The 102,463-nt window shown below is 37.4% G+C and overlaps 2 protein-coding genes across 5 annotated transcripts; one reads left to right on the top strand and one right to left on the bottom strand.

Moving 5' to 3' along the window:
* Positions 1-2,252: 2,252 nt before the first annotated feature.
* On the top strand, positions 2,253-67,565 carry ADCY7 (adenylate cyclase 7). Of its 4 annotated transcripts, none has more exons than XM_051629524.1 (28): positions 2,253-2,343; positions 28,596-28,736; positions 36,776-37,312; positions 38,518-38,718; positions 40,716-40,880; positions 41,677-41,826; positions 44,078-44,226; positions 44,513-44,624; positions 45,376-45,503; positions 45,755-45,913; positions 49,414-49,546; positions 50,860-51,045; positions 51,847-51,890; positions 52,700-52,780; positions 53,775-53,850; positions 54,583-54,680; positions 55,363-55,447; positions 57,085-57,222; positions 57,595-57,657; positions 57,961-58,011; positions 59,363-59,520; positions 60,748-60,829; positions 61,393-61,548; positions 62,219-62,365; positions 62,781-62,888; positions 63,668-63,782; positions 64,405-64,529; positions 64,646-67,565. In XM_051629524.1, exons 3-28 carry the CDS (start codon positions 37,142-37,144, stop codon positions 64,790-64,792), a joined length of 3,228 nt encoding a protein of 1,075 aa, XP_051485484.1. In that variant the 5' UTR covers positions 2,253-2,343; positions 28,596-28,736; positions 36,776-37,141; the 3' UTR covers positions 64,793-67,565. The 4 variants fall into 4 exon arrangements, with proteins under 4 accessions (XP_051485484.1, XP_051485483.1, XP_051485485.1 ...); XM_051629523.1 differs by lacking the exon at positions 2,253-2,343 and adding an exon at positions 21,409-21,444; XM_051629525.1 differs by lacking the exon at positions 2,253-2,343 and adding an exon at positions 21,409-21,444 and having other exon boundaries at positions 53,778-53,850.
* Positions 67,566-69,145: 1,580 nt separating this feature from the next.
* On the bottom strand, positions 69,146-83,406 carry BRD7 (bromodomain containing 7). The gene is made up of 17 exons (XM_051629560.1): positions 83,293-83,406; positions 82,766-82,974; positions 81,973-82,102; positions 81,545-81,602; positions 80,019-80,163; positions 78,592-78,702; positions 78,073-78,257; positions 77,069-77,192; positions 76,371-76,446; positions 75,347-75,454; positions 74,690-74,822; positions 73,838-73,949; positions 72,692-72,748; positions 71,730-71,841; positions 71,441-71,584; positions 70,220-70,363; positions 69,146-69,335 (listed from the first exon to the last, which is right to left on the bottom strand). The coding sequence occupies exons 1-17, from the start codon at positions 83,339-83,341 to the stop codon at positions 69,271-69,273; spliced, it is 1,962 nt and encodes a 653-aa protein (XP_051485520.1). The 5' UTR covers positions 83,342-83,406; the 3' UTR covers positions 69,146-69,270.
* Positions 83,407-102,463: the final 19,057 nt, after the last annotated feature.

The raw sequence follows: 102,463 nt of genomic DNA on the forward strand, positions 1-102,463 counted from the left end.
CGGTTGGTATTACTAAAGTATGTTCTTAACTTTGGTTATTTTTCTTCCTTGCACAAATGAGCAGGGAGACGTACACATTCTGAAAGCTGTGGTGGTCCTGTGGCTGGTAGTCTCTGAGACCAGCTGAAATACGTAAATAAGAAGCTGAAGTGATTCTGTATCTTCCTGCTTGACATTCGATTGATAAGTTAAGGGAGTTTTTTCACTTTTTTTTTTTTTTCCAGAACACTTCAAATGGTGTTTATAGTTAAAAGCTGTTTATTTATATTTCTAATTGTCAGTCTTCTACCTTGTGGCAGAAAAGAAACTGAAATGTAAGTAAATCTTCCTGTTTGTGAGACATGACTTGATTGTGTTTACTGATCTCCATGTTTTCTGCAGCTGCCTCAGAATTCACAGTTCGGATTTTCAAGTGTTTATTATAAACTTGTTTTCCTAGAACTTAAACTTCAGAAAGTAATTAGTAGTCCAATGGCTGGTGGCAACTTTTTAAATGTACTTTCAAAATAGACCTTTTCCGTTTTAGGTCTGGACTCATCAGGAGTGTATCCTAAATATAACGTGAGCAGCTGATTAGAAAATAATCTCACCTTGAAAATATGTTGTAAATAAAAGCAGCCAACTATTCGACATCATGATGGATGTTGGAACTCGTGATAGAAGTAAAAACTGAATGTGTGACTCCAATTTTATTTCCTCAAGAGTAAAAGCTATATGAGATGCTGAAGTATGAAATTACTCAAGAAGGGAGTATATTTACCCATTTAGGAGCTGTAACAAAAAATACATTTAATTATTCCAGCTACTGTTTAAGAGGAAAAAGTAGAGTTTGTTTATTCTGCTGACTCCTAGAACTTGATTCTTTTGCTTAACAATGCAAAATAATTTTCTAAGAATCAAATTACCATGTCTTGAAACTGATTGTCTTGAAAGTGCAGAATCGGAGAGCTTTCTTTTCTAGCTGATTTGTAATGTTTCCAGAAGTTTGCCAGGTGCAGTGACCTGAATGGAAATGTGTCTTGACTGTATTTCCATGAGTTCCAGCAGTTCTGACAGATATGTATTCATATTTCATCTGTAAGTTGTGTCAAGTATCTACTTGGAAAGGAAATAGGATTAGTATAGCCAGAAGGTGGATGTTGTGCATTTTATCTTTGTAGTCCTAGATCAACTTTATTATGCATTTCAGATTACTCTAAAATTTAGATAGTTTTGAACAGCTTTGGTTTTAATTCTTAGTATATTTAGTGATTTCCCCACCATAATCATTTTATTGATCTGTGGACTCCAAAAGCACCTAACAGAAGTGTGATGCCTTTGTTAGACACCTTGACTGTACAGTTCAATAGGTCTCTCCAGGCAGTAACTAGCTTAAAAATTGCCTGTTCCCATTTGCTCCTTCCTATAGCAGTGGAACCAGTGGTGAACTTGGATATTTATGAAAAAAAAAAGGAATGTTAATCTTTAGTTTGCCGTAAATTAATTGGTAAAAGCTGACAAGAGTTTTGAAAATCACTTGTTCACAAATAAGTAAGGGAAGACGAGATCTTGGAGGTGCCCCACATAAAAGCCCTTGGGAGGAATGCCATCTTTCTGCCTTCCAGGATGTGTGAACATCACAGTGCTCCAGCCTTCTGGTGAGTCAGTTTGCTTAGATACTACTTCTTGTCAGATACTGAATGACCTGAGCTCTCTGTCTAAGTGTTTTGAAGGTTTCTACATTCTGCAGCAGGTTTAAATAGCTGCAAATGTGTTTACAGGCAATTAGACTGATACTGGTATTGTCTTGGTTCTGCTCTCTCCTGCTAGGAGTCCTTCAAAAGAAGTCTTTTTAATCCTTGATGACTTGATATTTAAACTGGCTAAATTAAGTCTTCTAATCCTTTTTTAATTCTGAGTCCACCCTTTGGTTTTCGTGACCCAGAGATTTGGTGATGAATGTGGCATTTATCAAATCCTGTCCAACAGACTGTAGTGAAGCAGGAAGGAGATGGAGATTTATAATATTTTTAAAATAATATTTCCTGCTGCTACAGCTGCTCCTTAAAGAAAAATTAAAACCCACAAATCTCATTTATTGAGCAGGGTGAATATGTCCCGCTAGCACTCATACATCCATATTTGAAGCTAGGTTCTGTGCAAATGTTACAACAATCTAATATTTGGATGCTACACAGATTTTTCTTTTCTTTTTTTTGTAAACCCTTTTGTATAATGTCCTAATATCCCATAGTACAAAACAGCTGAGGAAGAAACTACTTGGTTTTATGCAAGAGCTGGCTTCTAAAGACATGCATTTGTGTGGTGCTGGAGGAAGCCTGAGGAGCCATGGGTGCAGATTTGGTGAGTGTTTTGCTTCTTTCAAAGAAAAGAAAAAGCTCTTGTACATCTATAATAAAATTACTTTTGCTTATATATGAAGCAATGTTTGACTTGAACTGAAAGATTGTTAAGCAATCAAGTGCTTCTGAATAGCTATTAGAGAAAGTAATCTGGGCTCTCAGCTACATTTTCCCAGGTCTAAAGCTCATTTACTGTACCAGATTTGGTGACAGTGAAATCTGAAAATAAAACTGGTTCAAATTGCTTGTTTATGCTGCCTGGTAATCTAACACAACACTGTATTTCCTAAGCTTAGAGCTTCTATCTTGAAAAACAAAACCAAAACAAATCCACCTTGCTGGTCTGTATCCAACAGTGTTGTGTGTATGAACAAATATTTTTTCTTACAACAGTAACTTTATGTGGTTTAGCTGAAATGTGCATTAATGGTTGCTGTTTGCATTCCCCTCCCTCTGTGCCCTATTTCCAAACAAGACTGTTGTTCATTCTTACAATAAGTAGGGAACTGATTAAGGCTGGATTGGTTTGGGTTTTTTTTTTCCCCCTCTTCACTGTAGTGGATCTCATTTGTGGTTGCCTGGTCATCAGTAGCTATGAAAAGACCATTCTCACTCAGAAAAATCAAGGGCTAACCACATGGCAGGTAGAAATCTTTCATGTTGACTTCCTTCAATGCTAGCTTGTTTGCTTTTTCTTGTCAAAATTTTTGACAGTGCAAAGGAGGACTAACACAATGTAAGATTTTTCTGTAAGATTTTTTTAATCTCAAAGCGTATCTTACTAAATCTATGTTATGGTATCAACTTTTATCCATCAAGACAGCATAATAAAGCAATCTAGTTGCTGAAAACATTAAGTATTTCTGAGCTGGAGTGTGTGCCATCTAGTAAATCACTTTTGTGCAGTGTCTAAGGAACATACTCCAACTACAAAAGGTAGTTTGAGGGCTTCTGTTTTATAATGCTGTTTGAGTTACTACTACCTTCAGGTAGTAGTAACTGACTGCCTGCACTTATGCATCCTAAAGCTCATGGAATCCCTCTGTTCTAAGGGTATTGATGAGAAAAACTGAATTTCCTTGCCTAAAAAGAAAAACTTACACAATATTGGTAGGGTCCAAAAGCAAGGGGGTACAAGTGGTACCTGCTACTAGGAAGAGAAGGCAGTGCAGCTGGTTGCCCTGGCACTTTAGCCTTCACATCCTCCAGCAAACTGGGCCAGACACCACCATGGCCAGCTCTTGCTGACCTGGACCTGCTCTCCTACACAAGTACTTTATATAAACACATTTAACAGTTAAGTACTTTTGAATTCTTCAGAACAAAGTTACGTGATGGTCTATCAAAACCAGAACAAACTTCTCAGAGAGTATAGGCAAATACAGAAGTTGGGAATCTGAAAGTTGAGGTATTAATAAAAAAGGGAAGGAATCCAGCTTTTGCAATTACATACAACACTGATCTGGTAATTTGACCATGCATGGATTTTTCAGTTAAAAAAAGTTTATTCTAGAATTGTATTTCCATTCACATAAAAGCATTTGTCCCTGTTAATATACATGGTCCATTTGTTCCTTACTGATTTTTCCAAAGTATTCTTCTTAACTTTCCAATATGCTCTCCTGGCTACTAAGACAGATACTGGAAGTGCAAATTGAAAACAGTTAGCTAAATAGTTTCATCATTCACTGTGAAAAATAAAACCATCTGCTATTTTCTGTGTTCTTTAAATCAATAACATCTTCCATTTTGTTATAAATGCCACCTGCAGTCTTATGGTATCTAAAAGAGAAATGGCCCTTCTTTATTTTCTTCCCTTGTGTAACTTACCAATTAATGAAGAGTGACCCATCAATAACACCATCATAACAGTTTTCTAGGAAGTCACTCGCCAGATCTTCTGTCACTTTTTGCTGAGAGTAATTCAATTTCTAGAAGAAAATGTTCTGTTTTTAAAACAGGTCAACTATACAGAAAGGTTTTTAAACAAGTCTGTCCTTAGTGCAGTCCAGGTCACGCCCACAAACACAAGTAAAAGGCTTAAACAAATATCTAGGCACTGATTTTTCAAAGCACAATGTGTGTTCTTGCTCTGGGAAAAGAATTTTTAGCATGAGCAGGAGATGGAGATATTTTTCTGGTTCTTAACCCAAGAAGTCAAACAAAATCTCTGAACCCAGGCTCTGGAACTGCAGGCAGTGGGACTTGAAGTCCTTTAGTGCCTCTAGAAAACAGCATATTAGCTTCTCAGTCACATACCTTTTTGGATTGTTGGAACTTTTCCTGATTTATTCTGTAAATTCACAGTGATGTGAGTTTGCATTGGGCTTGAATTTTTCTTTGAAGAAATTACTTTTGTAGAATTAAGTCACACTGACTTTCACAAAATCTGGAATGTTAGAAAACAAGATTGTGGTTCTAAGGCAGTTGGACACCTGGACAACTTTAAAAGAAGTAACAGGACAAGAGACCTGAATGGCATTTCATTTCCCTAATGAAACAAGTACGGCATTTATTGCTTTATTTACAGAAAATGATTCCTAAAAGTTTGTCCAATTGATGAAAGGGATTAGAAATACAAACAATGTCTCAGCAGTGAAACTCTACCTTCTCTTTAGCCTGATGGAGTAAAATACTTCTGCATTTAATAGAATAAACCTAATGGTCTTCAGCAATGGATTCTAATACTGTCCTGTAAATGAGGGTGATAGAAACGTAGCAGCTCAAAAAAATTTCTCATTGCATCCTTCCTAAGCATATACTGCCTAGCACTTTGGGATTGTTTTATTATTGGATATATTTGTATTCATAAATTTACAGTAAGTAGCAAATATTTTAGCTGTTTTTCTCATTCTCTAAATTGATCAGTAGCCAGAGTCCTGTGTGCATGTACACACTGGTAAATGGATGTAAAATTTCATCCAAAACAAAAAAACCCTGTTCTGATAAATTCTTCCTACTGTAGCACTTACTAAAGACAACCATTTGCTTCCAGCTTTCTGAAACAGAATGATGAAACTAGCAATAAAAAGCAGAAGTTAAGGTTGTCTTGGTCACTGTTTCTGGGTGTTTGAGGAACTGCAAAGAGGCAGCATGATAGAGCACGTTTTCCCAAATGCTATCTGCTGTGGTATTGCAGGATGGCAAAAGAATATTGACAAGGAGTGAATATAATTTAAAATCTACCTGCTAATTTTAGAAGTACTGCTTATTATACTGTGCTAGTTAAGATTACATTATGTCTAACCCACAAAATAGTCTCCTGTTTATTAATTTTCAAATTATTCCTAAGGATTTGAAAGAATATGTTGAGATTATAACTACATTTCTGATTTGTTTTCATCACATATTTATTTGGTCAGCAACCATCCCCTGGGCTCTAGCTGTTTCATTTTTGGGACCCCCGTGGTATCTGAATGTTGAAATATTTTGCAAATAGAGTGATTTAGAAGTAACTTGCTGGGAGCAAGTGCTGACAGCCCTTTATTACTGTGAATAGTACAAGCATGCATGTACTGAAGGCAGATGCACCACACAGTAACTTACTAAGAGGAAGATGTAACCCCCACATGACAATTATTCTTGAAGATTACTATGTTTTTCTATTTCTGCTTCTTTTAAAAATAGTCATCTTTCCCTATGCCATAATGATTCATGGCACTGGGTACTATGGCAATTTACATTGAAGCACACATCTGAATTGTACAAAACAGACTTCTGTAATGCTTTACAGAGTGTCATTTGTAAATGACATTGCAAGTCAATTTGGTATGAACACCCTACCTACAAACAGTTTAAATAATGTAATTAGAGCTGTTTTCCAATTTTCTATATTAGATTTTATCAGCTGAAGTGTTGCATTTTATTTTAATGAAAAATCTAAAAATATTTGAGAGTTATCCGATTCAATCTTTGGAAAGATTCGTGTGTTATACTCTGCTTTTATATATTCAATCTGTAGTATGATCGTAGAGCAGCTAGACTTTTTTTTTTCCTAAGCAAGAGCTTAATGCTTGTTTGAAGAACACTTTCACAGAAGCAAGTAAAACTCTTAAGAATTTGCCTTGTTCTAAGTTGGACAACATCATTTCAGATGGACCTTTGATTAAGGGCTACATATTTCACAATATCAAACATTTGTGATTATCACATACATGTCGGAAATTTATTGTAGATCAATTTGTAGGTGCAAAAAGATAAATAATTAAATGGACAAGTGAGGTGCTATCACTTTTTCTCACCCAGGACAGAACCCTGCGCTTGGGTAGTCTCATTGAGCAGGGCTCCCAGCAATGGCAGGTGCTCTCCAGTAAGGGGTGGTAGCATCTGCCTTGTGAATATCAGTTCTGACTGTACTTCAGCTGCACAGCACTCGAGAAGGCAGCAACAGAAAAAGAAAAGGGGAAGTCTATGCATATCACATACAGCAGCTAATGAACTGGATATTAATTTCCATATGTTATTTTTTCCTTTTACGTGCATTTTACTAGAAATGTGTTACAGTAATTAGCAATAGTTTGAGAATAATCTGCACAACTGTACATATAACACATAGAGTGCTTTAGAAGTGCTGCTATTAAAAAAAGATTACTGTGTTAAGTCACATTGAATCATGCAGGAATTTTAGATCTTACTCTGGAATAACAAATATTTGTGGGTATACAGAAATGTTAAGCAACCTGTGTACTCAGAAGGTTCACTAAATTTTGATGAAGTAGTAAATAGAGTCCATCTGTTCTGAAACTACTCCGTTTATGATCTCAGCAGAACAATGTATTTTCCATTTCCTGCAGTTTAAAATCTTGTTATCTCATCCAACTTTCAGTGAAGGCAAGGAATTCTTTTTAACAATCATTTTACCAGAAGATCCTTTTTCTCCTCTCCCCTAAGAAATAGTCTGAGTATGTTATGCACTGCTTCCACCTCAGTGCTCCGATAGTTTCGTAGGGGCTTTTCAGATACACAAGGTCTGAAACAGGAACAGGAAGACCTATGTAGGATTAAGTAACTTGCTCAAGACTGTGCATAGAAGTCTTGGTAGTGGTAGGGCAGGGTACAGAGGGGCAGAGTCCAGCTCACTTGCTGCCCCATCCTGTGTCTCAGGTACATAATCACTTCAGCTCTGGCTGTATTCCTCACCTGCTTGTCCCAAAGTGCTGAAATTTAAGTTCTGGATTTAAATTCTTTCCAAGTTTCCCAATCCTAACAGCCCTAAAGCATCCTAATTGGCTGGGCAGTCTCAGTATACACATTTCCTATGTGCCCACCAGTACTGAAATGGGAGCTTAGAGAGCGAAATGAAGCTGTTGTGTTCGTGGTGTGTACAATGAACTGCTGCTCCCTCAGAGGGTCAATTCAAGCCTGCAACTCGGGCCTACAGAGTAGAGAAAATACCAGCTGGCTAGCAGGACACAAGTAAAAAGTGCTATATTTAGTTAGTCGTGTATTATCGCAGTAAGGGTGCGACTGTGGGTGACTAATGCATGGCTGTCACTGCAGGTAGCTGGGCACACGCCTGCCTGCCTGCCAGGGGCTGCGGGCAGTCACCTGTGAATAACATCTCCCCAGATAAACTTAATCCTAAAATCCGTGGAAATCTGCATTTCTTTCTAATCTGTGATTACCTTACAATGAGCTTTGGATCAGACTATGTGTGGTAGAGCCAGGCTCGGTCGGAATTAGTGGCCAAACGTTTAATGCTTGATAAATCAGGCTATGGTAGCGGGATTTAGGTTATGGTTGGACTTGATCTTCACGGTCCCTTCCAACCAGGATGATTCTATGATTCAATGATACACTGAGGCATGGTTGCCAGCCTGGCAACAGACTGAGAGGAGTAAAGCAGTAAGTAAGGGGAGGAATGGGAAACAGGTGCCACCCGATGGCCTCAGGTGATGTCCTGTGAGGGACGGGCCCCTGATCTCCAGGGGTGCAACACGGCTGCAGGGAAATTCAGAGTCTTGCCAGAGCACCCCACCAGAGGCCGGACTTTAGAAAGCTGCCTGCACATCTTTGTGTGCCTTAGGGTCCCGGGCAGAAGTTTGTTTCCAGGTCCCTACGCCGCGGATGGCACCAGCTGATCACTCTCCCTCCGGTAATTGCGCGGCTGGGGGCGGAGGGGGGGGCGGCCGGCGCGCGCGGGGACCGTTAGGCGCGCGGCGGGCCCCGCCAGGGGGCAGGAGGGGCGCTGCTGGCGCGCGCGGCCCGCCCTGCGCGCCGGAGGCGGCGGCCCCGGAGACACCTCGGGCGGCGGGGGAGGAGGCGGAGCGGCCGGTCCGGCCCCTGCCCCAGCCCCGGCCCCTGCCCGGCCCCGGCCCCTGCCCGGCCCCGGCCCCGCCGCTGCCCGCTCCTCTTCCGCCGGCCGCAGGTGAGAGACCACGACCAGAGCAGAGGTGCCCCGGGAGGGGGAGGCGCGGGGGTTCCCATCCCGCTCGCACGGGCCAGCGAGCTCCCTCAGAGCCCCGCGCCGCAGAGCATGAGATTAAACGCGTCGAAGACTGGATAGCTTTCTTGTGTAATGGTTATTTACTACCCCTTTATTACACCCCTTGATACGCTCGGGAGCAGCAAACAAATTTTCGAGGCCATAAACCTTTCTCCAGGGTTCTTTTGCTTAGGGGAGGCAGATTTGTTAAACCCTGAGGCCTGATAATTTACGCCCGTTTCTTCACACCGGCTGAATGGAGAAGTCATTTGCTGGGTTTGACTTTTGCGTAGGAATGCACTCGAAAGCCAAAAGCTGACTCTTTCTGGATTCTTTCTTGCTGGTAGCTTTTTAGCACAATAGGGCTTTAAATTGCTGAAAGGGGTGCTTAAATGTCTACGGAAAGCTTGAAATACCTGCAGAAGGTTGGTTCGCGTCTGACTGCTGAAAAGGTAAGTCACTCCTCGTCTCGGTAAGAAGTGTTACAGCATTTCTGTAGCAAGTGAGTGCTCCTTGTTATTAAAGCGATTAAAACATTTTAATACACATAGTACAATGTTTGATCGTTATTGCCAGGATCTTATGTTTGCGGAAGGTGGATTAAGTGTTTAATTTATCAGGGCGGATCATCATCGACAACCCAGGATCACGCTAATCTCTGTTGAATTTGAGGCTTTCCTTGCAAACAGTAATGATGTGGCGAGTAGAAGTGCTGAAGATTGGCACAGACCCTTTAAAAGCATTTGTGGACACTCAAATATGCAGTGTGATGTTTGAGTTTGGTTCCATGTAGAATTCTGCTTGTCTCCTGATAGACGTGTTGTGTTTTATTTGTGTTGTGAGCCTGACACACTTGGTCATGGACCAAGACCACGCTGTGCTAAGTGCTGTACGGATACACAGTGAGGGAAATCCATGCAAATGCATCTGAAGACTGTGTTTTGTGGTTTATTGTGGGCAACAGTGTCTTGTGCTGGACACTCCAATGTGAAGATTTCTTCACAGTAGGAACTGGGAAGTAACTGTACTTGCATTACTGACCTTGTTGCCTTGTGCTGAGATTAATGAGCTGGGGGGTTTCTGTTTGGTTGGGTTTTTTTTTTCAAGTGGGATTCCAGGAGAGAAAGTTTCTAGGAGAGTTTAATGTTTGTGTCTAAGTTAGAATTAAATAAATAAACAGTGTGGTTGTGTGTGTGTTGGGGAGGTTAGTTTGTTTGTTTAGGTATCCTGCCCTTTCAAATGCTTAAATCCTGATCTGGAAGGTTTTAAATGATCCACTACAGGTGTAAAATTAATGTATTGCAGGTTTATGTTAAAGACCCGTGATACAGGGTGCTCATGGTGTGCTTGTGTGTATAGTGAACAAAGTACTTCTGAAAAAAGTCGGATTTGCAATGCTTGGCATTAAACCCAGTATTTGCCAAAGTCACCAACACATTGACAGTTTCCCCCATTCAGAAATTTAGAATGGAAAATGAGGAGTGTGTGGAAATGCCACTGAGAAAACAGTAAGCCAATATTGACTTCTAATGGTCATTATGTTATTTATGCTTCCAGAAACTATTACTAACAGCACTTAGGGTCATTGGGGGTTCTTGTAAAGCAGCCATTAAACATCTTAATTTTTTTTCTTAATGAAGCTAATGTCAACACCATTAAGAGTAAACAAGGAGGGTACTTCATTTCCTAGTGTATATGAATATTTATGTTTTTATGGTTTGTGCTAATTGATAAAGCAGGTGCTGGTTGAGAACTAATTAGTTAAGGTGTTAGCTTAGAGACAGATGATTGTTGTTTTCTGTTAATGTGGGTATTTGTGTAATTGCTAGTTGCTCTTAGATTTAAAAGAAGACAATATTCCCCGTGGGATTATAGAAACATCTCTAAATGGAATGTCAAGATTTATTTTTGGGTTACATCTTTCACTTGGATTTAAAAGTACAGAATATATCAAAATTACTCGTTCTGATGAAAACTGGGACCTGGCTGAGCCGAAGATCACTCTTTTCCCCTCTAATTAGAGCCCAATCAGCATTCAAATGCTTAAATGCTGTCTCTGTGAAGAGCGGTTTGAGGAGCTAACCCATTCTTTCAAAAACCAAATGCTGCATAAATGGTGAGATAATCTATTGAGCTAGCATATGCAAAGTTTCAAGATGATTATTTGCAAAGTTGACAGGATGTTACTGTGTGAAATAGTTTGTAACCACTGTGCAGTTAGATAGTCTTGTATTCAAATAAGGAAGTGCAACTTCTTCCTTAGATCATTAGGGTATACTATGTGAATAGTCCATGTCTTGTGTTTGTTGAAAAACATATTTTGTATTTCACATTTTGAAAACACTAAAGACATTGATCAGGGATTTCTTCATATTCTTATTTTTAAAAAACACAACATTTTCACTTAGAAAAAATGCTGTCTTAAAAAAAAAAAAAAAGGAGTTTTATAATGCTTTTATCTCATTACAGAAATAATTATCATTATTATCTCCAGAGACTTGCAAATAACTTCAAACAACTTGTTGTTGCTTGTCTTTTGCCTCTTACCCTGTCCTGTCTTTCTGAGTTACATGGAGTAGGATCCTGGCTCAGTCTTGCAGTGCCAAAAGGCAGGATTGTCCATATATGCAGGCAGAGGAGCAAGCTTCACATTTGCTTTCTTTTGGAAGTGTTCTCTTTGCTTAACAGGCATAACATAAAAACAGTGTAAATATGCTGTAATAATATTTCCTGTGCATCATATGTAGGTTGCTTCTGCTCAGTGTTATCTCTTCAGAGTCAGTAAAATTGAGGTGCAAAAGATGAAATTATTTTCTCTAGTTCACTCAAAGAAAAATGCTAAATTTAAGTAGAACATGGGGCTGCTGTTTCTTTTCTAATCAAGTCATTGCTTTACCTCAATGGCTTGGAGTAATGGCATGAGTTTATGTCAAAATGTATCCTTCAGACTTAATTGTTGTGTGTAGCCTGTTTTCAGTAGCATTTCACAAAAATCAAATAAACCTTCTCTTCCGTGGCAACCAGGCTGCTGGTTTGATTTTTACAGCATAGGCCCTGAAGTTCAGAGGCTTCAGGTCTGTTAGTGCTTTCGAGTCAAAGCAAAGTCAAACCTGGCTCTCCTGTGACACAGGGCTGCACACAATGCTTTTCCTCAGAGCTTCCTGCCCAGCTAATGCTAAAATGTTCCTCTCTTTAACAGCTGTACTGCAGTCCTCATTCCAGCATTAGAAGTAGCTTCTGGTCTGTAATTAGAGAGGAGGAACAAATAGGGTGTGTTTAACTTCTGTTTCTGGGCTTAAAACTAAGTGAATAAATAATGCATTCTAGTTAAAAACAGAAATATCAAAGAATACCAAGGCTATAACTAATGGCCTAAGTCAGAGAAAGGTGACAAGTTTCTCTGAATACAGTTGTCTGTTTCTGGCAGCCTCTCCCTGAAGTGCCCCAGCGCTGTGCGTGTGTCTGTGTTTGCTGCAGTGTGTGATTTCTCCGCTCAGGTAGCTTGCAAGGCCTTCTGCTAAACCTCATTGAATGAGATAGTTTTCAGAGTCATTCTCCTGTGTCCTGCATCGCAGTTTGCTCAAGATTAGTGATATAGGGCTTTGTGCTGTCTTCTGTCTGATGCAGAAATAAGTCCTGTTTGACATGGGAGTTGTCACTCAGCCCACAACAAAAGGAATGTGTTTTTCTGAGATGATCAGCAAGTATAGCAATACATTTTTTTAATCATGCTGCCTTGTAAAGGGCTGGTTATAAAGCCACAAACATACTCTTGTCATATGACAAATATACAAGTGTTTTTAAAGGACCTGGATTAAGTTGTAAGGTCTTGAGAGTGCATGCTTTATTTCAAGGAAGAACACAATATCCTGAGTGCTTTATAGGTAGATAAATGTAGAAACAGTCCACATGTGATATTATAACTTTTTTGTTACTTTTCACTCTATGAAGCTATGTTATGATTATTAATGGTGAGTTAGCTTTCCAATGTGTTGAATAAAATATTTCAGTAAGATGGTCTTAATTTGTAGTATAGCCTGGGTTTTCATAATTATTTACTTAATGTCCACTGCAGCATAAGGGTTGTTGTGGTTTTTTGCTTTATTTATATAAAAATAGAATATGTTCATGCAGGGGGGTTCTTTTAAAGAACTACTTGGTGATCAAACCACTTAGCAGTGACTAATTCTTACTCAGATACTATTTTCCATCCAAGTAATCAAAATGGTGAGGAAACTAGAATGCCAGTGGAATGACAAAGCCCATGGAAGGGCTGGGTCATGAGTGCATCTGGGAAGGAGCCATCAAAGGTAGACTCAAGCAGACTGAGCTCACTGAAGTTTATTCAAAGTCAGTTGTAATTAACAGAAATGAGCAATAAAACTCTGATCGTTTAAATAACAGATACTTTTAGCACCTGGCTCATGTCAGCCTGAGTCCATCTGTTACAATATTTTAGGCAGAGCCTGCTTTCTGAAATAAGCCCAAACTTAGGTTGTGAGGGGGAAAAAGCCAGACTGGGCCAAGTAGAGAGATTATGTACATTGTACTAGTGCTTTCCTGTGTGTCTGTGTCTTTTTATCTGTTATTGCTACTGAGCTTATGTGGGACTAAACAAACAAATTCGATAGCAGAACAGAATTTCAGTTTCAATTTCCTCATTTGAGAGGAAACTAGAGTATGGCTATCAAAACTTTCTTGCTTTCTGACACTTTATGCCTGATCTTCTGCTCCTCCTTTACTGGTGGTTTCAGCCTGGGACCATGGAAGTGGCTGTCATTTCAATGCCAAGGAAACTTTTATTTATTTGTGAGATACACATTTATTGTAGATAGCTGTACAGCTGCAGCTCAAATGGAGCCTGGCTGAGCATAGGAAGAGCCCAGGAAGTGTCTCCTCTGGTATGAACCCTCTGACTTTGAACCCCCAAAATCTTCTTTTCTTCCTCTGAAATTGATGTAATGTGGCAGTCACTTTGCAATGTTGTGAGCTAGTTGAAGTTTGGGGATTTGGGGTCTGATTTTGCTTTGTAGTATCCATGGTTGTAACAGGTTTTTTTCAGCAAAAGCTTGTGCATGTTCAGAAGGGCACAGCTGCTTTTGGGGATGTCCTGGGTACTTTAAATTTCTTTCTCCCCACTAGTTACATAGAAATGATGAATGATGGCTATGTAAAACATTATATTTTTCTAGAAATATTCTTACATTACTTTGAATATAAAGGCAGGAATAAATGCAATGAAGGGTGTGATTTTTATGGTGTAGCTAAGCTAGCTCAAGGAGCAGCTGTCACTAAAAGTGGGCAGTGCTGCTCGATTCCTGCCCCTGTGCTTCCACCCCTCCCGAAGGTCAGCACTAGTGCTCATCTGACCTGCTGGTGAGCTGATTCATGGAACTAAATGGGCAAAAAGATTTTATTTATTTATTTATTTTGTACTAGGATAATAATTTTTTTTTAAGTTAGTTTGTTGTGGTTTTTTCCTCCCTGTAGGAACAGAACAGCCAGGCTAGAGGAAGTGGCAAGAACACGTTGTTGAACTTCTGGAGAGAGTTGGGGGTAGTTCTCTTTGTTGGTGGCTGTACTGTAAAACTATGCTCCTACTTATCCAAGTAGCAAGTTATACTTCTGCAGAAGTGCAGGAAAAGTGAGCTGGACTGAGTTTTGATTTGAGGTATTGCCAATTGAATTGTTAGCCCCGTTTCAGTACTTTTTAGGTAAGAGCTCTGCTCCTTTGCTTTACTTGTACAGCAGGAAATGAATGTGGAAATATTTAACTGTAGTATTTTATGAAAATCACCTGTAGTTTTTTTGCAAGTTCCTGAGGAGTACCCTGTTTTGGTTTTAGTAGTTTTTACTTTTTATTTTTAGTCTGCTAATTGTAATATAATTACAGTCACAAGCCCCCCACTTCTTTTTTCCTCAAGATGCTGCACTTTTAAAATAAGGCAGAAGATGCATTGCAGTGGTATAGCCACAGTTATGTTGGCATATATTGTAGTACAGTTAAGAAAGTGCTGTGTTTATTGCATGTAACATAGTAAAACAAAGTTCACAGCTGTTGGAAAGTAGTCAAAGTTAGGAGTTGCTCTGAGAAAGTGAGAATTTAACTTGATAACAGTATAAGCACCATGTTTAGCTTTCAAAGAAACAGGAAAAAACCCAGTATGGTTACTTTGTAAAAACTATTTGGTGCAGTTCTTACAGTGCCACAACAAGCAAAATTCCACACTGGCAGTTTATTTTCCCCTGAGTTGAGTGTTGATTACTTGCATGTTCAGAGCTCACTTGCAAAGTTGTAGAACATGATTTAGTAACACCGGTTTGTCAGTGTGAGCAGAACTGCGTGTGGGTGTTAATTGTTTCTAGTCAGGTGCAGATAGATAAATAATGTTGCTAGATAAAGGAGATTTAATTGCATTTCTTGAATAATAAGAATAAAGGGGGAAATTTTGTTTTTCAAGATTCTAGGCAGATTTAGGCAAGAGTTAAGAGTTGTTATTCTCTTATGTTGGCTGTATGTTCCATCACTGTTTATCAAGCGTGTCTACACAGGAAATTTGGATGTAGTTGTAGCTAAACTGGTTTGCCAGAGTAGTGTTAAATACTTGTTTTACATGTTGAATTAATTCTTGTCCTATGTTTATGCATGCTAGTGTATTTAGATATGCATTCTGCTGTATTTATTTTAAACTGTACTGACACGAATCTTCTATCGGGGACAGTTTGACTTGGAGTTGTGTCTGCTGCCAATAAAAATATGTATATGTTTATATAAAGATACATATACACGTGTATGTATAAATAAAGAAAACTAACTAAAGTGTCATTCTGGAGGCTACAGAATCTAAAAGATACTGTGCTTGTTTCTTTTTATCTTTCTGATGGCTTCTCATCACTTTTGGTGTATCAGTATCCCAGACATCATTCTTTGAGCTTGTGCATTTACAAGTTAATAACCAATGTTTTAAGAAGCACTTGCCAAAAAAACCAAACCAAAACAAAAAACCAGCGAAACATTGCTTGCTGGTAAATCTGAGAAGCATTGGCTGTAGAAAATGTGGTAAATCTGACAATTAGAAAGCTGGAAATCAGTTAATTTGCTTTCTCATTTAAACCAAGGCAAGGACGAGGTAGCACTTCTCTGCTGCAGTGCATTCAGCACAGCTTTCAGCATGCTGGATAACACAGTGTTCAGGTGGAGCTGTTGGAAAGAGGGTCAGATGGTACAGTTCTTAGATGCTATAAAAACATTCTCACTAGAAATAGAAGGACTTTAAAGAGGGGGGAGAAAGTGAAGGGGTGGAAGAAGAGTTTGACTGTGGCACTGCCCTCACAGAAATGGGATAATTGTGGTGTGCAATAAGAAGAGACTTGATTATGTTGTATAATAATATTATAGTGAACCAGGGAAAAACTTGCCCCGATCCACGGTCAGGCTAGGTTAGTGACAACATTGAGGTAGGGACTGTGGAGATACTGAAATGGGAAAGGCAGCATATGTCATCTGGAAACATAATGTGTTTTAAAAGCACTTTTCTTGTGCAGCCACCTAACACATTGGAGATGAAATTGTTCAGAAATATTTCTTAGTTGCTGTGTTGCTGTGACCTGAACCTCACTCTTGCAGCGGTGGCCTAGCAGTGGGCAGGGGAAACGTGCAGACTGAGTGGTGAACAACTCCATCTTTCTTTTCAGTGTTGTGGTTTAATTGTAGTAAGTTCTCTTTTTGTATGCTAGTTAGGGGTGTAACCACCCTGATTTGTGCTTTCTCTGCAAGACACCAGCTAGCTGGATTTGCATCCAGCCCATATGTGAGTGCTTTGAGCACCTTGGAGTTCTGGATGCTGCTTCTCTGGGCTTGTACACTGAGCCTGGACCATCAGAACAACTGTCCTGGGCTGTAAAATCACTGCTGACTCTGCTTTTGTTTAAAGTAAACTTCTCTTGGAGTCCCATCTGCTAGGAACACTGCTGGAGATGGCTGCTCAGCACAAAACAAACTATACTGCATCCTCATCCCTGAATCTCCCTTCTTTGGAGTGTTCTTCAGGGTTTCATTGACACTACAAGGCTCCCATGTCCCTGTTCCTCTACTTTACGCCCCAGTGCAGGCTTTTCTTTGCTTCATGAGAGGAATCAAAGCAGACTTTGATTCTCTTGCAGTTCCCTCTGCTGGTGTGTGAACCTCTGGTCAGTCACAAACTCTTGGGTGGTCTGTTGCATGGTTACCACACAATTTGAGTTCAGACCTGAAAAACTGGTTTTATAGGCACTAACCACCTGTTCTGCTAGTGAATGGCCCAGGTAAGTCTGGATGTTTTTACTGATACCTTATTCAGCAGTGGAGGCTGAACACGGCTCCTCCCTCCATCCAATGCCATATAACCATCCTTCCTCACTGTGTTCACCTTCTTGAACAAAAAAATATTACATTTAAAGAGCTTTAGTAATGTCCAGCTGAACTTGGAACATGTATGTAGGTTCCTGTGATAGTCATCAGGAATTTGTGATTAGACAGCAGAGCTGCTTATGATAGATAGCATTGTTTTCTCAGCCTTTTCCAGAAGTGTGTGTGGTAAGGCTGTGTGTGATCTTCTAACATATATTCTTGCATCAGGGAAGCAACTCTGTAACTACAGCTTCTCTAGTGTTTAGACAATAATTGGGCAGGTAACAGGTCTGCATTCTAACCAAAGAGGATAACTGAAGAAAATGTTGCCAGGGAACAACCTGAATTCCTTAGTTATTACCTGTGTGTAATATTATCCTAAATAAGGTAGATGTGAGACAGGTTATTCTGCTTGCCTTTACAGGAGACTGTGAATTTGTACATTGGCCATTATCATAGAAGATTTTACATGCTATTAATTCTCACATTTTAACTGATCTACTAATTCATTTAGTTTTCTTTACCATAGTAGCCTTTAAAAAATTATTTTAAATCTGGATTATTTGATAATTTGGAAAGATGGTTTGTAGAACACAAACTGTGTTGTATGCCTTTTGATTGGAAATAAGATCTGTCAGAATGATCCCCAGATGTAGTTTTATGTAGTTCTAAGCTGCTTGGGTTGTCTGCCTGTATTCCCATAAACTATTCACTATTGTTAATTTTTTTCTATGTTGATATATAGCTAACAGGATGGAAAGGTAGGTAACAGTGATTTTTACACAGCTGATCTTTCTCTGTTTAATGAAAATGTAGCCTTTTTTTGCAAGGTAGTAATCGGGGGGGCAGTACTTTCCTTGCAATATTAGCTAATACAGCTTTTGGTTATGAGTCATTATGGAAAGAAAAAATAAAAGCATGTTAAGACTGTAAGGCTCATCTTTCCACTTACCTTATTAATTTTAATCTGTTTTTGGCCTAAGCTGAGCTTTTTTCTGTGGTCAAGTGCTAAAAGCCTTGTTTAAAACACAATTTTGTGATTTAGTATCTGCTAAAAATGTCTGCTATTGCTAATGTTTTGATAAAGCACTAACCTCGTAAGCTAGAGGGCTAAATTGTTCTTATGACTTCCTTCCTGTCTTAATGGAGAAGTCAGCAAACTTTGGAGCACTTTTCTTGGGCCTATGACTTACATTTTTACATACATTTCCCTATAATAAAATATGAATTTTAGATTTCAAAAACACAAGATGAAGGAATATATGGCTAAGGTTATAAGCTATGCTTATGGAATATGCTATATGGTTTTGTATTGATGCAGTTACCTTGGTTCTGTACTTTACCATAGCTTGTTTGTGCAAGATACTTATTTCTGAACAAGAACTAGAGGTGCAGTCTTCTCAAAGTAGGAGTGCTATCTACTTTTATTGATGGGCTTCCCAGCTTTGCTTTTGTTTGACTTTGGCTAGAATGAGAATATACCTTTTTTGTTTGGGATTTCTTGACCTGGATTTACCGTGTTGTCTGAGTTCCTTGATGTGTCATTGAATGTTCCCTGTTCCTTAGACTGATGTCTGGATTATTCCTGTAGGGTCATAAAAGGAGGGCAAACTGGGGAAGTCACTCAAGTGCTTGAGGGGAAGCAGTCGTCAGGCCAGGTGCTGCTCCCTTTCTGGCAGGGGAAAGGATCTGATCCAGGTGTCGGACCTGGGGGTGTCACGCACAGCTGTGATGAAAGTTTCTTGGGAGTGGGCAGGGTTCCACTCCAGTGCCACAATCTGCCTTCACAGTATAAACTGCAGGAACCACTGGAATTACACACACGTGTAGCAGTATTTAATTCAGATTTTTTTCTCACAGTTACGACTTTTATGTATTCCTTTTTGTTGAAATTGTGTTTCTAAACACATTTTTGTGCTAGCTTCCAGGCTTCATCTCAGCCAAGGGAGGAAACTTTAGGGAAAATGTGTAATCAAACAACACTTAAAATAATGTGCTAATTATTATATTTGCTGTCATTAATGTAATTTTCTGTCAATCTTAATATTTGTTTATTGTGGGTGACTTGAATCCTTGCTTTATGTTCACAGTACAGATTTGTTTCCATCTGTGATGTTGATAAAGCAGACATTTAGTATTCATAGTACATGTAAAACATCTCTTGTACTTGGTATGCTTGATTTGCAGCTTTGATTTGACTTTTTTTTACTTTATTTTGCTTTGTGCATCTCCTGTCTAAGAATTCAGGATTTCATTATTCAGTGTTTTGGGTGAAGAGTTCAGTGCATGTTAGTTTCTGTGTTCATTGTCCCTAGCTATTTTCTAAATACCAAAACTTTTTCTTAATGTTTTCTTTATCTGTACTCGATAACTGCTACTGACACTGTACAATTTGTTTCCCAATGGGACACTTTTTTCTTTTACCCCACTGTTTTGTTTTTTGGAACATCACTTGAACTGTTATACCTTTATTGCAAATCTGCTTTGTCTCCGCACACACACCTTTTTTTAAACTTGATCTAAATCTGAGAGTTTGTGTGAAAGAGAGTCTTTTTTTCTATGCTTGTCACTGAACATATTCAAGCAGTTGTGTCTTTTTGCAAAAACACTGAGCAACTATAATGTTTTAAAACCTAAGTTATTACTGTTGGCTTGTATTAAATTTCAGCTTGTTTTCCCCTCTGTTTTTTGTGCTTGTATATGCTTGTATGTATACTTAAAGAGATGGTGATGAAATGATTGGTATAATCCAACATATATGTGCCTGAATACACATATCATTAAGCAGTAACTGCATTCAGTAATTTTAAGGAGTTGATTAGAATTTTTTTAACAAAAATACATACCAGACATTTTCACTTAAATTTTGTCCTTTCCCTTCCTCGTTTTTGACTTCTGGTGTCTGTGTGCCTAACCTCAACATGGTGATAAAGTCTGTTTTATGACTGAAATAAATGTTACAGCATTTTTTTGGCTGTGTGTAATACATAGAGTAGCTTAAAAATGTAGATGTGCCTGTTTCATGCATGATTTAGGTCACCAAAAGGTTGCATGTGGCTTATGTTTTCCTTACCCTGAAATATTTGGCTGTTAGCTCCTGGATGAAGTGGGCTGACTCAGTGATAGAGATGAATAAAGGATTTGTTATATTGTGCTTTATATTTTATTTCATGGGTTCTGCTTAATTTATTACATTTTTGCCTTTGAGATAGTTTCTCTTTCAGGCATGGTATTTCATGGTGAGAGTTTGTGGAAATCAGTTAAATAACTCAATTTAAAACCAACAGAATTGTCTCAGGGAAATGTTAGTGTAAAAGTGGGTTTTGGATTTGTAAATATTTGGGGAACATGTTACTTGAGAAGTACTCTACAGTCTTTTTCTTATTGGAAACTTGCATGTCTTTTTAAACTGGTATTTAAATGCAAAAATACTTGTTTTTGAGGTTTGCTTAGGGACAGTGTGTAAGATATATAAAATATGTATTATGAAATGAAAAATGGTCACAAAATGATTGATATTTTTTCAGCTTGTGCACTTAACTCCCTTTTGACTAAGAGCATGAGCTAAGCTTTTTAAATAGTTCTTTTTATCTTGAAACCCCCTCAATCCTCCCCCCCTTTCCTGTGCTTGAATACTCATACTTTTTGTGTACATCTTGCTGTGCAACAGCTGGAAGCTGTAAGTAAAGAACTCTCTTTTTTACTTCCTCACACAAGGTTCCCCCCCGCCCATGAAATGACTGGGTTTTTAGGCAGCAAACTTGAAGTGTGATTAGTGGTGGAAGCATAAATCTGACAGACAAAAGATATTAATATTGTTCATAGTGTGATTCTAGCAAGTCAGACTTTTTTCTGGGTTTTTCTTTCTGCAAAATGTTAATAGAAGTAAGAGTACATGAGGTTTCATTTACTGATCTCGGAGGCCCCCAGACAAAAGTGGGAAGAGTTCTGCATATTAACAGTAATTTGGCTGCTGGGAGTTGCCCAAGTACTGGCAGTATGTTCTTGCTTTTACTGAAAAATGAACTAGCAGTTCTCTTTTTTTTTTTTTTTTTTTAATAAGTGTAAGTTGGCTTGGATCGTTCTCAGCAGCCTGTTGTGAAAGTCATCACTTCTAATAGCACAGTGCCCCAGGGACTCCTGCAGGGCATTGACTGGCTCAGTACTGACTCAGATCCTAAATCCTTGACACTGCTCATCTAGAAAAATGATGCAATTATGACTCTCTTCCCCAGTCTGGGAAAGCATCTTGGATCTCCTCATTCACAGCTCCTGTTTTCAGAGATGGGGTGAGTCTTCCCTCCTTGCCTATATTTATTGTTCCCTGTTCTTTAAATTCTTGAATATTTCCTGGAGTTTATGGACTGGGTAAACTGTTAATGACTGGTGTCAGGTATTAAGATAGAGAATTTCAGGTGACCCTGACTACTTGGTTAGCTAAGGCATTGAGAGTTCTGATTTCCTCTGATAATCTCATGTTTACTATTGCTGGCCCCTTCCTAGCATCTCTCCGGGCTGTCCCTCATCTCTGGGCACATGTGGGAGCACAGTTCCTTCCTGCAATGGCCGTGGCAGCATTTTCAGGTTAAGGAGCTCTTCCTGCCCTTGTCTCCTTGATCTGCCTCTGCTTTGCAGTCAGACCCCCTCAGTTGTGCCAGCCACACTGCTTACAAAGCTGTACTGCCCAGTCACTGACCCTGTCTGCCTTTTAGGGAAAAAGAAACAAAAACTAGGAGACTTAAATAGTTATTTTTTTAACTGATCTGAGTGTGTGGGCATAAGAAGAGTGACATGCACATAACAAAGAAAGTATGTAGTGTGGTGACAAGATAGGAGTGGGGAGGGAGAGGGGAAGAAGAGAAGGTTGAGCAAATATTACTGGAGAAGCCCCTTTTGCAAAGCTGTAGACGAGACCTGTGGGTTTAATTGTTTAAAAGGAGCAGCAAAAGCTTCCTCTCTATATTTCTGTTCCTTAAACTAATTTAAACTCTGTGTGTAGAGAGTGATGATTTAGTAATAAACATGTATTTGGTGTAGTAGATACTTATTTGAAGGCATCCCTGATAGTGATGCCTCTGGCTTCACTCATAGGCTCTTCCCCTGTTATATCATGGTTTGTTTGCTTGACCAATAAGAAATAATAAGAAATAATAAGAAAATAGAAAGAAGGAAGTGGTAGTAATGATGCGTGTATCAGCTTGGAGCATATGTAAAATGTAGAGGTTGTGTTAACAGTGTGAAAGGAATGAAAGTAACTTCATTATTTCATCCACTGTTTTGTCTTGCTGTTTGCTTTTGCTCGGAGATACCGATTTCATTGAAAAAACTGGAGTCAAATGAAAGATTTCCCTCCTTTTGTAACCAAATTTACAGCACTGATTCATTGTGTTGGTTTTGTAACCACTGTTTGTCAGTGGGAGTAGAAGGACTGACCTTCTGCTATCCTTAACATCATGCATTCTTATTTAATTAAATATTTATTTTTTAAAATACAATAATATTACACAATAACTTCATTATTATTTTATGTGATATTTAAAGCCCAGCGTTGTGCTTCCTGCTGCAGCTGAACAGACATTCTCCTTCAGGGATTATATCAGTTTCTGTAAGGATTGAGATTGAAGTCCAACAAAAGATTTAAGTGCCAAAGAAGTTGTTTACTGTAATGCTTTGTTATAGTCTAAAATTATGTGTTTTATGAGATAAGTTTATAGAGCTTTATATTCCTAAAATGTCTTGTGAGTGTTCATTTATTTTGCTTGCACCTTATGTGGGTGGATGATGGTATTAGGTCAGTTCCTTTGGGAGAGTAAAAGGGATACTACACACTTGGAGCCAGTCAGACAGCAGGAAATCTGTCGGAGAGCCAAAAGTTAGAAAATGGGTTTTGCATTCTTTGCTTTAACCACAGTGTTCGTTTTTCTCATACAGGGCTAAGGGCTTCAGAAGATTTTGAGAATTTGTATGTGCACAGGATGGAAAGAGAGGATTACAGGCGAGAAAAATACCTCTGGAATTTATTATGCTTTAAGAAGTAGGATATGGTTGTTGAAATAGTGCTCTTGGGTTTTGGGCAATATTTGGGTTTCAGGTCTGCTCTTAAATGGCTGAACAACTTCAGTGCAAGTTGAAAATAATCAGAATTTTGAAAAGCAGTGAAATGCCTGAGACACTAATTAAATGAGCAATTTGTACTTCCACAAGTGTTTCCTGATCTACCAGATAATATTTGGCCAGTGAGCTGTCCAGCCTGTGTTCTCTTCCCAGATCTGCTCCTGAGGTGCTTCGTAGCACAGGTTTTGGTTGAGCACCTTCCCTATGTGTAACTGTATTTCTATGTAGAATGTAAAGTCTTTGAATTGTAAATTATCTTTTAGGAAACTACCACTGGGTCAGATCTTAGGGCTATGGCTTAAGTCCATTATAGTTTTGAATTTTGTTCATGTAAAGTGTTCATAAAAACTTACATTTCTTCCCCCAATGTTAAAAGAAACTCTGGGCTTCTATGGAAATTAGTTGTATAGTTTAATACCATTAACTTTAAAAAGGATATTGCTTTCTCTCAGTTTTGAATTGTTACCTCCTAGATTGTAATTTCTGAGTTTGTCACTTTCAATTTTTTGTCTCATTATGTCATTTGATCTGTGTGTAGATTAATAGTTTTAAGTCCACTTTTGCAATGTTTTCTGTCACCTTGAGCTGATCCTGTGGGGTTTAAGCTGTGTAGTACTCTTCATGCAGGCTAGTTTTTGGTGTATATACCCGTCACTACCAACCGTGTGGAGGTACATGTGTAAACCAGACAATAGTAAGAATGTGCTGAGAGAGAAAGAGCTGTAGACCCACTCTGAGTTTGGTAAATAGTTTCCACTAAAGCAGGAGAGCTGCAGCTGCAAGAGCAGAAACCATGTGTTACTTGGAACAGCCTTATAGTAATGATGATTCTGGTTTTGTATTTCCTTATTAAAAAGAAAAATGTAGCTTTTTAGATAATATGAACTACTGTCTCCTAAGTTCTTAATTCTTGTATCGGGTAGAAAACCTGTAAATACTGAACTTAAAACCACTTCAGCATTGCTACATGACTTTCGACCTGTCAGAGAAAGAAAGATTGTATCAGAGACTCTTGGTGACCTTCTCAGCAGTACTTTTAAGATTGGCTCAGCATGGGTGTGTTATTACTTCAAACTTCCCGCATTCAGCAAGTAGTTACTGCATTAATTAAATTTTACTCCTTAGAGACCAGGAACCAGTCTTTGTCTACAAACCCAGTTTTCTAGATGTATCTAGAGGTGGATCTCGTTTCACGGGAGTTTATAAGACAGTGGTAGCAAAGTTCAAATGCAGCAAGAGGTAAAATGAAGAAGGGAACTGAAGACAGTTCAATGAGTTGTAACATGTACAGTCAGCATGCCCCTTCATGTCGTAGTTTAGGAGCTTTAAAATCCCTTATATGGGAGAAATGAATACACTCTTGATTCTTCCTGTGGTTTTAAATGTAATTTTGAAGGTGGTATGGGAGAGAAAGTTGTACTAGTTTTATCTAATAGTGTTTGGCTTCTTCTGATTTGGTTTATTTTTGTGTTTGGGTGTTTTGTTTTGTTTTGTTTTCTTTGTGAGCATTTGTATTGTTTCTACAATAAACTTTCTTGGACATTTCTGAATAAAGTAAACTTTGAGCCAAGCATTAGTTCAATTTATATTTCCATATACGCTAACTTAAGATAACGTATGAGTGAGTTTTAGAAGATCTGTGTTAGCCAGGCAGCAGACAGAAGCATCTTAGTATTTATCATATTTTTAACTTGATTTATACATTATTGATTATTTTGTAAAATATAATATGAAAAATATTTTAAGCATTTCTGAAGAATATTCTTAAATATGACTACATGTAACTGAGAGGGAAGTAAATTTAGCGTTGTTATAAAATACTGTCTGAAGGATCTACCTGTTAAGATACAGTTGAAGTGCTGCATGGTATTTTAATTACAAATTACATTTTTGTTTTAAAATACTAATTTTCCAGTTAAAAGTATTGTAATGAAATGGGGTTTTTACAGGTTTGATATAAAATACTTTCAAACACATACTGGGTACACATTACACTACTATGTTTTGCCCAAAAAGACTTCAAATGAATGTAATTTCAATTTCAGTTCAGAATTATTAGTGAAGTTGTTAAAAAATTATACAAGAGAGTTCCTGTAAAATTTTTCAATTCTCAGTGTAGACATGATTAATTTGAACTGAATTAAGTTTTTTGTACAGTTGTACCTATTCAGATTGAGAATTCAGTTAGGTCTTCAGCAGTTTTGGTGTTGCTGGTTTTCCTGCTAAGGATAAGCTCTTGAGACTCATGGTGACTTTGTACTTTTTGGTTAATAAATAAACTAAGTAGGTAACCAGAAGCCCTTGGTGCACTCCAGTCTTTCTTTCCAGAGGTTTATGGATGTATACCCTGAACCAGTCAGAAAGTCTGAGTAAGGATGAAGTGAACACTTTTAAAAATAGTACAGAAAGCTGCTATAATTAATAATTTCTACTGATCTTTAAAAAAATTAAGCTACTGGCCAGTATATAAAGTATATCTCATAACTGGATCAAAATAAAAAAGGGAAGGAGATTGCTTTTTTGAAAAAGAAAAAGGAGCTGTTAACTTTTGTATAATGTTGATAACCACAGTGAAATCTGCTTTCATATGCTTGTGAATGTCCAGTGAATGGATGTCTTGAATAAAACAAGACTCAAGCAATTTAGAAAGTAATTCCTCTAAACAAGTGTTACGTTTTAGTATGATAAATCTGGGATTTCATAATGCAAAAATAATCCATCTTTTTGTTCTGAAGTTTCTGTTGCGTGCAGTTTGTTGTTTCTTGAAGATAATGAAGTATCCCTAAAATTAGAGACTTATTGTCATGCTCTTTTCTTCTTTGTGCTCTGATACTCCAAACCTAAAGCAAAGAAACAGTTGTGTACATAGTAATGGACAGAGGTGTTACTTAAGAGCAAAACTTTTTTAATACTGCAGGGTTTTGTGGGTTTTTTTCCACTTTAAAAGAGTTTTAGCTTGATGAAGTTTATACACTTTTTTAAAAAAAAACAAAACAGTATGAACCAGCTCTGTGCTGCAGGTGCAGCATCGATCCACCAGCTCAATATTACGCAAATAACCATTTGGTAGGTGTAAAAAGCAACTGCTGTTATAGCAGCAAGGTGCAGTGCTTGTAACATAACTAGCTAAATGTTCTTCAGTCAAAATGAAAATAGCCTGCAAGCTGTTGCTAGGGAAATAGGTGCCTGTGGTTAGTGTTAAATGCAGAGAGTTTTGACTGTCTTGCAGATCAAAAATGGTTCAAAGTACGTAGCCTGTGTATCATTTTACTTCCGGAAACTTGCTGCTTATCAGCAGACTGGGCTCTGCCTCTGAGGAGTTTCGGTTACAAATACTGAGAGAATCAGAGAGAGTCTTTCTTTTTTTGTTTCTGCCCATCCCCCCTTTGCATTTTGATGTCAAATATTTAGCTCACTAGTTTTCTTTGTTTATAATGTCTGTATATAATAGGAAGTATACTATTCTCAGGATCTGATCCTGAGAACACTTCTGGGGGAGCAGCAGTTTGATCCCTCTGCAACTGAAGCAAAGTGAATTCTACATAGAACTGTTTATCAGGTGCTCTGCTGAAAGTTATGGTTTCAGGCACATGATTAAAAAGTAAAATAATTTTTAAAAACATCAGTGAAACTTCATGAATTTGGCATAGTCCTTAAATTAATTCTCTAAAAGCTAACTGGGTTCACTGCAAGTACGAATTGCTACAATTTGAACACCTTAATAAAAATTAAAACAATAATTCTAGGTCCTATAGCCCCTCTTCGAAAAATCTCTGAATAGAGCTGTTCCTGGGATGGTTTGAAAAACTATCATAGTACTTTTTTCTAAAAGGCATGATGAAATTTCTGGCACATCCTAACTATTTTCCCAGCTGTGTATCAGTAAATTGCTGTCCAGTATTGCTCTTCAGACAGCACTGGTCTGTTTCAAAAGAACATGAGGCATCTCTGTGCTGATAATCAGGGACTCATCCTTTATACTGGGTACATAATAAGGTGAAAGTAAAGAAACACCTTGTTTGGGTATTCAGTATTGAACATGTAACGGATGTTAAACCGTCTTATTTATATCTGCTTTTACACATGCAAAGACACAGCAGATTTGTATCTGCCTTTTCAGATGAACATCTGCTTGATGTCTTACTGTTTTTTCTTCTCTCTCATCTGACTCTAAGGCTGCCAGAATGCTTTGTCAGGATCTTGACCTTTTTCTTAAGAATCACCTCAATTTTCCACTTCACTTTTATAGATACTGATGCCCATTGACCTTGGCTGAGTGGAGCTAACTCCTGGCCAAAAGGTAATGGAGTTTGATCACAAGTGTCCTAGGGTTTAGATCTGAACCTGGGCATTTAACCCCCTCTAGCAGTGCCTATTTTGAGTGGTGATTAAAATAGTTTGTATATCCTAGCAAAAATTTAACAGAAAACTACTAGAGGTTTATTTGAATTATTTTTGCAGTAAAGTTCTTCACATCCACTCTTATTTGGGCAGTTTCATTTGCCTTTCAGTTTTCAAAGTGGGTTTCCAAAGCAGAGCTTTGGGGTGAACAACAAAGTAGGTGTTGATATTCTCCTTTCCTGGCACAGTTAGTTAACTCATATCAGGTTTCCCACAGACTGCTTAATTCCACTTTCCTGCTCTGGGCCTCAACTTCTCTGGGTCATTGTTTCAACACTGCTGTATAACTCTTTATTCCCTTTCTTGGTTCCTCTTAATTTCCTCACTAGCAGTAGTTAAGCCTTTAACCAGAGCTGCAAGTTACAGGGAGGGAATGGTTTGGTTTTTTTAGCTGGTTTTCTTTGCCATATTGTCATATTTTCTGATCTGTCATCCAAAATCCCAAACAATATTTTATGCTGGTTTGAACGATACATTATTTTATTAAAGTTTTTTTTTTCTTGGGGTGTGTTTTTAATTGTTGATATTTGATTTTGTGTGTAATAACACATTAGGGCTTTCATTATTAAGTATGCTGTAAAAGTTAGTGAAACATTCTCCTATTTTTAGCAGAGTATCCTTTGCTATCCCTCAGGCCTTGCTTGAAAAGCATTGGGATCAGTTAGCATAAAGATGATACCTCATCAGTCTATAGCCTTCTTTTTAGACATTTCCACCCATGATTAAGTATTTCAAGGTATATTCACATTGCAACTTGCCACAGCATAGTTAAGGACATTTTCTTCCATTGATTGTCTGGGTAAAAGGTTCTTAATATGTGGAAACAGATTGAGTAGTTTTTTGTTGTTTGAACTAGGAGGGGAAGAAATAGAAACATTAATTCTTGCAGTGATCCTTGGAGTAAAGATTCCCTGTCTTGTTTCAGGTTGGTGTGTGTGATACATCAGAAGATATAATGTCATACCTGAGTGGGCTGCACTCACTCTACTGCTGGAGTTTCAAAATCATTGAACAGACCATAGTGGAGAAACATGACTTTTGCTGATGAATTCTGTGGCCTGCAATGGTAAGCAAACAAGCACATATATTTTTATCAGTAGTTTCAGTAAGATTTAGGACCATAAAACCCCAGAGTCATTTGTTTTACATAGCTCAGCATTACAGTCCGGGTAAAAAATGCTTTCTCAGTGGCTGCACACAGTCCTGGGCATTGCTGAGATACTGATTAGGGACAGACTTTCTTAGGGTAGTGGCTTCGTGCTTTGCTATCTTGGAAAGTTCTCCTGTGGGCTTCGTGTTGCTCTGAGGCAGTTCCTGCATAGCTTTTTAGAAAAATGGCTTTTGTTCTATCCTGAAGTTTTGCTGTGGCTACCATATTATTTCAGGTTTTGGTATTACCTAGTTCTGTTTTAATACTAGTTAATTGGACTTAGTGTTAGCAAACCCAAAGGATAAAGCTGCTTAAGGAGAATTTAATTAAAAAATGTCTTTTCATTTTGGCTAACCTGGCAAAAGCCAGGTGAGATACCCATATTTCCCATGACGAGTTTGCTTTACAGGTTGCAGGTTTCCAGTACTCTGTTGAGGGTTGGGAACAATAGGGATAGCTGGCAAGCAAAGCTTTAAAAATGGTAAGATGAAAGTTAAGATGAGACGAGAAAAATTATAGTGATTAGGTAGGTCTGTGTTCAGACTTTCCATTAGCTTAGTAGACACTCAAAACTTAGCATGGAAAAAATGTCCTGTGAGACATGTTGGTTTTCTGTGGAAGCTCTTGCTGCTTCGGCACAACTTGGCTCTTTCAGTGATCTGAGGGGGTTTACTCAGGCACTCATGAATGCTTGACTCCTTTGGGATGTCATCTAGATCACTGGAAAATACGTATACAACTCCTAACAATTTTGAAGTGTGTGTTCCTGTCAAGTGGGACTGAAAAATACAAGATTTCAGAGGCTTGCATTCCATTATAATTGTTTTATTTCATAATGTGTCTGAAAAGGTATTTTCTTAAACCCCGTGTTAAATTTTTTAAGACTTTTTAAAAGGAACTGTGGGTTTGACTGCTGTTGTGTCCTGAGGTAGGATATGACTGTAGAAACAAATCTTCTATTAAAAGTGTAGATATGTCTCCTTGGTGGTGTTTTTAATGCTTATACCTCGAAGGGAGGAAACTTCCGTGTTGCTAGTGTTAGTTTTAGTTTTTTTGGCTGTCAAGTACGGATGTGGTGATGTATCAAATGTTGAGTAGCTGACGTGATTAAGTTTGGGGAACAGTAAAACTCCCCTGTAAATAGTGTACAGAAACAAGATTTTTAAAATGTGTAGTTGATAGAGGACTCACTCTTGTGAAGTACTCACCTTTAAATAAAGTTGGGGATTGAATTTAATCTGTCTCCCTTCTTCCTCTTTGTTCCCTAAATAATATGAAGGCTTTACTTTCTTAGAAGGCATTTTATACCGTAAATAAAATACTTGTATTGTAGTATCACCCTGCAGCACACTGCTCCAGGTCCTGCTCCACAATTGTGTTCTTTCCATTTTCTGTCTCTTGGCCTTGGGCTGAGGTTTTATTTCCAATGTGAGATTGTCATGGTCTGATCACTATGAGAGGAATGCTAATCTGAAGAATGATGCAGGTGATACTGTTGAGTAAACAGAAATTCAGACAGAAACAAGCATTTTGGCCTTTGGCAGCAGACACAAGTGGTGCCATTTTTACATTGTGGTTTACTCTTGCATTTTGGCTATGCTGTTTGGCAAAATGTATTTTTTTTAAAAGTAAGTGGTTCTATCATAGAAATCTGTACTGATAACAGAATACAGTAGGAATATAGTGCAGATTTATGCTTTGAGCAGCCTTAGAGGTCTGTTACCTACTATTCAGTGACACATGTTCGGTGTACATGTCAACATTAGTTCACCCAGAAAATTACAGACTAGGAAAAATAAAATCAGATTAAACCAAAATGGTTCTTGGCATCAGTGCATTAGTTGAATTTCAGCTGTCCATATGAATGTCTGCTCACTTCTGGAGATACTGCATATAGGAGAGAGAGGTTTTTATCTTTGAGCTGCCTTCTCCGTTTTACTGGTTTTAGTTGGACTGTACCTAAATAGCAAGGGATTTCTTATCTTGCTCAGGACAGGCTTTATCTTCTTCCCACCCATAGCATGGCCCTTATCCCTTGCCATGTTATGATTGCACCTGTTCTGTGCAAATACACTATTTACCCTAGAGGTGGGAAAGATGCATGTTGAACTGTATGTTCAACTATGTTGAACTGTAACACTCCCCCTAAACAACTATGTGAGACAGGGAAAAAAATCAGAGTAATGTGTGCTGCCCATTACAGGCCTGTTCATGGTGATTTTGCTTGTTTTATTTCAATATTTTTTTTTTAGTTATTTTTTGAACATCCATTGGCATACCTAGCCATAGTTAGAAAGGTCAAATTACATCTGGTACCCTGGCCTTGTCACATCATCAGTCTATACTTCTTGATTGCTTTAGTGAGATAGAAAAGTTGAGGCATATTTTAAAATATTGCTATGCAAATGTGAGCAATTTTATTCTGTATGTAATTAAGTAATTTTATGGAGCTTAGGAAGTTTGTCAGCCTCTACTAGCTATCTCCAGGCAGGTGGCACAGGACTGGAGTCCAAGTGAGTGAGGCTGCCTCCTTTGGGAGCCAACTGTTGGGCTCAGGTGTTTGTGAAAACAGCTTCTGCCATTTCACATCTTCCATTTCTACTAGTGACCAAAAAAAACTGTTTTCAAATTATACAACTTGTTATTCCTGTTTTAAAGGCTGTTGTGGAACAGATGTCGTGAGAAGAAGCAATCTACTGAAATAAGAATGTGAATAAAAGTTGTTTCAATGCTTTCTTCTATCACTATCATTGCCATGGCTCTCAGTGTTCAAGGGCACAGCCTAGGGGATGTAGTGTGGTTTTTTCCGATTGTTCTGACATGTGGAGGGATGTCTTCTGCATGCTGATTGTTTTCCAAAAGACTAGATTTTTTGCATTGATTTGGCTTTTTAATGTAAATACAGTTTTGAGTGATGATGTATAAAGTGGGTATATTCACTTTTTGTAGGAAAACAAAAGCTAAACATAAGTAAGATTTTTCGGTTTTGGAGAAGGAGCTTTTCAGAAATTAAATGTAATTAAGGAAGTTGAAATCTCACATGAAAACCTTCAAAATATGTTAAAAAATGTTTACTTTTGTAAATATTTCCTGTGGTGACTGCTATAAAGTATATTTGGATGGCTAACATTCGTTTCCTAGACTGAATTAGTTGTGGAGTCCACTAGACTGGAGATTATTTTTGCCTGAGATTCATAATTCATCTACTAATCGCCTTCAATTAGTCTACTGGATGTTTATAGATTCCTGATTCCCTTTTAATATCTGCTAATGGATAATTATGGTCAGCAATCATTCTTGTAATGGAAATTGCTAAAGTAATTTCAGAAACACTGTTGTCATTTGTGTGAAACACAAACTGTATCTTCTGTCTTTGGTGCTGTAGTATTTAAAGATGAAAAACGAGTTCTACTTGCTTTTGTGTAGCAGTTACTGAGAGGAGTAAGTCAACGGGTATCACTGCACTTGGTTCTTGCTGTTAGGGTTCCTCTCAGTGTTTCAAGGGTGAGAATGCTTTTTAGTAAATGGGTCCAGGTGAGCAAGACCCGAGTCCTTGGCAAGCAGACAGCTAAGTGAAAAAATAGTTTGGAAAACTGTCCAGGAGGTTGTTGTGGATGTGTTTGAGAATACGTGTGTAGTTTTGGAATAAAGAATGGATCTAAAGTGATAACAAAATTATTTGGGTGATAGTTGGCTATTAGAATTGAAAATACAGTGCTGATGCACTGGGGAAAGTAGTAATAATCTATTTAGAAAATAAGATGGAAGGAAGAATACTCCGTTTAGTAACTAGCCTTATTACGAAAATATATTATGAAAATATGCCTGCAGTGCAAGTGCACAGGCAAGGGAGGCTGTTACCTAGCGATACATTACATATTGTTTATGACGAGGCTGGAGATGGGAAATGAGGGAAGTCCTTGCTGCTTTGGAGGCACAAGGAATTGTGTTCTCACCTCATCAGCTGGTTTGCCTCATCTGCCCTTAACTTTATCCTTTGTCTCAGTAAAGGGTTGGTTTCTGTGATGCGTGTTCCCAGATTAGTTTTCCTTGTGAAGAGACCTGCTTTTTGAGCTACTTATCTTGAGCAAACAGCAAAAGAAAGAGGCTTCTCTGGCTTTCCTAATACTTGTTAATGTAGCCCATGGTATCATGTTTCAGTTTTCTTTAAAGCACTTTGTCTTTGTAGGCTCTGTAGTACTGTCCTGACTTTTCTGCAGCTGTTGAGTCCAGGCCAAATGTATTGACACAAAACACTGTGGGCAGTTTTTAACTAGCCCAGGAGAACAAAAGAACTTGAGTGCAAGCCTAGTAGCCTAATGAAATGTTTTCTTTAATATTTTTTGTAACAAAATCCTATGGCTTTGTCAGTAGGAGACCAGAGAGTTTAGTGATGCTCAAAAATTCCCATCTGTGGGAAGAAAAGCATAGAGCAGCCAGAAATACCCAGATTTGTGGAAGACAGAGATGCTGTCCCTTTGGTATTTTTTTGCTCACAAGTGAAAAGTCTCTGTGCGTGTGCACCAGGTCTTGCCCAGTACTTACCCAGTTTTTCATTGTGGAATCTGAACAGAACATTGTTCCCAGTGGCTTGGAATACAGTAGATTTGGAATTAATGTTCTGGAAAGAATCCTATTGTCCAATTTTTTATGCCTATCACATGTCCAGTGTTTGTTCTTACATATTAATTGTGCAAATTTATCTGACCAAATGTTTTTCATGGTAACTGGCATGTGGAGCTCATCCAGAACTGACTGAATCGTATTTGTTTGGTAGACATTCCTGTAGGTTCTCAGTGCGGTTTCCAGCCTATACTGCTGTGGTTGTTGCTATGATATACTAAGCTGGTTGACACATTGTTCCTTCTCCTTTCTAGTTCTTCCAAACACAGTGAAGGATTCTAAAGAAATGAGGCTGCTTTTTTTTTTTTTTTTTTTTTTTTTACAAAATGATTATCAGAGCTGAATGGGTTTATGGCAAGTGCCCAGATCCAGTCATCATCTGGCTTGGTGTATTTGCCACTGGTGCTTCCAGGAGTGCTGTTTGGTTTTTGTGGCATGTTGCTGTTTCAGGGTTACACTTCTCTTGTGGTGTTAGAATGGTAAGTCTCCAAGAAACGATGACCAAAAACAGCAAAAGAGATTCTGTGGTGCACAATGCTCCCATGATCCTTAAATATATAAACAGGAGTGTGTTAAATTGATGATTTTACTCGTGTGTGATGCCGTCCATGACACAGAATCTTTTTCTGTTTCTCAAGTCTGACTACGTTTTGAGAAGGTTGCTGAAAAAAAAAATCAGAGAAAGGGGGAAGGGGCACAAAGAGTTATGACCTTCAGCTATGTATTAACGTTCCTTAAAAGAAGCTTGTCTTGTATGTTAATGGAAAGAGGTAGTGCCAGTAATGGTGGAAAAAAAAAGCAAAAAAAAAAAAAGCACTGAAGTATAATTTTTGTGCTAATGGGTATATTTCTCATTTTGATTGTAAGATGATTGGCAGGTTGTTATTTTTGTCACATGTAAAACTGTGTTTATTCAATTAATGCATAATTGCATGCTTCTCAAAAAGCCAATTTCGTGTGTTGCAAGTAATTTGCAATTTAGAAAATATTTAACTTGTACCGAAGGAGAACAAGTTGCTCTGTGATACTTTTTAAAAAGGCACATGCAGTGGGACATGGGGTACAAACTGAAGCTAGTTCTGAGTTGAAGTATTAGTCTCAAAGAAGTATTTATGCAGTGTATTAGAGATTCTTGGTAAACCAACCAAGTACTTTTGGGGGGTTTCTTTACCTAAGTTTTGAGAAGAAAATACTATGACCCATGAGTAAGTCATAGTTACTTGTAATGTATATCTATGAAGATCAGCAGGGGAGTAAACAAATCAATCAGATAGCAATCTTTTTTTCTTGCAATGGATTAAGCCATTGAGGAGACATGTCCTTTTAACTTGATGTCCTGTAAAACTCTTAAATAATATTCAGAGACAATTCCAAGCTGGCATTTTACATCTTTTTAATCTTTTGAACACTGGAAAACCGAACCACAGCGACACAGTACAGTAGACTAGAGGTTGTGACTAATACTGTATTTTCATTGACATGGTCAGAAGAATAAAGTACAGAAAGCAAGCTGTGAAGTAATTTTTCTTGGATTTCAATATGAAGTCTCTCCTAAGTGCTAAGGTATGACTGCTTAGCAGAATTAATAATTTTTAGAAAACAGACTTGCTAAAATCTTTGGGTTTTTTTGGAAAAAAAAAGCTGTCTCTCAGAATACCTATTATCATAAAAATTACCCTCAAAATCATATTTCTGCAAATATGTTAAAATAAGTAAGTTTGCAATCACTTGTATGACTTGTAAAATACACTAGGGCATGATTTAAACATTTCAGTTTCTTCTTGGCATCTCCTTTAAACATCAGTGATTTCTAAGATGCATTCACACACCTTTGCAAGAGCATTATTATGCACATGCAGATGGTATGAGCACCAGAATAATTTTTTTTTTCAGGTGAAAAAAAGGCTTTGGAAGGCTTTTTATTATGCAGAAAAGCTTGGTAATAACCAGTACAGCTAAGGTATGAGGTCTACCATTGACCATACACAGGAAAGATGTATTGAAACATGATATTTTCTTTCATTTTTTTTTAATGCCTATGTGTGTTTATTCTGGGTGTTAGTGAATAAAACTGATGCAATATGGTATTCCTCTTGTTGTGATTAATCGAAGTTTGTGCTATACTCTGGACAAGAAGTTGTAGTTACTTATTTTGCTCCAAAAGTTCACTTTTTTTGTCCAGTCTCATAATTGGTATATCTGGTTTTGCCTGCTTGGTCATTAATAGTTGGGTAGTGTGCTAGTGTTTGGCCCTATTTACATAGGCCTGTTTACAGTATGTTTTTTGAAACTTTTTCCTTAACACCATTTCTGGTTGTAGTGTGAGTGGTATTTAAACTTGTGTGGTTAAGCATTTTGCCTTTTGAGAGTAATTGGCTAGGATTTGGCTTTTCTACAATTCAGGTTATTTCTCCCAGGAGCAATGGCCTTGGGCACCATGGTGACAGCAGTCAAATGGCAAAGAAGTTCTTGTCCTGTTACCAAGTTCTAATAAGACTTCTGAAATCCTGTTTTTCATGCTTTTCTCCATCCCATCCCCCTGTGTTTTGTTTTTTTTTGTATTATGTCTCTTGGCATTGAGTGAACTATGTTCATGAATCTATTTGAAAAATGTTGGTCATTAGCAATTAACAAAACAGTTCATTCCTTAATGTTCATTGTTACCTGAACACACCTATTACCTTGGAAACACTATTAATTAGAGTTGAATGGAACATACACAACTAGATGTTAAGTATCTTTTTTCTTTAAAAAAAATACAAAACAAAACCACTTTAATTTTACCTTAGCTATATTCTTTTCTCATTTTCTATGCATTTTAATTGAAATGTGAAAGGAATAAAAAAGACTACTTAAAAATTAAGATGCATGTTTTAAAAAAGAATATAATGTGTATTATGATTAAACATATTATATGTAGATATGCACACAGGCACCAACATCACTTCCAAAGAGTTATTAGTGTACGGTTACACAGTATGCTCAGGAAAATGATGTAATTTGCTCAAAAGGAGACAATAAACCTACTACATTTTTCATATGAAAATGTTTCAGTTGCTAGAGGAAGGTGCAATGGGGTGTGCAGAGCAGCCACTGGTGAGCACTGCCCCAGCCCTGCCTTCGTGGCTGCTGGGCAGGGTTGCCCAAGCACGACGTCTGGGGCTTCTGCCCCACCAGCAAGGAACAGCTTGAGCTCGCTGGTTAGAGCATGCAGAGAGGAAGATTAAAGAATATCTTGGGTTATTTTTGTTGTTTGTTTGTTTGTTTTAAATTGGGGGACATGGTGTACACCTAACTGAATACATTAATTTAATAATACTGTTTCTTTGCAGAGTTCATCCCAGGAAGTGAGAGTCAAGCTTATGGAAAGGAGCTACAGACACGCAAAATAATAATTAAAAAATAAAACCACATCAAAAACTCCTATCTGCACAAGTACAAGTTGATCTAGACGCTCATGCATAGAGCTGATGATGAATTGCTTATGGCTTTGGGGAGGCTAACTCTTTTGCTTTTGGTTGCATTGGAAATCTGAATGCTCATGAGAAGTAAAATCAGAGAACGTGGGTTACTCAGTGTGCTGAAAGATTGCAGAGGCAGCAGCAAAAAGACAAAACTTCTCTTTGAAGCAGTAGCTTCAGCTGTGTCTTACTGTGTGCACTGGGAACTGAGAGAAATAGCAGCCAACCTAGGAGAAAATGCCAGCTAAAGGTAAATACTTCTTCAATGAGAACGATGACTGCAGGATATCAGACCCACTCTATGAGAAGTACCACTATACAAGCCAGCAGCATCCACTCCTACTATTGCTGCTCTTCATTGCAATCATCTTCTGGACTACTCTAATTATAATCTTTTTTGTTAGTCATGTGAGTATCCTTTTTTCATTGTGCCTGGTGTTTTCAAATATTATGAGGAATCACTGTAACAGCAGATGAAACCTTTCTGGCTAAAGTTTTTGAGCTACATGGTATCAAAGATGCAATGTTGAAAGAAATCAAGTAGTTGCATGTGTGATGCTGTGCATGTGTTTGAAGGGACAGGGAACAGTGTTGTCAGGCATATGCACAGTTTTGGTAAGGATGGTTCTCTCCTTCCTGTATGTTATGAACAAACCATAATCTAGGCTAAATAAAGGAGACAAGGAAGAAAGAAGAATATCAGTTAAAATGTCCTACATTTTTCATATTTTCTCTTTAGAATCATCTAAGAAAGGTAAAATATTATATGTAATTAATTGGTTATTAATTCCTGAGAAGATTTTTTTAAAGGCATCATAGATACTATTCACTCTTTTTTTTTTTTAATAATAAAAACACAACAACAATCTCCCAGTGATCTGCTGAATCAATACTTACTTATCAAAGAGCAGACATCCTATAGGCATAGGAAAGATGCAGCTTGAAAGATTGTGTAGCATAATATGATTTTCTGTAAATAAATTAGTTTTCTTTCAAGCCGTTCCAGTTAACAGCTGGTAAAAAGGGGAGTTGATTTAAAGATGAAGTTGTAAAAAGGTAATAAGGAAGCTGTTATAATCCTTCATTGCCTTCTAACTCTGCTTTCCAAATATTGTGCTTCGTGATAAACTCTCTTTAAATCTCGCTTTAGCAACAAATTAATCTTACCAGTTGCTCTTGTATCCCTTTTAGCTTTTATTTCTTAGGAAAGAAGTAGCAACACAGTATGTTGAAGTAATCTCCTGTAAAACTTAGTAAAAGAGCTGTTGCACTCCCTTTTAGCAAAGCTTGAACTCCTTAAAAGTATTTTTTTGGTATATCTGCATTGTACAATGTAGTATAATTAGAACTTAGCTTAAAAGACAAAGCCAGTATTTGGGAAATAATAATGGTGTAACTGGGATAGCCAGGGTGTTTGTAACAGTGTTTATATTATCTCTGTCTGTGTGACTATCGAAAAGTGTTAATGCTGCCATAGCTAGACTACTTAGGAACTCAGGCTAGCATATTTTAAAGCTGTTTAAACTGTTTCCAGAAAACTGAAAATGCATTTTACATTTTTTTTCTAAAGGGGACATTTAAATCAAATGTAATACTTTGTTTTTCTTTTGCAGAAAGCACATGATCATCTTGCCTTCATTATTGCAGTATGTGCTGCCCTTGTCATATTTGCAGTCCTGTCCTTACTTTTATGTATTGAATCCCTGTTTCGGAGGTGGCTAACAATATTTGGAGTTCTGATTTGGATTTGCTTCTTAATCGTAGGATATGTATACCTTTTTGAAAAAGAAAATGATTATCAACTGTGGGAACAGGTATGTATATCTTGTTTCTTCAGATTCTTACATAGAACTGGTAGTCAATATATGTTGATGTGTTTGTGTGCTTTATTTTTCTGAATGTTATAACTACATTATGATTTTTTCTTGCAATTCAGGTTCACTTTCCCAAGTAGCTTTTATTGCTTTTTTTTAGTCAATTTTAGTTTGTATTCTCTGTTACAATGAAAATACAGCTCAGCTGAGAAAACTGGGTAAGTGGGAGTTGCACCTTTAAGTTGTAATTAAAATGTATTTTTATTTAAGATTTTTACTAAATTATATTTACTGTGAATTAATCTTTAAGAAATGTTTTCAGTAACAATACTCGCTTTGTTAATTTGTATGGGTCAAAGCAGTTTTCAAGAAATGCATAAAGAACTCTAGAGCTGGGTGTGCCCTAGGGAGCATGTTTTCAAACCAATGGGAAAGGTGAAGTCAACAATAAGAATTAATGACACATCCTGGCATAGCTGGGTGGGGCTAAAGTTCATTGCTCAGTATCTCTGATTTCATTATGCAAAAAATGTAATAATATGTAGGAAACTCCTCCTAAGGAGGAGTAATGTAAACAGAAGAGTTTTAAATAAAATAAAAATTACTTTTTATCTTGTTTTGCTGACTCTTCCCCTTCCTCTCTTTATTTCAAATAAAGATATAAATTATCAGTTAAACTACCAAAATCTGATTTGTATTGTGGCCTGGATCCAGCAGTGTGTATTTACAGTTGGTATTCAGTATTTCTTACTTAAGGAAGAATCTATTACCTTAATAATAAAAAAATTTACTTGTACACGTAACAAAGCAAGATTTTGTTTTCTGCTTTCAGTGCTGCAAGCCAATGTCTTGTGCTGTTGTCATGTGGTAATGATTCGTTAATGCTGATGTAAAGCCTAAAATACAAAGAGACCCTAGATTAGAAAGTAGAAGTGAATTGGTTAATTTCAGACTTTTATCTCAAGTTATGAATTTATCACTAAGTGCTGCTGTTTAAATGCAGGTATGACTTTTGCTTGTCCATGCTTATAAAATTATTACACAGAGTTCAGAACATTGTGTGATAGGGATTGCACATATGGCAGAAAAAGATCTTTTTAGTACAGCTAAAATAGTAAAGATTAACATGAAAAGATTACTTTGTTGAAAAAAACAACACATTGTATTTGCCTGTTTGTTTGTTTACTGCTGTCCCAGACAAGAGATCTATTCTGGAAACACATTTAGGTGCAGTCTGGGCCTGGAGACTTCTTGAAGGAAGCTCAAATCTGGAATGGCACAAGTCGAGTTGCAGTGATGAGATGGAGTTGAGCCAGGAACACAGCAATGGTTTCCTCTGATAGGGCTGTTAGTTTATATATATATGAGCTAAACACTACAACAAATCTATAAATATGGATTTAAGTTTTATAGACCTTGCTTCTGATCCCTAGCAGTTTAGTGGATCATTGTGCATTTGGTAAAATCTGTGCAGCAAAATATGTAGTTAGTAACAAAAAGTATTATTCTCTTGTGCTGGTACTAGGAAATATTGCTTGAATTTCTGGTTTTTATCAAATATGGAGTACACACACGTGATCAGATTATATTAAATTATAATAATAACTTGAAGAAGGTGAGAAATTTGATTCTATTCAATATAGCTATCCTTACAACATACTGTTCCTGATATGTGATGTACAAAGTGTATCTTCAGCAGTAATGGATACATTAAAGATGAAGGGCAAGGACACCTGAAAAAATTAAAGGTGCTATGTGATGTTAAATTATCATCTATTAATCTATAGCTGCTAATTCCCTCAAAGCTTTTAGGACTACCACTGTCCTTACATTTAAAACTGTGCTTTCAAAACATCAGTGTTTAATTGTTCAGCTTGAAAATGAGCAAGAATCCTGCTGTTTTCCCTTTTTTTCCACAGTGAGTTTTGGCAGAAACCTAGTAATAAATAAGGGTGATGTTTTTATTTTTAAATTTCTGTCTTTCTTTCTTGCCAAAGGTGCCATTCCTTCTATTCATAATCTTCACGGTTTATACCATGCTACCCTTTGGGATGAGAGGTGCTGTCATAATTGGTGTTCTTTCTGCTCTCTCCCATATTATTGTTCTAAGTGTTGTGGTAAGCATGACTTCTCAGGAAAATAAGGAATCCTTTCTATTTCAGGTAAGGAAATACTACTTGGTTAAGTAATTAAATATCCTAGTCATGTTATTGTTTGATACTGGCATAACTATAACATTCAGAGAAGTTCCAAACTTCCACATGGATGTTCCAAATTCATGGATTTGGAGCTTGAGCCCAATATGTTCTGCATGCTTTTCATAAAATTGCAATTATTTTCATCTAGTATGCATTTTGGTTTTCTGACCTAAGAGAAGGTAGCAGAAATATTATTTTAGTTTTTTAAACTAAGTTACTCAAAATATGACAAACTGTCACAATCGTTCTTTGCAATCTGTGCTGTTTCAGATGGGTTCTATCTAACTTAATCTGGCACTGCCTACAGGGTGGATCAAAAGGGCCATTGCTGCCCTGGGTAGTCAGCAGGGCCTGGGAATGCTACTGGGTGCTTTAAGGGTTCCAAACACTTATTAATAGGGAGTGTTCAAAGGAGCACCCCAGCTCTTCTGATGCAGGTGTGTGTCAGACTTCACATAACATGCTGGTGCATGAGTTTGTAGGCTGATTTCTCCCTATATCAAGCACTGGTACCTGCAAATAAATGTTAAATGTCTCATTATAGTACTGTATGTTCACACAGGAATGTCTGTGACTGAAAGTTAGCTTCTATTTCCCAGGCATATCCTGGCTAATTGAAACACTATGATTTGATGTGTGACAGTGTAAGATAAAACTGAACATGACCTGAGTTTTAATTGTTTTTAAAGGACTAGTACGTGTATTACTGAAGTATCAATGACTGTTCTGCAGTGGATAAGTATTTTTCTTCTCGTTGCAGCTGCTTGCCAATGCTGTAATTTTCATTTGTGGTAACTTGATGGGTGCATTTCACAAACGCCAAATGCAGGTTGCTTCATGGGATTTATATAGATACACATTAAAGTGCATTCAGGTCCGAATGAAACTGAAGATTGAAAAGAGGCAACAAGTGAGTGAACTAATTCCTGTAATGAACTGGTTGTTTTCATTTCCAAAGTCTGTGTAATTTTAGAAGGTTGGTGACTAATGCACTTTGAAAAGCTTGGTCCAATCTTTGTGGTACCCACCTAGTGCCAAAAATAAAAATTGTGCCAATTGTAACAAAAGAAGGAAGTTAAAGAAAGGAAGCTGTTCTCTGTGTCTTGTCTGTATGAAAATCACAGTATTTGTAACAAGAATGTAATAGCCAGTTATTTTAGTTACTTTCTTCTGAGTATATAATGTGGCTGGGACTGACCCAAGTTAACTTAAGAGAACATGTCCTTAATGCCCTGAAAAATACTTGCAAGGTGATTTCAGCAGTTAGTTTCATGCTTCCCTTGGTTGCATCTTTTTGTTTTCAATTCAAAAGTTTTATTTGTTCTTTTATTTTCTTGTCTCAAAAACTGCTTTGCTTCTGCTAGAAGGAGAAAATCGGAGCCTAACGGACAAAAAAATTTGTGTAATAGAAAACAGTGTTTATGTATTATGTTTTTTATTTCCATAAACTCCAGTGGTATTTAAAGAATAAGCAAAGAACATGGATTTCATACTGAGGAAGGACTGCAAAGAAGTATCAAAGCTGAAACTAGGGTGTCTGGTATAAGTAGGGTTAAGAACAGCACTTTTAGAAGGCTGGTGTGTACCAACTTCTCTGCCCACTACTTACTAGATAAAAAGAAGGGGCTGAAAAGTGACTGACTGTGAAAATGAAAAGAAAATGCCACACTGCTAGTGCAGTCTGTCCTCTGATGCTAATCTTGTGAGATGAGATGACAGATCTGCATTAAAGTCTTGGCACAGTTTCCCCACACAGCAGCCAGGGATGTATCTAATCAGCTTACACAGGCAGCGTGCTCTCATTCTTTGGGTGATGTGGTAACTTGCATGTTGTTTTGGGGTTTTTTTAATGGTTGCTTGTGAAGTGCAGATATGTTTAAGTCTATGGACAGCTTTCTTTTAATCTATGTTGTAATTTGTCACACAACTTTGAGTCTCCTTTTTGCCACCCACTTTTCCTCCGTAAAAATGATGTGAGAAATGCAGTTCAGGGTTCAGCATCACTTCCTTGAGAACTGTAATGTGTCAGCCTTAAATGGCCCCATTGCATTCACTGGGACTTGGCTGTCAGTTTGAATTGTTCCCCAAGGTTTGATGTCCTAGTGTTAAAATGCTAGAGGAGGGGGAAGAAGTTGTTTCTATTTCTGGGGGCAGTCTCAAAATAAACTGCTGTCTATACCCAGTGTAGTCCAGTGCTTGATGCTCAAGGACTCCCTCTTCACACTGTGATTCCAAGGCATTTATTTTTGGTGGCAGGCACTAAGAAACCCAGGCAGCTTACTGCAATCCACTGCTGGATGGGGTATTCAGGAAAAAAGGTTTCAGGGGCTAAGATCTGGTCCAAAGGGACAGCATTTTACTCATTTACACAATGTGTTGACCTTGCTGGAATGTCATCTGAAAAAGTCTCTGCTAGTAGCTGCTCTATGCAACATTTCCTCTTCTGTAGTTACTGTCTCTGGGGTGGTAGAGCCCTTCCTGGGTTAAAAGTACTCTCTCCTTGTCTTCCTCCTCTGCCGAGCAACTTGGTAGGGTCTGCTTTGAAGAATAGGCTTTTAAGTCAAAGCCAGTGTAAAACAGTGCACTGAATAGTCAAACAATGTTAGTGTTTATTGAAGAGTCTGTATTCTCACTCAGTTCAAAAGATTTTATTTCGGTGTCATCAGTCCCTGGTTCAATTTAAGCTATAGCAGTATGTTGTTGACACTTTTGGATCTGTTGCTGTTTTTCAGCATTTGAGAATTCATGAGTTTTAATGTAATAGATTGTTCATTATAGAATATAAGTTTTTACCAGAAGCCTTATCAGACAATGCTAACATAACACAGAGACTGGTAGAAAAAATGTTTTTAATGTATCCAGAAATTGTAGCACTGAATTCTGAATTTTTGTGTGTTTAATCATTAGAGAAAGATGTTGCATCTAGGTCACAGGGAACAAAGAAAATATATGCAACACCCTTACTTAACTGTAAAATGGGTGATTTTGGGAACAGAATTGCAAAAGTCTTTTCTGGAAAACCTGACATACATTACTCAAAAGCTATTTGAATAAAGGCATTTTATTTTTTTAATTCCTTCATGCAGTCACTAAAATCCTGAAGTTTCAAATTAGCTGTCTTAAGAATTTTGCTTCAATCATTTTTCTGCATCTCCTTTTAGGAAAATTTGCTTTTATCCATACTGCCAGCTCACATCTCTATGGAAATGAAGCTAGCAATTATAGAGCGACTAAAGGAAACCAATGATAATAGGCAAATGCATGACAACAACTTCCACAGTCTGTATGTAAAAAGGCACCAAAATGTTAGGTGAGTGGAAACTCTAGAACTAATTATATTAATCTGCTGATTTTTATCAGTGAAGCTAAAATTTGGAGGTAGACTTTCAGGCTGAAGCAAGCTTTCCTGTTGTGGGAAGATAATGTGTCTTGAACTGATGTGCTGTCTTCTAAATCAGTTGAGTTACTTGAACACTTTTTTTCTGAAGATTTTTTCCAAAGAGAGAGATGTTTTCTGTTAAATGTATTCTAATAATTAAGCTGACTCTGGAAGAGACACATCTTCGCTTAGTTTTTTTCCTTTTGTTCTTGTTCAGCATTCTTTATGCAGACATTGTAGGATTCACTCGCCTTGCCAGTGACTGCTCTCCTAAGGAACTAGTGGTGATGCTGAATGAACTTTTTGGAAAGTTTGATCAGATTGCAAAGGTACGTGTTGCAGTTTGTTGTGCAGTAGCAATGAAGGCCACCACTGGAAAAACAAGTATTTTCTTCAAGACAAGGTGTTAGTGCTTCTGAAGTCAGGAAGGGAAGACTGCTTTGGCTTTAATGCTAACTAGCAGAATCACATAAAAACAAAATTTAAAACAAAAATAGGAAATTTAGCAAGTTTTTACTGTAATTCCAATTTGTGAGCCTGGAGGTTTATCTGTATTGTTCAGGGAATTGTCTGATGGCAATAAATGATTGTAATAGGGCTGTAAGAGTTCTAGAAGCTCTATTGAGGAACTTTGCTGTATTAATTTGGGATTGTTTGTTGGCTCTATAAATGGAGAACTCTCAGGCACACATTGAAATTCAGAAATTGAAGATAAACAAATGGCTTATAATTCAGGTGTTAATAAAAATGAAGAATAAAAGACAAATAAGTAGATTTCATCCTTTAGATGGTAAATTCTGTTATTTTTATTTATAGTTTCTCAATTGTGAACAGTTCCAAGAATTAAGTCAGAATCTAGTAAGATGACTTTATTTCAGAAATGTGTGGAGGTGGTAATTTCTGTTGCTCTCAAGTGAGCAAAGTTCAGGCATCTGAACATGGGGAAGGACAAGTAAGCTTTGCTTCAACACAGGTTGAACGAAGCCTGACTTTCTGAAAATGCTATAGATAAGTCCTAGCTTTGGTGTGTTTAGCCTACTTGCAGTTCACTTGTTAAATATGTTTGCTGTAATTTCACAGGAGAATGAATGCATGAGAATAAAAATCCTGGGAGACTGTTACTACTGTGTCTCTGGCCTACCTGTGTCCCTACCAGTTCACGCCAGGAACTGTGTTAAGATGGGACTTGATATGTGTGAAGCAATAAAGTAAGTATAGCACAGAAGACTCTACAGTATGAGGGTTATGAAGATATTGAATAAAGTAATTAATAGTTTTCTTGACAACATTCAAAGTGTATTTACTAGCTGCAGTTGGACAGTTACGCATTGTTAGCTCATGAGTTTGTCTCTTGTCTTTGTACTAATTGTATAATGAGCCTAACCATTAACAGATGTCTAGGGGCAGGACAGAAAATCAAAAGTGTAATTTATGCTCCAGTACTCTCCTCCCTCCACAGGCAGGTGAGAGAAGCCACAGGAGTGGATATCAGCATGAGGGTTGGCATTCACTCTGGGAACGTGCTGTGCGGCGTGATCGGCCTCCGGAAGTGGCAGTACGACGTCTGGTCGCATGACGTGTCCTTGGCCAACCGCATGGAGTCTGCCGGAGTTCCTGGGTGAGCGTCTTCCCTCTCCGTGCTGATTCACTCTGTCCTCATGGTTTTCCTAATCCAGGCTTATGAGTTTGGAATTTGTAACTGTGCCATGACACAAATCCTCATAATGGGATGGTGAAAATAGGACAAATGTGTATTTACCAGAGCTGTCAAATGTTAGTATTTTCTGATTCTGTTTTTAATGAACTAAAAATTATATTCTTAGGCAAGTGACTGCTGCTTGACCTTCCCTTCATTGAAGAAACTTGTACCTCTTCAGCACTACATTGTGTGCACGGGGATAATATTATATTTGTAAGTTTAGTTAAAAAATAGATATGCTACTAATGTTGACAAGGGAAAGCTGCATATTTACCTAGTGGTTCAGTTAATATATTGATCAGTCCCCCTTGATTTATATTAGCTCCATATTCACCATCAACACCTCCCAAGAAAACACAGCTCAGAATTTAAAATGCAGTCTGATGAGGAGCACTTAAGCAAGGAGAATTTGGAACTATTGGTTGTTGCCTATTCTCTCTGCATAGTCTTTGTCATGGGCAGAGCAGGAAGGAAAGTGAGTAGTCCTGAGCTGAAAAAGCTGTAGCAAAGCAGTAATGTAATTTTCCGTGTGCTGCTCACCTGTGCAGAGGGTTGGGTCTGAGGTTGATATTCATGCTGCCTATTTGAAGATGCTTATTAAAAAGGACAAATATAATTTATTTTTTTTTAAACGCAAACACTAGCATTTTTATTTTCCTTATTTCAGAAAGTATACTTTCTTCTTGTCTATATTCTAAGTTGAACTTGGGGCTTAGAATTCAGCTAGGACCATATTAAGAGTTCCTTTTTTTCAATTCCTAAATGAGACCATGATTTTCTTATGTTCTTGGTTCTGTGCAAATTAATACTCATTAATTGAATGGCATTCACATGGATTTATGTTTAAGCATTAAAGTATTGGTGTCTTTTGGAAAGTTATTCTAATCAGTGACATTACAGGATTTCTTTTTATTTCTGTGCCTCAGACAGCTTTTAGGTATATGCTTGTAACTTAAAAACTGATTTCTTCAAAATTATATGGGAATATGAAATTATTCTTCTGTATTGGTGACCAAAACAGGAAGAAAACTAATTCGAGCTTGGTTATCAGTTGCAATACCTTCCAGGTTGAGAGTTTAGTGTGTTAACTCAGCATGATTAAACGAGAATACACAGTTGTAAAGTTTCTTTTGTTGGTAAAGCAAACACTATGACTCTGAATATGGCACGAAAACATACTACTCTTAGTCACGTTTAGGATGGAAAAATTTGATTATTCCATTATGTTCTTTGTGCTTATGTTTGATAATATCTTAAAGAATAAAGCTGGTTTAGGTTGATTTGCTGGTTCTGAAACATTACACTTGGTACTTCCTATACCTGTATATGTCTGGCACTTGCTTATCATGTGTTTCAAAACTAGCCAGTGGAAAACTTCCATTTGGGGAAGACTGAGCCTTACAAGGAGAATGGGTTTCTATTTGTCATGCAGATGTTAAATTTTGTTTCCTGCTCTTTGGAAAAAAATGTCTGCGATTCCCAATTCTAATGTTAGATGGTCCTGCTCCTTTGGAAGCAGAAGTTTTGTCACTGAGATCAGTTTGACATTCTTATTTAAAATAGAAAGTATGTACGTTTTGAGTTTCCGTAAAGGAAGGAATTCTAAAAACTCAAAGGATGCAGGAAAACTTCTGACTAAAAATACTTTATTTCAGTTGACAGAGTATCTTTGTTCTTTTTCTTTCTGATTTTAAAAATTATTTGCCCTTATAACAATCAAACACATTACTAAAGCAGAAAGGACTAGCATAAAACCAAAATGAAAAATGCATTTTTGACCAGTTCTCTCTAATATGCATATGCCTGAAAGATCAGAATAGGTTAATGCCTGGCCTGTTAGCATAGGAAATGGAGAGCTCCGTGTTAGGTATTCTGTGCTAGCTGCTAAGTGCTATAATGCATGCTACAGCTTGCCTTTCAGAGGCAGCTTTAATGAGAGCATCTTTTACTTATGTGCTGATCCTGGAATCCAGAAAGGATTAGTAACTGCTGAGAAATAATCGGCAGAGGAGTTTAAATGGAAAGAAGTTTGCAGTAACATCTGAAATATATGGTAGTGTGGGATCTGGGGGAGAGGAAGCTTGGTAAATTAAAAATAGTGGATAATGAACAAATGTACTGCCTTTTGAGATAAGTGGAAAACTACAGAAAACTTGCTGCAGTACGTGACTGTGTTTTTAAGCCTCAGTTAATAGAGACATCACCCAGTATGCCTCAGTGCCTATGGGAGAAAATGATGCTTTGGAACAAGCTTTAGAATTTCAAATTTGAAAATTTGCCTTGACTGCAAATCTGCACAACCAGGGTAACAATTAAAAAGGAAGGTTTTTGAGACAATTAGCACTAAACAAATAAAAACTTGCATCCTGTATATGCCAAAACTCTTACCTTTTGGTTCCAAAAGGATTGAAGAATTCTTTGTTCTTCCTTTTGGTAAGCTACAGCCAGTAGTCTTCAGGTCTTAGCTAAATTACCTTTAGGCAAACATACATGCAGCATAGAGAAGTAGAGGCAGGTGGGACAGTGATCCCCACCCTTGCTCTCTGCAGCTAGGCAGAAGTGTGCTTGCACACTGTCAGCTTCCCTTCTGGAAATGTACTATTCCCAGCTCAGTGCTGACAGATTGTAGGACTGACAGCACAGTGTTTAACCCCTCTGTGCCAAAGAAAAATGAGAGAAGCTGTGGGAAAATGAAAAATTAGACAATAGAATACGAGAAAATAAATGGTATTTTATGAACTCACTCTTGTTGAGAGATTCTATGGAAAGATATTATTGGTAATTTATATGCAAATATATCACTTGGGATACTGAACTAAATTATGTGAATGGGTACAGAAAAATACCAGCTGCTCCCCTTAGAACTGTGTTGTTGTTGCTGTGTTATGCTCTTCTCTGTTTCAGTCACAAAAGGTAGACTTTCAGATCTAGCCTCCTAGTTGACAGAAAACCCTTTCCAGCTTTTTTTTTCCTGACCTTGTAACTATCTCCTTCATTCCTCATGCATTTCTAGCATGAGACAGTTCTCACTTGTCTTTTGTTTGTGAAGTTTCCTTGCAGCTCCTTCCATCTGAACAACCTGCCTGTGAGTCTCTGTCCTGTCAGTTGTCAGGTCTCGTTTGATCACGTTTATTTTTGTTTCTTGTATGTCTCTGTTTATTTCAATTACATTTTATACTGGTATTATCTCATTCTGGGAAGTGTTTTATAGCATACTCGCTATGAAAGATGTATGACAAAGAACTGCAGTAAAGGATTGTAAATATGGTTAACTTCAGTCAGGATTTTGTAGTTGGCTGCCAAAGCACAAGATGGCTGAAAAGCAGAAATGTCAGCAGTAGCAATTGAAATGTAAATTAAATGCTTAATGTGACCTTTCTGTAAGCTTTTGGTTCTCTTGTTCTTTCTCCCCTTCTCAGCCGTGTACACATCACTGAGGCAACATTAAATCACCTAGGCAAAGCTTATGAAGTAGAAGAAGGGAATGGACACCTGAGAGATCCTTACCTTGAATCCATGAATATCAAAACCTACTTAGTGGTTGATCCAAGGGTATGTATTTTAAATATGTATATTTATTAGAATATATACTTACATTTTAAGTATATAGGTGTCTGTGATGCATGCACCTTTTAAATTCAGGAACAGAAAAAAATAATGGCATAAGTCACTTTAGTAGCTTGGATTTGGGATTTCAGATCTGAAAGCACATCCTGCTGTTTTATGACATGACTTTTATCATGAAAGCAGCAGTTATTATGCTGAAACCTCTTATGTGGCTCATGTAGACTAAAAATACATATTTGACTATGTATTTCTGTGAAGTGTCTCTGTCAAAATATCCAGGGCAAATGTGGGATGAGGTAATGAGAGAATACCTGTACACTCTGTGACCACTTCCAAATAAAATATTGCTTGTAAAATAGCTTCTGACATTTTCCTCACTATCTTGGATGTGAGATCCACCTTCTTTTCAAGGTGGAAAGCCAGCAAATGTTGGTTGTCCCTGAGAGCCTGGTAACTGCCAACACCTGGAGCATTGCTATTTTGAATCAGCATGTTGTTGATGAGTAAAATATTTCAAAAGAAAAAAGAATGAAAATTACAAACTATTTTCCTTTGGGATCTTTACAGGAAGGAACAGTATAGAGACACTGGTAATTAAACAGAACTCGCTCTTGTCTTTGCATGTTTTATGTACTCAGCACTGTAACCCCTCTTACATGTACACAGAACATATTATCAGAATGAGGATCTAAGTCTATTAAAATGTTTCCTGCTCACTTGAAGATACTTGTGAAATGTTAGAGAATAACCAGTCATTTATGTGTTGGTTTATTCTGTAGTTTTAGTTTCCTTTTAGACCCACAAGGCTATTCCTGTATACCCTATATATGCTGCCTGACTCTTCACCTCCAATGCAGGGCTGTAATCTAATATAGAGTCTGTAACTTGTGGGATCTTCTCCCAGCCACTATTTTGATTTGCCTTGGCTCAGTAATTAGCATCTTTATCACCTGCTGTTGTGCTGACAGCAAGGAAATTGTATCCATTCATAAAAGGTCCTGCAATCTCTCATATAATCATAAATAAACCAGGAAGTTTGAATGTTGCAGTGTTACAAGCAAAGGCTTGTAGAGGCAGCTGAAGGAAATTAATTCTGTCATGATTTGCTTAACCTCATTAATTAAATGAGATAAAGGAATCAAGGTTGGCTGACACATTGCTGATACCTGCTGATGTGCTTAAGAGTCCTGCAAAACAGACTTATTTTCTACTTCTGAACCACTTAAGCACGCAGAGCTTCATTTCTTTGTAATTTCAATCGTTTTCTGTTGTCTAAATGACTCTTTTTTTTCTATTAGTCTAAACAATGCCTATCAAATAATCATCTCCCTAAAACAAGAGTTAATGATGGGCTGAAGATGCGAGCGTCTGTTCGGATGACACGGTATTTAGAGTCCTGGGGAGCAGCCAGGCCCTTTGCCCACCTGAACCACAGAGAAAGTGTGAGCAGTGACTCTTCAAGTTCACAAGGGAAGCAAAGGAAGGTGAGGTTTGAAGTAATGGTTGTGAATGAATAGTATGCTACAGTTGCAAACTGCTTTTTGTGTCTATGGTGTGAATCTTGAAATCTGACATGGTTTTTGTGGCTCAATTTCTGCCATTGCCCTTGATGGGCTAAGTGTATGCAGAACAAAGAAGGCACCTGCACAACAACAGTTTTTTTGCCAGAACTTAATGGTATTCAGACTCTGCCAATCTCTAGCATGCCATACTCATAGTAAACCTTTCAAACTATCTGGTTTCCCCTGACGTTTTTCCATCTTGAGATCCTGCTTCCTACATGTGGTTTTGGAAGAAAGTTAACTTAGCCTAGCCTAAGACTTCAAAAATTAAGCAAACCCATTTTCCTTCCATCTGCCATTCCCAAAAGCTGAAAGTTGTCCATACTTTAAGCTGTGCTCCTGGAGGCTCAGCAAGGCTGTACTACTGTGGACAGGTAGCTGTAGCAAATTTAAAATTAAGTATGTCTCCATTCAGGTTTGTGGAAATTATTTCCAGTCTGCTTCTCTCTGCTGATGTTGGTTAGTTCAGTGCATGGAGACAAATAAGACGGAAGATCTGTTCTATTATTTTCTAAGAAGATTTTTTGGTCCAAAAAATGGTCATTTGTTAAAACAAAAAATGGCTGGAAATGGTTGATTTTGATAAACTTTTCTATTTGACAATGATTCTTGATTTTTGTTTGTGAATAAAACTGTTTTTGGCATTTTCCTGAAGATTAGTTTCAATAGTTGCTTGCCATGTAATGAGTGTGTAACTTATTCTTAAATCCTTATTTGATGTAGGAAATACCTTTGTGTTCCACTGGACGCCAGAGAACTTCCGATAGGTTTGTCAAGTACTTCCTGTTTTTTGAAATATGTGATCCTGTGCTCTTCTTGCAGCTCAGTGTGCTGTAAGGGTGTAATCTTTTCCTGATTAATCGCTGTGTGTAATGCTATTCCTGCATTAGAAAGGCTAAGCTAAATCTTTGGCCTTAAAAAGGCCAAACAGTTTAGCAGACTAACAGGAGCTCCCCCCACCCTCGCTGCAGTTTACTGGTCCCTCAGTCATTCAGGCTGCATTTTGCTTTGTGGGCTGGAGCAGGATGGGGTGGAGCAGAGAAGTAAGAGACCCCAAAAGCAGTGGAAAACAAAACACCTCATATATTGTGTACAGGTATATATTGTGACCACTTGTGCTACCTCAGCTTTTAATTTTCTTACTCATGGATGCTAGATTTGTTTGTAAATAATATAAAACAAAATAAATACAGTTTGACATAATATTACAAGTAAATATATTTTACAAGATATGTATTTGGTTAGTAGTATTAATGTAGTGTAGTAACAAATTGGTCCTATAAGTAGACATGCTTGCAGTGGTACCTGTGCTACTGAGTTAACCACAAAGATGATTTGTATTTGTGAAACATTCTCTTAGTTTATCAAAATATTGTATTGAAAGATACCTAGTTTGAGTAACTGGAGAAGTACTTGGTAACCTGCATATGGATGTATGTGTTTCTCCGTTTGGAACGTTCTTGTTTAATTTTCCCCTGGTAGCTTACCCCACTTGTGTACTGAGAAAGTGTGGGTCTCTGTAGCCGTTGGTTGTTTCTGAATAGCATGTGTGACGTGGACTTCATTTTGTTCTCAGAAATTCATCTCAGAAGGGAAGGATAGAGGAAGATATTTATGATGAAATGATGTCAACCATCGAGGGCCTCAGTTCAACTAAGTATGCAGTATTTTATTTTTCTTCATCTTTTGTTTAAGAATAATCTGCATTCTCAATTTGAAGTCTAGATATAAAATTTACTTCTCAAAAATGAAAAGTTACCACAATTTTTGTCTTGACTCTTTTGTTTGGTGTTTTTTTTTTCCTTGTTAGTTTTTTAATTGTTTTATTCCTTTTTTAATTTGAATGTTCAATGTGGTGTAGTACCATGCAAGAGCAAAATTATTGCTTTTTTTCTTATGACTGTCCAAGTAATGAGTTGAACTGCAGTGTAGGATGGGAGAAGAAGTTAATGTTTCTGTTCTGATTTCAGAAGTGTCAGGAAATGGGGCTCAGTCCTGAACCAAACCTATGTATAAAGTAAAAATACAGTTTTGGGGGTAATAATAGAATTGCTTTAGTGTCTGGTTCACTTAAGGTAAATGGTCCATCCATAGCAAGTGGTGCAACTGACATTACGTTTGCATTTAGAATCAGCCAAACACAGAAAATACTGTTGGTGGTTGTTGGTTTGGGGTTTTGTTTGGGTTTGTTCGTTTTTAATTTCAAATACAGTATTTAAATTCCTATCAAATGTAAAACATGGAATTTGAGGAAAAAACTTCTTTTATTTAAATTATAGCAAGATCAGTATCACTGTACACCAGCTTTTCCTAATAGGGGCCAGATGTTTATTATTTAGGGGAAGTTATTGGAGGGTGTGAGCCATTGCTAACATCTGCTATTATACTTGCCTATTTGTAAACCTTGTGGAAGGTCTGGGGTTACATATTGCATGTAACTGGCAGACACTACTGTCCATGAGAGTGTTCTGGATCTGCCTGTCAGCTACATAAAAATGTTACTGCTTGTATGCTATGAAACAAAAAGACCTTGCAGAACTGTCAAATATGTGCAATGCCACCCTGTGTGCTGTGGTGTCTCAACTACAAGGATGATTTTGCAAACTCTCCTTGGCCTGTTCCTTACATTTTGTAACGTGTCTCTTTGAAAGCAGTCCGTGGTGTGGCAAATCAGATGACTTCTATGGATTTTCCCTGATTTTTGCTGAACCTGGTCTTGAAAAAGAGGTTGGTAAGAGCAAAACAATCCTTTTTCATCTTTGATTTGCCTGTCAGAGCCGCATAAAAATATGTTTGAAACTGTTTCATTGTGAAACTGGATTCTGGAGATGACTGCACATCCAAAAGGGGTTTTGGTAACTAATGGAAAGATCTCATGATTTGTTTGTGTTGGTCAGTCTTCCTTGATAATGCTAATTCTGTAGATGAAAGGAGATTATCTCTAATCTGTGGTTAAGTTCTTCTCTTAAGGAGTTTGACAACTTTACTATCTGCATCCATAATGAAAATTCTTTGCTTTCTGTGGTTCATTCAAGTTAATTGCAAGTATAATACTGTTATTTGTAAGGAACAGTGTACTTTTTCTGTTTGAACAACTGTTCTTCAATTTACTGTGCTGTGGTGTGCTGTGTGCAGCCACTGGGGTGTGTATATGTACACTCTCCAGATTTACATCTGTGTATATCCTCTTTTATAAGGATTTTGACTACCTGCATCTGTCAAGTGCTTCTTTACGTACTGGGTCAGTTTCTTTCTAGGTTGGAAACTATCCTTTGGACTGGGCTGTTTTTCTTGACAGATGTTCAAGTGAATTTTATTTTGTGGTTTTCTTTTGTCATCTTTCTAGTTCTATGTTTTTTTTTAATAGTACAGTAAAATATACATGCCATCCCAAAATCGTATTACAACTTAAAAACCCCTTGGAGTTATCCTTAAGACTTACCACCTTCTGTGTTTCAGTACCGCACCATTCCTATTCTAAAGCTGAAGAGTTACTTCGCGTGTGCCAGTTTTGTCTTCCTCTGTATATTTCTCATACAGATGTTTATAATGCCAAAGTAAGTGTCAGTATTGTAATGATTTATAACTCGAATGAACCAATCACTGAAATGAAACTCATGTGCATGAAACTTTTTTTGTCTTTTGGCATTCCTGAGGCTTTATGTTTAAAAAACACGCACCCCTTTAGGACTAATTTACCCCTTATTAAACGAGTGCATTCATGTTGTTGGCATAAGAGACTGGATATGAGTATGAAAAGAAAAGATAAATATTTCTTTAATGTTGTGTTTGCTTAGTGCACACAGATGATCAGTTAAGAGAGAAATACTATTTTATAAGAATAGTTGGCTGTAAGCCATGGAGTGAACAATAGAAAAACAGGATTAGCTGGTTAAAATGTGCTCAGTGATCCTTTCATCTGTAGGGATACAAGAAGGGGACTTCAAGCTCCTTCTCTTACCTCCCAAAAGCAGATGTTTGGTAATTCTGAAGTTCATGGCATATTTGTTTTTCATGGCATAGTGGTTCAGACTGTCACCGAGGAGTAGAATATTTTTAAGTAGTGTTTGTGCAACAGAGCAACAGTAACCTGTGCAAGGTTATGGTGATCCAGTGCCACTAGAAGAAAAAATCTATTTGAGTTTAGAGAAACACTGTTAGCAAACATTAGTCTGAATTGCAGTTTGAAGTTTTTTTTCATTTAACTCCATTTTATTTCATGCTTTCTTTTCTGTTTAGAACTGCAAAACTAGGAATTTCCTTTGGCGTTGTGGCCATCATCATTGCACTTATTCTGCTTGTGTGCTTTGCTGAGAAATGCATGGTGAGTTTGTTTTTTAAAATGTTTCCTGTTTTTGAAAGTGCAGAGATGTGATTTGGCAACTCGGTCTATCGTTTAGGATGGTGAATTGAGCTGTTAATTTCAACAGGAGTTGTAAGGAGCCTTGAACTTCAGATTACCAGAAGATTTCATTGCCTGAAACAGATTTTCATGTCTGAAAATTTTCGCTGTAATTCAGAATTATTTGGGTGTCAGAATAGATGAGTAGGAAGGAGTAGGAAAATATTAACAATTGCTGGGTTTTTTTTTTATTTTATTTTTTATTGTCTTTAATAGTAACTTTAGTTGTAAATCCTGGTATATTCTATGCTGGAAACAACATTAAAATCAAAATACTTTTGAATTCAATATTAGTTTTCAGAATTGTTTAGAAAGCCCCATTAAAATGGCAAACTCATGAGTAATTTATTGGCAACAATTTCATAGCTGTTAGAATTCCAAATTCACCATTACATCAATCTGGACACTTTGCACTTGTAGTTCCTTTTTCTTGGCATTATTAAATATATTCAATAACTAATATACGTAGTGATGTAGAGACAGCCCATAGTGACACAGAATTCAACAATACAAAATTAAAAAAAATCCTCCTCCAGTTCCTTCTCCAGGAACTGTCTGGAGGCAGGGGTGGAAGAGGGAAAGGATTGTAGGTTGTTCCTTAAACTCATCAGATTTATATTCTGCTAGACTAAAGGTGAGAGGGAATTCTGAAGTTCTGTTGAGAACATGCCACCATCATCCTATCACAGGGTGGTGATTGTGGTCCCCCAGGAAAACTGCCACAGGAAGAAATGGTCTCTTAGAGAGCCAGGTTCCAGATGTGTAAAAGGGAAAAGTAAAAAAAAAAAAAGTTGCACCCTGTACCAGTACTTGGGATGAATTTCATGTTTTATTTCAAAGGACAGTTAGCATATATGGTGTTTATATGTATATATTTATATATATATATGAGTGGATGGATTTTTATATATGTGTGATTGTCTATGTAGAGAGAAAGAAGTCTGTTTATATGTCTGCACATATGGTTTCTACATATGTAAAAACACACAGAGAAAAGAAAAGGTAATTCCAAGACTGCAGTTGCATCAGACTTGAGCTTTATGCTAGGAATGTTTTGGTACAGCATCCTTGAATAGTGCTTGGAATCTTTAACAGTATATACTTTACTAGATGTTTTTCTCTGGCAACAAAGAGAGATATGAGCATTGCAAAGAAGAGGACTGCCTGTGATTGGTTTCAATTTAGTAATCTGAAAATGTAGTTCCAAATATAACATTATAGCTCTGTAACTAAAAAATACAACATAGGTTGTCACTGTGTTTTCAGTAATATTTCTCTACAACTTTTAGTCAGATGGTAATTTTGTATTTTTAAAATGGAAATTAAAAAAATTTTAGCACCCAGCCCCTTTGAAATAAGGAAGCACTAGCTCCATTTTTGGTCGTGGAAAGGAATAGGCATTTAACCTGAATGACTAGATTCAAAGTTCTAAGTTAAGATTCCAGTTAAGACTCTTAGCACTCTCCTGCAGAGAAGAAAGTATTTTGCATTTAGAGATATTTCTTCCCATGTATTGAAGAGTTATCAATGTTACTGAAACAAACTGATTTTGTTCACAGAAGTGCTGCTCAGAGCGGGGGCCTTTCCTGCGCCATCTCTGTGCTGTCTCAGAGAAGGTGGAAACAAAGCCTTTCCTCAGGCTTCCGTTAGCAGCCCTTACTATAGGTGCCTTGCTGACCATAGCCATCTTTAATTTGGTAAGTAATCACATTATCTATTTTTCTGGGAACTTCTTGTGACATTCACAGCTTAAGTAACTTCTTGAATTGTTTTTGTCAAGTACCTTGCTTTTTGCTGCTTTTCCTAGTGTCTGATTCACAACTTGAGGTATTTTACACTAGGATAATGCACATGCCATGTAAAAGCATTAGAAGTTACAATTCTAAAACTAAAAGTTGATGTGGTAGACTTGAGTCCTGCATATGATCTTTTCTTGATTTCAAAATGGCATTTATAATCACGATTGATTATGACCATCATCACTAAGATTGTCTTCTATTTTTTAATACCTGCTAACAAGTTTGTATGGTGGTTTTGTTGTTGTTTTGTTTTTTTTCTAATAAATCAAGACTACTGAAAAGAACAAACCTGCAAACTTTACTGGATCAAATTACCTGTGTGCTCCCACCTATGTGAGTAGAGTACTGTCTTTGTTTCTAAGGTTAACGTTAAATTAGTTTTGGATGTGTGGGGGATATTCAGAGGTCTGGAATACTCATAGATAAAGCTGAAGTCTTGGCTTGTTTTGGTTACTCAGCACCTTTGAAAGGTGTTCTCTCAATTTCTGTAAAGATAGATTCAGCACTTACTAATGACACTGAAGTGTTATTTCTGAGGGTTTCCTTTTTTTATCTCTAGTTCCAAAGTAGCTTTCTATTTTGAGATAATCCAAGTGTTTGTGATTGTACTCATCTGGTGATTTTCTATTCTTGCAGTCTATAAATCAGTCTTTTGGAAACACAATTCAGTCCTGCATCGAGGAAACTGTAAGTAGTGAATGCATGTTACTTTAAAACCCAGATCTTTGAATATTGTCTGTATTACTGATAGCTAGCAGGTTCTGTTGCTGTATAAAACAGAGTGTTGTTTAAGTATCCAACAGCACAGAAGTTCTTCCTGAAATCAAGATGTTTCAGCTGCTGTTGCTGTGCTAAATACAGAATGATTCAGCAATTTTTGTGAAAGTTCAGATTTAGAAGTAGATCTAAAACTCTGACGAAAAAGCAGCAGAACAGGATGCTGGTTGTGTTCAATTCTGAGAGACAAAAGTTGTACTTGCAAGTGTCCCAGGAAAGTATCCTGATAATGTGAAAGGGATTAAGTGGCCAACAGACCTGTCAGTGTTCTCTATGTAGTGGTTTCTTTTTCAGAGGTTTGGCTTCAGAGTTGTGGCTGTGAGTGTTCATTACAGTAGGTGATGCCCTAGACTCAGTGCCTTCAGAATGACAGAGTTGGTATAATACATGACCATATTGGCCCTGATCCTGGGTTACCCCATTAGTTGTTCTGGTTTCATTCACTTCAGCAGAAACATAAACTGCATAGCTAAGCATCTCCCAGTCTGTGCTAAGTGTGTGCTATTATGGGTGAAAAACTGTGCTTAGTACATAAAGAGAAATAAACTCTTGAGGAGCAGAAGCTGAGTTTTTTGTAGACTAAAGTATGCTAGCTCAGCATCTTAGACCTGTGCCTCTGGCTGCAGGGAGCAAATCTGTCTGTGCAATGCACTTTGTACCCTTCAACAGTTGTAATGCTCCCAGCTGCATGCTGACCTTGGACACCATGCCTGAATTGTGGTTTCTCTGGGAGATTTCTCAGTAATTCTGTTGGATAATGGTCCTAGCTTGATGATGCTTTTTAGCATCTAAGTTCTTATGAAAGAGCTCTGTCTAAGGTTGGAGAACAGGTCATGGACTTCACACGTTACAGGCAGGGGAGATAGGAAGGTAGGGGTTCCTGGGGTTCCTGGTTCAGAGCCTGTTTACTGGACTGTGAACCTACTTTAGGTTAGTCTTGAACTTTAAATAAATAATTGCTTAAGTTAATAGACTTCAGAAGATAAATTCTCCACATGCTTCATTTTTTGTCACTTATGTTGGTCTGAGGCTTTTTGCTTAAATCTTTGTTTCTCTTTAACATAAAAGCAAATGGAAAAAGTATGAAGTTCAGCCTTTTTTAGTGCAATTAAAAATAAATCTAAGTGTATTTAGCAAGTGATCATAATATTTTTTATTGAAATTATAATTGTCATGAACTTAGAGCATTTGCCATGATTTGAAAGTCTTATGCCTTTATAGCCTGAATAATGCAACTTCTCTTTAAATTCTTCTTTTACAGTATTATACTTACTGCTGCATATTGGGGTTCATTGCTTGCTCAGTATTTCTTCAAATGAGCTTTGAACTCAAAGTTCTCCTCCTGTCCATTGCTGTGACCGTATACCTCATCATTTTTAATACCCTTCACCATAGAAACTCCTACAGCAACAGTACCAGGTGCAGTGACAAGTTTTTTTGTAATTGACAATAATTTTTCTTTAAAGGAGGTGTTAGATTTTTGTACACTATTGGAATATTGAAATACCAAAGTCATGTAAGTAAAGACATTACAAACCTTTCTCTAAAGATAATGACACAGAAATCGAATGAGACCATTTAATAAATAAATAAAATTAAAAATAAAGCCTGTATTTTCTGAAGAATTCTGTAATAGGGCTTCTAAGATCTCTGGAAGCTTAATTTACTTTAAAGACTAGGGGATAGAATCTTAATCTTATAATAAGGTTAATCTTGTGTTAAACAATGAAGAAAAGCCTTGCTAGAAGTCTGATGCTCAAGCTGTGCTTGCAAGACCTTGCTAGTCAGTAGGATAGTGACTCTTTTATTACCTACTTCACTAACTGCATATTTTGAAAAGTAACAGCAATTTACTTGATCTATTTGAGGAAACTGTTAAAATACTTAGGAGAAGTAATATGTGGAAGTTTTACTATTAATTTGTAAGTCTGTTTCTTAGGTTCTCAGTATATTCTCATAGCTGAAGATTAGGATAAATTTATTTTGGAGAGACTAACTATGAGCTGTCAGCCCTGCTTAAAAAAGCCTAAATGAGCTCTTAATTTAGCTTCTTAATCCCAGGTTATTCATATAATGAGAATACAGTTTGATGCATTTGTGAAAATTAATAGATGTAAGAGAGGCTGATCTGTGACATGAAATACAAGTGGCATCCAGATTCATATGAAGCTATATCAGGTGTGATTCAGTGGCTTTGTTTAGGCAGTTCAGGTTTTTATTTGTCACCGTCTCTCTACAAATAAGATAGTTTCTTTTTCTACTTCAAGATTTTGTTGGCTGTGTTTCTGTGGGGCACTGTGGGGAGGAAAGCTGCAACTCAGTGCAATGGAAGTTAAGATGGCTTCATTAAGATAAAGCCAAGTTTACTTGAATATTTCACTACAATAGCCTCTTGACAAGATTTCAGCACCCATTTTTTCATCCACTTAAACATAATTTCTATACTGAACTGATGGTAATCCTTTCTCATTATTAAGATAGGCCCTATTACCAGGCAGCCACTGGCACAAATGAGCAATATCATTGGTGGTATATATCTGAATAAAGACACCCCCTTCCTTGAGGCCCTTCTTCCCCTCCCAACCCTTAATCATGTGGATTTTCTGAAAGGATGCAAATGACTTTGATTTGCTTTCTTGTTTTCAGGTTTTTCATCAGAGAGCCAAAGATAATGACTAATTTATATCTGGTTCTGTTTTACATAACCCTAATTTTACTTGCAAAACAGGTATGCATTTAAAAAGCAATACATTATTTCTTTTACTTGCAGCAAGTTGATTTAAATAAAAGTATTGATCACTGAAATTCTGAACTAAATTAGTATATATTTTATCTTTTTATGTTCTTCTACTTAGTTTGTAGATAATGTACTTACCTGTACTTAGTTACAAATAATGCAAAACATTTTAATGTGAAAGGGTGGAAACTTTTTTATAGTTTAAGTGTTTGCATTACAGAAGTCAGAACTTTCAAATTCTTCCAGTTTGGATCTCTCTGTATTTTATGTTGATATCTATGCTAAATCAAGGCAGTAATTCAAGATAAATAATCCCCATCTTATTAAAATGTCATTTTGGTAAATACACCTGATGGTACCCAAATGGCATTCATACATGCTGTTTGATACATGTTTTTCTGACTTTCATTCTTAAAGCTCATTTTTCCTAACTATATAGGCTCAAAAGGCCTTGAAGAAACTTTATTGCTACTGCACTTTTTTGAATAAAATGACCAGTATATTCCAGTGAGATACTATATAGATTTAATTTCTCAGATTTGGTCCCTTTGCAGATTGACTATTACTGTCGACTGGATTGTCTGTGGAAGAATAAGTTTAAAAAAGAACATGAACAGTTTGAAACAATGGAGAATGTTAACAGGCTTTTGCTGGAAAATGTGCTTCCAGCCCATGTTGCTGCATATTTCATTGGTGAAAAACGAAATGAGGTATGTTTAATCTTTGCTGTGTGAAGGACAGTAAGCTGGATTGCTGTGACATACAGAATGTCATGTTAGCAAGCACACAGCGACTACACTCTTTGCCTCTTGTTTGTTTCCGAAGATCCTTGTAAACCCAACAACCTGCTACCCAGATGGCCTCAAAAAAATGAGAACTCTTAGTGTCAGTCACTGAAGTCTGTTTTCAGAATTGGTAGTTAGGCTTCAGGACACTGTTTGAGTTTGGCAAATATTTAAAAAGGATTTACTACTTTCCCAAAAACATATTTTACCAGAGAAGATAGGCCTGCTTTTTAAAGAAGTTGAGTAACAGATTGTATCTCCTTGGTAATAACCCCAGTGGGAAGTTCATCTTACTCTGCCAGCATGTCATCAGAAAAAATATTGCTGATTTCACAGCTGTGGTAAGTGTCATAAGACTGGCACTGTCCAGAGTAGATGAGAATCTTTAAGATACACAGATCTCTCAGCATTTCCTTAGGCAAATCAACTGCATTTATGTTTCTGATAAAATCAGAGATGCCCACTGTAAAGTACTGTAACTGACTTCATAGGAAAACTGTAATTCGATTACTGCTTGCAAACAACAATCAAAGTTTTGAATACCTGAGGTGGAAGGTGACTGCTAACAATGTGTGAATACCTTGTTTTCCTGCAGGACTGGTACCATCAATCCTATGACTGTGTCTGTGTCATGTTTGCATCGGTACCAGATTTTAAGGTGTTTTACACTGAGTGTGATGTCAATAAAGAAGGCCTGGAATGCCTGCGGCTGTTAAATGAAATCATTGCTGATTTTGATGAGGTAATTTAGCTTCTGGCTAAATTTTATTGAATTATGTATTTACTGCAAAATAAAATGTTTCACTAGATCTGTGAGCATTGGAGGGGAGAAAAAGGCTCTTATCCTGAACTAATAATCTGAGTTCAGCTTCGCAGTCTTGAAAGATATATTCCCATCTCATGGGGTTTTTCAATTACATAATCTAACGCATTACTAGTATGGTTTGAAAGTTCTGCAATTCAGTACTTTATTTCAGTATTACAGCACTCTGTTTCTAATATGAGCAGGTAGAGCAAAACTGTGAAACTAATCCTCAGAACTTTCTTATCTAACCCTCTTGCAATTGGTAGTATTCCTAGAGATGTTTAATGCTTATTGTACACACTGAAATATGGTATTTAATTCTCAAGTTTCTATTTTCCTTCCCTTCATACAGCTGTTGTTAAAACCTAAATTTAGTGGTGTTGAAAAAATAAAGACCATTGGAAGCACTTACATGGCAGCAGCTGGTCTCAGTGTCACGCCAGGCCAAGAGACTCACCAGGTAGGTGGTCTCTGCCTTCAGCATTCTGGTGTCTGTAGGTGCATTTCAGAGGAACAGAATGTAATGAGAGAGGAAAGAAAGTAAATCACCAAGAGTGACTTACTGAAATGTGAAGAAAGTTTATAGAAATTACTTGTCTTGTATTGAATTCACTATTTATTTCCTAGTTTCTTTTTTTTTTTCCTTAGGCAGGTATTAAGTCTGTAACCCCAGCATAATTTAATCTTTGATTTCAGTAGCTTAATATTTCTAGATGGGTAACAGAATAGCTCTATTAATAGGGAAGGCAAAGAGTGGCTGCTAAAGAAAAGGCCATCTCAGAACTGGACAGTAAGCTTTTTGTGATACTTGAGAACTGTCACAAAAAGAGAATCCTCAGGTGCCACATGGGATCTGAATCTGAACCCAGAAGAATTAAAACAGATTCCTGTACTCAGGCTGACTTTCACTATAGCAGGTCCTGTATGGCATTAGGACACGTGTATGTAATATACACAAAACATGTAAAATTAAATCTGAAATCCTAAAGGACAGACATAAATTACTTTAAAAACTCCATCATTCTTGTCACCTCCAAGCTATTCCAGTTGAATTTAATGTGTTTTTCTAAATCCATTTGGAATGTTTATTGAACTATGCAATTCTGCACAGCTACAAGGATTAGTGCTCTTATCCTTATAAATACATACTTTATTCACTAACAGTACTCATTTGGAATGGTAGCCTGACACAGCCTGCTATGTTGTAATTTGATCATTAATGTGGTATGAATTGCATAGGATAAGGAACGACAGCATGCTCATATTGGGATTATGGTGGAATATGGGATTGCCTTGATGAGTAAACTGGATGGCATCAACCGACATTCCTTTAACAATTTCCGCCTCCGCATTGGTAAGTTCAGATTGGGAAGAATGTGAACTCTGCAGCTCCATAAATATTAAAAATTAGGTAGGATGACTTAGGCAAATTGCTGAGGGCTGTGGAGCCCTTCCTAATGCTGAGCACAGTATTTGGATTATTATAAAATGCTCAATAGCTGAAGGGAGTGTTGCCTGGGCCAGCTTTTTAGATAGGCCAGGCTCCTCCTTGGGTGGGCTTTCCAAAACACTGGAGGGAGCAATACTAAGACTGCAGCTTGATGAGTTTGAAGAAAATTATAGGTGTGGATGAAAAGGGAGGTACCCTATTATTAACTGTTGACCAAAGACACTGTTGTCATTAGGCAAATATTTATTTATATATGCTAAAAGGAGAAAAGGAAGAATCTTGCTTTGGCATGAACTTTCCCCTACCTCTTTCCCAGACTTCCAATTTTATAATGAATGACTCACTTCTCATCTCCTGAGCCTCAGTACTAATACTTATAAAGCAGTGGTAATACTGATTGCAGATGTTTTGCAGAGTTCAGTGCTGTTTTTGTTCCCCTGGAGCTCATGACTTATGGCTAATAAGGAAGGTAGATATCACGGCCCTTTCTACGTCAGTAATTACATGTGCTTTTGTTTATACTAAGGGATAAATCATGGCCCTGTGATTGCTGGTGTGATTGGTGCCCGGAAACCTCAGTATGATATTTGGGGCAACACTGTCAATGTTGCCAGCCGAATGGAGAGCACGGGGGAACTTGGAAAAATCCAGGTAAACACATCAGCCTCGGAATGTCTGAAGAATTATTTCTAATAGGTTATGAAATTTTTTACAATGTGAATACTCAGAATAATTTCACAAGTGTTTCTCATTCTTTTCACACAAAGGTCACAGAAGAAACGAGTAAAATACTACAGGAGTTGGGATATTCGTGTGAATGTAGGGGGCTCATTAATGTCAAAGGCAAAGGAGAGCTGAGGACTTACTTTGTTTGCACCGAGACTGCCAAATTCCAAGGTATGGGACTGAACTGAGGCTATGATGAAGTTAATCAAAATAGACTTAGAACTGCCTCCCTTCTGTGAAGATGTTCAATTTCCCTCCTTATGTGAAGGACTTTATTCTAAAAACATACCTTTACGACTCCTATTTCTTCTACATCTCAAGATAAGAGAATTACTTTTTTTTTTAAAGTTCTGAAAAGTTCCCAGAAGACACAAAACCTCCAGTCTGAAAAAAAGACTACCTTTTCCTGAAAAAAAATTGAGGATTTACCTGGAATTCCCCTAAAGCATCTTCCGTTAGCTCCTTTTCTCACCTGCACTGTGGGAGTCTTAACAGCTCCAGAAACAACAAATGTGGATGCACTGTACAACTTGTCACAGTGTTAAAACATTCCACTGCCTCCTTCTTTGCCACACACCTGCTTACAGTATTGCACTTGTCACGACATGGGAGCTGGTGCTCTGGGCACTGGATATCCTGCTCTTAATGCTAAACAGGCTTCACTGCAGAAGAGCTGAATAATGGAAGGAAGAACGCCAAGTACACTCAAATACATCATATGATAATTGTGCTGAGTTCCTTTGGACAAAACAAAAAATTACTTGCACAGTGTCTGATCACTTTTTAAGTATCTTCGCCTCCTTCATAATAGTACCTTGTATTATGTAAATGTTTTCATGACCAACAGCTGTTCAGAAATAATTTTCATCTCATTCAGTGTTTACATTGTATTACATGTTCCCCTTTGTACTTGTGTGCCTCTGTATTTAGTATCTGCATGGACATTTTATACAGTTACATAAGAGAATGTCTTCAAAATTCTGGCTTTAAATTTAAAAAACCAGACTCGACTTTGAGGAGCACTGAGCACCTGCAGTTTACCCTGCATGCTTGAGTAGACAGGCTCTGGTAACAGCTTGTATCACTGACACCCAGCAGGAATTCTGCATGCTGACTGCATTCTTGATGGCCCTTATGGAGGGAAAAATTACCAGTTTTGAATTGTTTGGAAACTGAAGAACAGAACTAATAAGATACTATTAGGAACAGTAACAGATGCTGTATAAACTGAATGGCAGCTGAGGTGGGTTTTGTTGGTTTTGGTTGTGTTTTTTTTTGTTGTTGTTCTATTCCTGTTTCTTCGATGTGACTAACCACTGGCTGGTCTATGTACCTTTTAAAGGCAATGCAGTTTACAAAACAAATTTGTTCTGAAGATTACAAAAGGACGTGTGGAAAAACATTGGTAATGGAAATGTTTCAGCAGAGCCTCAACACTGAAAGTATGCATAGAGCATTAGTAAAATCATAGAAATTGACTTGCTGTGAATTAGTTTGTAAATTTTTTTAAGCTGTTAATGGCTTTTGCTGATTTCTAAATTAAGATTTTTCTATTTACTGAAATCACTTAATCTGTTTTCTGTCCATGGAAATGATAGTATTTTGTAAGGCTAACATCATGTGTCCAATTATATGTATTAACTAAGGATGGATTCCTCCCTCCCCCTGATACACCACATGTAGTGTGACTAAACAGCACAGTGATTGAGTTCAGCATCTGTCTTGTTAGGCCTTACTCTTCTACAAACAAAACAGCATTTATTAGTATTTCTGGGTTTAGTACTAAACTATACTGGAAAAGTGTTTAACAAGCAGTCCTATGCATCACTGCCACTTTCTAATTACTGTGTAATTTCTTTAGAAGATAAAGTGACTATGTTTCAAGACAGGAACAGATCTGAATATTGTCCAACTGTGGATTAAAAATTGTGCTAATAGCCTTTGTTGATTTGGTAGGTCAAAACAGTGTTTGTGGTAAGTCTCTAATAGAAAATAGCATGTTATAAAACCTTAGTTTGAGGTTGTCTGGTTCACGTATGGACTCTGCTGAAGGTGGAAGTTTCATACTTGGTGTCTCATCAGTATGAGGTCAGTGTTGTAGTTGGATAAAATTCCAAACAGCTTTTGCTACTTTTGTATGTTGTGTATTTGTAGTAACAGATGCTCAGCAAGCATTTGTTTTGAGATATTTATTTATTGTTCTATAAGGACCATGCATGTGTCAAAGGCTCCTTTCAGCAGCCTTTGCTGTCACGGTAGTCAAAGGAACTATTTGCCTCATTAATGTATTTTGAAAAGTGCATTATACCTTTAGATAGAGCTGGCTCTGAAGTGTTTGCTGTTCACAGAACTAGTAGCATGTAGATGTAAGTTAACTATGAAAGAAAATTCGCTGCCTCTAACAGCATTTTGAAATGCTTTTGTTTACATTGTGCTGCCTGTCAGGCTAGTAACTTGCTTGGGCATAATTTCAACTTGACCTCACTTACAGAAGTGGTATTAAGAGCTGTTGCTTTTGAACTGGAAGAAATAGATTTTAGTTGGAGTTTTAAAAGGACATTATGCACTTACGTACACAAACACTGAGTGAGCAGTGTGCAAGCATCCTTGGGAAAGTTAGAAAAGGTAATGAGAGGATTTGTATCTGAGGGTGACTTTCTAATTTCTCATCTGAACTGGCATTGTATGAGAGCTATATTCAACCACAGAAAAAGTTCAATTTAAGAAGAAACTGTATTTAAATGATTGTTTTCAGCAGTCCTTTTGAGAACGAATTGCAATATTGGAGACTGCAGAAATAACCTTGTTAGAAAATTCTACCTTACAGCACTGTTGTTTTCTTAAACTAAAAAAATAGCACTATATCTAATTTGAAGAGCTAGTAACATCTTGAATTAGCATTCTGTTTTAAAGAACAAAGTTTTGGTTTTACCATTAAATAAAAAGCTTCCTCAAACTTGCTTGGTTTTGCAGTTATTTTGATGAAGATTCTCATGAAAAGGAGGCCTATTTCTTATACCCCTATAGAGTTGATGAGATTGTTTTTACTCATAAATTTGATATTTATAAAAAGCATGTGTAAGTGGAAAGTCCACAGTGACAGACCTGCATTCAACAGCTGAAGAAAATTTCAATACTTGGTTTTCTGTCATCTGTGACGTGCTGCTGCTCTATATGAAAGGTAAGTGATGGGAAATGAGATGCCAGAGATGCCAGCCAATAATGGTTTCACTGGCACAGTTATGCATCTTGTCCTCCCTTGTAGTATGAAAATGACTTCAATTATTAATGGAAAAAAATAATTCCCTGGAGTAACATTTCAGCTGCGATTACCTAGAACTGTTAAAAAAATCTAGTGGCAACTTTATTATGAACTATTCTGGGACAACTGAAAACTACTGGAGAAAAATCCAGGTTGACAGTTCAACCTTTTTGGAATGACTTTTAAGAACTGTGAAAGTTAAAAGCACTTAAACACTTCTGTAGCCATTTTAGAAAGGAGAAAGGTGGGGAGTGTTAAGGATGATGCTGGCCACTAGACTGGGGGTAGAGGGTGGGATTCAGAGTTACACAGTTAAGCTTTGTTTTCAAGTTACGTCTTAGCTCAGCTTCATGCCACTGTGCAGGTGAGTGATGGAGCTGGAACACTGCAGAGCATTGCTGGAACCACAGTGTAAAAAAGCAACACTGAAAAATACTTGAGGATGCCTGTGGAAGAGCCTGTGTACAGCACTGCCTGACTGAGTGAAAGGAACTGACTAGCACAGGGAAAAACCTCCTTGGACAAGAGCCACTGGCTCCACATACAATCCTGCAAAGGTGCTTGAATTCTCCTCTATGTCTGGAAGCTGTATTGTCTGCAGTTTTGGTGAATAGGTAATTGACTCTTAATGCTGTTAGTTTTCTAAAGATGTTTTCCTTTCTGATAAGCAAATCTTAGATTATTATCCAGATAGTGTTTAGTAGTATCTCCAAGTAGTAAGAACTATCTACGTCAGAATCTCCAACAGTTGTTGCATTATATTAAGGTGGTATTTTTATTTATTGGCAGCGAGTGGCTTTGTTAGTCTCACCTTGTTGTCATAGTATGTTTCTAGGTTTGCCCTCAAGATACCATGGGAAGATGGTGTTAGTCCTCTATGAGGACATTCGTCCACATTCCAAGCATCACAAAGTTGATCTATTGTTAATTCATCGGGCTACATCAGTTTTTTTAAACAAAGTTTATTTCTCTTCCTCATAATTGTAAGAGTTGCACAGTCATTTTAAAAAGGGAAACTTGCATGTTCAGATACTCATGATTGTTGTCCCAGCCAGATTCAGATAAGAGTCTACACAAGCTTTTAGAAACTTTTGGTTGAGTCCCTACATGACATATAGACACATTTTCACTTAAGCTTTGACTTTTCCAGACACTTAACAATCTAGGAAAACTTAAGTGCTGCAGGGGTGCTTTCAAATAATAAGGAATGCAAGAGGAAAAATAGTGGATTTACGTAGCAGAAGTAACTCTAATACAAACCATTCAATTTCAAATGTCATCAGTTCTGAAATTTAATAAACAAAAGTTAAAAACAATATACACATGTTCAGTGAATGCACCTGAAGGAAGTTTATCTGGTTCTTAAACAGAATCAAACAAACTGCTGTAAACTGAACCAAAGCTTCAGACTGTAACTGGACTACACTCATTTTCAGGGATGGCGACAGTCGTCTTGGGTTCATGAAAGTCTGAAAGTTTACAACAGATGCCAGGTCAATTAGCATATGTAACATTTAAGTGAAAGAAAGGCATAAACAACAGTGCATGCAATGTCATTTGCTATTTGTGCAAATAGTCCTGAGTTAGCTGCATGCTCTGGAACAGTTCAAGAAAACACTGTTTCAGCTGTTACATTGTCTCTTGCGTACAGTGCTATGAAAAAGAAATTGCTCCAGAATGTTGAAATTGAAATTTCTTGAGCAGTTTCACTGAAAAGATAAATAAGTTCCTGAAGTAATCCTGCCCTTTTAATTAAATAACATCTTAACTGAAACTTTTTATAAACCACAGACTGAGTATATTTGTTGTGTGAGTTACGTTTCTTGAAAGGAAATTCTGACCTGCCTTAAAAACTGGGGACAAATTGTGGGTGCTATGCTTTTACTGCTTACGTGCCACAAGGGGGAGATCAGGTTCTGGCACTCGATTTTCCACTGATCTGACTCCTTACTTCAGCAAAAGGAATAGTTGGATGATCACCAAATTAAGCAAAAGGAGCGCACAGCCAGAAGCTTGGAGAAGGAAGGATTATGTCCTCCTTTTTAGCATGTGAGGAATTTAGACTCTTCTCTTGTAATCAAGCTAAATGGAAAAAAAATAATGGATTGCCAAGCTTGAAAATTTGGCAGTGCTGTAATATGAATGGCAAAATAACTGTATGTAGTCCAACCAAAGTTCCATACATCTCAAAAAATTCCATCCCATTCATCACAGCAACTTTCCGTTAGAAACAGGATTTTAAAAAGGGGAAAATAACTGAAGTTGTAACTAAGTTACTGCAAATTCTACCACAAGCCAGGCAATGATTTTGGTTTAGTTGAGCAGATGCTAAGATACTTTTTTGTATACTCACCCTCTGTCAAATCTACCCAGCTGTCTTCTGTATCAGGTAAAGGGAGTGAAATGCCCATTGCTTTCCGGATGCCATAGGTACTAACAATATCACCTGGAGTCACTTGTTGTGCAAGTTCTTTCAGGTTGTTGGTTACTCTCTCCGCTAGAAAAGGTAAGTGGATGTATTTAAGTGCTATATATACACACACAAAATGGCTGAAATGAGCCCTTCGCCCTGTACACAGTTTAATTATTTAAGTACAAATGGAACTATGTTAAATAATGTTTAAGCTACAGAAGAGTTTTGTTGTACTGTGTGCAATCATGCAGGACCTCCAGGGAACTACAACAAGGTGGTTAAGAAGATTAAGAGGAACGAAGCAGCTGCTGACCATGATGCAACACCAACAGTTAAAAGGAGTAAGCTAATGACATGTGGGTCACACAGAGCAGCTGGGAGAGATCTGGTGGCACCCAAACAGCAGTTGTGTCAGTAGTACCTGGCTTTCAGGAGCAGCATTTATTTTTGGGTATTAACTAGAGAGATTGTTCTTGTTGCTTACAAAAGTGATTTTCCTTCAAGAAGGAAGCTGTAAGTCCTTACACCTTTTAAGAAAGGTAATATTTGATCTGGTTTAGAGCTGGTGTAATAGCAACATGGTAATATTTCTGCACTAAGGGGAATTTATCTTATCACACTGAAGGTGGTTACTTTAGACCACGTATGCTGGTGTTTGTATTGTACAAGTCAGTTAGTTTTACTTGCACAAACGACACCCTCTGCACCATCCTATTTAGAAGGTTGCCATCAACAGTCTGAATAACTGTCAAGCAGCTTTGCTCTGATAATTAAAGAACATATGTTTGGTATTTAGTATAATATAATAGACTGATAACTAGATCAAACCTGGAATAAAGCTAGCCTAACAGTAAGAATTTGGTACTACTTAAGACATGTTTAATGTTCAAAGACATTAAAAATCAAGAGTCAGAGGTGTTTGGATATTGTCTGGCCTGTGGCATAGAGAAAGCTCCCAATTAGTTCCAGGGCAATTTAGTAATGAAAATACTTGTAATTACTGTTGAAAACTTTCATCTGGCTTTACATACCAAAAAATTAATCTTCTAGGCCTAACGGGGCACATATTTTGTGCTGTAAGTTATATTTCTGTATTTCTTGGAGTTCATACAAGTTGGGACTGGATCAATTTCTGCAAGAACAATCAGAAAGTGTACTTACCCAAGTGCATCTCTCTGTAAGATGGACCCAGAAGACAAATCATATTAGGGGGTGGTTTTGTACTTAGTCGTTCATTTTGAGCATCCTGGAGTTCTCTCAGAAGCTTTGTTGTTTCATCAAGTTTCCTCTGGAAGATTTCAGCCTCTGTTTAATGAAGAGAAACTCTCAACTAGTAAGTGTGTATTTACTTAGATTATGATATAAATATGGTAAGGCTAACTTTGCAACAGGATTAAGAAATCAAAACAGTTACAGACATATCAGAAATGCAAGTACCAAGAAAACTCACCCTCGGAATCAAACTCTTCTAGAGGCATGCCAAAGTTTGTCACTGCCTTCAGTGCTGTAAGTCTGTCATTATTAGCAGAGTCCAACCTGGCAGCAATATCAATTTCCATAATCTAAAAAAAAAAAAAAGCAGCAAGCAATAATTTATGTAATATTGATATCAACCTTGAAACAACACAATTGTTAGGGAAAAATCAGAACACACAGTTAACATTAGTCTGCTCTACAGGTGAGCACACAGAGGGAATGCTGAACAGACACCCTGTGAAACTCTTCTGTTCTAGTTCCTCAGCTGACTATTTCATACTCAATTAGAAAATGGCATCGGCCAGAACCCCTGGGGACATGCACAAATGAGGTAGTAACTTAAGACAGCATCCCAATTGAAAAAATAACTCAAACTTGAGTTCACTTAAAGCAGAGTTTATCTAAATTCTGAGGTGAAAATTCAAAATCACTCCCAGAACTGGCTGCTGCTGAAGGCTTCAGGAGTTCAGCCCTCTCCCTAGCACTATGGTTGTGCTTTTCCAATTGAACCAACATTGGTGGAATGCTCTGAGAGACACTGTGTGCCTACAGGGGCACGAGGTACTTGGGAAACTTCTCAAAGATGTCTCTGTATTGTGCGAGATTTTACACTGACAAGTTCATGTTAAATTCAATCAGCTTAAGATAGGATGCACACAAGAGCTGCCAACCAGATTTAACAAATGGTTAAACAATCACAAAAATGTAAGTATTCTCTTTCAGTTCTCTTGATATATAGTGTCATTTAAGACAACTTTTTGGAGATTATTAGCCTCCAAATACCTACAAAAAAGCATGTTTTGTCACGATTTGCATGTGTCTTTACAGCTTGTCAAGCTTTCAGTGTACCTGCACAGGCCTCACAGCTGTAGGCAGTTCTATAAATGTGTGGGGTTAAACACGTTGGTTAGAGGAGTTAATGTAGAAAAATTTTACCTTTACATCTTTTAATGCATCACATCTTTCATGTGGGCCCTCAGCTTCCTCCAGTGGCTGAAGGAAAGAGAGGATTTTTAAAGAAGGCATTACTATTACTCTTTAAGTTCAAAGTAAAAAATTACAGTTTTCAAGTTACTTAAGTACAGAATGTCATTGAGCTTTCTCTGTAAACCACGTTACAAAGTTGCTGTTTTTCAGAAGGCTTTCTTCAGATAACTATGTTTACTAAAATTCATTTTTACAGCACACATTTTATTATTTACTGGGGGCAGGAAGAAACAAAGGATGATTAAGAGAGGATGAAATGTATTCTGTTTCTATATGTAAGTATATTTATCTTAGTACTTGCAACAATAGTGGAGTAAGTCAGTGTCACCACTGGGTGCTAGGAAAAAGCTAAACTAGTAATGCCAAGCAAAGGTCTGAACTGGGGCTTAAAGCTGACCTTTCATCCATGAACTATTTCCAGTATTAATGTATCTAATAATTGAATCACTAGTAAAAGGCCATGATCTGTTTATTTCCATGCTTTACATAAATGTGAAACTCAAATCAAGACTTTCAGTTAATAGGAACCGTCTTGTGGAGATTCTCAACTAATTACTGGATTGTCAATTAAGTTAAGATCATCAAATAAGCCCCTTTGATTCCAGTCATATTTAGCATATACAGCTACTGAAATCTCCTAGGAATTTGAAGAGTAGCTGTTTAGTATTTTTATATAGCACATATCTGAGTTTAAAAGCACTGCACCAAGTAAAGGGAAAACCTTATTACCAACTCTTCTAAACTCACCAGTGGCTTCTAGGAACATGATAAACTTTGGATGGAAACAAAAATCCCTCCATGATCACTTCATTTTGACAACTGCTTATTGATATCTTCTTACTAAATTGAAATGCTAATGGGAGTGGGAGAGCAGACAGAGAAAGAGCTGTCTCCAGTGTTTTGTTTATTTTCACGTTTCGCTAATTAACAAACTGGAATAATTCCTTTCCAGAAAATCTGCTAGAGGCTAAGGTTGGTTTTTGCTTTCAGATTTTACCCATTAGAAGGGATTAACAGGATCAGCATCATCTTCCCCTAGCTTTACAGCTTGTGTGCTAAAACCAAAGCCCAGGCAGTTCACAAATCCACTCTTACCGTTTCTAGTTCTCTGAGAGCTCTAGAATGTCCTCCTTTAGTTAGAACATCAAGCAAACTATCAGCCATTAAGAAAGGATAATCTTGTGATTTCATCAAAAAATCATGAATACTGAAAAAATCAAAAGTTAGTCAATACTTTCATACCAAACATTCAATTGAAAAAAATTACAAAGTCAAACTAGAATGTACAGCATAGAAAACACAAAAAGTAGAATTTGATCTAAATGGCTTGCTTTTGGTTTAATTGTCCATGTCTTCTGTAGCTGAGAAACACATTCAGTTCCTAACAACAACTGAAACACTAGAAAAAGCACACTGCCTCAGGCAGCTGCATCTGTCTGAAAGAACACCTCCACAGGCACTTAACATTTGCACTGTACTGAAGTATTCCCCCATTTCCTATGAATTTACACCACATCTATTTTTTAGGTTCTAATAAAACAAAAGGACTTGAACTCAAGTTTTTATAATCAAGAATAATAAAAGCAATGAGAATGAATGAATGATTTTTACTGTAGTAAATAATATGAAAAGCAGTGTACACACTGTTTCAGAGTTAAACTGGGCATCACTATCTCTGGACTCAGATCTCCCACAGCAGTTTGGTCAGTATTTGACATTAACACTGAAGGCAGTATTTCAGTTCATTAATGTTAAAACATCCAGTTTGTATAAACATTTGTATCACTCAACATTTTTCTGGCTTTGAACATGAGTCCTTCAGTTAGTCATAAATGTACTTAAATGTTAAGACTGTTCCTGGGTATCAGTAGCATCAAAATGCTTCAATCTTGGCTAATTTCATTTTACAGGCGAATTCTCTTATTACTTTCTTTTTCTTAGAAATACCTGAAAGATCCTTGATTGGAGTCTTCCCCATATGTGGAATAGATTAAGTCAGAATCTTCTTTGCTTATGTTGGCAAATGTAGAATCATATGTTGGAGCATAGGAACTATAGGGTCCGTAATTCAAATATGTCACTAACAAATAACAACAGTACTAATTATTACCTCTGATATGCTTGTATCAGATAAAAATAAGAGGTTGTAAAACAATCTACCTAACAAAACTTTTAGGAACTTAGGGTGAAAATAAACTTGCACAGAACACCATCTGTTCACCCTGTAACATCTTTTAGTAACATTTACATCAAATGTATTTTATTTACAATTGTTTTGTTAACAATGTTACCTTAACACAATATGAAAACCCAGCCTGGTGCCAGTAGCAGGTGCTCAGGCTTCGCACTGTGCTCTTCCAAAGGTGGAGAAAACCCCTTATCTATCTGCTCCTCTCCTCAATATGGATGGACACTTCATTAAATACTCCTCCCCTTTTGTATGTGTAATTTAAGCTAGACTTTGTACTTTTTAGCTGTGTGATAGATACATGTAATAATGTGCTTTATCATGTTAAAACTATTTATATGATAAAATGAGATTAACATGTTCTGTTTATATAAGGAGGATAATTTATGTTTAAAAAAAAAAAAATCAGCACTTGCCTGGAGTAACCTTGTTTCTTTTATCTTCTTTGAACCCTTGTAATGTATTAACTCCTGACTGAAGTCTTCCTGCTGTCATACCCAGCTTTACAGGGCAGTAACCTGGTTCTATAATAAAACATAAAACACAAAACAATGAGGGCATAGCTAAGTGATACAGGAAGACATCCAAATTCATTTAATACTCGTAGCCAGAAACTTCAGGATGAACAGGATACAACTCTCAAAGTATTCTCCTCTCTAAATATTTCATACTAAAGTCTGCGTGTAGTCTTAAAAATTAATCCAGATCAAGTGAGTAGTAATGCTAGTTAAAGGAGAGAAGATTTAACCTAAATGTTTCCACTATTAGTATTCCTCCTCCCTATCCTCCCCTAACAGAGGCTGCGTCATTAAAGAGAATCCAATTCTTAATGTGGAAGACCCCACAAGTTTTATTCTTACTGACATCTCCTTTTCCTCTGTGCAGTAGGAAAAGTTTTTTAGCTTGGTTTCCATCTCACCTAGACCTTGTCAGTTCAGGTCTGTAATGAGCTGGCAGTTAAAACCGTCAAGGACCTGCACTCTTTTAGCTAGTGGCACTATATAAATAGTACTGACAGGACAAAATTATTTGGGACCTAGACAGCTCCCAGTGGCCAATTCTGGAACATCTGTGACCTTCTAGGTCAGCAGACACTGCACTGTATACACAGACCAGACTTTAGAGGAGCCCAGGATTTAAACAAGCCTAAGCATATGGCAGACAGTCTCTTCTCCAATGGCAAAAGCTTTCTCTTGCAGCTCCCACAAACAGCTGATGCAAAAAGCAACAGCAATGGCCACTGAGGGCTCCCTCCAGGTGCTCCTAACAACAGCCACAGTTGGTCCCAATTTATGTGCTCCTTCAGCTGCAGCTTCTTAGATTCAGATATTTATCAGACGGTAAGGAAGCATTAGCCAGCATCTGGCCAGCATTTGCTGATCTGCTCCAGCAAGAAAGCCATGGATCAGGTGGCTTGTTACCTGAAGCATGCCAACTTACCTCCTGCAGTGAGGTCAACTGGATTAAGAAGGCCCAGAGTTGTGGTGCCATCTGGTTTTCTTCTTTCAAATTCACACTGAAAGAAGACCAGACTACTTTAATTTACATATTTGTTGAAATTCATGGTCCTTACATTAATTATCTCATGAAACTGCCCTATCCATAGGAATCAGAAAGGGATTTGGAGTGACCAGTCAGACTGCTCTAACTTCTTTATTTTCACTAGGTTACTTTATTATTGGTATAGGCACAATGAATTAAGAAATGATGATAAATGTTTTTCTGCAGAGGCCAAGAGATAAAATACATAATTCTTGCAGAAAATTTAATGGGCCCAGTATTACCAAACTAGGTTTTCTCTCCTGTAACACTTAACAATTTTTCATCAGGTATGCGACTCTTTCCGAACTAGTCAGATTCAAGGTATTTTATTGAGGCTTCTAGTATTCATCCTTTTCCACTACTTCATCTGGAATTTCTGAAAATTTAGGCTGGAGGTGCTCTGCTGATGAAATCCAGCAGGAGTTCAATAGGCCTTTTTTTTTTTTTTTAACCGTGTGATGTTACACATATGATCAATTGTGTAAAATGGTGTAAACTGTAGTAAAAGCACACTTTGAGTTTCAACTGATACAAGGTGCTAAGTAAGCCTGGCTTATGAAAAAGTGAAAGGAGTTACCACGTGCAGACAGATGTACCTGGCTGTTGGCAAGACGCCTTGTTAATTTCCCTCCAGATTCCCTGACAATGCGATCAATCTGCTCTTGTTCCCTTTCCAAGCTATCGTTTCGTGATTTGTCGTCAAGTAGATCTTTGTCCTTCCTGTGAATAAAACCCACTCAATTTAGTTACCAGCTTTAACAAATTTCACAGACACCAACTGGCTAAATATCATAAAAGGATACAGTGGAGAAAGAGGTTTTTGTCAACTATGCAAACTGTTTTTGAAGACAAAGCATCTAACAAAAAAAGTGCCATTTAATCTCAATCTGTTTAACACAGCTGGGCAAGACAAAGATTTCTATCTGCAAATGTTAGTAACTGCAAAGGTCTGTATTTAGCTTCCATCAGCCATACTTATGTCCTAGTTTAGCATGTGGCCAGATTCTATGCTATCACTCCCCCAAAGCTATGATATTTTTGGTAGAATAAAATATTAGATACCCTGATTTTTAGTATCTGTATTTTCAAATCTGTGAAAATAAAGTCACTAGTATTTCAGAACATTGAAAGGGGTGTTTCTAGGTATTAAAAGATATTTCAGGAAGTATACATTCTGTAGCTATATATTTACATGTTTCAAATACCATTACTAGGCAAAAGGTACTTGAAATTGGCTGTATAGTTTTATACCAAATACAGGTATTTCAGTGTATCAACAGGTCATGCTTGCAAGCTGTCTCCAGAACAGCACTACTTATGTGAAATAGACATTAAACCAGAAAATAACTGAAGGAACAGAGCTGATGAGCAGTACAGGGTTACCTACAGAAAATTATGATGGCATCATAAAAGATTCTAAACTTACTTATTCTTTATATATGAGGATGCTTTATAAAAATGCTGTTCCCTTGACATAAGTCTTAGCTTATATGCAGTATCAGAAAGACAGAAACCCACATCCATTGGTCCCTCAAAGTTATCTTGTTTCTGTAGCATTTAAGGGGTGCATCCTATAACTGTTATTGAGATAATACTTCACTTTTTGTGCTCTTTGCTAGGTGTTTTGAATGCTTTGGTGTCACCATCCATGGATTCTCCTTTGTCTTTCCCAAAACCATTTTCATCTTCCCCACTTTGCTGCAGTTCCATCTTGTCCTTCTGCTTCCTTGTCTTCTGCAGGTCAGCCATGAATTCTATACTTTGTTTCAAGCTTTGAATTCTCTCCTGAAAAACATCAGAATGCTTTCATTTGCTACTTCAGCCCATCTTTTCCTAGCCTAACCATAAAGGGTGATTTTGAGTTCTTTCTTATACTAGCAAGTATAAAATTAGTTTAGAAAACAAAATACTAAATGCAAATATTTCTTCAATAAGTGATCTGGTAGCAGAAATAAGCATGAGCATCTATTATTAAAATTCTAATATGCAAGCATTTGACAAATATTAAGCATGATTTTATAATTTTTTTCATGAAATGCCTGTAAAAAAAATTGAATGAAAGAGGGGACAAAAAGGAAGAAACATATTTTAAAATATTTTGGTTTGTATCTTCTATTACCTGGCTAAGAATCTTCATCCCTGAGTGCAGCAGTTTTTTTGCAGCTTTGTAGTAAATGGTGTCTGGTTTGTTGTAAATCATTGCATTAGTGCACATCAGTTTGAAGTTGTCCTGTACAGACATTAGTAATTTTGGAATGAAAGTTAAAATCTTATAGTATACTGTGTTAAAATCCTTGTTGCAAATGCAGTGTCTTGAGCTTTAGGGAAAAAGAACTTCAAAGCACATTTTACATCAATAAATGTAAGAAATTTAGTTAATTAAAATTTAAACAGATGTATATTAGATTCAAGTCTCAAATTAGCACCCCAATAAATATCCTGAAAGTATTCTTCAGTGTTCAGTATTGTTTGTAGTTTTTAAAGTTTAGTCTTAACTAAAATTATCCACTTCCCTGACCAAGCAGCAGCCATTAAGAAAAAACAAAGTGAAGCAACATAAAAAGGACAACAAAGCTAACTTTAGAAACAGAAAAGCTGCAATTCAAAGATAAATAATTATAAGAAATATGCCAAAGTTTCTTCAATTAAGAAAAGAAATTAATGTTTGTTTGAAGTTAGTTTCTTGAATGACTAAACTAGAAACTTTACTTCTGTGCCCACTGCAGAGCCTGGACAGGTAGGTATGTTTTACCACAATTTCAGCTATTTACAGAGACAAAAAGTTAAAATTAATAACTAACCAGAAACACCTGAAAGAGCTGAGAATACCCTTAAGTTTTGGAGCTCTGAAGAAGAATGGGCAAGAAAATACAACCAATATTATATTAATTAACACCTGCCTAAGTTCAACTGTTAATTACACACATTACAGTTCTCATGTCCTCATCTAGCCCAGTAAAGAACCAGAGAATGTTTCTGCTGAAGCCAACAAAACAAGCCCTCCTTGCCCATCCCAATTAAAATGGTCCAGGGGCCTCCAAAACAAGCCCTCAAATCCACTAGACACACGACAGCACAGGGTTAAACCACTGCTGCCAACAGCACTGAGCTCATCTTGCCTTCACTAGATGTGGCTCTACATGCCTAGATAAGCCTGGCCGGAAGAGAGGTGACAGGCAAAGCCAACAATTTCACCAGACTCCTTATGCTTTGAGAGGAAATACAACCAAACCAAGAGAGCAGTCTGACAGAAATGCTAACACTCATTCCAAAGTAAAGATCTAAAATTATAGACTGAAGGATGAACCGACAGATTCTGTTTAATCCTGCCTAAATCTGAGACCACCCACATCTTTGAGATGCATATTTATAAACCAGAAGCATTTTCTCTTTCCTTCCAGAACGCATTTGCTAACTCAACAAGAAACTTTTGTTTAGGTAGAAGTATTGGTTCTTTTGGCATCTTCATGTTCTCCTGAAATACTAGATTTCAAGGCAATTGAGCATAATACATCTCTGCAGTCAAAAGAAAATTTACAGAATTACCTTTAATTCTTCTATGGACTGGTACCCATTGTTCTTGATCTTCTCTTTCATAGTACTAAAATCCATTGGGTTTTTAATGATCATGGAATAGCCAGGGGCAATGAAGTCAGTCACAGGAAATGAAAAGAAAGAACTTGGATCCTTTCTGTTAAGAAATGAAAGACAGTTTATGTTTCAAGTTACAACAATTAACATATTGAGCTTGGAATTAAATGGAAAAGAAAGGACTAAGCTGAAAAGGAATCAAAACCATAAATCTAGAAATGGCTTGTGTCAGCAGAATCTTTCATTTTTGAAGGTCAGTAAGATCCCATATGCAAACCTGTATAGCAAAAAGGTGCTACTAACATATTTTAGAGATTAATTCTGTATTTTGACAACTACCAGTGTTCCCAAGAAGATTAAAAAAAAATCCTTTTTGAAAGGCTTTCCAAGAAGTAGTTTTCTATTATAATTAAGTCACTGAAAAATAAAGGGAACAAACATCAGTCCTTGCTTCCTCTGAAATTAACAGAAAGGAAAAAGCTTGTTTCTGAAAGTTGTGAAAGTGTGTGTTTGTATGTTAATTATCAGGTGATGTAACATTAACAGTTTTCTACATTAATGTTTTCTAGACTTTTGATGCTCTGACATACACTGACGTTCCTGGTTGCTTCTAATAGCACTAAAATCAAATAAAGTTGGTTGGTGTTTTCTCCTTAGCATCAAGCTTAGTTGATAAGCTAACAAGGATCTCTCCGCCAGAACCATGGTTGTTTTGCTTTTCTCTAAACTCTGCAGCATGAGCCTGGCCTCCTGTGCCAGTGTTGATACTATACACCCTGGTGAAAGCCTTGGCGTTCCAAAATGTTTTCCTCAGGCTTTGCTTATGACTTAAGAGATTTGTACTCCAAGTCACTACAGAACAGCATTTTGCTCTGCAGAGTGCAGAAGCACAGTGCAGGTATTCTGTGGAAACGCCTGCAGAGTAGCGTCTCACTGAGGGGCAGGATTCAAAACCAAGTGGCCACTTCTATCTGCAAAAGTTGCCCAAACAGACACATGCTGCTTTTTGAGAGTCGGTTGTTAGTTTCTTGAAATTGACACCAGGATCTTGAAACTTTCAGGTTAAGAGAAAACTCGGAAACAAAGTTTCAAGCTTAATCTGGTGGGACAGAAACACGGAAAGATTTTTCAAACATTCTGGTACAAGACATACAGATACTCTTGATTCTTAGTCAAGTTCATTCCAAGCTCTTGTGTCTCTCTAAAAAAAAGGTTGTTATAAAGAAAACCTCACATTATTGGAAAATTGTGCTATTTGTGGAAGTTCTTAAAAATTCTTTAGATTTGAAAGTGGAGGTGTTCACAAGAAGCCTAGGCTGAGGAGATCTAAGTAGGCATTTTAAGCTAGTACTTAAATTCCTGAAATAGTCCTGTTAGCAATATGTTTAGCCATCTATTCAGTCAGCTCTTTACGTGCCTCTTCCCTTAATACGTGTTATTTTTACTTCATAGCTCTGAAAGGCTGTAGCACAGACACTTACCTCTGCAGCTGCCTCATGAGTTGATTCAGAGCTTCCTGAAGTGGTGTCTGCTCCACCTCTAGATCAAAAAGAAGTGAGGGAAGAAAGGGAGTGAGACAGACCTTACTGCAGGAGGTACTAAACTTCCAAGATACCAGAAATCACCTAAACAAAACTGATGCAACTTGAGAATCCATCATAAATGAAAAGAATACAGTGGCAAAACCCACAACATTTACAGGGGATTTACTTTTTTCACTGGCTTTACTTCACATTCTTCTCCCTCTGACAGAGGTACCAGGTACCATTCTGCAGAACATCTGTACAGCAACATCATTTCAAATATTTGCATGCAAGAGCAAAAAACATCAAGTCACTTGCTATGGAAACAAAGAGCAATAAAATGTGAGTGAATTAAAGAAAACAAAAGAAATATTTTTTTTTTCTACCTTCCTGTTTTGATAGAGTACTTGTCAGTGGTTTCTCTGGTGGCAGTTCCAATCTGACAGGGGTCTGACACTTAATTTCCTGTTCTCCCTCACTGTCTGCATGGTCACGATCTCGTTTCTTTTTATCCTCCTAGACAAAGAAAGATCGTCACAGAAACTTTGGGAATCTGCAAAACCAGTATTAAAAAAAAAGGTGGTAAGTCTTTAAAAACGTATTCTTTAGGTACTGTCTCCATCTGCTGGACAATTCAGCTATCCAATGCAATGTATCCCAGGATTATTAAAAAAAATAAATGTGACAGACAGCCACTTAGGGCATGACAGGAATGACACTGCACTGTTCTCTGCTTAGAGAACTGTCTCCAGTTAAACCTCCTAAGGTGATTTTTGAAGGTTTTACAAAAACTAGTAGGAAAAATTCAGGAAATTTAGAAGTATTGTAATTACACATCCCATTAAGAACCCCGAGAAGAAAACACATTTTTTTACTTTTCATTTGAGAACCTGTAAAGTCTTCATTCTGTTTTACATACATGGATTTACAGAGATACAAAATCCCCCCCCTTTAGTTCTCTGTTCTCTTATAGTTGCCAATATTTTTTCAAACATGAGAAATTTCAGATTCCTTCACTCATCTTTTTCCAGCAAAAGTACCTGCAGAAAAGGAATTGGCAGATCTAATATACTGAGTTTGAATGTACTCCAGTTTATGGATATAAGATGTGAAGACTAGAGAAAGCTGAAGTTCGTTGGGTTTTTTTTTTTCCTAAAATGCACTAGCATCAACATGTACCTTGACTTTTCTCTTTCTTTTCTCCTTTTCTTCTCCAGGAACTTGTTTCTCTCCTTTCTTTCTCTTTTTCCTTTTTCTGTCCTTGTGTTTTTCATGTTCAGATTTGTCTTCATACAAGCTGGAATCAAGTCCTGCATTGCCCGTGGACAGCTCAGCAACTTCACTTCCTCCAACTTTCAGCACCAGCTTCAGCGGCTTTTCCACATATTCTTAACACAAGAAACAAGCCGTGAGCAGCGTAAGCAACACACTCTGGCGCTCTTCCTCAGGAACGCAGAACAAGCTCTCCGCTGCCTCACCGTCCTTCCCAAGCCTGCCGCTGACCCAGACCCCGTTTTCTGCCCGGCCCCCGCCCCCGATTCAGCCCGTGCCCCGCAGGGCCCCGCTGGGCGCCCGGGCCGCGCTCAGCCTCAGCCCCAAGTTTTCCAACGCCGGGAGGCCTTGCCGGGACAGGAGGCAGGGAGGGCCGAGGGCCCACGCCCGCTTCCCGGCCTTCCTCCCCGGCTTCCCCGAGCCTGCCTACCCACCCTCGTAGGGGTGTTTGTCCGACTTGTGCTTCTTGTGCTTCTTCCCCATGGCGCCCGGCCCGCCCAGGCCGCGGCCTTCTCGCCGACACCGGCCTCGCTGACGGGCGGCGCCGCGCGCAGCCGGCTGGAGGGGCAGAGCGGCGCCCCCTGGCGGCCCGGAGGTGCGCGGGTGCCGCTCTGCAGCCTGCGCATGCGTGGAGGCGGCGGGCGGGCGGGAAACCGGCGGGGGCTGCTTGGGCAGGGAGCCGGGGCGAGGGCGGCTGGCTGGCTGTCGGTCTGTCTGTCTGTCTGTCCGCAGCAGCGCCCGGGGCCGCGCCTGGCCCTGCTCAGCTGCGGCGGGACCTGCTGGCGGCCGTGCCAGCCCCGCTCCTCGGCAGTTTTCCCTCTCCAGAGCCATCGCAGCCCCGCGCTGCCTCACGCAGCAGCCGTGAGCCTCCTCCAGCGCCCTCGGGAACGCTCCTTGCTCCCTCCCTGAGGCGGGCCGGGCCTGCAGCCTTGTCCCTGGTGTCTCCCACCCTCGGGTCTCCGGGGCAGAGCGGTGTTTCGGTGGCTGTGGCAGCGTTCCATCGAAATACGCCTCCGTTCGCACCAGCCTGTGCTGCAGAACCTCCCCTGCCAAGGTTGTACTGCCGGGGGGTAAGTGTGATACTAGCAGTGGCCTGTTAGTCCCAAAGTTTGAGAACCTGAGCCCAGATTTGTACCAGTATGAAGCACAGAGGCTGTGGAAGCCTGAGGAGAGGTAGGGAGTTGGCAGAGGTGTGCTGAGGTCTGTCTCCTGTGCTCTTGAGGAAAAGCAAATGGTTGGGCCTGTCCTGCACAGGCTGGGGGGACAGGCCCAGCCTTAAAAACTGTGCCTAAACTTGCTCCCCATCCTTTATAATTGGGGTATACGTTTAAGGACAATATATGTACATTGTTCATTAAAAAAAATTAAAAATACCTTAAATATAAATTAGGACCTCCTAAAAATGGTGGAAGTTAACACATTGGCCTTGTCTGGCAGTAGTTCCCAAAGCAGACAGATCGTTTTCAAAATTAAATATAACACCGAATATATAGTATTTCAAATTTAATAGTGTATTTGCTGATACCACTTGAACTGCAGTCATTGCTGTTTCAACCTCACTCTAGGTATTTTTTTTTCCTCCTAGTATCTGTTCTGTGATGTGTCTTGAAATTTCACTCTGAAGTTTGGAGTGCAAAAATAAAACACATCTATTTCCCACACAATTATCCTGTATTCCTCAAATCTTTTTGATCATATATAATACTTTAAAGCCAAATAGAATTATCATTGTTAATGAGAAATTTGCTATATTTGTGGCCGTACATCTACACAAGTTTTATTTTGAAAGCTTGGGAAGTTGCAGTAGACTATTGTCCATTCAGTCCCTGGGAATTTAATCAGATGTGACAGCTTTACTTTGCATTTCACTGGTTAGATTTACTGTCATTTGGTAACCTACTCAGTGAGTTGTGTGGGTGGTGCTCTGGAATGAACCACAACTTTCCTGCTTGATCTTCCTCCAGTAGTTTAAAATTCAGCTATAATAGACACAGTTGTTTTTCTAATTCACATATGGATCCTTTAATACTCTTATTACATATGGAGTGGATGTTCTTAAGGGTACTTTAGTGAGAGGTAGCAGGCTTTTGCTTGGAATGTGACCACATGTAGAAAATACAAGACTAGTTAATATTCCAATGACAAGTTTTATAGAATGAAAAAAAAAAGAAGTTGCTATATCCTCTGTTCCCACAAGAGGCCTGGCAGAGTTTCTAAGGTTTTTTTCTTTTGAATGTTATATGGCAAGAGCACTTGTTCAATTGTTATTCTGAAATTTCCTGACTAATTTTGTCCTGAATTTAATGAAATTTGAGAGAATTGTACACAAACAAGTAACGTGAGACATTGCCAACACTGAGAGCTGCCTCTTCTAGGTGTTTCATTGATTAAAATCCCCTGGATCAGAGAAAGAGGCTTTTCATAGCTGTTAGCACAGACACATAGACACACATAGTTTTTGCCATCCTTGTCTCTAGTTCTCCTTTCCAATTAGAAGCTCAGTATTTCTTTCCCCCAAAAAACCATCCATGCAGCTTTTCAAAGCACAGTTCAGCTTAGGCAAGCTTGAAAAGGGAAGACGCTCCATTTCTCAGCAATGTTCAAGAGCATTTCTGTTTGGTCTTGTCACTTTCCTGAGAAACGAGACTGTGTTCTTTCATACTCATCTGGCTTTGCTGTTACTTGTAGCACCAGAGGAAAACTACAGAAATCTTATCCCTGCCTCTACTTCCAGTATACTAGGTCTTCTCACCCCTGATCTGGGGCAGTCCTTCCAATTTAAGGGAATTCAGTTGTGTAAAGAGGAAAGATGGAAGTTCTAGTATCCTACAAATCAACAGAGAGGCTAGATATGACTTGGAACAGCTGTCACTTAAATCCTTGAAAAGTAACTTGTTTTGTCAGGTTTAAAACAACAACAACAACAACAACAGAAAAAAAAGACTTATTATGGCCTATTTCCTAGCAATGTTTTTTCATATTTTCAAATAAGATGTTGTTTTTCAACAACAAATCACAATGTTTACAAACATACTTTTGTCCAGTAAAAGTGAAAGCTGGTGGTTTTCAGAGCTGGCTCAATATTGCTAAAGCTTTATCAGTACAATGTATGTCTGGTGCTGTAGCAGAAAAGCTGCAGTGTAGACAGCTTTATAGCAGGACTAAATAGATGAGAGGTCTTCTATTTCTTCTAAACATTATGGAAACGTTTGTTTGAAGAACTTGGTTTTGTGAGTTGATGATAAAGGTTGTAACTACTTACATGTGACTTTTTGAAGTGAATGTATCCTTCCTGCGTGGTTTTTGAGAAAAATACTCTCTGGTTGAGGGACTGCAAATACAGAAACTTCTATTAGCCACAGAGAAAAAGACAAAATTACTTTGGACCATAAAGTACTGTGTTGTCACCTAGGAAAGCTGACAGCTTTGGTTGTTATTTGGTCTATAATGTAGTCTTGTAACAAGATCTCTCCATGCCAGCTGAAGCAGTATGGTTTTTGCTAATGCAATAAAATGGTAGAATGCTTTGCTGTGACTGCAAGTTGAGGTGCGTAAAGTGTGCATGTGTTTTGCTAGTCTGAACAGAGATATTTTAGATGTCAACTGAATGGATTCCAGAGTTTCATCACAGAGTAAGAAGGAAGATTTTTTGCAGCTTATTACACAAAAAACTGAGCTGGGCAAGAACCTCTGTGTCAACAGTAACTTCTGAATAGTTGCTTTGAACAAAAGCTCTTACCTAGCTCTTTGAAATACTTTTCATTAGCAATTAAATAGCTGGCAGTAACTGTCAGCATATAAAAACCTGTTTCTATAGTAGCTTTGAAGATTAAGAGACAGTAATGTGTGCGGCTATCACTATTAGAGTAATGGAGAAAATGCTGGAAAATAGATATCCAAGTATTTTCACTTGTACCTTCTTTCATCTCTTAAATAACTTGGATTGAGACCTCTGGATAGCATAAGATGATGATTACTTTATTGTCCATAGAACAGTCATATTGATCGTGCTGTGAGATGTGTATGTGAATATTTGTGCAAGTCGGTGTTTTGTAAATATCTTTCCTGTGGCCTTGTCCAATCCCATGGGTATCTCTTTTAATAACTATTTTGAAGTGATTTTATGCACCTGAAGAAATACCTTGTTGCACACCTCTGAGCTAAAATAGCAACATTTTTGCTAGATGTCCATGAAATTGCATGAAATTTGAAAATTTATGACCTTGGTTCTTGGCTGATATTGCTGCACATGTTGAGAAAATTAAACAGGTTTCAGCTGGATCCACATGGCTTCTTTCACAAGTGGAGGTGGATGGACAAATAGGATTTATCCATCACCCCTGCTTCTTCCTAGGCAAATGGGGAATTTGGAGCAAAAGAAGGGAGAAACCTGAATAGGGAACAAGTTGGAACTGAAGCCTGCCTTAGAAGTTGCAGCAGGTAATTTACTTAGGGAGTGGAGATGTCACTGGCAGAGGCCATTTTTCGATGCAGAGTATTGTCTTCTGTGGTGACTTGTTCTAGCTCTGCCTGTTTCATCTTCTTCATTCCCTCTCCCCTTCTTTCTACTTAGGTAGTCCTTTCTGAATGCAAATCACGCTTGTATACCTGGGTGGTATAGTTGAAATCCACATCCCATTGTGCTGTTTACTTTCCTTAATAGTTCTATTCCTCTACTTCAAGCTTACTCTAAGCTGTTTAAGGCTGCAGCTATTACTGAGTGGCCTTCCTGGAACAAATAAGGAACAGAAGCTTCAATCTGTGATTACCATATGCATGTAGCCAGGTAGCAGGGAAGCAGGTCTATTTTTGTGCATTGCCTACCTCAAATATATGTGACTGCTGCATGCAACTTGGCTACTGTCTTTCTACAGTGCTTGAAACAAGGTCCAAAGTTTTGCTTACCATTTGAAATAATTGTACGCAGCGAAGTGTTTCCCTCAGGCTTGGAGCTGTCTAAATATGGAGCAGACTTCCGGATAAAGCCATGCCATTTTGTAGCAGTGAAAGAGCAGGCATTGAAAAGGAGGATGGAAAGTTTTAGTTCTAGTTTTAGCTGATGGGTGCACCCTAATCTTTTTTTGAGATATAATTAGATTATATGTAGTATTGATTCTGAATCTGATGCTGTTGTCTTCACTCCTGAGTAGGCTGGCTCATTTCAAATACCTGCAAGCTTTGCTCACTCAATGAAGATATTACAAGCCTGTTCTGAATTTCCTTGATGTACTTGCTTGGCCAGACTTTATTTTAAAGTCATAAGCCATTTTTTTTTCTGTAGTATATATTTTAATTACTCATATAATTTTTTTACATTTTATGGAATATCTGAAAATGCCTATGTTGATAGCAGACAGATTAAACTACTCCATTAGACACATGTATTAGCCAAAAGAAGGAGATGAATGTTTCCCTAATAAGTTTCAAGTTGGTGTTAGAGGAGAAATCGATAATCAAATTAACACTTGTATTAAATTTGGTCTTGTAAGCTATAATAGGAGAAAGTTTAATTTAAGTGTCTAGCTGAATATCTGTTTATGCTCCAGTTATTTTTTAATTTTAGATAGCAATTAATCTTTCAAATTTTAGTTTGGTTTGTGCAGTGGTGTCTCTAGAGGAAACAGTAAACAGAAAAAAATAAGAGCATTAGGCCACTTGGTGGTGTAATATGCAAAGGAAAACGAATCTGTCATGTTCAAGTGAAGGAAATGGACCATCTTTGCTTATTTGATTAAACACAATACAAGACTCAACCATGAACAGTTACTTTTTAAAGACTTTTCATTTCAAGCAGGTAGTCAAGTACAGTTTGTAGGATAAATTCTGGCTTTAGCTTTTCCCTTAATTAAGTTATTTGTGTTCAAGCTAATAATGGTTTGTTAGCTGGTTCAGAAATCTTGAACCAGTTCACAGTGGAAAATCTATAATTTAAAAATTGAGAGGACCACATAGAATCTGCAGCCCTGCCATATGTGACTTTACTGACAGCTTTAGTTTTCATCTGCTAGAGTCTGGTATGCCTCACTTTCATGACAGGTGCAGCAGCTTCTCCTCAACTCTGTATTTTACATACATGACTGAGAAGCTTGGGAGAAGCTGTGGCATTGCAGTGCTGTGGGAGATATCTTGAACTGCACAAGTTGTGGCAAGAAAGCAGGGGTAATGGGCACTGGCAGTCCAGTATGCTCTCCAGCAACTCCATACACCTGCCGAAGGTACAGATGAGTTTGCATGGTGATACTGAAAGACATAGACACTTGTGCAGTGAACACCTAAAGGGAGGGTAAGGTGTGGAAGATCAGGTTGGTGGACCCGCTTCTTTTTCTCCATGCACTAAGAATGAAAGATCCAGCCTTCCTTTGCCTTTTATTTCAAACTACTTTTAGGCAGGTACAGAATGTTTGAGCTTAGCAGGATGCCACAGGATTTGCAGAGCAGTGTGTACAGAGACAAAAAGTGTATGCACTGGTGTTCATGTCAAGGGAAAAAAGTGAGGATAAAGGAGCGAGTAAAATGCTGCTCAGCAAATTCTAGCAGAAGTAAACATTTTTCATGCTAAGTGGCTCCCACTAAGGAAGGTCAGTTTTAGTCAAAGTATTATTCTGATATGGTAATCAGAATTTTTCTTTTCTAGGGGAAAGACAAAGCAAAGGAAAAAAAAGGGGAGGTTTCCATTTCTGTTTGACAGAAACATCAAAATAACAGTTCAATTTTGTTTTTAGATTGAGGAAAGAAAAAATGAAGATATTCTGACTGCTGTTTGGCTTGAGTTTGGTTTGGCTTTTTATCCTACAGCCTAGAAATGAAGTAAAATTTAAGAACAACTTCTTCCTGGCTTGTTCAGATTTAGCCTTGTCCTTGATGATTGTACCAAATCTAAGTACTGAAAGAAGAAGCAGATGTGACCAAAGCGGTGTCTGACTGGGTACTAACCTATTGGGACCTTGGTTTAGGTGAATTTATCTGCATCATGTTGTTATGTTCTTCTGTCAGTCCAGAAAGTATAGCTGAAGTGAGAACTTCACGTGTTGACTGTAAGAGCTGTAAGGAGGAGCTTACTCTTTAAAATGCTACAGTGCCTGCTCCCATATTTCAGAAGACAAGACAATACCAATAATGTTTGATCTGTTGCTTATCCTGATTTTTGGTGTGAGCAAAGAGATCCTGTGTCATGTTCTTCCAGAATACCTTCAGCACTCCGCGCATTTTTGCATAAATTAGACCTGAAATATTTTTAACTTCCCCATAACACGCCAGGTAGCAGATGATTGATCTCCTGTTGTTGTACGTTTCTCCTGAAACTTCCAAGTCATATTGATGACCAAAGATTTAGTGTGGATGGAGAACACAGAATTTGTAGAATACTTCCATAGCTCCTGTGATATCTTCCACAGTTTTGTTCTCTGAGTGAAAGCTTGGAGGAGGACAGCATGAACACAGGTGTACTCTAAGGTCACTTGGCCCTTTAGACAGCTGCTTATATGTAACCAAAAAATACTGTTTCCCTATTCAAATATTAAGGACCTGTTGCAGGCTATGAATCTGCTGGAAATTACTACTTAGAAATTAATAAGAACTTTCCATTTAAACGTGCTGTTGTTTTTTATTCTGAAACCCCTAGTTAGAATACAGACTCTTTAAAAGATATTGGCTGGGATCAAAAACTTGACAATCTCATAAAGGAAATGAAATTAAATAAAAACTATTAGGGATTTAGCTGGTGAGGCTGATTTACTAGAAGTCCACACCAATTTTAGCTCTTCCAAACTCTTTATTAATAAATAGCCTGATGTGGAATGAGAGGGAAGATGGATGCAGTCTGTGGGGAAGACATGGCTCCAGTGTATTCTTATGCTTCTCTTTATTGTGCTGCTCATCTATTGAAAGGTTTACTGAAAAAAAAATGTACTAAATGGCAATTATCTGATAATTTTCATCACCTTTAAATAAAAAATAACTAATTTGCTTAGGGAAGTGGGGGAAAGGATTTAAAGATGTAAGCATGTAACTGTTCAGATGGAGTCTGTTTGGTTAGACCTAAATTCCTTATGTCATTGCTCATTAATGTTGTTGCACCAAGTGTTTATGCATGAGTGTCCAAGAAGAACTGGATGTGATCAATCCAAAATGGCCTTGTCAGGCTGCATGAAGAATTCACTCCAAGATGTGTATGGAAATGCATGCCTTATGATTTCTTTTGACAGGGTATTCACATTGCTGCTTTAAGTATTTCTTAAAATATTTTCAGAGTAGGTGATCAGTTAGCTTTTACTTATTCTTTTGATCAATTTAAAACATGAAAACAACAATATCACCACTTCTCATAGGATTTTTATGTATCCTATGAAATGAGATCAGTCAGATCAGTGATCTGTCTGGTTCTGTCATCAAGTTTTTAGGAGATCTGCCTCTGGTTGCTGTGATTTCCTTGTTTCCCCCTCTAGTAGAAGGTTAACTGAATTACAACACTCTGTAGGCCCTGGGGCAAGAATCAGATTCTGATCTTGGAAATGGAATGGACTTTTTGTGTAGGTTTTTGTAAACCTTCGTTTCCATTCTACAGTCTTCTTGTCTCCAAAGGAGAAAGCGAATTCTAAAAATTGCTTATCTTAACAGATTATAAAAGTTTATGTAGTGTTACAATAGACAAGTTAAATGTGTGGGGGCATAGTTATGTCCTGATGCTAAATCCTGATGCTGAATATTTATTTCCCTGAAGGACTTTGCCTTGCATGCTGAGGATGGAATGATCTAGTATTATTTGAAGTTTAAAACTCAGGTTTTGTTTTTCACCCTGTCTTATGTCAGGTGGTTTCTTAGGCTGTTTGGGCAAAATAGTGTTTCTCTTTTATCTGTCCTTCATTTCATTCACATGGCACTTCCCTCCCCCCCCCCCCCTCCCCCGCCCCATATAGAAAAACATTAATTTCATTGATAGTTACCCTAATGCCAAATTTTTTTGGAAAACCAAGAGAGATTTTGTTTAACCTTATAGCAAGCTAGTCAGTATTTTTGCCCTAAAACCATAGTCAATGTACTATGTAACTTCTACCCTGTGTTGTTTTGTTTTTCTTTTAAGGACCAATTTTCCATCTCTTTGTTGATGCAGAGTAAAATTTGAAAATGTGTATTCCAGAGAGTAAATTAACAGAAAAACAAAGCAATATTATTATTACTAATACAAAAAAAGTCATATTATTATTCTAGTGGAAAGACCCTAACTTGTGACATTTTGAATGCTTGGTGTATCTATTTTTTTTCTCTCATCTTGTCTTTATTGAAATATATGCAAGTTAGAGGTATTTCTCAATGTACCTGCTGATCTCAGGCTGCTCCTAAGTGCAATTAACAAAGATATACATAAGAAGCAGATAAGGAAGAAGTTTTAACCATACATTAGGTGTCAAAGCTCTTGCTGGACCAGCAATACTGCTGGAAATGTTTGTTTCAGATAACCTATAGGGAGGTGTTGCAAATCTTTTTCTGCTTTATATAGAACCTGTTTCTCATTTTGCAAGTGAACGCTAGATAAAAAAGGCAATGCAACTTCAGAAAAACGATTCAACATTTTTTCTTGATTTAATTGAAAGCATAAATACGGGTCATACTTATTCAACCGAAAACTTGTACTTATTGTTACCTATCAGAATTCTTGCTTTATAGTACAGAGCAATGCTTCACAGTTCCAAGTTTCACTGGAGGTGAAGTGATAATCTCTGGCTGTAAGTTGTAAATTGCTTTGGGATAAAAGGTACGGCATAAATATAAATTGTTACCTTATTAAATGGAAGTGTAGCATCACACAGTTTTCAAATTACTAATGAGTATTTTCTTGGCAAGTCTAATGGCTTTTTAAAGATAAAATAGAGCTGGCTTTATTTATTCAGCCTAAAAGGTTCTTGCCAAGGATGTTGTGATATTTATTTTTATTGCTATAAACAAACTTCATTCGGAAGAATTGCAGGCTAAAACAAGATAAAGTTTACAGGTTTTTTTTATCAGTCTTACTGTTTTGATTACCAATCAGGTTGCTTATTTTTCTGTTTATATTAAAATTAATATTTTGTGATAATACTAAAATAGTTTTGGGTTTTGTTTGTTGCTGTTTTGAACTACACACAGAAGTGTCATAGAATCTATTCTGGATGTGCAAAATTATTACAGATATTAACATCAAAAACACTATACAGGAGAAGATAATTTAGGGGATATTTAACTGAAGTACTGATGAATACCATTTAAGATATTTATTTATAATTTGTATTACTTCAGTTCCTTCCCACCATTTATATGCTTGACCTTTAACAGGGTGAAGGAGCAAAAATCAATGAGATTACAATTTAAACAAATGGGGTTTTTGCCAGTAGGCTGCAAGATCATAATATTCTTACCAGTGTAATGGTGATTGTTAGGAAGTGCTAGGTTCTCAGTTCTACCTGACTAAATTTACCACTCATTTGAGCAACCATAAGAATACAAATACATGTTTACATACCAGCCACTGAAACTTGACAGGTAATATGCTTAAAATGATTTTGTTTTACAGACTTACTTAAAGCACAGACTTACTTACACAGACTTAAAGAGTCAGGGTTTAGAATTTGAAAGCAGAATTATACATACAGCACTGGCTATGATGTTTGCTGTTATTTTTTGGGGCAGGAGAATGGAGGGTGTGTAATTTTGCTGTGCAGTTTTGAAGATTTCTTACATGAAATTCTTAATGGTTTCCACTTACTGGTATATATATATTGTGATGCCTCCTACATAAGTAAATACAGTTTAGGTATTTTAATTAATATTTTTGTGTTATGTGCAATAAAAATGAAGTTAGTTTTTATGCAGCAGTCCTTTAAGATGCTTCATATTTAATCAAATTTGTGAAGAATTGGTTGAATGAGGACTAACGGTCAGAGCTAAGGGGCAGAGGCACAGCATGGGTAGGGAGCCAGGGTGGACTAGAGCATCTCTAATTACAGATTGGTTGGCTTAAGCACACTTTATATAGTGAGTTTGCAGGTTTGTTGAGAAAAAGATCCCAAATCTCACATAAACCTTAAGTTACACTGATTTTTATTCTCTCTCTAAACCTAATGAACTCTTTTTTTTTATAACTAGTATTACACAATGTTTCATCTTCACTGTTTTTGTTTTTTGTCATGTCTTGCTGAGTTTGTTAATTTATTTTTGTTTATTGCTTAGCACATTATCTCGAAAGACTTCTAACACTAAATCTAAACAAAAAATAACAGCCCATTCTGTGAAATTATAATATCTGCTAAAAACTGAAGGATGTGAAGTAGAATAACTTTATTCTAGTTGGTCTTAAATTATTTTCTGCTTTTTACCACCAATTCCTACTTAGGCAAATACTATGTTCAGGAGACTTACAGATAAAAATGCTAGATACATAAATCACCATGTCTTGATTTATCTGGTTCTTTGGTTATGTAAAGATTTTGTATCACTCTGGTCTTTAAAACTAACATGCCAAAATTCTACAGCAGCTTGTTGAGGTCTGACTCAGCAGTGCCTTCCTACCTGCCTGGAGGTATCATGGTGTATTCCACTGAAGTAATTAAAATAAACATAATTTTGTGAAAAAAAGTCTGAGCATTTATTAAGGTTGAAGATAACAGGAAGCAAACAGCTTTCTCAAAAGGGAGGTGATATTTATTTACCTTATGCTCTTATGGTCCTGTAAATATCCGCAGTGTTACAGAATTTCACAAAAATACAGCACTTCTTTAGCATAATGACGTATTTAGCAGCCTCCCCAGGCTATTTCAGACTTTCATTAGAACTATATAATTCTATCAAGAATGCTTATTTATACATCCTTAAACACTTATTTTGAAAAACAAAGTGGTTATTTTTCTGGGGTAAATTTGGAATTGAAATTCAGGTGATAGTGCTGGTATTGTCACCTGATTTACACAGGTGAATAGTTGAGTGTCCTTCAAGTATATTTCATTTTATAGGGAAGTAGTTGCATGGGCTGTTCTTGACTAGAGACAACATTTTTTGCCTTAATTCTTTGGCAGTGACAAAGCTCTGCATGTTTTGCTTATAAACCAGCCTTTACATTTATAACCAAATTAAAAAAGTATATGGCCTAACCAGACTAGAGTGTGCGTCTGTCTAACTCAGCTAAATTGGAGAGTAACAGTGTAAACGTGATGGCTTCTCTTAGCCAACAGGCTTCTAATAAAATAATAAACTCTTCAGTTAAATGCATGATCCTTCATACCTTGAAATAAGGTCAGACTTCCGATCAGCTCTGTTAATAGATTTCAAGCCACTTTGTATTAGAAACAGATTGTAACATGGATAGACTATAGGCTTTACATTCTTTTCCTTAAACCAAGAAAGCTTATTCCCTGAATGTAAGATTCCAGGCTTTGTGCAGCTCAGATGAACTTCTGTTTTTGTAATACCACCATCTTGGCTACCATGCAAGAGAACCGATAGCAGGTTTTACAATGATTGAAAATACTTGAATTCTCACATTAGGCTTGGTAGTTAGGGATTTCATAGCCCTCACTGACATATTCTAGAGATCAAAAGTTGATAGTAATATCTGCTGGCCAGCAAAATAGATAGGGCCACTCTTTCTTCTTAGGAATGCTATACTTCATAAAAGGTTAAATGTTTAGCTTAGCCCAAAAAGGGAAAAAGACTGTTCTACAGTTATTTGCTAGCACAACTCCTGAGTATTTTAGCCAAGTTTTATTCAAAACTCAGGTTTGCTCTAGGAATCAAATTACTTTTGGGTTACTTCAGTGCAAAGAACAGAAGAATTTGAGCTCTCTGTTGGCTTTCATTACAAATAATTCTGAATTCTGTTCTATAGCCTGCATTTGCCATTGACTGATGCACAGTTTCAGCTACTGAAAGTTTAGAAATAAGATGAACTTGTATCAGCTGTGAAAATATGACATTGAGTGACACCCATGCAATCAGTAAGTCAACAGAGCAGAATCAACCTTATTGTTTACTTCACAAAGAAGGTCAAACAGAAGCACTGCAGCCACACTTCCAAATTATTTGTACTGTTCCCTGCCATATCCATCTGCATAAATATGCTTCCTTGCAGAATTTAGATGAATAGAAATGCCTCCTCTTTGGCTTTATTAATATAATTTACTTTTAATAGAGGCGAAAATTGAAGTAAGTTCTTTATGTGAAGTCTGTTGAGGAAAGGAATCTGGGGAAAAAAAACTTAAAAGTTAATTTTTTTTAATCTTGAAATCTTGTGCTTAGTAAGTGTTTAAAAATTTCTGGCAGTCCTGTTAGTAAAAATAATTATTCACAGCCTTCTGGGTGTTGTGGATCTTTTCATTTTATATGTTCAAAAGAAAGGAGGATTCTTCCAAATCCTCAAATGTACAAAAGTACATTAATTTCATTTTCGTCACATTTGCATGGATTTTTAACCAGAGATGAAGCAGTTGTGTGGGAAGGCAAGCTTTTTCCTTCCCCCCCCCCCTTTTTCTTTTCAGGAGGGCATTTTGGGTCATTTTAGATGAAAGAAACTTCAGTTCATGCTATTATGTTGGTTTCCTGGTTACAGTTCAGTTTTGATTCCTCCTCTAGAGGACACACGAAAGAGAAAATGTTGGCAACTATATTGGGCCTTTGGGTAATTGTGTTCCTTTTTAATTTTAGCACAGTTTCTAGTTAATACTTTTGAATAACATCAGCCTTCCTTCTCAGGTTAGTCCTTTTGGACAGAAGGATATTTGCCTATGGGAACTGCTCACTTAGAACTAGAAGCAATTGGACTTGATTTATTTGACCAGGGGGTTGGCAGTGCATGCATGGAAGGGGGAGTTGAGGATAGTTCCACTGCTAGTGAGTAGTCCCTAAAATATCTGAATTACTAGAGTAAGCATGTTATATCTTTTGGATAAAAGAATTTTCCTGAAGGAAAGTACTAAAGTTACTTCTCAGTGTGAATTCTGTGTTAAATCTTCTGCAGGTGCAATGATGAATCACATGTAGATTGTTGGCCATTTACATGGGTGCTTAGGAAGAACATCTGAAACAGAGATGTAGGAATTTCTGGTGTCCATAGCAAGCTTGGTTGTATTCTTCCCTAATTATTTTTAGCCAAATGTAGATTATGTTTCACTGTCCTTTACTAATCATGCACCCACTTGCTGAACATTTTACGATGGGTCTGCTATCTGGGAGTGGCTGGTACACTGAGTGTTCTTGATGACAACTGGTGCTTCATAAATGTCACTGTTGTGCTGCCTCCTTTTTTGCCTCATTTTATTTGAGCATTTTATTCAGCATTTATGTCAGTATTGGTTTTCTAGTAATGCTGCATAGAATTGAGATTTAGATATAAATGCAAGGATATCTGACATGATTTCAGATTTGATAGTATAGGAGCTACTGCTTCTGTGTGGAACTTCAGTTCCATATTTCATTGTCTGTGTTCCACAATCATATACACTTTTGCTTAACAGTAGGGATAATCCACTTAATGGATTTATATTCATATTGATCACACAGAGAAAACATTGCCACCATCATCTGGAATAAACAATTCTATATACTTTTTGATTATCAGACCAATATTAGCAGCTTGGTGGAATTCATGTTTATATGAGAACTGTTGCTTCTTTTGAATGGATTTTGATAGTATTAGATCTAATTTTTGTTTTTTATTAAAATTAGAATCTAACACATTAAAATGTTGTCTGATATGTACTGTGATGGCTGTTTTGTTACTATAGAGGTCAAGGCTTCATTGTGCTAGGTGTTATAGCTACATACAGAAAGATGATTCTTATCCAAAGTATCTTACCATCTAAATGTAGACCCACAACTCTTTGCTGATGTTATGGCTCAGAATATTTTCCTGTGCCTTTATCTAATATTTTCAGTGACTCAAAAAGTGATTTACATCAGCTCCCATTAGAAAGCTAAAGCTTTTAAAACTTAGGAAAATTTTCCATCTCACAGTTTCATTTTATAATAGATTTGTACTTGTGTGATCTGTCATGTGCCTGGATTAAAAGAGAATGAAACAGAGTAGATAGAACCCATAGTGCTACATGGGGCTGCTGTTGGGTTTCTGTAGGGTAAGGCAGATGCTTTCAGGGACCACCGCTTCACTGTTCCTGTCACTGTGCTCCACAGAACTAGTATTTTTGAGAAGCACTGAGTATTTTCAGTTTGTGTTTATACAGATTAAAGAGTTTAGCGAAATGGGACAGAATATTGTTAAAGCAGACATTTTTTTTGTAAAAAAAACAAAAAACAAAACAAAACAAAACAAAAAAGAGATTGCTAGGACTGAGCTGTGATTCTGATGTTGTTACAGTATTTACTGTCCTAAAGACTAGCTGTCTCCTTTCTTAAATTATTAGGGGGGGAGGTGGAAATTGTTTCAGTGTTTTATTTACATTGTTCATATTCTTTTGGAATGGCATACCTTTAAACGTGATTCTTCTGGTGTAACCAGAACCATTATTTTTATTATTTCATTATTTTGGACTTTTTCCTGAAGTTTCTTCTCTCTCCCCAGTGCTAATTAATGATGCTTTTATCTTAGATACAATGCACCGTGAAGCAATCATTGAAAGATGATTAGATGTACTGAAGGAATGAAGGAAGGTCTAGTGAGATATGAGTATACAATGATAGGAGAGTGTTGCAATTCAGATAAACATAATGGGGGATTTAACTTATATGAGAGGTAAATATGCTATAGAAAGTTTTCATTTATATCTTTACTATCCTATAATTAGTGTGAAATGCTCTTTTTTAAAAGAGTAATTTTGACTAAGTGGAAACTATGTACATAGTAATTGCTATTCTCATTATAGCAGCAAAGTAAAAATATGTAGTATTACTTTGGGGATCCTGTTTTGGATGAAAGAGTACTGTGTTTCAAGGCTAGTGGAAAGTATGATTAATGCTTCAGAAGTGAAGCCTTTTGGATGTTTTTATGTGTGGAGTTACTGCTGTGCCACTATAAAGGCTTGGGCCCTATGGTTCCTTGTACAAGATGCTTAAAGGTCATGTCCCTTTTAGGAGTTTTGTTTCTAAAAGTAATGGAGCTGAAAATTTTTTGAAACCTTTCTAGCACAGGCATTTGTATGCAAATTTGAATGCAAATTCATTTGGGTTCCTTAGCAGTTCCGTTTTTACTGACACCATGTATTTTGGGATACTTGCCTGTTTTCTTCGTACTGTCTGTCCCATGGAGTTGCTTGTTTACAGCTGCTAGCCCAGCTACTTGCAAGCAACTGGGTGTTTACAGCTGATGTGAAGAAATGACAAGTGAAATTGCAGTTTAAAGCAGTGGTCTTTTATCAAGTGATCTGCTAGTTTCTGGGTTTCTTCACTTTGGTCTTCTCTTTTGTCTCAGAAAGGTAGTTTGAACTACATTGATTATATGGGTAGTATTTCTGAGAGAATGATGATGGAATTATTGAAGGACATAAACCTTCTATCCAAAATGAAGAGTCACTCTTTGAGCTGTTTTGTACTGGAAAGCTTATAGTGCAGCAAGGATCTGATGAAGTCAGAATGAGGTGATGCAGAGATGTAAGATTTGCAACCCAAAAGCACAAGATGGAAAAAGAAAAATCATGATTCTGTCATGGTTAGAAATGGAATTTAAAAAGTGGTAAAATTGGAGAGTTTTGTGAGAGGAAGCAAGACCGGGAATGAGGCCAGAAATGGAGGACCAGCAGAGCATGGCTTTGGAATGAAAGCAAGATCATACTTTTAAGTACCTCAGATGAAGTGGTGCAGGAGGTAGATTTTGACATTCCTTGTTCTTAGTAATTTTGTCTCTGAAAAGATGTTGTGAATAACATATAAATTATCAGTTACACAATTTGGAGAGGCTGCAGTGATACTACACAGTGATATCTTCCCATTTTTATCAAATTTTTAAAACCACATATAAATCATACACTGAAAATTATGTGGGTAGCAATTGGAAAGAAATATTTATTGAAAGATGGCAGAAGGCATTCTGGACAGCAGAGGAGAACAGTGACATATAGAAATATTTTTGTTTGTTTTGTTTGTTTGTGGGGGTTTTTTTTGTTTGTTTCTTTCTTTCTTTCTTTCTTTCTTTCTTTCTTTTTCCCCTGTGAAAGACAATGGAAATCTTCACCACAGTGAAGTAATTCAGTCACAGTTTATACAGTTATTGTTTGCAATGCAAATATGGAAACCAACCTTGTCATTTTTCACTCATGTTCTGCTCCACAGCCTAGAATCCAGGAGAGTGGAAACCCATAGCTGACATTGTAATGGTGTATGGCTTTACCACAGTGTGAATTCCTTTTAATGTCAGTTTCTCTATGGGGGATTAGCCACCACAGATGTCACAGATCCTAGGAATATCTTCCATGATAAAAAAAGGAAAGCTGGCATCTCAACTGTCATTTAATAATCTACAGACTCGTTAATTTATGTGTTTAATGATATTTGATACCTACAGATACAACAAACCTGTTCTTCAGGTGCTTGCTGGTTTGATTGCAAAATGTGTATTAATTTATGTTCTTGTAGAACAGTTAGATTATAAAATGTCATGTTGTCTTTGCTTTGAATCTTTTAACATACCAGTAAATAAATCAGGAGTGCTCATCTTCCCATTATATATGTCTTAAAGCAAGCCTCTCTGACTAATAACTTCTTCCCTCCTTTGCTCTCTCTCTCCTCCCTGTGTTATGTTAGTCTAAAATGCTGATTAAGGTCAAAACAAGTTTATGCCAGTTAAAAACAGCCATATGGAAAGTTCCAGCACTGAGCCCCATAAGCTATGAGGGAGGAATTTATAGCCTTGTAATGCTCCCGGAGCTTCTCTTTAATTAAATACTCTAAGCATCCTAAAATTCTCAACAGCAATCTGCCTGACAACAGGACACCCTCTAGGTCTGTATATAGTAGTAATCACCCTGTCCAACAGTATTCTATATAGATATCAGGTGTTCTGTGACCTCCCAGCAAACTGTTACACTTCTTTGTTCTTTATTGAAGATGGAAAAAGTTGGTTCAATTGTTTTGCTCTTATCTAAAGAAAGCATATCCTAACTTCCACTTTACTAATTTTACTTGTAAAAGCATATCTATTTCTTTGTTTTTAAGAAATAGCCAAAATTACAGAATTCCACAATGCTTTAAAGCACATAATCACATGTATTTCTCTTCTCAGTAGTGTTGTTCTTTTATGTGGAGTTTCCATTGTTTGCTTCAAATGAAGAACACTTAGCTGTCCTCTGGAGGGAAAAAAAAAAGTGACAAGTGTGACAGTATTAAATCCTTATGACAAGGAGGTCCTGAAGCTTTATATTCCAGTAGTGATCTAAAAAATAAATGAACCTACCCCATTATTCTTTGCTTATGTACCAGAAGAGCAATCTCAGTAGCTCCTGTAGCCACAGAGTGACACAGAGAGCCCAAGCTTACTAGGTTATCTGCTCCCTATTATGACCTTAAGGCTCTTTTCAGAGTTACTTCTTTCCAGAATACTTTGTCCTCTAAATATGACCACCTATATTTGTTTACAGATATATGATCTCACATTTTGCTTTCATTGTATCTGTTCTTTAATTGGGTCTAAATGACCTGTTCTTTCTATGATTCAGCTCTCTATTAATTGTTAACAGCAAACTTTATCAATATTTATATATTTTCTTCTTTATCACTGTTGAAAACATAAAGCACCACTGACTGCAGATTCATCTTGCCTTAATAATAATGATTCCGTTTTTAATTTATATATATTTGCCCGTATTAATTGAAATTAAAAGCAGTTATTCATCAAAGGTCTTACACCAATGGAAATGCATTACATCTGTACCTCCCACCTTCATCAAACAACCTTATTACCTGATGAAAGAAATTAAATAAATTTGATGTAACCATTATGATGTCTTCCAGACTGCCTTGTGATTAGGAGATGTGTATGTCTCGTAAACATCTAGAAATTTTTCTCCTTTGATTTTTAGAATTCTGCAAAAAGTTCTGTAGTAATAGCTATCAAAATATGGTAAGGTATAGTCTTACACAGTTGTCATAGATTATTATAATGACTAATGTGTAGAGACTTTGGTCTCGTGTGGGTATGTCCAAATTGGCTGGCCTGGGGCATTCATTCCATCACAGGATTTAGGGGAAGCTGTAGCACCTGCTGAGGTTCAGGGTAAATATTTTTACAGTTAACTTGTACTGTGCTTTGTGTTTGGTAGATTTTCTGCTTTTCAAACTAACCAGGTTAAAACAATTTTGGGTATGTTTACATGGATGGTATAAAAGATGTGTCTGTAGAGTGTAAGATTTTGGGGAAAGGTTACAAAAAGGTACAGAAAATTGAAACTCCTTGATTATTGTAATACTAAGAGAAATTCCCAGTCACCTCCTTATTTCTTTTTCTATCTCTGTCCTTGACACTGTCGTTACACTGTTGAACCCCCTCATGTGTCGGTTATCTTTTTTGATACTGGCCAGAATGGGTCAGTGTCTTAGATGAGGATGTTTCATTGCTTTGTAAAACAAACTATGAGAGAATTGCTGAAACCACAACGTGCAGCTAGACATCTGACTGACAATCAGTCTTAACTGAAT

The sequence above is a fragment of the Apus apus genome, chromosome 11, assembly GCF_020740795.1.
Source record: "Apus apus isolate bApuApu2 chromosome 11, bApuApu2.pri.cur, whole genome shotgun sequence".
NCBI classification, from domain to species: Eukaryota; Metazoa; Chordata; class Aves; order Apodiformes; family Apodidae; genus Apus; species Apus apus.

Excerpts from the sequence above, each read along its gene's own strand:
- ADCY7 (XM_051629524.1), top strand. The coding sequence starts at position 37,142 with ATGCCAGCTAAAGGTAAATACTTCTTCAATGAGAACGATGACTGCAGG. Across the intron at positions 45,914-49,413 it reads GAGTCTGCCGGAGTTCCTGG|CCGTGTACACATCACTGAGG; the intron begins GTGAGCGTCTTC and ends TCCCCTTCTCAG. Across the intron at positions 64,530-64,645 it reads GGGAACTTGGAAAAATCCAG|GTCACAGAAGAAACGAGTAA; the intron begins GTAAACACATCA and ends TTTCACACAAAG.
- BRD7 (XM_051629560.1), bottom strand. The coding sequence starts at position 83,341 with ATGGGGAAGAAGCACAAGAAGCACAAGTCGGACAAACACCCCTACGAG. Across the intron at positions 78,258-78,591 it reads GGATGAAGATTCTTAGCCAG|GAGAGAATTCAAAGCTTGAA; the intron begins GTAATAGAAGAT and ends GATGTTTTTCAG. Across the intron at positions 70,364-71,440 it reads TTACAGAGAGATGCACTTGG|CGGAGAGAGTAACCAACAAC; the intron begins GTAAGTACACTT and ends TACCTTTTCTAG.